The sequence below is a fragment of the Podarcis melisellensis genome, assembly GCF_964234715.1.
Source record: "Podarcis melisellensis genome assembly, chromosome: 9".
Classification (NCBI taxonomy): domain Eukaryota; kingdom Metazoa; phylum Chordata; class Lepidosauria; order Squamata; family Lacertidae; genus Podarcis; species Podarcis melisellensis.
The window spans coordinates 28,787,149-28,931,327 of NC_138541.1; the positions used below are offsets into that span (position 1 = coordinate 28,787,149).

The 144,179-nt window shown below is 40.2% G+C and overlaps 1 protein-coding gene and 1 long non-coding RNA gene across 12 annotated transcripts in view; one reads left to right on the forward strand and one right to left on the reverse strand.

The window, feature by feature from the left end:
* The first annotated feature begins 2,292 nt into the window (after positions 1 to 2,292).
* Positions 2,293 to 107,304, forward strand: BLTP1 (bridge-like lipid transfer protein family member 1). 11 transcript variants are annotated; one of them, XM_081924677.1, is made up of 88 exons: positions 2,293 to 2,454; positions 10,048 to 10,174; positions 11,475 to 11,591; positions 12,952 to 13,030; positions 13,549 to 13,613; positions 15,999 to 16,185; positions 18,269 to 18,350; positions 19,025 to 19,218; positions 21,150 to 21,229; positions 21,717 to 21,867; positions 23,869 to 24,025; positions 24,605 to 24,683; positions 25,392 to 25,483; positions 26,403 to 26,520; positions 27,776 to 27,931; positions 29,809 to 29,906; positions 30,694 to 30,872; positions 31,022 to 31,128; positions 32,660 to 32,865; positions 33,379 to 33,606; positions 34,672 to 34,809; positions 35,676 to 35,852; positions 39,076 to 39,204; positions 39,765 to 39,884; positions 40,120 to 40,400; positions 41,105 to 41,355; positions 41,810 to 42,065; positions 42,720 to 43,563; positions 44,473 to 44,543; positions 46,315 to 46,488; positions 48,284 to 48,404; positions 48,689 to 48,832; positions 49,156 to 49,283; positions 49,755 to 49,957; positions 50,217 to 50,414; positions 50,501 to 50,712; positions 51,064 to 51,215; positions 51,939 to 52,089; positions 53,175 to 53,327; positions 53,696 to 53,936; positions 55,882 to 56,030; positions 59,531 to 59,750; positions 60,799 to 60,957; positions 62,037 to 62,212; positions 63,524 to 63,699; positions 64,509 to 65,215; positions 65,463 to 65,708; positions 66,344 to 66,437; positions 67,979 to 68,029; positions 71,272 to 71,478; positions 71,622 to 71,860; positions 72,756 to 73,000; positions 73,467 to 73,572; positions 74,325 to 74,422; positions 74,722 to 74,907; positions 75,323 to 75,491; positions 75,781 to 75,992; positions 77,102 to 77,161; positions 77,714 to 77,912; positions 79,043 to 79,102; positions 80,007 to 80,233; positions 81,224 to 81,424; positions 81,620 to 81,750; positions 82,109 to 82,232; positions 83,734 to 83,843; positions 84,443 to 84,533; positions 85,001 to 85,063; positions 86,360 to 86,604; positions 87,359 to 87,574; positions 88,570 to 88,750; positions 89,988 to 90,165; positions 91,882 to 92,043; positions 92,153 to 92,292; positions 92,946 to 93,126; positions 94,322 to 94,525; positions 94,953 to 95,132; positions 97,223 to 97,360; positions 98,241 to 98,501; positions 98,963 to 99,113; positions 99,789 to 99,946; positions 100,503 to 100,695; positions 100,893 to 101,110; positions 102,811 to 103,062; positions 103,558 to 103,761; positions 104,001 to 104,195; positions 105,439 to 105,573; positions 106,263 to 106,428; positions 106,679 to 107,304. In XM_081924677.1, exons 1-88 carry the CDS (start codon positions 2,308 to 2,310, stop codon positions 106,893 to 106,895), a joined length of 15,474 nt encoding a protein of 5,157 aa, XP_081780803.1. In that variant the 5' UTR covers positions 2,293 to 2,307; the 3' UTR covers positions 106,896 to 107,304. The 11 variants fall into 11 exon arrangements, with proteins under 11 accessions (XP_081780803.1, XP_081780806.1, XP_081780811.1 ...); XM_081924680.1 differs by having other exon boundaries at positions 98,244 to 98,501; XM_081924685.1 differs by having other exon boundaries at positions 89,988 to 90,084.
* A 35,876-nt stretch (positions 107,305 to 143,180) lies between these two features.
* The window catches only part of LOC309378390, a 6,442-nt gene continuing 5,443 nt past the window's right edge, over positions 143,181 to 144,179 (reverse strand). The window contains exons 5-6 of the long non-coding RNA XR_014172043.1: positions 143,373 to 143,450; positions 143,181 to 143,270 (exon numbers count right to left, since the gene is read on the reverse strand). This is a non-coding gene — a long non-coding RNA (uncharacterized lncRNA). The remainder of the gene's footprint in view (positions 143,271 to 143,372; positions 143,451 to 144,179) is intronic.

Sequence of the window (144,179 nt, forward strand, 5' to 3'; positions counted from 1 at the left end):
CAGCCGTACAATTCCTATATTTGGAGTTCATGGTTCCTTTTGGTGACCACCCCTCCCCTCTCAGCATAAGCGAGAACTACCTATAGGAAACAACATGGGAATCTAGGATTTTCGTGTGATTGGCATGGGTGGTAGGTAAAACCCCACAAATGAGATGCTGAAACAAAGACAGGATTCTTGCTAACTGCAGGTCTATTTTGTTTTAAAAAACAGGCATTCTCCTTAGTTTTAGAACATGTTAATACATGTTCTGCTGAAAATGCAAATGCAGCCTATTGTTATTATTTTCATATTATGGGTTAGGTTGTCTCTGTCTTATGGCAGCCCTGCACTATAGTCCGCTGCTACTAAGCGTATGTACATTCTGCGAGATAATGTACACTGCAGTGTGAGATGCAGGCACCTTTCCGGTGTGCTGTACACATGAGGTCATCCCCATGTTGTCCCTCTCCCATATTATTTGTCCATCTAAAGTGCATTCTACCGGAACAGTTACAATTATTTTGGTGCCCAGAATGCACTTCTCAAGTTCTTGCTGGCCACATGTATATGCAGAGAGTGCTTTCCCAGGTCAACTCCTTTTGTGGCAGGCCTATTGACATTGCAGGGCTATGTTTAAATTGTCTATGAATGAAAAAGGAAGCAGTACAGCAATACAGCAGCCTCTGTATACCAATATATATATATATCCTCTGTATATCTGTAAATCAACACAGCAGTTTCCAGCACCTGTCTCTCAAAAAAATGCAACACACACACACACACTGTGGAAACTGTACTTGAGGGTAGAGGAGTGGATAACACCAGTGTTCACTAATCTGAAAACACACCCATCTGATAGTAGCTGGAACAATAAGGTGTGTACAATTGCAAACTGCTATGTACGAAAGGGCATTGTGGAAGAAATGACCCATGTGTGTTTCAAAGGCAATGTGTGTACACAGCCCAAATTACAGGTTTTCTTGAGGCAAATAGAATACTGAATGAACCTGCAGCATAACCCAGTGTCTTGGGAGCCTGTGGTGGTTGACCCCGGCGGTGGCTTTTGGGGAGGAGGGTGATTAGCACTTTCCCTGGGTTGTGGACCATTATTAAATCCTTATTAACATAACCTGCTTTCACATGTGAGAGTAAAACAGGGAGACTCCCATACCCTCCAACATTTATTCGATGGAAATAGGGGTGTCCAATTCCTTAATAATTTTACTATTTATACCCCATATCTTATTGGGTTGCCCCTGCCACTCTGGGCAGCTTCCAACTTATATAAAAACATAATAAAACATTAACCATTTTTTTAAAAAAACTTCCCTATATAGGATTGTCTTCAGACAGCTCAAGGTTCGGATAACCCTCCAACATTTCTCCAATGAAAACAGGGACAAAAGCGGGACATTCCAGGATCGTATCAGAAACTGGGACGGCTTCTCAAAATCAGGAATGTCCCGGGAAAATAGGGACACTTGGAGGGTCTGGACTCTCCTAGGTGAGAAAGCAGCACGTGGGGGTGCAGCAGTTTTGATGGTGAAAATGGCCACACACTCCCGCCCTACCTCTACAAAATCAGTTTTGAACCTCCCCAGCCTGCACTTCCTTTCCTTTCTTAAAAGAAGAGTTTAGTGAGAGTCTTATTGGTTGTTACATAGCGTGTTGATTAAATTGTTGCATCCACAGCCAGGCAATACCTTTACAGTATTTGGACCGACCAAAATGTCACAAAATAGCGAGTGAGCTTTCGAGTTATCCCGCTCTCTTTGTCAGGCTGGATGCTAAGCAGTGATTAAGACAAAAAAATTCATTCCAGTAGCACCTTAGCAACTAAGTTAGTTGGTCTTTAAGGTGCTACTGGAAGGAATTTTTTTGTTTTGACTATGGCAGACCAACACGGCTACCTATCTGTAACAGTGATTAAGAGTTCTGGATAACTAGAAAAACTGTCCCCCTCGCTTTTCTTATTAATTAGGCTTCTTTGGCAGCCCCAAATAACCTCCTCCCAACCCCCAATCCAATTGCCTTATGCCCTAGTGACGTCCGTGCGGACGGCGCTTTCTGACGGCGGCGTAAAAGCGCAGCGTGAAAATTTCCCAAGCGTACCCCGAAGCCGAGCGACGCGCGCAGGTCTCTCTTTTTTATATACATCTATATACGCGCTTCGCTCCTTCGCTCCGCAACCGGGGCCTCCGCCCCCCACCCCACCCGCGCTTCGAGGCTTCCGCGTTCCTCATTGGCTAGCAGCCTCGCTTTTGCCAACCCCCTTCTTCCGGCTGCGGCTCGCTTCTATTGGACGGCGGGCACCGCCTGCGCCCCATGATTGGCAGGATCGTCCCTGAGGGAAGGGCTTGGGTGGAGCCCGCCGGTGTTTTGCGGCGGAGGTGGAGGCGGCGCCGGTTTCCGGGTTCTTCGGGCAGGAGTCGAGCAGGGGGCTTCGGATGTAGGTGGTACCCGGACCATGGGGTAAGTGCAGAGAAAGGGCTCGAGCCGGGGGCCGGCTCCCCCCGCACAGCAGGTAGCTGTGGGCCCGACGGAGGGGAAGAGGGGCGCTGATGGAGGGGCTCCAGCCAGGCCTTCCCTGGCAGGCGAGGCTCTGCCTGGAGCAACGGGGAGGCTCCGACCTGAGGCGGCGCCTCGGGGTCGCCGGGCGTTTCTGTCAGTAACCGGGCGAAGGGGCCCCGTTAGGCTTTTCGCCGGGCTGTGCAGCCCCCCCTCCGTTGCCTGTTCGCCCGCCTCGAAGCCCCCGCCCCGTCATTTCGGGTTCGCAGGGACGGGGCCCCGCATAACGGCGCGCGTGAACGCTACACGCAAGCTCCCCGCGCGCTCTTCATTCAGAAGTGACGCTTCTCGCAGGTTTGCTTGCACGTGGGGGTTTGAGACTCCCCCGTTGCGCGTGTTCAGAAGGGCGCCACCCAGCAGTGGAGTTCTGTGTCTATTGACTCTGAAGTAAATCACGGCCTGTTCAATGGGGTTGTAGCTTTATAAGAGCACATATAATACGCACATAACCTGAAGCCGTCAAAAAAACCAAAAACAAACTAGTTGATTAAGGTCTAAAATAAACCCCTTTCTTCCAGCCCTCTGATAAGCACCCCGATTGTCAATACTGTAGAGCAAAGCAATTTAAACCACACATTAGGGAGGTACCTAGTATGTAGGCACACTGGCTCTGAAATGAGGTTTGATATCTCTCCTTAAGTATGGAATAGTTGTGGGTTGTTACTCTCGGGGTCAAAGTTGTGCTTACAGTAAAACAAAAGTAAAAGTACATTGCTTATAATCTGAGAATTGTTGACTCTGTGTACAGGTGTGTATACAAGATGCAGCTTAACCTACTATGAACTTAGTTTATATAGTTTAAACGTTCCCGCCTTCAGTTAGTGCCCCTACTTGTCTGCCTGTATTCTAGTTACCTACCCACACTTTACTTAAAGTACTGTATGTTTATTCTCAAGTGTCACAAAATGCATTGATGTTTTAATGTAGCTGTATTGCCCTCAATCAAATAAAAAGTTGTATTGAAGGTAAAAGTGATTTCATGAAAGAAATTCTTTATTAAAATTGGTTACATGTTTCATACTAAATGTGTGACAGCAGCCACACCCTGGGAAACCCAGTATGTTTCTGAGCACAATTCAGAGTGTTGCTACTGACCTTTAAAGCCCTATGTGGCCTTGGCCCAGTATACCTGAAGGAGTGTCTCCATCCCCATCACTCAGCCCGGACACTGAGGTCCTCCAAGGGTCTTGTGCTGGTTCCCTCACTGCGAGAAGTGAAGTTACAGGGAACCAGGCAGAGGGCCTTCTCAGTAGTGGTGACCTCCTTCTAGAACACCCTCCCTTCAGATGTCAAGGAGATAAAGAACAACACAGCTTTTAGAAGACATCTGAAGGCAGTCTTGTGTCGGGAAGTTTTTAATGTTTGGTGTTTTACTATGTTTTTATATAAGCTGTAAGCTGCCCAGAGGCTGGGGAAACACAGCCAAATAGGCGGGATATAAATAATAAAATTATTATTATAATTATTAATGTTACACTGTTTCAGCTGGCTGGCTTAAGTTTAGTCGTTTAGTCGTGTCCGACTCTTCGTGACCCCATGGACCAGAGCACGCCGGGCACTCCTGTCTTCCACTGCCTCCCACAGCTTGGTCAAACTCATGTTGGTAGCTTCGAGAACACTGTCCAACCATCTCGTCCTCTGTCGCTCCTTCTCCTTGTGCCCTCAATTTTTCCCAGCATCAGGGTCTTTTCCAGGGAGTCTTCTCTTCTCATGAGGTGGCCAAAGTATTGGAGCCTAAGCTTCAGGATATGTCCTTCCAGTGAGCACTCAGGGCTGGTTTCCTTACTCAGAAACATATTGGGAGCCAATGTTTCATGACCAGTGGTAATATTGTCCCAGTGGCCTCTCCCAGTCACCAATCTGGTAGTTGCATTATGGATTAGTTGTGGTTTCCGAGTCACCTTCCAAGGTAGCTCCATGTAGAGCACATTGCAGTAGTCCAAGCAGGAGATAAGCACAGCATGTACCACTCTGGTGAGACAGTTGGTGGGCAGGTAGGGTCTCAGTCAACATAACAGATGGAGCTGGTGGACAGCTACCCTGGACACAAAATTGTCCTGTGCCTCCATGGACAGTTGTGAATCCAGGCTGACCAGTGTGAGAATAGGACATTAAACTAGATGGATTTTTGGCATGATCCAGCAGGCTCTTTTTGGGATCTTGTGACTACCATGTATTAACAGAAAAGGACACGCATGGTGCTGTGGTCTAAACCACTGAGCCTCTTGGGCTTGCCAATCGGAAGGTCAGCAGTTCAAATCCACACGACAGGGTGAGCTCCCATTTCTCTGTTCCAGGTTCTGCCAGCCTAGCAATGCAAAAGCAGACCAGTGCAAGTAGATATAATAGGTACCTCTGCAGCAGAAGGTAAACGGCGTTTCCTTGAGCTCTTGCACTCGTCACGATCCTCTTTGTGCCAGTAGTGGTTTAGTCATGCTGGCCACATGACCCAGAAAGCTGTCTGTGGACAAATGCCAGCTCCCTCGGCCTGAAGTGAGACAAGCACCACACCCCATAGTTGCCTTTGACTGGACTTAACTGCCCAGGGGTCCTTTAGCTTATGTTAATAGAAAAGGAGAATCAGTGTTGCATAAGGACTTCCCACTCTGAAAAGAACGTAGTGCTCAATGCAGCAAGAAGGAAGCCATGCATCATGTTTTCTTAGTTTTTTTGATTTTAAGTGAGGTTTATTCTCTAATATGTGTCTGTGGTTGCAGTATTGATGATCACAGCTGAAATCCTGTGTACATTTACTTTGGAGTAAACCCCATTGCATGTAAAGGGATTTAATTCTATGCAATAAGATTGCACTGGTAGGCGCACTTCAGCCCCTCTTGTGACACACTATCATACAGTTTGAAAAGTGAAGCACAATGTCATAATAAAGCTGACAGTCAGTGAAATCTGATGGAGATGATCGGGGCTGGTTTGTTTTTAACTAAAAGAAAGAAAACTAGCTTTTAGTTATTCACAATTCTAAGCTATTGTTGAGGATTAGGATGTACTCATGCAGTGTCTCATGTTGGGAAAACCCTCTGATTACTTAAGGATTCACTTACATAGTTTTAATAGAAAACCTGTTGATTTTAAGTTTAGCTCCATCATTCAGAGCTTCAGATGGCAGTCATTCAACGAACTTGTTGGCACTGAGCAATGAACTATGTTTGGAAGATGTTTATAGTGGTGCTAATGTTGTAACAATTTGTGCACGGGCAGGGAAAGAAGACTAATAATAGTCTTTCTTGCAATATTGTTTAAAAGGGCAGAGTAACATGAGAAGAATGCTGTGTTAAATATATCTTGAGCATATTTTAAAGTCTGGTGGCCAGTTCAGGTAGTAAACATAAAGTTATCTCTAAGTTGTTTCACAGTATAATGGCATAGGCTTTTAAGAATTGAAACTGTTCAGCAAATGTTTTGTTCCCATGGAAGTTACTACAGTGGTACCTCGGTTTGTGAACTTAATCTGTTCCGGAATTCCATTCTTAAACAAAAGCCATTCTTAAACTAAGGCATGCTTTCCCTAATGAGGCCTCCCACCACTGGTGCCCTTCCACCATTTGGCTTCCATTTGTTGACAGAGATAGAGTTCGCTAACTGGAATACTACTTCTGATTTTGCGGAGTTCGTATACCAAATAGTTCATAAACAGGGCTGTTCTTAAACTGAGGTACCACTGTAATGATGAGCTTTGAAGTTAGCACATCAATCCATAAAGATTGGTTATAAACAATGGTCCAAGAAGACTTATATGTTTCAGTAAGGCTGCAATCCTATAAAGACATATCTGGAAGTAATTCCCTTTTGATTTTGGTGGAGTTTACTTTCAAAGAGACATGCATGGGATTGCACTGTACATTTGTTAGCTTTTAACTGTGTGTATGTATGTAAGCAGCGTATTTGGGGCAGATGAAGAAGTTAAGAAACAGAATGTCTTTTGTTTGTGATGGATTTTTGTGTGAGGAACTGTCAGTTAGTTTCATAACTTTTCCAGGATAGAAGGACAGCAGCTAGTGCATCATTGAACCAAACAAATGTTCTCTAGTCTTAGTGAGAGTGGCTGCTTTCGCCTTATGCTCCTGCTAATATGAACAGAGGTTTCCTTTTCCTTTTGCTATTTAGCACAGCACCAATAAGTGTTTTTTGTGAGTTCTTAATTCTTTCAATGTTTTCAACAAAGTATATGTGTAAAGTATATAACAGATGAGATGTGAATGCCTCCCCTGTCTTATCTAGTGTATCTTTTGGTTTAATAAAGTCACCAGCTATCCATCCACTTGTAATCTTTGGCACAACATACGCAAGTTCTCCTGGTTCAATAAGGTTAAGAGGAAACAAACCCACGTCAAGGCTGCAATCTTATTGTTTATACAAAACAAAGTATTATTGAACTAAGTGGAAACTTTGTTATGAGCAAATATGCATAGAATGGTGCTTCTTGAATGCACATCATAAATCTGCTTTCTTGCAATTGCATGCATGCATAATTCTTAGTGTTGACTATCAGTTCTGGGGATCAGTCAAACAACTGTCTTTTGGCTTTTCTGGAATCTTGATGTCAGTGTTCTTGCTTTTGATCTCTTTATCTCCTGTTTGAGAGAAGAAGCATCTGTCTGTTTGTCTTTGGTGTGGTTGGGGAACTCTAATATTGTGTTCTTGTCTTTATGATGGTTACTGTTATGAGTGCCCTCTTTAAAAAACACGTTCCCTTGAGCAAAATATTAAAATGGCAAATTCGTGGATTATGGAAGGGAGTCTTCACTTAATTTATTGTATTAATTTTTACCAAGGCTCTCAAGGCCTTTTGCAATTTTGTGTGTGTAGCGGGGGGAAAGATAGAAAAGATAGGATAATGAAAAAGCTGGTCAGTGGATGTCTGTTCTGGAACTGATGGTATGAGCTTTTTTGTGGACTTGCAGGTACTGCGGTGATGATGAATGTGATTTTTGCCTTACTCATCTTCCAGTACATTATAGTCCCGTTTAACATTACATTACATAGCTGTGGGTACAACACCTAAGAGAATCCATTTACCAACTTCCAGATATCATTTGAAATTACAACAAGTTCTGTTTTTTCAGTTCTAATATTACGACTGCAGCTGGTAAGAAAAGTATTTTAAATTACATTGCTATCTAAGTGGCAGTAAATATTTTTCTGTTCTAAAATGTCCTACAACTTGGCCTTTGAGGCAATACCTTTGCCAAGATAACTAACGCTGCTTCCTCCACTGACCCCTCCACAGCTAAACAAACAGAGTTCTTCTCTCTGTTTATATTTTTCATGATGGAAAAAGGAAGCAAACAAAAACATGTAAATGCCAAGTAGTATGAAGTGTTGTTAGAATACCATTGAGTTTTGTGAGAGAATAACATTAATAAACTTGGGGAAGTGCTCAAAGAACAGACTGCAAACACAGAAAACTTAACTATAGTTGGTATTAATCATAAAAAGACTGAAAATATATTTGAGTACACTTAGAGCTTCATAGCATTTTAAAGAACTGGGTCTGTCTTATCATCTAAACACATAAATCACATAGATGCTAGAATTTTAAAAATATTTCCTTCAGTGGCTGTCTGCAGTCTACATCACTACTGAGTCTATTTTCTCAACCTTTTCTCAGTTAGAGAGCTTTCTCCCTAATAGTCTTATGGCAATGGCCTGTTACAGATAGGTAGCCGTGTTGGTCTGCCATAAGTCAAAACAAAAAAAATTCCTTCCAGTAGCACCTTAAAGACCAACTAAGTTAGTTCTTGGTATGAGCTTTCGTGTGCATGCGGTATCTGAAGAAGTGTGCATGCACACGAAAGCTCATACCAAGAACTAACTTAGTTGGTCTTTAAGGTGCTATTGGAAGGAATTTTTTTTTGTTTTGGCAATGGCCTGTTTATTAAACATTGGTTATTTAATTAATACATTATTATTTGTTTGTGCAGAGGTTAGATGATGGTGGGTCAAAGAAAGTGTTACCACACACTTTCCAGTGCATTTTTCCATCACTTTCCTTATCACAAAAAGTCCAGTCTTTCGAAGATGCTTGTTTGTTGCACAGTATCTCCCCATCATTTATAATTGTGCAACCTGAATTGGCTCTTCTGTGATTGAATCCCACCCAATAAGCCCAACTGCAAAAGACTGAAAACCATAGCAATGAATATAGTGGTTGTGTATGCTTGGAAGCTTACCATTGTTCAAAAAGGTTCCCTTTCCGAAAGTGCCCCACAGAACCCTAAACTTTGCTTTACATTTCCCAAAGTCAGTAATCTGGCACACAAGCTTTTTTGAGCTTTCTTCCTATTATGAAATGCAAATGCAAGGGAGTTGGGTTCTGATGCTGAATGAAACAGTTCTGGGAACAAAGATTTAAAGGTCCCAACACCACTCCCACAGACCACCCTCCTGATCCAGCTTCGAGCAGACTTGAGAGACAAATATGTAGGGCCAACTAAAATCCAGTGAATTTTATGAAGTGGGTTCTAACCCGTAAAAAATTATACCACAACATATCTGTTAGTCTTTAAGGTGCATCAGGTTCTTGCAGCAGACAAATAAGGTTACTCCTCTGGAATTTTGGTAACTTATTTTGAAGTTGTTCCTTGGTCAGAAGAACACTTTTTCCTTGAGACTTGCCTGCATGTATTGTTTGCTATTAAAGGAAAGGATTTGGTAGGCTATTTGTGAGTTTGTGCTCTCAGAAATATGTCAGAACGAGTAGAAAAATGAAAGGTATGCTCGCCCTTTAATTGCAAGAAATGCTGCACTTTGTGATACAAGCAGGAGTCCAAATAGAACAGTAGAAAAAAAAAGCTTAGCTAATGTTTTTGTTTACATTACTGTGAAGTTGAGCTAAAGCAAAAATATGCTAGAACTAACATTGGCTGGGATTCCAGCTCTATGTACAAAATGGGTTTAACTGTACTACTTCCTGCTAATCACACCTAATTATTGTAATGAGGTCAAAAGATTGTATAAAAGGTTTAGAATGCCGTCTCAGTGTAGAATGTGTATAAAGGTGCTTTTGAGAAACATTGGTTGTTAGGACATAGAATATTATCTTCAGGAGAAAAAAAATGTAAACATCACTGAGAAAGGAAGTCTTTTTAGCATGGGAAAGGCAACAAAATTCCAAGCCAATGAACTGTGTCACGCAGAGAACTTGACCAAAGAACTCTTGCAAGTGATAACAGTGCAAGCACTTCAGATCTTGAAAACATTACCTTCCTCTTCTTTCTTGACAATGCCATAGAACTTCCTAATTCTATCATGATTTTAACATGTGCTTACTGCCACAATTCTGTGCGCACTTATATGGGAATAACTGAACACAGTGGGACTTGCTATAGAGTAGGCAATCATAGGATCGGATAGCTTATAAAGTTTAAAACTGTTTGAAACGCATTAGATATATCCAAAGTAAAACATGTGCAGATGCTTTGTAATAAGGAATGAAGCTACTTCATAACTTTGAAAAGTAATTATTTTTTCTCTCTTCAGTCATCTCGACCCTATTGCAACATTCTAGCAATGGATCCAAGAAACGAAAGTAACATTGTTCCCAGTATCACCCAGTTGGAAAATTTCCTTACTGAACATGACTCCAATGTTGTTTGGCTTCTTGTTGGTATGTAACAGTTTTTTTGTTGAATATTTCATGTATTTTGAATGCTGTGAAATATCCCATCTTAAATACATACATCCAAAACAAACATGCTATACTGGTTAATTGGAAAAGTTGGAGCAAAACATTGCTTTTTAAAGTACTGAACAGTGGTCTCTTCCCAGTTTGCTATTTTTGTGGGGGCTGCTGAGGCTAAATCAGTAGAGCTTATTTGCCTAAGAAGTTCTGTCCCTTTGCATACACAACTCATTGGCTGAGAGCCAACATGCATAATTTGCAGCATTGTCAGTGCTTCAGAGGAGCAGTTTGTGATTTGGAATACAATGCTGCAACAATATCTGAGACAAAGCTGGTATCGTTGTAACTGCTACTATTATTATTATTATCATTATTACAATAATTATACATCACTTCTTATTTGCAAAGTGCTTTACTGTTTTATTGTATTCAACCCCACTGCTGTTCCATTTTATATATAGGAAAGAGGGGTTGAACAATAGTGGTTTGACTAAGGCCAAATAATGACTGTTCACATGTAACAGTGCACCATAGTTTGGTGTTATGTGCAGAAGTACGCCTCCCCTCACTTCCGGTGTAATATGAGGAGAGAGAAGGCATTTGCTTCCAGTTTGAACTGTGTTTGTCATTGTGTCTGAATCTGGACAAATTATATTAGTGTTAAATATGGTATATTAAAACAAGCCAAATTTGGACTATTAATTATTGTGGTTTGTTTGAGTAAGACATATTTCGCACTAACCAGTGTTTTTGGCTTGGACATAACAAACTCTGGTAAGTTGCATCCATTTCAGGTTACATCTTTTCAAGTTGCGCCCCACAGCAACCTGGAAGTACCGGAATGTTTATTTCTGGTTTTCGCCGCTAGTGCATGTGATGAAGTGCTATATTGCGCTGCGCACATGCATAGACACGGTGCTTCTGGATGCGAACGCTTCGAGTTGCGGATGTTCTTCCGGGATGGATTACATCTGCAACTCAAGGTTCCATTGTAAATGTTTCCACTCTCCCTCCAACTTTGCTAAGGAGAAGAGAAGTGGGAACAATAAGAAGCCAAGGTTCATACTTGCAGTGCTAAAAAATGGTTTAATATTGTGTGATAAATGAACCCAAAGCAGAGGTGTCCAGGGCTCCCATAAAGCAGTTTAGCCCTCTCTGGTCCATAATGAAGAGTTTCAAATGCTACAGCTGGGTTTGTGTGTGTGTTTTTCAATATGATTGTTCTTTTATCTTTCATAATAATGCATTTGCACTTTTCTAGAACGTATGATCATTTCTTTTGCAGCTACAATTTTGTCCTGTGGTTGGATAATTTATCTAACCTATTACAATTCCCGGAACATTGGCCTTATTTTGACATTGGTTCTTAATAGATTACATAAAAATGGCTACATCCATATTGGTAAGTGTTCTTGGAAATATATAATATACTATTGAATACATACTGAAATATTGTGTTAATAATAGAATCCACCATCTAGCCAATGTTAGATGTCTTTAGGTTTTGTAGCTTTCAATAAGAGAGAGATGTAAGTACATGCTTAGCTGTCCCACTGACATCCGTGTGATAGGCAGAGCAACCCTATACCCAAATTACTTTAGGTGGGAGATCTATCCCTACTACAATGGCAGCATGACCACAGTATCCTATGTGTGTCCAGATAGGAGGAGAAGAGAAAGCACGCAACTAGGAAATATAAAAATTACATATGAAAGCCTGTGAGTGGCAACCAGTTAGAAACTGCATTGGCAATTATGCTTACATGTGGCCGAAATGCAGAAGACATGGAGGAAGCCAGTGAACTAATGACTGCAAGGATATGCACCGATACACTTCCGACATCATAATACACCATGATGCCATAACATCCACTTCTTCTTCTACATTGATGTAGTCAGCAATGACCCTGTTACCATGAGAGGCCAGGCATCCCTACAGGCAAGGATTCAAGTCATTTATGCTCCTCACAAGCACAGTACGCAAAGGGAAGGATAGAGGCCACACAGTACAGCACCTACATAATTCCCACAGCAGGACATCTGCAGAGAGCACAGACAATTTTCCTAGTTTTGAATAGCGACGATGGTGTGCTGTGATAGGGTAAGAGGTTACATCATCCTGTGTTTTTGTTTGTGGTGACATGGTTAGGGCAGTTGACACAGCGTACCTCTTCTCTATATTTTTATTTCCCACCCATTAAAGTAAATGGCAGGGAATTTACTTTAGCTAGGTCTGCGGCTGGCATAAAATTGCACTTTTGATGAGGACAAGGCTGTGAATCAAAGGGTTATTTGATATGTGCTTCTCACCTGCCATTCCTGCTTCAATGCTTTAATTCAGGGGTCAGCAAACATTTTCAGCAGGGGGCCGGTCCACTGTCCCTCAGACCTTGGGGGGGGGGCGGACTATATTTTTTTGGGGGAAATGAACGAATTCCTATGCCCCACAAATAACCCAGAGATGCATTTTAAATAAAAGGACACATTCTACTCATGTAAAAACACGCTGATTCCAGACCTTCTGTGGATTTAGAAGGCGATTGGGCCGGATCCGGCCCCCAGGCCTTAGTTTGCCTACCCCTGCTTTAATTTTTGCCCTTCCACTGACATATCTGAGAAGTTCTACGGTATATCTTGAATTTGGCAAATGTAGCCCCTTGCCAATGGAGTATAATATTGCACTTTTCATCTAGCTAAAGTAACAAAAAAATGTGCTAATAATGTTGATGATTGACTTACCAGAAATCTTACTTTTAATATAGGTTCCTTCTCATTCTCTGTCCTGTCTGGAAAAGTCATGGTTCGTGAAATATATTACATTACAGAAGATATGTCTATTAGGTACTTAACCTTGCTTACCATTTGTTTCAAAACAGTGGTTGTTTTAAAATGTTTCTTCATCCTCATATAATGCTAGGCTCTAATATGCTTTGGATGATGCATTCCATTTTGACATCAGTAGTGGTAGAAAAAGCATGAACACAGGGTAAAGTTAGCCATTTCTGTAAAAATATGAGGACTTCTTAAGTGGTCTCTTCCTTTCTCTTGTTTAAGATAGTGAGCTCCCCATGCTGGTAACATTCACTTTCATCTTTGGTCCAGGGCATAGAGGATTAATGGCAAATAGTGATGAGTGACAGTGAGTCAGGTGGTTTATGGTGCTTTTTAAGCTTCTGAAAGAGGAACCATAAATACATTTATATAAACCAAAATGGCAGTTTGTTAGTTCTTGCATTGTTTGAAATAGTTTTTAAATTCACCGAAGCTGGTCTGGGACCGTAATAAATTTCATTTCATTTCAAATTCGTTATATATAACAAGAGTACTTATTATTTCTAATTGTGTAAAAATATTTTCAGAATCCAAGATGGCTTTATTATATTTCGTTGGTGGAAGATGTACAATCCAAAGCAGAAGCAACATGGTAAGTTTTCACCCCCAAAAGAGACATGTTACTGGATTTTCTGTTGAAGGAGCAATTCTGCATGGATTGAATAAATAGTCTTTGTATGTTACAAAAACAAATTATTCTTATATTCAGTAAAGCAAAAAAAAACTGAATAGCTTTTAAAGGTTAAATGGTGTATATCTTCTTAATTTAGTAGCTTACTCTTATCAGAGGCAGTATTTCCATGTTAGAGCTGGGCTGAATTAATATTTTCTTTTACTGCTTCTCTGGTCTTGCATTTTAATTATTCCCATGTGGCTCATATGTTAATAAAATTCTACCTGCATCTCTATGGTTACATGAGTTTCAGTTCATTTGAGCTATCCTAACTTGCAAGGATTGCAACATGGTTATCTAAGAGGTTTTAAGCAGGCAAATGCACCAGTCATGCCTCAAATTAAAAAGAAAGTAGAATAACGTAAGAGGAGATTTGCTGGTTGGGCCAAAGTTCCATCTGATTTACCTTTCTAAAAGTAGCTAGTTGAATACCTCTGGGAACCTTTCAAATAGGTCATGAAAGCAGCTGCTCCTCCCCCCATTTGTTTCTAGCATCTGGTATTCAGAGGTATAGTGTATTTGGAAGCAGGGGTTTCACAGGTCTTCCAAAATGCAATATAGGCATTGATAGACCTATCCTTAATGAATTTATCTTACTCCTAAAGCTGTCAAAGCTAGTAGCCTAATCACAAACTGTGCCAGATCCCAGCTCCTCCAGAACTGTAGCATAATTACAACAAATTAAAGAAAACTTACTGATAGTAAAAACAACCTGTACTCTGTAGCCCCTTAATGACTTTTTAAAAATACTTAAAGCATTTTATCTTTCAAATGACAGCTGCATGTGAGTCTCTAATCTGAAATCAGAAAAGATACAGACCTTCTTTAATTTATTTCACAAACTTTTAATGACTAATTGGATTTGTTTATTTCCTATACCACAGCTTTGAAGTTGAAAACATACTAAAAAATTAAAATGATAACACTGTCCTTTATTGCTTGTGGCAATAACTTTGCTGCATTGCATTGAAATGTAAAGAAAGCATTCAAAATTAGTAATTTGTATTTTGCTATCTATACGGGCCATTGTGGGCTAGAAGTAGGTTTTCACTTTTGTCTCTGTAGGTAAGTGCAGAAAGAAGTGGTTGGCAAGATAATAATCTACTTTAAGAGACCCAGTTTACTGGATTATCAAAGGAGTTCATGTCTCTTGAGTAAATAAGTAATAGGGCTGTCTTAAAGAAAGAAAGAAAAACTAGTTAATTATAACCACATTGTTTTAACTAGGTCATAGCTTTTGAAAATGTAGATGTGATATATCATTAATGTGCTTCATTATTATATAGAAGAACATATGAAGAACCCTCTTGCATCAGACCAAAAGCTATGTAGTCCAACATGCTCTTTTTATTCTGCCCACCCAGATGTCTGTCTTGACACCAGGACAGTAGCAATCTTCTGCCTGTGAACCCCAGCAAGTGGTGTTCAGATTCATATGATCATTTACAGCTTTGAATGTTATCTTTTGAATTTATGACATGAATTGAGTTATTTGGCAGTTTTAAACAGTTTCTATATCAGCCTTATAATAAGCCAGGGGTTGCCAATCTTTTGGAGCCAGTCGGCACATTTGGAATTTTGAGAAAGTGTTGTGGATGCTAGTTGTACAATGGGTGCTCTGGTGTGTGTGGGGGGGGCATAAAACAAATGGCTACTGTGAGACCATGGCAGTGAGGGTGTGGCATAATGGCAGCTACATCTAAAAAGAAGAGGAAAAGAAGCAGAACCACAAAACGGTGTAGTCATGACCCATCAGTGGAGGGAAAGTTTCTACCTTGTTATAGACTGGCAGAGGAGGGACAAAACTCTTACGCATTTCTTTGTTGAGTGTGAAGCATTAGACTTGCGTCCTCTGGTAGCCTGCTTTGTCAGCTCAGTTGCCTGAATGGAATTTCATGCACTCACTTGCTGTGGCTAGCAGGCTGGGACTTAAACACAAAGCTTGCTTTTTGTCGAATATGGTAACCCAGTGCTATTGGGTGGCAGTATAAGCTATACATATAATGAGTAAACATCACGGTAGAAACAGGCTGAATGAGGATACGAGAACAAAAAGTTATTATGCAGTAAATCTTAAAGATCTCACCAGGTTCTACGTTGCTTCCTTCATTCATACTGGCTAATTCTCCCAAAAGTCCACTTTTAAAGCTTTGGGCATTTGTATACTGTACCTCTGTTACTTCATTAGTCTATAAATTTGTTAGTATACATTTTTTTGTGTGTACTACAGTTTTTACAAAACAAGTGTGTTCGTTTTCTGAGGCTGTCTCATGAAAAGCCCCCCTGTTTTGTTGCACTTTACAGACCCAAAGGCAGAAACAAGATTGTATATCATGGTCAATGATTTTGAATTTCATGTGTATAATCGTTCTGACCTTTATGGGCAACTTCAGGAATTATTTGGTTTGGATCCAACCATAATTCCTCCCAAGAAAGAGGAAGAGAAAGCACGAGAAAATGGGAGAGAACGAACACACACAAATCTGGAAAGGTACAGCTATTTATTCACTTGAGTATCTATTTGAACGTTGTGTCAGATTGAGTTATTTCATTTTGCGTTTTTGTTCAGTTGATTTACTAGCCTCTTCCTTGAAGACCATAAAGTAGCACCTTCTTCTTACTTAAAGAGTATGTTTGAACATAAACTGCTCTATTTTTTAAGGCCACTCAGCCACATAAACTCTTCAGGCTTTTAGGTGATAGTTTGATATTGGAAAATCTAACCCTCTGAAATGTGGAACAGAGCATTGCTTGTTCAACATAGTTGGGACATGCACTTTTACTATATACACCTCTGTCAGAACTGAACGGTGCCACTATTGAAGTAAGAGTAGTAGTACGGTGGTGCCCCGCAAGACGAACACCTCGCAAGACGGAAAACCCGCTAGACGAAAGGGTTTTCCGTTTTGAAGGCGCTTCGCAAAACAAATTTCCCTATGGGGTTGCTTCGCAAGACGAAAAAATCTTGCGTCCCCTGCGGTTTTTTTCCGCTTTTTCCGCCCTTTTCCTAAGCCGCTAAGCCGCTTATCAGCTGTTCCGCTGATAAGCCGCTTAACAGCTGATCGCTAGAAGCCGCTAGACAGCTGTAGCGCTAATCCGCTAAGCTGTCAATGGGCTTGCTTCGCAAGACGAAAAAACCGCTAGACGAAGAGAATCGCGGAACGGATTCTTTTTGTCTAGCGAGGCACCACTGTATTTGTTAACTTTATTACTCCCTTTTTTAATAAAAAAAAAACGTTTTTGTTTTGTTTTGACATGATCTAAATCTCTACCTGTGGAAGGGACACTGTGTTTATGCGTGTGTGTCCACTGCCCCATTTAATGTGGGATTAAGTGACAGCGGTGCCCAGTCTGTGTAATCATTTATTTCATGAAAGCTGGATAGATAGATCTTGGGTACATTTAGTTATCAGATTAAGGTACTCTTGTTTAAACAACTATGTTTCAATTTTTTGTGTTGTTTTTTGTCTCAGGTCTTTGCTACTTTTTTGTCAGTATTGTTTTGCTAGCTTTTTGTGTTTTAAATTGTTTGTGCTTTTATTGTTATTATCAATTGCTAGCTGCCCTGAGGGTCCTGTTGGTATGGAAGGTGTAGGATGACAACAGTTTTATAAGTAAATAAATGGGGACATTAAATAGAAAGTGAATTTTAGAATGCTGGTAATGGCCTTGCACATTGCAGTTGCAGTTACTTTTAAAGGTCGATGGAATTATCTACATCTGTTCTGTTTTGTGTTTCTCTTTAGAGTAATTGTAATTAACTTCAGCAGAGAGCATATCCAGGGGTTTAATGGCCTAAGAGAATTACCCAAATCAGTCACTTTCGTGCAATAGATGACTGCTATAAAGTCATTTTTGCTTAAGTAAGAATTGGAGAAAGGAAATGTTACTGTGTAATGCCTAGATGGAAGCAGCAAAAACCCCTTCCTGGTATCACATCTTGTGAAGCTGTGAGACTCCCCATTATTAATAAATAAATAAGTTGATAGGTTGGTGTGTTGTGTGCACTTGGCTTTTTAAGGTACAGTACTTAGTAAAACAGGGACGCGGGTGGTGCTGTGGGTTAAAGCCTCAGCGCCTAGGGCTTGCCGATCGAAAGGTCGGCGGTTCGAATCCCTGCAACAGGGTGAGCTCCCGCTGCTCGGTCCCAGCGCCTGCCAACCTAGCAGTTCGAAAGCACCCTCGGGTGCAAGTAGATAAATAGGGACCGCTTTCTAGCGGGAAGGTAAACGGCGTTTCCGTGTGCAGCTCTGGCTCGCCAGAGCAGCGATGTCACGCTGGCCACGTGACCCGGAAGTGTCTTCGGACAGCGCTGGCCACTGGCCTCTTGAGTGAGATGGGCGCACAACCCCAGAGTCTGGCAAGACTGGCCCGTACGGGCAGGGGTACCTTTACCTTTACCTTACTTAGTAAAACTCTTGTGTTTTCTGTAGTCAGTTTCAATATGCTTTAGAGTATCAGGAATTTGATTCCATTTCTTTTTTTTGTCTGACTTCCATGTATGTTTGGCGCATCAGTGAAATATTTTTTTGAATGTGTTAATTATATAAATCTAAGTATGTTTCCATCCTCAGTGTTAAAGTAAAAAGTGAATCACATGACCCTTCATCATCATGGAGATCTCTTATTCCTGTGATCAAAGTCAATGTCAGCACAGTAAGTGAAATATTCCGTTGTGTTTACAGATTACCTGGTTTTTTTCTCTGCAGTTCGAAGACCTCCTACTTTAGTAGCAATTTATAATTTTTTACTTTTATATAATAAGAAAATTAATTTAGACAACATAAGAAGTTTGTCGCGTGACTTCCTTAGGGTTCTGAGTAAGTCTTTCAGAAATTGTTTTTTTTATACCATAGTTTCTGGAAGGACATTATAAGAGTTTGGTGAGGGATTGCTATTAGATGGCTTGGAGAAATTATGATTGCCTTGTGGAAATTAGGATCAATATGTTGCAAAGAGAATAGCCCTGTTTGCAGTGGCAGCCTCATAACTGAGATGTATTTTATTCTCAAACAAATATGCAAATTGTAAATGACATTCATTGAATTGACCTGGATTGAAAATCATGCTGGTTGTTTCCCTGAGTCTAATCTTCTTGTTCTAAATGTTGTGTTTTCAGTACAAAAACCTTGCTGTTTTCAAGTGTAATAACCTTTCATTAAGAAATAAAGCCCAATTATTCTGGTTATAAGTTTGTAACACTAATGGGCTGCTCAGGACTGATTATAGTCCTAACTGGAGAGAATACCAATAATAAAGAAATAATTGAGAAGGATGACTTTTATGACGATGAATTAAAAGCTAACATTTAATTGTCTTACTCATTTAAGGGTCGTTTAGCCTTTGGGAATCATTATCAGCCTCAAACCATCTGCATTAACTTTGATGATGCTTTCTTAACATATACCACAAAACCACCTTCAAGTCACCTTGATCAATTTATGCACATTGTGAAAGGAAAACTGGAAAATGTGAGGGTTATGCTTGTTCCGAGTCCAAGATACGTTGGCCTTCAAAATGATGAGTAAGTGTTTACAGTTTATGTAGGAATATTTTGAAAAATATTTTGAAAAATGTACTATGTAGTGTATACAAAATTGGGTCCAAAACTCTTCATACAAAGGACCACTGTGCATCTTCAAGTACCCTGCAAATATTAATGCACAATTTTAATTGGGGATAAACACCCAACACTAAAGGGGAGCAATAGTGAGGGGTGGTTAACTTGTGGACCCCCAGCATGTTTTTGTTGACTGTATTTTTAAAATGACATTAGAATTAGTTATGTTAATCCTTGGTTGCTGATATAAGATAATTTTGACTTGATATTTTAGAAGGAATTGGTATAGTAATTGGTATCGTACGTATTAGTAAAGATCAACATAGAAGCCTCACCTCGGCTTCTCATTTCACTGAATATTGTATAACAAGATAAAATCACCACACAATTATAAAGTTACCTTCTAAGTGACTCAATGTGTGTTTGTCATAAACATGAGAGGTGTTATTCTTTCTGAAGCTCAAATGAAGCTAAACATTTAGTTCTAAGGTTTCAACGCTTCAAAACAAGTGTAACTGCAAGCAGTTAGAAATTGAAAAGAAATATATTTTGAAAAAAATGAAAATGATTAAATAAATTACAAATCAGTAGGGTTGAATCCATACTAAGTTAGTCACATTTTAGCCCCACTGAAATCCATGGAATTTAAGTTAGTGGTGACTAACTTGGCCCATTGATTTCAATGAGATGAAAGTGTATGTCTGGATCCAAGTCATGGTGAACTGTTGCAAACTTTAATATTATTACATGCACATCTTATAAAAAATAGGCTTTCTATGCCGCAGATTAATTGATGGATAATTTATTTGCATCAGTCACCCACCATTGTGAAAGTGAACATGTATAAACATACTAAGCAATCAAAATTGCCAAACTAAATTAATAATTGTATCGTTTAAAACTTGCAGTAAAGCAAATGACCAAGTGAGGCAACACTGGTTTTCTATTGACTACAAATTAAGTGTAATATGAGACAGCACAGTGAGAAGGTGTATTCTGAAATTATCATGTATTGCTTTAGCAAGGTCATGTTCAAGAAGTGAAGCTACTATACATGGCTCAATTAATTGGCTAAAATAATTACATTTTGGGGAAATTATTTCATATGAAAGTCACAAAATAACTGAATTTTTTCTTTATAGTTATAAAATGTGGATGTCATTCTCAGGGTAACATTGTTTTGCTCTTTTTTGTATGGATTTGTTATACCTATTGGTCTAATTACTGAAGATGGTCTTTCCCTGTGGGCCCAGATTCTATTTTAGCTGGAAAACTATTAGCAAATTAAAAGAGTGAATATAGAGCAAGGGTAAAGCAAAAGGAAGGCAAATCAAGTCTTCAGCGTAGAAGGTGAAAACACAAGAGTTTTGCCATTATGGTTGACTAACATTGGATTATCTTGATTTAGATATCAATTTTGATCTAACTGGATATCTTAATAAATTCATTATAGCAATTGGAGTTTTAAACTAGCCTGGTGTGTTTTCAAAATAGTGTTACAGGTTTTCTTTCTACGGAAAGTTGGCAACTACCAGAGGAATTAGTCTTTTAAAGACTTAACTTATTGAGTGGGGACTACTACATCAGATATATGAAGTGTTATCGCTAAGAGTAAAATGGGACCAAGTGGCCATAAAATCAAAAAGTACAATCTGTAACAATTCTGTTCTGCGGTTTGCATATCATACTAAGCCAAACCATATCATGTTAAGTGTGCGGGCTCTGGGAGAGATTACAGCCACTTTGCTCCTCCTTGGTTGTTTTGCTGCTGAATTGAGTTGAGCCACGGTTTGGTGCAATGTGGATCTGAACCTGGGCTCCTGGTTAGCTCACCCAGATAAACCACAAGCTTAGAGTGTACAGTGTTTATATCCCCCCCTTTTCTTCTTTAACAGACCACCAAGATTAATGGGTGAAGGTTTTGTTGTGATGCAATCAAATGATGTTGATATCTACTATTATATGGATGAACCAGGTAAGTTCAGTTTCTGCTCAGAGGCTAAAATTCGTTACAGGCACGTAGTTCTCATAGTTGCTTAGTAAACAGCTGCTAAGTAGGCATTTTTAGATTGGGAAAATAGTATGGGGGAGGGGGGAGTGTTCAAGTCACCCCAAAGCATCCCAGCCCATCTAGCCTCTGGTAGTTACTTTTAACTAGTTTTAACTAGTTTTCATGCAAGCAGCAGGGACAAGGCACCTTGCAGAACTGATGGGCAGGAAAGCTTCCCTGCTGCGCATTAGCTCTGCCCATCCACAGAGCAGACCTGTGTCTTTGGCTGGCATGCATGCAGGACGGACAGGGAAGCATTCCTGTACCCTTTTCTCTAGAAAAAAAGCACTCCATATATTAATTACATAGTAATAAGTAAATGGTTCTATGTTAATTGGTAGTAGTTTACAGGTGATATGTTGCTTGAATATTTGTTATATTTAAAATGCTTCTGCTGTTTTCTAAAATACAGGGCTTGTACCAGAAGAATCAGAGGAAACTAATGAAGGAGAAACAAGTAATGAGGATAGTAAATTGCAAGACCTCCCGCCCTGTTGGGGATTAGATATAGTTTGTGGCAAAGGAACAGATTTCAACTATGGTCCATGGGCTGACAGGCAAAGGTACTCTTGTTTAATTATTTTGTTTTTATATCTGCTGTAAAAAAATGAAGAATATAATCAAAACAGATTTTCCAGCAAAGTTGTCCTAGCTACTATCATGTGCCTAGAGTTTGAGGACATCAACCTTTTTTAAAAAATATATATATATGCTTGCTTGTATTATACCCTGTTATGAATTTTGCTTTCTCTATAGTTCACACCCATGTTCATGCACCTGCATGTTTAGAGTCTAGCTGTTTGTTCAGAGATTAGACATATCCCAGGCTTCTGCACCAGATGTCTTCTAAATGTTTTGGGCTACAGAGGTCTCATATAGCTCTTTTATAAGACAACTTTGATCAAGTGTTCAGTGGTGAATGAACAGTAGTGCTTCCCTGGAAACTCATTTCATCTGTTCCTAGGGATTTTCCTTCCTGAGTCTTGAATAACTTTATGTAAGGCTGCCACTGGGTCCACGGTGCTGTTCGCCTGTTTGAGGAACACAACTTGGCTTTTCAAAAGCAGATTGGTGTTTCAGAATGATTCTTCTTATTTTGTTACTTATTGAATTTGTTAGTCGCTTTATCTTGCCCAGAGCAACCCAAAGCAACTTTCAACCAACCAGATAAAAATCCCCACATAGATATATTAAACAAAGAGAAAAAAGAAATACATTAAAAACATCCATCCCACTTTTAAATGGCTACAGATAGAAGGCCAAAGGCCTGGTTATAGAGGAAAGTTTTTGCCTGGCACCTGAAGTTATATAAAGATGGTGTCAGGTGAGCATTCCAAATTGCAGAAAAGGTCTGTTATTGCATTGCCACCCTTTGGACCTCTTGTGGAGGGGACACATGAATAAGGACCTCAGATTACGATCTCAGGGTCTGGAATGGATAACTTTTTCTTTCTAATGAAGGCTGTATTCCCTTGGCAGCGATGGGCAGGGCCAAAGTCAACAGTGGGCAAGAAGGGTATACAGTGATACCTCTGGATGCGAACGGGATCCGTTCCGGAGCCCCGTTCGCATCCTGAAGCGAATGCAACCTGCGTCTGCACGTGCATGGGTCGTGATTCGCCACTTCCGCGCATGCGTGTGACATCATTTTGAGAGTCTGCGCATGCCCGAGCGGCCTAACCTGGAAGTAATGTGTTCCATTACTTCTGGGTCACCGCGGAGCGCAACCCGAAAACGCTCAACCCGAAGCTACTTCAACCCAAGGTATGACTGTAAAGCCAAAAATAGATGCACCACTTTCTTTCTGTTTCTCTCCATGCAGTGGGTTGCCAGGGGAGAGTTAAACCCCTCTTGCCATAGGTCAACATTGCTTGCTTCCAGAGAATTTTCTCCACCTTCCATTGCTTCATCCATTTTGGCTTTCCCCCATTCTGTTTTTTCCCTCTCTCCATCCTGGCTCCCCCTGCAATAAAACTAGGCCAAGGTCTGTAGCTTTCCACCCCTTCTCTGGACAATTTTGTTGAAGTTCAGCAACTTCATCTTGAGTAAGTTGTGCTGAACAAGGCAGGGATAGGTAGCATGCTTCACTTCTACAGCCTGTTGTCCTTTACTGCTCTAGGGAGCAGGATCGGTTTCTGTACAGAATTGCATTTTATATATGCTCATATGCACTGTTGAGAGGATGCAGTGGTTCTTCTATAGGAGGTTCTTATATTTTGACGTTAGCATTTGTTGGATGCTTACTGTAACTTTCAAATAACATTGATTTATTTAAAATCTCATTAGTTAACTTCACAAGGTCAGCTGTATAAATCTTTTTGTTTTCTTATTTCTATTTTCAGTTTCTAGGGTAATTGAATTTTATAGTGCCTTAAGATAAATCTGGAATATAGCTTCACTAATCAAGCCTTTTGAGAAATATAGTAAAACACGTATTTTTTCACTCTCCAGTTCATGTTCTTGCTTCTTGTGTGCTGTGTAGAGTGTCTTAGAGAAAATATATAAATAGCTCATATTCATTTCTAGATGAATAACTGAATTAATATTCTGCTGTTGTTTTGTAGGGACTGTTTGTGGAAATTCTTTTTCCCACCAGATTACCAAGTCATGAAAGTCTCAGAAATTCCACAGCCTGGGAAGCCAAGACAAATCCTTGCTTTTGAGCTCCGTATGAATATCATTGCAGATGCCACTATTGATCTGCTCTTCACAAAAAATAGGGTAAATAGGAAAGACATATCTACATGTGAGATTTGGGAATATACATGTATATTTTTTAGATTAGTCTTTCAAATATCATTATTTCAGTTTTGAAAGATGTATTCTGAAATAAAATGGAATTTTCTTTGTTTGTCATTCTGTTTTTGAATATATATAAATATTCATATCCAATATATTTTGGCTGATCACATAAATCGTAACCTACCAAAATATATTACTTAAATTACTAACAATATTTCCACCCGTCTGGTTGTGAATAAAATTTCACAAAGTGAAATGCTCACCTTGGCGAGAACTGTTGAATCATAACCACTAAATATAGTATGCTGTTCATGAGCAAACATTAATTTGTCTAGCTGTTATCTGTTGCCGTTCTTATAGCTTCAGATGACTACTCCTCATGCTTTTCTTCAGCTTCATTGAGTTTTTCTTTTACTTTTTAAATGTATATCAAGCTTTTAATCAGCTGTGGCTTACTAGTTCCCTTTCATAAATCCTGGAAGTTTCTAAAGTGATAACTTGAGTCGTGATGTTGTCTGAGTTCAAATAATCAAAATAATGTCTGATTTTTATTGGCAGGAAACTAATGCTGTTCATGTAAACGTTGGAGCAGGCTCTTATTTGGAGGTTAATATTCCCATGACTGTAGCAGAAGATGGTAGGTTGAGACTGAAAGCGTTTTATGTTGAAATAATTCCAGAAGAACAGTTACTTGCAGAACCTGGTTCAATAAGATTACATGTGTTAGGGTTGAGTTTCAGTAATACCAAAGAATTTTCTCAAAATAATTCCTGCGTTGGAATGGGTTGGACTAGATGTCCCTCATGGTCCCTTTCGAATCTACAGTCTGTGGATCTATGTCTGTCCGCAGCTTGCATTCATTGTTTAAAACTTTTTTGTTGTTGGCTTCTATACTTTCTTAAGATTTGTGAATTTTAGTTCCAGTGCTATCTACTTGGGAGCGAGATACAGTTTTACTTTTTAAGTATATGAATGATCTGGAACATTAAAGAACTATCATGCTGATCGTTCTGAATTAATAAGCGATGAACTCAAGATATGACACCTTTGGTTGTATTCTTTGTATACTTCTTTGCAAATTTTCCTATTGCAGGGACATGATAGATTCTTTTCCCCGAACACTGTAGATAAGGAAAATTGTTCTGTGTACTCATAAGATGCTCCGCTCCCTTGCAGCATCAGATTCTTTTTTTTAACCGAGTAGAAGACTCATCTAAAAAATCTTAATTTTTAATTCTATCAGTCCATGCTATGTGGTTAGCACTGATAGACTGGGGGGACATTTTTTTAAAAAATGAAGAAAGACATAGCAGCAGTTCTTGAATTTTTTGGTTCTGTTTACTAGGTTATTCTCCTACTATTAAAGGACAGCTTTTGCATATAGATGCCACCAGCAGTATGCAGTTCCGGACTCTCTTAGAAGCAGAAATGTTGGCAGTAAGTATTCTTTTGCATAAGCATCTGAGTGATTTCTACTGTAATTTGATTTGAAACTTACCTGAATGTAAGGAATTATTGGAAAAAACAGGGAGTTAAGCGATTTAAAATAAATTAAACTGGAACCAGTGATTCCAGATGTTCACTTCTTTGGTATGTAGGTTCTAGGCTGCTACATTCTGCATCTGCTGCAGATTTCAGTTTTTGAGAGCAGCCCCACAGAGACTACGCTGGCTAGGTCTAGCCTGGGTGTATGTTAAGGATTCTTTGCCTTCATTATTACCCTTTCCTGGTCTTCAGAGCACCTGCATTGGACTGCAAAGTAGCAAACCAAACCAAACAGCACAGAGATTCTGATTGTGGAGTTTCTGTATCAGGCTTAGCTTAATCCTGCCTTCTGGAACTTTTCATTCAGTCTGCCTTGCCCACAAAGCCTCTTCTGATCCTTCAGCCAGTGTGAGGATTTGTCACAGACTGTCTTTGTGAACATCCCATCTTGCCAATTTCAGTCTCTGGAACTTGCTGCACATTTCAAGATACCACACCAGTTCTGCTAAATACTTCAATGCTGCTGTCTCAGAATCTGGTCTTCCAGATTTAGCAGGCTTCTTGTACAGGGGTGTGTCCTTTTTTTAATACAAAAAACTTTAGGTTGAAAGCCGCTTGATATTTTTACAGTGAAAGCAGATGGCGAAATTACATAGTTTGAGTTCATTTATTATAGATGTTTTTAGATAAATCATGTGGAAATTGACCTTTTAACTTGACAGACTTAAACATTAGTAAACTGGGTTAACTCTCTGCTCATTTTAGGAAGAAATAATTTTTAAATTACCCATTGATTACACGGTTGTCATTTAATTTTGGCTGTTAATCACCATATTAAGAGTGAATCCTGCTGCTTGTTTATTTTGTTTAGTTTCATATTAATGCCTGCTACCCCCGGATATGGAACATGCCACAGTCATGGCAGTGTGAAGTTGAAGTTTACAAAGCAACCTACCACTTTATATTTGCTCAGAAAAGTTTCTTTTCAGGTAACTGTTCTGTTTTTGTGTACTTTGCTTTTTCAAATGGTATCAACGTTGATATGGGGTGTGTTTTTGCATAGATGTATGCTTATTCAGAATTGTTACAAATGTATACTATTTTCTTGTTCACTCCCTATTGCTTTAGTCATCAAACCCATCTGTGGAACTTTTTTTTATATCACAAGAGCATGAAAAAACATGCCTGCGCAGCAATTTCAGTAAGGAGGTTTTGGTGCACTGGCCATCTAAATGATTCATGTTTCACAGAAATTATACTGTCGTGATGCATATGTTTGTGTTAAATTAGAAATATTAACAAATCTCCCACAATATTCCATAGAAGTTGAGCTGTGTAAAATTGCAGCTGCGTTTTCAAATTATAAGACATTACATTTAATTCTTTTTACAATTGAAGGTTTCTGTAAATGCAGCTCATTTCATAAACACCCTAAGCCAAACATGAAGTTAAAATGAAATAAATGAGAAGCAGAGGTGATTTCCACAGTCATTTTTGCTTCTTTTTGCAAAAAAAGGAAAGAATGTTGGACTACTTTAATTGCATAATGTTCAGCACTTGTAATATTTTAAATTTCAAGAGCTCATTCAAGTGTATTATTTCTTGTCTTCCAAAATATACTTATTTAAAACTGAAGTCAAAATTCTAAAATGGAAACACAACACTAAAACTGACTTTTGCAGTCTATGAGACTACTACAAAACTTAAGATTTTTGAAAATGACCGTTTGGATTACAGTTCTGGGAATGAGGCAAATGTGTATTTCTCTTTCCCACAAATGCCTTTAACTGCATATTTAAAGTAGTAGAGATGGAGTTTTGTTTGCACAACAGGACATCTTCCTCTCTCCAAATCTGATCCAAAGGGCAGATCTTAAAGATGAATGGGAGGGCAGGGAGGCAGTGCTGCAGGGAGGGAGGAAAGGATGGGCAAGTCCCATTGTTTTAACTGGCCACTGCTGGATATTACTATTGCTGTTATTGTAGGCATAGATGCTTCATTTTTTGCAGTGTGGTCCTTTGCATACTTAACTAACAGTACGTCCCATTGAATAAATTGGGATTTATTTCTGAGGAAAAAATTGCATAGATTAAAACTGCAACAGGGCAGGGTTTTTGTTTTTTTAGTGTATTAAGAAACAGAAAAGGTAAGGAAACTGACTTTTTAATGCAACAAAATATAATCAGTTTTACAATTGTCTTTTCCCACAAGTGACTTGCATTAACACGTCTCCTTTATTTTTAGATTTGATTCAGGACTGGTCTAGTGACAGTGCTCCTGATATCTTCTCATTTGTTCCCTATTCATGGAATTTTAAAATCATGTTTCATCAATTTGAAATGATTTGGGCAGCAAATCAGCACAACTGGATTGATTGTTCCACAAAACAACAGGAAAATGGTGAGGATATTTTAAAGCAGGCATGCTACACTCCTTTCCATATGCAGCAGTAATACATGCTTAACCAAAACAAATTCCTTCTTATCTGATGATAATATTCAGTTCCTTTCCCCCTTTAATTGTGAAAAGCCTTTAAATCCCTGATGTAGCAGTGCCATTTGCTAGTTCTACTAATAGAGTCCAGTTCCTACAGTCACTAAATTTCCACTGTTTTTCAGGGTAGCTAATTGTATATTTTAAAGAGTGCTCCACAGAAAGGGGAAATAAATCAGTAGCGATTAACTAGGAAGTATGGGTTTGCCAGAATAGTAGGGTAGCTGTTTTTCATACATTCATTGGGCGTCCTTTCTCAGGCATTCCTTAACACTCAGGGTATTGCTTGTCCTTTATTGTCATTTAGAAAGCAATTGATATTGAAGAGGTATTGACTCATCAAAAGGGGAATGGAAGCAGGTACAAACAAAATTCAAAGATGCCTGTTCTCTTGTTCCAAGTAGGAGTATTCCAAAACTCAGAGGTGACAAGAGTGGCTTATGTGCCGTCTGAATAAGCAGATGGAAATCCACCTGTTTAGACAAAAACCAAAGTCAGGAATGCAAGAAGGGATGATGGGCCCAACCCATGTCCATGCAGAGGATTCTGGGCACCAGTGTGGCCTGATGATATATGCCATTTTCAGGGCAGTGTGAGCACACTGTTTTCAATGCCAGGTGACTTTTCATCAAGGGCAGTGACCATCGTAGGGATGGCTCAGGTTATAGCTTGCCCAAATGTCCTGAATCTATCAGTTACGAGGATACAGCATGACTGTACATGACTCAGTCATTTGTGGGAGCATCTTGGGCCTTCTGGATACTTTCTCATGCTGAGAAACTGTCCTTTTCCAGTAGTTGTACTACTCATACTGTTGTTATTGGGAACAGGTCACACCTCATCACCCTCTATCAAGTCATTTACAGTCTTAATATATTGGTCTTCATTATGAATGATGATGAGTGACTCTCCTCTGCTCCCTGCCCCCCCTTGCTGGTTGTGAGTTTTAAAAAATATTTTCTGGATGAATGCTATCATATGTTAAATGATAAATAAATAAAGAGTGGGAACACTCATATTTAAAACATGTGTGATAGGTTTCGGCTCCGTTGCTCTTTGGTGCCACCAGGGTTGATGGCACCACACCTTTCTTTTCCTCCTCTTGCAGGTGTCTAGTCCCTTTCTTCTGCATTTGATGCAGTCCTGCTTTTTTGTTACAGCAGCATGGCTGTGCCATGTGCGGATCAGAAATATGCAGATGACACATTGTTCTCTTAATGATCCGCACAGATGTGTTGCTGGGTCTTTAAAAGACACAAATTACCTGCAATTTGCATATGCTTATTTATGTATATAGATGCAAATTTAGGCCAGTGGGAAAAGTCACTCTGTAAGTAAAGTTTTTTTTTTAAAAAAAGAATAAGTTAGAAAGAAGGGATGGAAGGGCTGGGGCAGAAGAGATGAGGCTCTGTGCAAAAGACTTGGGGTACCCCCTGGACCACTCTCCATCAATGTGCTTGGTATTGCAGTAAGGAGAAAAATGTGGTTGCATCAAGTGGCTGCTTGAATAAGCTTTCTTTTGAATCTGAATAAAAATGGAAAAGGCTGTTTCATTATCTATATAAATGATATCTATTGAATTAAATTCTTTCAGTTTTCTTGTTCTGTTAACCTTCTGTAGCTGAGTGATATATGTGTGTAATTAGTTTAGGAAGAGGAATGATAAAAAGCTCTTTTCTTTGTCCTCTCTTATATCTGCTGAAGCACTAGTGTGGTCTTTTAAAAGTGAATTTTAACAAATAATTAATATTTGATCCCCCCCCCCCCGTTTTATTTTCTTGCAGTTTATGTTGCAGCCTGTGGGGAAACATTAAACATAGTTTTCTCCTTGCCTTTTACTGACTTTGTTCCAAGCACATGCAGCACTAGGTTCTCTTTAAGGGTAAGTGGCTTTACTATTAAAACAATAAATTCCATATGCCTCCTCGTTCTTTGCAAAGAAACCCTGAGCTTTAAAGAAGAGGAGGAGGTCATCACAACTGTTCTAATTTTTTTTTTATTCTTTAGTTCACATTCCCAGTGCTTTTTATCTTTTACTCCGCTATCTCAAAAGACTGTGGCAGTGCTGGTGTGACTAATGCTAAGTAACTGCATTAGTAATTGAATAACTGTATTTCTACTTGAAGAATAACTCTTCATAACATGCATATCTTTGGCTAGGCATTTTAATCTTCATTCTAAAGGCATGCACACAGTGGCAATTGTAGTCTTGCAGTTAAATAATAATAGAAATACGAAGATTAACAATTTGGAAAGTGTAGTTATTTGCTTTGCGGTGAATTTATTGAGATTGTTTCAGTGATATGCATTTTCTTTAATGTAACTGATTTTATCATACGTTATGTAATTGTGCAAAACAGTAAACTCTTTGTAAAAATGTTATGATGTATTATTTCTTCTATAAAATGTTCTTTAAAAGTGTAAGTTATGTTATTTACTATGAACAAAATAGTAAATTCCCCATTACATTCCTTGAAATTGTTGTTCTCTACACTCAGCTTAGATTGGTGAGAACAGTAGATATGAATTGCGCATGAAAGTAATGATTTTGTTGCACATGTGTTCAAAAAAGTAATGTACAAAAATGGTATAGGGCAAATTTTTCCATAAAGGTTTCGCAGCTGTTGTATGGATATTGTGTAAGTCTTATATTCATGTTATATTTTCAGGGAGAAGGTCTTGATCTTCACTTACTTCTACCTGACTGCCACCCCAGTAAATATTCTCTTTTTATGCTGGTGAAAGATTGTCACCCTAACAAAGCAAATCCTGAGTCTTGCGTTTCGGCTGATAGTCAAAGTGGTCAAAAACCAAGCAAACAAAGGTGGAGGAACTTGACTCAAGAAGAGTGAGTTGTGTTTCTCTTACTAAATACAAAAATGTAACCAGGAGCTAATGTGTTACTATTCGTCTAGGTTCCTGTGTTTTCTCTCAGTGTTATAAAATGGTTAATATAAAGCAGTCAGCTATTACAAAAATCTTTTATTTTATTTGAAGGGCTGGCTGGGTTGAATGCTGGACTGTACCAAGCATTATGCTCACAATTGACTATGTGTGGCATCCAATTTATCCCCAGAAGGCTGATGAACAGTTAAAGCAGTCATGTAAGTGCCAACTTTGTCCCTATTATGTTTCAAACTGTTGAAAATGGCAGCTGTTATCATTTTGAAAGAGAAAATAGAACTTAATCAGGATACTTTGGATGCAAGCAGTAGAGTTCGTATCAAAAGTAGAAGGAAGGTGACCTCAAAGATGCATTGAAAAACTTTAATTTATGATTTTCCACTATACAAACATATGCTACATGCCCTGGATTTCAAGGTATTCATACGTTACATTTTTTTAACAAAAAGAGCAGTAACAAGAACCCATTACCCCTAGAAAGTGTCAGGTAACCAAAGTTAACTAGTTTACTTGTTTGTATTTGTTTTTACATTTTCTATGTTGCATTGTATTTCTTTTTCCATTTCACAAGTAATCTCAGAAGGTCAATCCATAACTGCCCTTGTGTGGCTGGTTGAGACCTTGGATGGTCCTGATTACTTAAGTATTGAATAAAGCAATACCATATATTAATGAATTTATCAGGGTTTTTTATGTCACTTTAGTCTCTGACTAAAGCCGTATACCAAATTATTTGCATCTTGTGCTTCTTCAGGGGCAACAAGTTTAAAACTTTCAAAAGGTAACTTGAAGGGTTTCTGTACGGTCTAGAAAACTTGAAACATGTTGGACCATAAATAATTTTCAGTGCACGACTGAGGCATCTTTCTTTTATACTGGTGAATGCTATTTGTTGTTCCTCTGATGGTCTTAGTCCGATATTAATTGTTCTTAATATGATAGGGAGTGAGCTGATCATCTAGAAGTCACTGATAAAGCAACATGAGCCCTGCATTTTATTTTAATGACTTTTGTGGCTTACATATTTTTTTCTTTTCTACTTACTTGGACAGTGGTTGACTGAAGGACAAAAAGTACACTTTGTTACTCATTTTTTTGCTCATAGTAAAAAGAAAGTGCAGAAACTTTTTGTTCAGAAGTGCATAGTATACATGCTTAATAACAGTTCTAAATTTTCTTGACTCCTTTTTCCTGCCATGGTTTCCTAACCTATGTTACCTATGAGTAAACCCACTGAAATTAATAGATGCCAATTAGTCATGACCATTAATTTCATGGGGCTTACTCTGCATAGCAGTAATTACAGCAACAGCCCATACTTTGTTCAGTGAATATATAGGGTCCAAAAGCATAAAACATTATGTGTTAATTTTTTAAAAAATACAATTTACATACCACTTGATTATCGTAGGGAAAAAACTCAAACTCAACTGCTTTGTTTATCCCAAAAGGTAAAACATTAAAATTATCACTAAAAAAAATTACAGCTGTAATTTAAAACACACAGGTAAAAAATGCAATAAAACAGACTAAAACAAATTAAAACTCCTGCTGACTTTCTAAACATCTGGGTAGACTTGTCTAAATAAGAATGTCTTCAGCAGGTGCTGTAAGGAATACAGTGAAGTTGCCTACCTGATATCAAACGTTAAAGCTTCCTTGAGTTTTTATGACTATAAATCTGTAAATGTTTTAGCTTGTTGTGCAAAATTATTTTCATTTACTCCCAAGTGTCAGAAATGGAAGAATCAATCTTATCTGCATCGAGACCATCACAGAAAATGACAGACAGGGGTATATCCCCTTCCGGTTCTTCCCGTCTCCCTGTTGACCCCTCAGAGCTTCCACCGGACAGACTCCGTGTAGAACTGGAACTCTCTCCAGACTCCCATATAACTTTATATGGGCCTCTTTTGAAAGCCTTCCTTTCTATAAAGGTATGATGGACTCGCTGGTCTTACCTTTATTAAAGCACATGGAACAAGCAATGTTTTGATCTATGAGTCATTTTACCGTGTGAAGGAAAGTCTAGATGGTTCTGGCTTGGAGAACTGAGTGTGATGTTTCTGTGTAGATATGGGTCAGCGTGTGCTGCCTTTTCATGTGGGCGATAGCAAAAATGTGAGCAGAGCAGTCTACCACCAAGTTTTAAGTGTTTGCAGTTTGTTCTGTTTTGCTCTAGTATTGGGTGCTTTATAAATAATGAATATATTTTTGTTATTTTCAAATCAGCCTTCCTCGTTGCTTAAAAAGCTTGGTAATTGGAAGCTTTTCATCTCTGAAGCATGTGATAAGATACGTAACCCCGATCATACTAACTATTCATATATAGTTTAAAAACGAAAGCTTGTTGATTAGTTTAAATGGATTGTGGGAAAGGAGCTTTATTGTGGTGTCAAAGGTTTACGTTATGCTCTTTTATGATGTGTTTTGCTAATTGGTCCTGCCAGGAAAATTATTTCGGTGAAGATGACATGTACACTGATTTTGAGGAAGTGATTTCAAGCCCCGTACTGTCCATGTCAACTTCTTCAAGCTCTGGGTGGACTGCAGTAGGAGTTGATGCTGACAAAAAGGAGACCGACACATCAGCCAGACATGCTCACCCCCTCACTTTGCGACCTTGGGATATTACCGTGCTTGTTAATGTGTACAAAGTGCATGGGCGATTGCCAGTGGTAAGTGCTTTGGGTGCTTTGTTTACCTGCAAGCATCAGATGTGCGCTGGGTTGTTTAAAAAAATAAGTAAGCACGTAGAAAAAGAGAATTCCTGACTTTGGTGTATTGGTCATGTTTGACTTGGGTGTGTCCCTTTAAGTGGTACACACACATCAATAGAAAATATTGTAAAGGCACATGACAAAGCAATGTACAGTTCCTTGGACGAGGATATCTTATTGAGGTAGGGCAGTTTTTACCTCTGCCTCCCCCCTCCCTCCTTTCTTTGGTAATGATGTTGCTGCAGCCACAAGATTATGGAGAAGCTGCAAATAGCTGCAGCCATTTTAGTAGTGAGTCTCTCACAGATACTGTTGATGTTTCTTCCCTCTCCATAGGATGCCACACAGCAGTTTTCTGTATTGTGCCAATAATCACATTTATCAATTAGTTCATTATCAAGAGTTTGGTTCTATCTTTCTATAAAATATTCCAGATGATCACTTTCTTTCCGCCAGCTGCTTGTGGCATATTTTACTAAGCCTTAAACTTGAAAAAAAATGTGCTCTCCCTTCAGGCTTACAAGGAAACTTGTATCTGTTGGGAGAGACTTCTCTAATAGATGAATGGTGGCAAGAAGCTAGCTATTAAGAGTTACATGAGCTTTATTTTCCTTGGGAGCACTCAATGTCAGTTAGTCTCTGAATTGCATTTCAAGACCCATATGTGTCTTGGACAGTGTTAAAGTGACATCCCTGTCTCATGTGCGCCCATACATAGATGTAGGCATGTGCCACAACCAGAAGCCCACTCTTTCAGATCTTGGCCCTAGAGAGATGGGCCATCATAGGGACATTGCTGCTTGTATTGGGAAAGGGAGGGGCACAAACTTTCTGCCATACAGCACTCAAGGATCTGCACAAATAGTTAAGATATGATGCTGATTTATGGGATTGAATTACTTCCCTATGTGGCCTGCTCCATTTGAAGAGTGTTGTGAGGTTTTTTTGTAATCTGACTATTTGAACAGCTTTGATATTCCATTGAACAACATTTGATGGCATTTTTGGTGTTTTGTACTGTAGCACTGCAACAGTGAGGGCCCTGAATGTCCCACAGCTTTCTTGGAAAGGTTATGCTTTGAGATGAAAAAAGGATACAAGGAAACTATGTTACAGCTTGTGTTATCACCATTGAATTTATTCTTGAATGACAACTATCAGGTAACATGGGTAAATCATTTTCTTGTTAGTTAGTTCAAGCCTTCATGTAAGGTTCTCTATGACTACATACTTTCAAAGCTGCTTGAACAGCTGTTTGTTAATTTGACAATTTGTTTAACAAAATTTATATACTGCTTAACTGTAAATAAAACCTCTAAGCATTTTTTCCTTAAGGATCAGTCAGTTCTGCTAGCCTTTCTTAAACATGTGCTGTAGCACTGCCAGCACTCACCACTGTGTTTACATTTTATGCCTTAAGATACATTAGTGGTGGCACTGAACTTACAAGTATTCTGTCATAATCAACATTGTGGCAGCAGATGAGATGGAACTTCCGCTCCTCCTCCTCCTCCTCCTCCTCCTCCTCCTCCTCCTCCTCCTCCTCCTCTTTTTAGCTAACTAACTCTGTTCCCCATCTATCTGGCCAGTTCTTCACCTTCTGAGCAAATTTCAGGGGCACACTGGGTGCTGTAGGGAGGTGGAAAGAAAAGGAAGTCCAGTTCTGCAAATGGAAGTCCATTGTGCATGAGGGATGACACTATTGGATGTCGCTCATTACAACCATGTTTCCCCCCCATAAAGATGTGTTGCTTCAGCAACCTTAACTCATATTATTTTAAACTGTTTATTTCGTTCACCATAGATAAACAAAATAAGTAAGAGTCATAAGCATCTTGATCTAATTTGCGCATTTTGGCAAAATTATAGCTTACATGCATCTGATGAACCTATAAACATTTGCTTTTCTATTTCAAAAGAAGAGCAACACTATTGCATAGCTGCAAAATATGAATCCATAGCCAGGTAATGCAGGCTTATTTTAATGGGCTTTATCTCCCACATGACCAGTCTTTTATTCTTCACAGAGGCCCAGTGTGGATGAAGTTCTTCGTGAGGGTCATATGAGCCTTTCAGGTCTGCAGCTAAGGGCCCATGCTATGTTTTCAGCAGAAGGTCTGCCCCTGGGAGCTGACTCTTTAGAATATGCATGGTTGATTGATGTGCAAGCTGGGAGCCTGACATCCAAAGTTACAGTTCCACAGGTATGCTATTTAGCATTGGATTTGAATGTCTGCACTGTTTTCTTAGCATGAACCAAGCGCCTGATCCAAACAAGCTAAGCCATATGCTGCCCCTATACCTCTTTTCTTCACATGGGCAGAGACGCAAGTCAGGAAGTCCCAGTTAATCATAACTTCCCATTCCATGCAATCTGGGAAACTATGGTTAATGGCTTTCAAACAAGCCAGACTATGAAGCCGTTCTTTAAAGTTGGCTTATGAATCCTGGCTTGCTTGGAAACCATCAAAACTCATGGTTTGCATGTAATGGGAAGTGTTTGTTGAGTGCAGCTTTCTGGCTTGTTTTCCTGCTCTCATTAAAGGTGGCATGTGAGTCCCTGAAACTTTTGTATATCCTGGCTTTATTAAACTAGGTTATGATTCTACGAGTTAAGTCACTAATTTTAGGCTTCCTTTCTGTTTTTCTGAAACACCAGATATTGAAGGGAATATTCACATGATTGTTTCTATCTAAAAGGAATTGAAATTCCAAAATGATAATCAAGGGAGGACTTTTAGATAAAGGGAAAGAAAGGAAGAAAGAGAAGTATATGGACTGTAAATGTTGGTCCAGATTTTTAAACCTCAAAATGTTAGACTTAGCTCTTTGTTTATCCACAATTTAAGAAGATAAGGATCAAGAATTTCAAATAGCTTCCACGTGCACCTTTGTTTGGTTTGCTTTGATTTACTTGGCTTGGATCCACACAATATTTTTTTAAAAAAGCTAATCTGTTTAAATCTGACTGCATTAGTAAAACTTAACGAAGGTGGATAAAGCACTGTCAGCTTTTGTGTTCCTTTTTTCAGGAATCTACTGTAGATAACGTTGAGGTTCTCATTTGTTCATGGCAGTTTAGGTTCTGATTGCATAGGAGAAAACACCTAGTAAAAAGACTTGAAGAAAGAGGCTTGTGGAGAACTTGCATGTTGAATGCATTCTTACTTTTTCTATATGAACGTCATCACCCCTCCCTCTTTTTATGAAGTAGTTAAATGTTGCATGAGAAACCATTATGTTTAGCACTTCAATTTCTGTGGAATATATTTTCAGTGAGAACAGCACAATTGTTCACAATAATACGCTTACTAAAAAGATTTCTCAACAAAGTGCTGCTTCATACTCTCTAGGGATAAGAAGCTTGTTATAACTGAATATATTATGTACAGTGGTAGCTCGGGTTAAGTACTTAATTCATTCTGGAGGTCTGTTCTTAACCTGAAACTGTTCTTAACCTGAAGCACCACTTCAGCTAATGGGGCCTCCTGCTGCCGCTGAAGCACGATTTCTGTTCTCATCCTGAAGCAAAGTTCTTAACCCAAACTAATATTTCTGGCTTAGCAGAGTCTGTAACCTGAAGCATATGTAACCCAAGGTACCACTGTATATAAAATTAGAATGGAAAGTCCATAGGCCTCTTTTCCAGCTGAAATTACTTTTATAAAATTAAAAGTCCAGTTATTTTGTATGTGTATTTTGGCAAATACTTGGACTAACATGTGAATCAATACGTTGGTTGTCATGCAACTTAAGGACCTTTGAACAAGCAGCGTGTTTTTCAATATCAATGTTCCATTTGTTGATCCTTTCCAGTTTTTCCTGTGTGCTGCTTTAGTGTGAATATGAAGAGTAGAAGTTATTGGTTGAAGGATTTAAACAAAGAAACAAACCTGGTGACAAACAAATGCTATTTGTAAAAAGAGGGTGCGATAGGACTTTCACACCTCCTCCTCGCTGCAGCCCCTGTCCCCATCCTACCTGTTGTGGATAGTCCCCCAAATCTCTGGATCAGATATTTGGGGAATGCAGGGGGGCTATGGGGGGGGAGCAGTAGGTGAAGCCACCTTTACACAAGCACAAGTCTGTTGTACAAGTGAGTTAAAACTCTATAGCAAATACTTGGTAATGTTGACTACACCTGGCAGCTTGCATTCAAAAGCTACCTTGCATGTTGCCCTTTCCCTTTTTGCAGACCTAGGATGTATGTCATTACAACGATAATTATAAGGGCAAGGTTTTGAGCTCATTTTGTAGAATCAGTTGCAAGGATCGGAAGCCATGAAAATTCAGGGTCTTGGGCCATTTTTCAAATAGTTGTGAAAACCTTCAATTTTAATTACAGTGGTGCCTCGCAAGACGAAATTAATTCGTTCCGCAAGTCTTTTCGTCTTGCGAGTTTTTCGTCTTGCGAAGCACAGTTTCCCATAGGAATGCATTAAAAATCAATTAATGTGTTCCTATGGAAACCGCCTTCAGACCAGGTCCGGGGACAGTCTGTCCCCCGACCTCTTCTGAAGGCTGGCGGGGGACAAAAGTCTTTGCTCCCCCCTGCCTGCCTTCCCGGGAGAGCGGAAAATGCAGCGCTGCCTTCCCGCTCTCCCGGAAAGGCAGGCGGGGGGACAAAGACTTTTGTCCCCCACCCGCCTTCGGAAGAGGTCCAGGACCTCTTCCGAAGGCGGGCGGGGGGCAAAAGTCTTTGTCCCCCCTGCCTGCCTAACCGGGGGCTTTTAAATCGCCCCGGGACTGTCCGGGGCGATTTAAAAGCGCCCGGACGGCTTTTGAAGGCAGGCGGGGGGGGGAGCAAAGACTTTTGCCCCCGCCAGCCTTCAGAAGAGGTCCAGGACCTCTTCCGAAGGCGGGCGGGGGGCAAAAGTCTTTGTCCCCCCTGCCTGCCTAACTGGGGGCTTTTGAAGGCTGGCGGGGGGGAGCAAAGACTTTTGCCCCCCGCCAGCCTTCAGAAGAGGTCCAGGACCTCTTCCGAAGGTGGGCGGGGGGGGGCAAAAGTCTTTGTCCCCCCTGCCTGCCTAACCGGGGGCTTTTAAATCGCCCCGGACAGTCCCGCCTGCCTTCAAAAGCCGTCCGGGATAGCGGGAAGCACTTCCCTGCTATCCCGGACCGCTTTTAAAATGCTGGCGGTGGGGAGCAAAGCCTTTCGCCCCCGCCGGCCTTCCTGGACCTCTTCTGAAGTCCGGAGGGGGGGGAAAGGCTTTGCTCCCCACCGCCAGCATTTAAAAGAGGTCCCCGGAGATTTCCCTATGGGCTTTCGTCTTGCGAAGCAAGCCCATAGGGAAAATCGTCTAGCGAAGCGTCGCAAAAACCGAAAAACCCTTTCGTCTTGCGGGTTTTTCGTCTTGCGAGGCATTCGTCTTGCGGGGCACCACTGTACTGTTTCACTTCACTCAACGTGTTCTTACCTCTTTGCAGCTTGCATGCCTGCTTGAATGGGGGCAGACATTTGTGTTTCATGTGGCGTGCCGTGAGTTTGAACTGGAAAGGCCAAAATCTGTAATCATATGTCAGCATGGAATTGATCGCCGCTTCTGTGAAGCTAAGGTAAAGCCTAGCTATGATCTGATATTTACTAGCTACAGTTTGGTAAGATAAATTGGTCATGTAAGAAATAGGTGAACATTTGGAGGTTAATGCCCTTCCAGCTTTATTAGTAGTTGTGCCGAAGCCCCTCCCCCACAACCATTGCTGCCACTTGCTCATGGAATGGGTGAAATACTTTGCACACATTGGAATTCATAAACTAGATTGATGCAAGCTTCTGAAATAAATAGATTCTTTAAATCCATGCCTCCGCTTTTTGTGGAAAACAAAAATGCAGTTGCAGCATTCAAAATGGCAATATGGAAGAGAGGGATTTCTTAAAAAGTTAAGATATTATGCAGAAAAGTAAGACATCCCTTCCCCAGGACACCAATTTTACTGTTTAGAAGGTGGAAATCCTCTTCGCATGTTCCACAGTTTGCAGAAGAATAATCACTGTTCTCGTGCCTTTTAAATTATACCAAGGAGAATATGTAATTATGTCCTTTTCTTTTCTTTTTTTTCTTTTTTTCTTTTCTTTTCTTTGCATGATTGTGTTTTCTGTTCCAAATTTTCTTTAGATGAGTTGCATTTCAGGCCCTTGTCCAACATCAGATGCATTAAAGTACACTATGACGCGACTTGCAGTAGATGGGGCAGATATATACATTGTAGAACATGGTTGCGCCACTAATATAAAGGTAGGTGTTCTTTTCGTATCTCATGACCCTTCATTTCTGTAGTATTTCTTAAACATTATTTCACACTTTTCTTTAAATGAATAAGCTGTTGTTATTGCATCATGTGCTTGGGAAGGAGGTGCTTGAGGAGGGAGGGACATGGGTAATGCCATCCAAATTTCATTTATCCTGGGTAGGGGGAGAGGCAGACTCTTTACTGCTACCTACTGATATTTTTTCTCTCTTTAACTTTTAGATGGGTGCTGTACGCCTTGCCAATTGTAACCTCCACAATCAGTCTGTTGGTGAAGGTGTAAGTGCTGCCATTCAAGACGTCCAGCTACGACAATACATTGAGCAAGTGAACAGTTGCCGAGTTGGCCTTCAGCCTGCAGTGCTGCGGAGAGCATATTGGCTAGAAGCAGGGTCAGTCAATTTGGGCCTTATCACTGCTGATGTTGCTTTAGCAGCAGATCACCATTCTAAGCATGAAGCACAGAGACATTTTTTGGAAACTCATGATAACAGAACTAAGAGGTAAGAGAAGCTACAGGTGAAAAAATGTCTTTAAGTAGTCATATGGTTCTAAAAGTGAAAATGTGGTCATGCTTAATGGGCTATTGAATGATGCACAAGTGAAATACTTATATTTAGGATCTTGTATGAATGAATGAATCTTAATAAGTACTTTGCTAATAACTAGAATAAATATACTAAGGCAGAATTTTGTCATTGTGATTTAATGGGTTCCATGTTTAGGAATTGATGTACTAAACCATGAGAGTTAGTGACAAGGATTTTTGGGGAGTGGGGTTAGTTTAATTTTATGCTGCAACCCCCATGCCATAGCCTAAGTCTTTAGAGCAGCAGTTCTCAACCTGTGGGTCCCCAGATGTTGTTGGACTACAACTCCCATCACCCTTAGCTAGCAAGGCCAGAGCTCAGAAATGATGGGAGTTTAGTCCAACGACATATGGGGACCCACAGGTTGAGAACCGCTGCTTTAGAAGCACGCTTCCATTATTTTTAGTGACAGTTGGCTTCCTTAAGCACCTGTCTGCTTCTAAAAAACATCCAACCCAGCCTTCTTAATCTGTGCAGATTAATTTGCTTGTTTGGCTAAATGGGTGAAATAATTAGCCTCAATTTCTGTGGAAGTTTGGGGGCTAGTAACACTTGGAATGATATTATTCCGTTGAATTAAAATATGCCTCTTTTTAAAATGTTACCTTTTTTTGTAGGTTATGGTTTTTATGGCCAGATGATAATACAAAGAATAAAAGAAGTAAGAACAAGTGTGGCTGTCTTGGAGGTTGTAGGTTTTTCGGTGGCACAGTTTCAGGATTAGACTTCTTCAAGCTTGAAGAGCTGACACCATCAAGTAGCTCTGCTTTTTCAAGTACAAGTGCCGAATCAGATATGTTTTATGGACAATCTTTGCTACAGCCTGGAGAATGGATTATTACCAAAGAGCTTCCCAAAATTATGGATGGTAATTAGTGTGTGTGTGTGTCTATCTGTACAAATGCATATATTTGACAAAATATTAATATATTTTGGATATTATTTAACATCATAGTAAATAATTTCCCATTTTAACACTAGCTAGCTAGTGGCATAAATAAAATAGCCATTATTTAGGGGAAAGTGACATAAAGAGCTGTCACTGAAATACTGTTGTTGTTATGATTATTGCTACATATATTATTAAATTGGTATGCCTAGTTTCCAATATTGGAGATGATAATGTGTTGTACTGTAGAAAGATATTCCAAATTGGTAACTGGGTTGATTCATGGATAGCTTGTTACAATTTCTACAAAAATTACAGATAAAACATATATGTACTTACTCCTCAAATCCTTTTTACCAAGAACAAAAGGGAAAGTGCTGATACCTTTATTATTGACTGTTTTGTATATAATATTTTCTTGCTTTGTTCTTAGGCAAGGCAAATGGCACTAAAAGGAAAGATTGGGAATGCCGAACTGTGGGAATAGAAGAGAGAAAATCTCAGCACCTGAATTTACAAGTACCGCTACGATCTCATAGTTCTTCCTCCTCTTCAGAAGAGAATAGTAGTTCTAGTGCTGCACTCCCCTTGCTTGCAGGTGATAGAGAAAGCCCTTCTTCCACTGTTGAAGACCACTTGGGGCAAAAGGAGTTCTTGGCAGGTGCAAAAAGAGAAGATGCCCATGGAAGGTGAATATGCTGCTTCTCAGTGTTCATTTACTACACAACAAAAGCTTTGGCTATAGAACGTAAAAACATCTGTGGCAATGCTGGCGACGGATAGTACCCAACTAACTTGTTCCAGCAGTGCAAAGATTTCTGTGTGGGCAGCATTCATCCCCCCTATGAGTGCTCCCTATATCTATACTGGATTTCCCCCCAACACTCCAGAGCAGATTTGGGGAGGGCACAAGGAGAGGAGGGGGTAAAGTTATTTGGTGCAGGTTGGAATCCTAGTGCTGACAAAATGGCTGATTTTGATGCTACCCATCAAGTCTAGACTTGTTGCTTCCTTGCTATGTAGAGCACTGGAGGAGTGAGGGGCAGGAGAGAGGAAGCATTAGCTTATACAGTGTATGGATTATATATAGTGGCTACTGTCCAGTCCATTATATACTGTATACTGAAGAAAAGAAATTGGGACTTTAGCAGGTGCCACAGTTTGTGGAATTGTGACCTTTGTTTAATCATTTATTGCAATCTTTCATGAATCCCGTGATTATGGATTATATGCAAATTTATTTATTCAAATCATTCATATTCCACTGTTCAACTGGAAAGTTTCTTATTATTATAGGGAACATGTGTATCATTATTGAGAAGAATGTTTTCTCCCCCTTCTAGTTCTGCAGCAGAAGGTTCGGAAAGTAGTCCTGTATCTCCTAACCTCCAAGAGAGACCTGTTGGACAATCTCCTCTTAGATCTCCTTTGAAACGGCAAGCATCAGTATGTTCTACTCGACTTGGAAGTACCAAAAGTCTTACTGCAGCCTTCTATGGAGATAAACAACCTGTTCCAGCTGGTGTGCAGTTCAGCAGTGATGTCTCCCGCAGTGATGAAAATGTCTTAGACTCTCCAAAGCAAAGGAGAAGCTTCGGTTCATTCCCATATACCCCTTCTGCAGACTCAAATTCATTTCATCAGTATCGCTCCATGGACTCCAGCATGTCAATGGCTGATAGCGAAGCCTACTTTTCAGCAGCTGAGGACTTTGAACCCATAAGCAGCGACGAGGGTCCAGGAACATATCCTGGAAGAAAAAAGAAGAGAAAGCAAGCCAAACAAATTGATTATGGGAGAGGTTCAATCTATCACAGTGTAGAAGGACCCTTGACTACTACATTGCATGGAGAAACTAGTCATGATCCAAAGGTCATACCAATAAAAACTCATCCCTCCCAAGCGTCATTTGTTTCTGCTTTGGGAGTAGAAGATGAACTTGTAGAGCATTTATATGTCATAGAAGCTGAGAAGGCTCCAGAGAATGAGCAAATTACTTCCCAGCAGCCTGTAATGAACTGCTACCAAAGTTACCTTACCCAGTACCAAGTGGTTAACTGGTCAGTCAAACATCCAACAAACAAAAGAACCTCTAAATCATCCTTACATCGCCCTTTAGATCTTGACACTCCGACTAGTGAGGAAAGTTCCTCATCTTTTGAACAGCTTTCTGTCCCAACCTTTAAGGTAAAAAAATAGCACAGTGAATTTGAAATCAATTTAAAGGAAAGCAAGCACTTGATTGGGTTGTAAAAAAATGCATGGGGAGTGCATAGTGTTAGTGAATTTTTGTTATGGTGAACTTTGAAATGATGTGCTAAAGTTATATAAAATAATTATCATGGATAAGTGTGTTGGAATTAAAGTTGTAACTTGGGAAATGGGAATGAGTTAGGGTTAGATACATAATCACATAGGAGTCTGTTAAATGGTTAGCATATCTGCTTTACCAAAAAACAATTCACGCCACTTCTTCACAGCCATACATACAATTTGTTTGAATTGTGAATCAGTAAACAAGAGCTGAAATATTCTGTTGTAAATCTCTTCAGAGTGTTCATGAGACTGATTTTCATGAAGAAGTGCTCTGATTGGGTTTCTATTTCAAGGTTCAGTCAGGGTGTTTTGTATCTATTAAATATGTGGTTTTGTGTAACATCTTTACAAAGTACCGATCCAGTGAACACTTAGAACTTAGGCATCTTATTAGAATCATAGAATTGTATAGTTGGAAGTTACCCCAAGCATCATCTAGTTCAGACCCCTGCAATGCAGGAATCCTGCCCACAGCCGTACCTTGGTGGGCTCGAACCAGCCAACCTCCTGGTTAACAGCCAGACACACTGACCCCTTGTGTTGCTTTCAAGCAATGTTTTTAAAAGTATAACGTGGAATTATGTGGTGCTCTTGGTGTGTGTTTTTTAATAAATCTGTATCATCAGTGCAGATTTCAGCTGTAAATTCAACTGTAAAGTCAAATGTAGACATGTAGCAGTTTTCATAGTGATAGGGGAAATACAAATAGGATATTGCATGTTAAACTCTTATAAGGTTAAAACCCCTAGACCAGAAGTAATAAGAAATTTTCTCTTCTAGATTGTTAAGCAGGGTCTCACAGCGAATGCTCTCCTGGACCGAGGTATGCAGTTTACAGGATCAACATCTAAGTGAGTAACAAATTGCAATATGTTTGTTATATTGTAAAAGTCAATTCCCCTTCCTGTGTGCTTGAAAGACGGTGGCAGCTGCTTCTGTTGGGTGCAGTCCTACACTGCAAAAGGGTATATGTAAAAACCATGACCATGTCAACAGGGCTGAATCTTTCCCACCCAGTTGCCACTCTCCATCTGGGTGAGATGCTAATTGTGTCACATTCCCATGCACACCATGGATTTGCACACCACCCAAGCAGCTTCCATGCTGCTTGAAGCATATAAGAAGGGAATCTTAAAAATAGACTGATACAGTGGTACCTCGGGTTACAGACGTTTCAGGTTACAGACTGTGCTAACCCAGAAATAGTACCTTGGGTTAAGAACTTTGCTTCAGGATGAGAACAGAAATCGTGTGGCGGCAGTACAGCGGCAGCGGGAGGCCCCATTAGCTAAAGTGGTGCTTCAGGTTAAGAACAGTTTCAGGATAAGAATGGACCTCCAGAACGAATTAAGTTCTTAACCCGAGGTACCACTGTATGGGAAATAATTCTTTTTCTTTGAGTCCTCCCCAGTTTGAACAATTTCCCCATTTTGCAGTAACGACAAGACTGATCTATAAGACCAGGGCATCATTAAACATGCTTCTGCTTTCCAGAATCTCACAAAGTATGGTGCTGAATCAGAGATAGACGTCTTTCCTGTTCCTTTCCAATGATCCCTGTGTTAAAATTCTGCTTGCTTTGAAACATCCTTGCAATTTGATGCTGTTAGACTAAAGAGCAAAGTGTACCTCCCCATTGGCTATCTGCTCTAAGCACAAATGGCTTTTCAGGGGATTATGGAAATGATTGTGAAACATTCTACCATCTGACGGATAAAAAGCATGCACAGGCTTGATAAGTGGTGCCAGACTGTGTAAATGTGAGAGTCTTATGTGTCATTTTCCTTACGTTTGTTTCCGATTAAAAAATTCTCATTCAGGGTAGCTTGTTTATGATGATGAATCAAGGCATGCTGCTTTCAAAACAAATTTCAGTCATTGGAGCTGTTGATAATCTCATGCATACTAGTCACTTGCAGTTTGCTTTCCATAATGCATGCAGTCATGTACAGCTCATCATGTAGAAGCTGTTTAATGCTGACACTGTTGAGATTGTACTTGGATTTCTTTGAAGCATAAAGCTTGCAAGCTCTCTTTAGATAACCCACATTTCTTCCCTAGCATCTTTTCCCCTTTGAATGTCCGTGTAATGCTTTGTAGTACATTTCATTAGACATATTGGGCTGAGTCTTCTAGGAAATATTGAAGGAGACAAAAGAAGTATATGTGCCCTGTGGGTACTAGTAATCTCTGATTTGCATTGTGACTGAAGGCACTTGCTAATTGGCTAAAGCAATTATGCCTTTAATGTCTTCAACTGACAGCATAAACTACATCCTTATTTACGAATCACTGAATTATGAACCAAAAATACGTTTTTGAGGTTAGGTTAAGCTAGTCATTTGAGAAAACACCCAACAAATAAACGTGCCAATGCTGCAGTCTTACTGGGATTCTTATCTTTGTGATTGAATTGGCCTTCTGTGAACACCTGCCATTCTTCAAATTAGACAGCTTATTAAACTCTCTCATCTTGTGCTGTTAGCACTGCAAGATAGTTGTATCTTGAAAAGAGGGTTAGCCAAATAAATGCTTCTAATAAATTCTGCTGTGTCAAGTAACAATAGAAAGCAGCTGCATATTTTCTTTAAAAACTAATAATTTGTACTTTTGTTTGTTTAGTAACCCATATACTCCCTTGGATAAGAAAATCCTTGATAATACAGATGATGAAACAATAACGGAGGAATGGACGCTCGATCACCCAGTTTCCCAGACACGAACAACCGCTATTGTGGAAATAAAAGGAACTGTGGATGTAGTTCTCACTCCTCTTGTAGCAGAAGCTTTAGACAGGTATTTCACATTTTGGGGAGAAGAACGAACCTAACAGTCTGAACTTATAACAAACAGCTGATGGGATCACATACATGGGCTTGTTGCAGCAGCACAAGTCATGGTGTTGTTTTGGTGCTTCAAATGGTCAAGGATAACCAGCCTCAATGTTGACAATGGTAAAGTATTGCTGCATGTCAGCCCAATCTCTGAGTGCTGTGAGGTTCCAGGTGCTTACCCAGGGTTCATGCTTCCTTTTGGAAATGAGGCACTGTGGCAACTGTGGTGTTTTTAGGATATATAATTTATTTATACATATATACAACCTGAGCCTATAATAGAGCAGTTCACAGCATCAACACCCCAAAAGGGTCTTGTTTCTCCAATAGCCACAGCCTTGGATTCAAATAGTTTGCTGCTTTACTCTACAGCTCCAAACTCTGGGTTCAGCTTCTAACTAACTATGAGCTGGGGGAGTGGTCACCCATTTGCCATCTCACATTTGCCATCTCACACAAAGCCTTTCTCCTTTGTTTCCCTTAATGGCCCATCACCCAGCCTTATCACAGGAAGCTAGCCTGACATATTTTAAGAAATGAGTTGCAGCCAAATAAGGATCACTTCAGTGTCCTTTCTTATCTGTCTCACTGGAACTAGAGATATCTCTCCCTCTTGCATTGTTGAAATACTGTGCTTGCAAAACACCAGTATTAATTAGAAGAAGAGTTTGGATTTGATATCCCACTTTATCACTACCCGCAGGAGTCTCAAAGCGGCTAACCTCCTCCTTTCCCTTCCTCCCGCACAACAAACACTCTGTGAGGTGAGTGCGGCTGAGAGACTTCAAAGAAGTGTGACTAGCGCAAGGTCACCCAGCAGCTGCATGTGGAGGAGCGGGGAATCGAACCTGGTTCACCAGATTATGAGTTTACTGCTCTTAACCACTACACCACACTGGCTGTCACCTCTGCTTGCTCTGCTCACCAACCCTTCCTACCCCATTGCCCTTCCCCCACACATTACCAACCTCCTCCCTTTATACCTTATCCACCCCCTTGCCTATCCCTCTCCAGCTTGACCCAAGCCCCTCCTCTATTGCCCCACACCCTTTTTAAGGAATAGGAAAGCACTTTGCACAATAGTTTGCTAAACCACTGGGTGAAGGGCCTCTCTCTGTTAAACAGCTTGCTTGGGCCCACCTGCCCTTCCTCATGTTGATATGACTGGCTGTTGGCAAGTGAAGTGAACTGCAGCATGTGACAACACATTACGTTTTTAAGAATATAGGAAGATAATTTGTAGCACATGCCAAGGCTCAAGTGTTCATGTTGTGCTACATTCCAGTGATGCAACACACTGACTTGTTCTGGTCCTGACAGAGATCCTACCCCAGTATCCCATGTTCTGCCAGACCATAAAAGGTTGGGAGAAGCATAGGGCTGCCAAAGGTGAAACTTAGTTAAGGAAAGGGACCCACAAAAGCAGGTCACTATTGTCTCTTTGCAGGCATTGATTGGAGGGCTTCCCATGTATTGAGGAAGCACAAGACTCCTGCTTGGTGTTTGTAGGAGAACCTAATATTTGTGGAAATGTGATCAGTTGCCAGAATCAAATGTCTAGGTTCAGAACTGGCAAATGGTTTTAGAGAAAAGCTTTACACTCAACTTGCTTCAGTATCTCCCCTTCCCATCGTCCCCACCCCACACCCATATTTTTCTGTAAAAGGTAAGCTAATAAATGTTTGTAGCCTATGTATGGATTGTATCTTGATTTTATTTCTTGTGAATGAAATTGTTTTGAACTAATTTTCCTGCAGGTATATAGAGGCAATGGTTCACTGCGCTTGCACGTGTCACCCTGCAGCCATTGTGGACGATTTGCATTGTAAGGTCCTCAGAGAAGCTGTACAGAACAGAAAAACAACCTTCTCAGAAAATGTATGTTTATTATGTCATAGTATCTTTACTAAATACATAAGGTTTATTCACAGAAAGTGGGGTTGGAAAGGAAATAGCCATGGTGATGTTTGCTTCTGTCTCTCTTTTGTAAGTAGTAGTGGTCTGCTTAAGAACGGGGAGAGACATCACAGCTTTTGATTAAGTTATTTTGCTTTCGTTCCTGCCCTAAAAGATCTTTCTGAACTCTGAATTATGTGCCATTTTTACTTCTGCGAGCTTAAACAGGCTAAACGGAGCACTAACTGGCATCAATTTCTCCCCAGCTGTCCTCCAAGCAGGATATCAGAGGAACAAAAATAGAAACCCCTGCTGCGGGAACAACACAAGTAAAAACACAGACAAATCTTTCTCTCAAGCAAGATAATGTGACCATTAAAGGTCTTCAAGCCAATGTTTCACTGCCCAAGGTAACAAGCAACATGACCAAGCAAACTTGCAAGATGGGTAATTTTATGCATTAGCTTAATGTTATATCTTATTGTGCCAGCAGCATGGAGTAGGGCACCAAGGCATAAAATGGAGACAAGACACTCCATTTTTCTTGATACCACTTCAGACAAGATAGTTTGGCTGTTCAGTTAACATTGTTATTTTAGCAGCATTTGGGTGAAGTGATATTCAGGTTGTTGTTGGTTTTTCTGGATTCAGTGGGATGAAAAGTAAGCCTTGTTTTATATCCTTAAAGAACACGGCAAAGGTTTTCATTATTCTTTCGGATCGCTTTTTGTAGGTAAATTTGTGTTTACTGCAAGCGTCAGTGGAAGAATCGTCAAGCACAGCTGCAAGCAAAAATGTTACCCATGTTTCTTTAGTGGCTTTGTGTTTTGATAGGATTGCTACACAGGTTCGTATGAACAGGTAAGGGAGTACCCTTTGATAATTCATAGTGTCTGTTTGTAATTACATAGCAGAGCTTAATAAAGTACCTATCAAGCAATTTCTTGATAGCAACTTCTTCCTAAATTAGAAAGTAAGTCTCAAACTGAGATGGAAAAAGAAAGGAATGGGTTCAAATCATTCCAGATTTTCTCAAAACGAGTGCAGTGTAGATTTCTGGGCGAAACGTTATGATATGTTAAAAACAGTTTAACCATCTTGTCCTATGTATGATAAGCATTTCATATTAGATGATATAGGGCAGACTTGTGATGTATATTTTGCAGTAGTGACTGTGAGAACTATGACTTTCACCTGATTGCCCTGATCAGTTATTGCTGTTTGCTATTAGCATTTATTTAGGCAACAAAAACACTTGAATTGTAAATATGTTTGCTGATGGTACAAATGAAGTTTAAGAAATGACTCAAATATTTCCTTTTCATTTAAAAGGGGTATTGTTGAAGAAAATCCAAACAGTACCGAAACGAGGAGAAGCTCTGTAACTTTTGACAAGTATGTCCATACCAATAAAATGCAGCCTCAGTCTTCTGGTTCTCTGCGATCAAATGCTGGAGCAGAGAAAGGAAAAGAAATTGCAGCAAAGCTTAATATTCACCGTATTCATGGGCAACTCAGGGGCCTTGATACAGCAGGTAAACTTGCTTGTAATCCTAGTTTCAAAGATTTTCCACTACAAAACACTTATCAGAACTGCATTAGCTATTTCTTGTCAAAATTTACTCATTGCAGCAAATTTTCACTGTTGGAATAACGTATAGCCATAGCACAATGGCCTAAAATGTGCACTGCTCTAGTCTTATGTCTTGAACTGTATTTGCATTCCCACAAATGAAATAAATAACATTTTACTGGACAGCTATACTGATATCAACAATAATTTCCTCCCTGCAGATATTGGGACCTGTGCCATAACAGCGATTCCTTTTGAAAAATCAAAAGTCCTTTTCACATTGGAAGAGTTGGACGACTTTTCATTTGTAGATGAAACGGATCATCAGGCTGTTCCAGATGTAACACGGATAGGTCCCAGCCAAGAGAAATGGGGCTGGATAATGTTTGAGTGTGGAATCGAAAATTTGACAATAAAAGGTAAAGCAACATATTGGACCATTTCTTTTGTGCCCTAACATAATAAAGTGAGCAAACTAACATTTCCCTCTTTCTTATACTTCTAGGTGGCAGACAGTCTGGTGCTGTTTTATATAGTACATTTGGGAACATGGGTAAATCTTCAGCTGCAGAAAGGGGTGGATTGCTTGCATCCAACAATTCTTCTGATTCTCCAACCGGTAGTGGTTATAATACTGATGTTTCTGATGAAAATCTCCCCTGTGATCAGTTAAGTGCTGCATCAGACACTCATCCAAATTCCATTTCAGATGAGCAGGTGAGACATGTTTTCTTTTTTCTTTATATACATACATATACATATATATACTGATTTTGACAAAGTAATAATAAATAAATAACCTCTTGCAATGGTTTGACCCCTTTCCGTTTTAACAGTACAAGGCATGTTTTCTAATGTTCTTGTTTGGTAGCAACACATTTTCTTATTTGCTAAATGGATCTGATTTTCTTGTCATTGCTCACTTTCGATGCATCCCACTGGGAAAGCATGCAATCCACGAGCACTTTCAGAATATTTTAAAGAAGTGGAAGCATTTCTTCCATTCTGAAAAACAAATTTATCTTGCACCTTTCTTTCTTCTGTCTTCCCTTTATCTTTTTTATATAGGATGAAGGGGTTGAATCAGATGATCTGAAAAAAGACCACCCTCTAAGGCCACCTCCACCTGATTCTTGTAGCATGAAATTGACAATCAAAGAAATTTGGTTCAGTTTTGCTGCTCCTACAAATGTGCGTTCACCTGCCCATATATTTTCAAGGTATGGTGGTTTCCGCTTTAGGGTATTCAGACTGCGTACTGTAGTCTTTTAGGCCAAACCACATGGTATGTTAGCTATGTATCTTTGCCTTGAAGTACAGGGTTCCCCCCCTCCATATACACAAATGGGGGCCCTGATGTGCTCTCAGTCCAGACGAGTCTCCCCTCAGTGTCTATAATTTGTATTGGGTGGGGGAACTTTCCAACTCCCAGTTAAACCTTTCTTCCTATGCAAATTGCAGGCATTCTAGATCAGGATCCTAGCAGGAGGCAAAGAGTTACTTTGTCCGTGGTAGGGTCTTGATCCAGATCAAGCTCCTCGCCTAAGTTTTCTGAGCTGAGGAGCTTTCACTTCAACTGTTGCAGTAGGTAGTTATTGTCATAACAAAGGTCTACTTAACGATTACTTCAGTTCATAATTATCCAGATTTGGCATTGCTCACTAGCATTGTCTCCTTGATCTGCATTTCTGATTCTATAATAAACCATTTGGAACTTAACCTGCTTTAGATGAGCTGGCTTTGGATTGGGTTCCTAATATGTACAGATGAAAGCTGGGTTTTAACACTACCAGGGTTGTTGGTATTTATGGGAAAATAATTAAACCTTTCAAGTTTACAGTTAAAGAATATTTAAATGAAAATTTCATATTCAATCACCAGAGTTGCCCTAAGGAAGGTGAAATTATACTTTTATATCTGATTCTCCCCCCCCCCCCAAACAGGCAGCTGAACCTTCTAAGCACAGCAACTCCTGCTGTTGGTGCTTGGCTTCTTCCTATTGATCAAGTGAAGTCCTCCTTAAACAAATTAGAAACAGAAGGAACACTACGGGTTTGTGCTGTCATGGGCTGTATAATGACCGAAGCCTTAGAGGTGGGTGTGTTGTTGATGAATAGATAAACAATTAAGTGTATCACTACCTCCTTTAAAAGTGGTTTAATTTTCAGAAGTGTGTTGGCAGTCCCCCCTGGGTTCATAGTTGCAAACACTTATTAGCCCAGTATAGTTTTCCTAGCCTGTTCCTTTGGAATATATGGAATAACCTCATGTATACTATCTTGGAGGACAAACAGAATGCAAATGTGAATATTATAATGCCAATCTGGAAATGGATATTGACATTGATATTGGCATCTTTGCCTTTTAAAAATACTTGTACTTCTACGTTCAGATACCTGAACCTTGGAAAGTACTGGAACAGTGCTGAATGCTTTTTACTGGCCAGATATTAACACTTCTACTGTCCTTCTGCATGTGGCTTTGAACTAGTTGTTTGCCTTACAATAGCTCTAATATTTCATTAGTAGGATATCATATGAAACCAGGCCAAAACATTACTTGATATATCATTACATTTCCCATGCATCTCAAATTGTTATTAGGGTAATCCTTGCAGAAACAGAATGAATGCTTTTTGGTGCTCAGGTGACTTGTGTTTTAATTTATTCTGATTGCATAATGATTTTCATTACTAATTGCAGTACTTGAGTACTTAGTATTTTGTCATGTACTGATGTGGCTGTGGTAGAAGATGAATACTAGACATGCAACTGAATTCAGCAGAATAGGAGTAAAACCACATGGAAACATCAGCATGGGTCCTATAGGAAGAGATTGAAAGACTAGGGATTTGTACTCAACGAAGAAATTGTGGGTCCACAAAACATGTTGTTAGGTTTATTTGTTTTCTGTAGTTTTCATATAATGTGAAATGCATAAGAAGTTAAGTTTTGTCAGCCTTCTGTTTTAACATCAATAAAAAATAATGAAATATTACAATGTTGCTAAAATGGTAATGCCTTTAAATAGTAAAATCCTAATATAATTCTGTATCTAGGTTTTGGAATATGCACAATATGTGCAAGCCTGGTGCTAGATTTGTAATGTGTTGTGTATTGATGTATTCTGATGTATTGAATCAGTGAATTTAATAAATGTAACCACTTTTATATGTTCAGAACAAAAGCATACACTTTCCTTTAAGAAGCAAGTACAACAGACTCACTAAATTAGCCCGTTACCTACAAGAAAATCCTTCTTGTTTGCTGTGTAATATACTGCACCACTATCTTCATCAAGCAAACTATTCCATCATTGAAGATGCAACTATGGTAAGCTAATTTGTCATGTGTTTACAAATGTATTTAAGTGGAAGTTGTTTTCTTAAATTTCCTAGCCAAACCTGTATGTTTTCAAGTGTCTGAATTGCTTTGGCCATAAAGTGTTCTATTGAAATAGCACAGAGACGTTAATGTGGTAAGATAAAAGAAAAAAAATAAACCTTGTTTTCTTTTAATAAAATCAAGAACTTGAAGGTCCATCCCAGCTGGGCTGTTGTGGGCTAGCTGGTAGGATCTGTTGTCTGAAAGAAGTATGGATTGGCTCCTTGCATACCCTGGTTGGGTCCCCCTTTTACAGCCTAAAAGGAGTCCCCCTTTTTGAATTTGTTTTTCGAATGTACTATGTGTTTGTCTTCTAGAGCGATGGCCTTCCTGCTCTGGTGACGTTAAAGAAAGGTCTCATTGCGCTTGCTAGACAGTGGATGAAATTCATTGTGGTAACGCCAGCCTTCAAAGGGGTGAGTTTACATAGGCCAGCTCAGCCAATGAAACTCCAGTCAACTGTACACCATGAGCAAGAGGATGGCTTTGGCCTAGACAATGGAGGTGGTCTTCAAAGTGACACGAGTGCTGATGGAGCAGAATTTGAGTTTGATGCAGGTATCTTTGTATTTCAACTACACTTTCTCAGCTTAACTTGCTTCTGTAAATGTACTGTGTTAAACTTTTCTTTTTCTTCTTTCTTCTTTCCCACTCCATACACATCCTCTTATTTAATGACTATCAGTTGCACAAGCACACATTGGGTTTTGTTTTCTTTAAGCTAATCTACTTTGCCTTGGGAATAAATAATAATAATTGCTTCTGTCTTTTCCTTCTGTGTGCTATTGCATATTTCATTACGGAATGGAATGCTTAAGGCTAGTATATATGTTCCTTTCTTATCCATGAGATAAGGTACTCAACTTAGTTGCTTCACAAGCTGAAGTCATAGCCTCTAATGCAGGAATAGTTAACCTTTTGGGCTATGTTCACCTTTGGCCAGCCATCTGTGGGCTGCATGGCAGCAGTAGGTGTGACTGTGCTGCACTCAACGTGCACACACAGGATGTGCAAACAGGACAGAAGGCACTCAGGCAAATACACAGACACACAGACTCTTCCTCTGCTCAATTGAGATGGAGAACTTATGATTCCCTGCCCACTCATTAAATGATTGATTTGAAGACTGAAAATTTGCATCCCCGTCAGGATGCTGACTGGGTGAAAAGATGTAAGCCCCAAAATCGTTTCTACTTAATACTTTTCATTTTAGCTACCAAAATATGTGATCTTGAAGGGCCAGAAAAAATTGCTTGGGGGGCTGAATCAGGCACCCAGGCAATTAAGAATCAAGGAGGTCTTAGTGTGTAATAATTTAAAACATGGTTAGCATGGACAGTAAGTTCAGTTGCATATTTGCTATTGCATTTCTTCTTGCAAATTTATCAGTTTTAACATATTTTGATTTCAACCTACACAGAAGTGTTGTCTGTGCCATGTGGAATTAATTAGTAGTGGTTATGCAGTCTTTGTCTATTCAGGTATTCCTTTCTCTGCACAATTAACATTACAGACAGAGATAAGCATGTTCTTCCCATCCCTTTCATCCCTGCTTCTTTTGCCCTACATGGAGGGTGACTGCAGCTGGAAGCGTATTTGAATTGTGTAGGATCCTCAAGTATTTTAAAATCTTGGTTATCCAGGGTTCTAGAAAGTGAAGGACCTACATGAGAAGAGCCAGTTCCCTGCTGCAAACAGCTGCTCTACAGTTTATACAGGGAGGTGGACGGTTGGGTGAATTTGCTTGTATGTGCTGTCTCCTGTTCACCTTGTTAATGGCATGGAGAAAGGAAAACTTGGAAGAGGGCTCTTGTGTTAGGGAAAACTGGGGCGGGGGGGATTAATCAAAATGTTTAGAAATGGACAACTATGCTAGAGTGTGCAAGTTGGCAGCAAATATTACACTTTGGAAGCAAGTACATACTTATTTAGTATTGGCAGCACCTTCTGAAGCTTTTTAGCCCAACAAGAAATAAAATATTGCAGTTCTGAGCACTAGGCTTGTTACCATTATGTAACTATATTGAATTACAATTTTGCTTCCCACACAACTATTGAAAAACGTGTGTATTAGAAAAGACTCAACAAATCGATATTTGTGGTTCTTAGTAATTTTGCTGTATCTTAAGTACAATATGAAAAATACTCTACTAATGCTGCTACATAAAGCTTTTCACTTAGATTGCCATAAATTGACAAAGAAGATCTTGATGCAAAGGCAATTGTGAAAAGAGCATAGAAATGGAAAACTACTTTATAGTTGTGGCAAAGAGACAAGGAAAAAAATGGATGTGAGCAGCTCAGTCTTCAGAAATGCATTATACTCTTTCAACAGGCCCACGTTTTAGGGTCTCAAATTGGGTTTAAATCAAATGTCTGCAATTCTGTGTACCAGATGTAAATGAGAACTTACAGGGCAGCATAGTAATAAGCATCCTCAATAACCAATAGCCTTGGCTACATTTCTCCTATAATTAATCCGTGCAACTGTTGGATGTTTCAGCCACTGTCAGTGAGCACACAATGCTTCTGGAAGGAACTGGTGCCCGTCCCCCGCCCGCTGGTGTTTCTTCTGGTCCTGTGACAGGGGCTGAGATTATGAGGAAATTATCCAAGACTCATACACATAGTGATTCTGGTCTTAAAATAAAGGTAAAACTGCTTTATTCTTAAAACGAGGAGGAGATTGGATATAAAACAAGCCACTTTGTGAAGTGCCTTCCCCTGGCATCAAATGTAGCTTCATTGAGGTTTCACAGAGAGGAGTTGATTCAGAAAACCATACTCTGAAGCTTTTCTCCATTCTTTAAAGCGGGTGAGGGCTGTGGGGTGAGTGTGAGGAAATATGCAAGCAGGTGGGAGGTGGGTGAGGTGTAAAGGGGTGGGGGTTTGTCATGTATAAAGAGAGGAGGGGTTGGCAAAGGCGTTGTGGCAAGCAGAGTGACTAGGGGCAGCAGCGCCTAAAAGTTACAAATAAATGAAAACCTCAAAAGAAATATATATATATATATATATATATATATATATATATATATATATATATATATATATGCAGGTTTTGGTGTCCTCGGGTGTCTTCCCGTGTAAAAGTTGGGGTGTCTAGGCGACGTTTCGACGAGGTCTCACTCGTCATCTTCAGGCTGGTGCTTTCGGCTACAGCCTACACCCCAAAATACAATTCACTATGGAAATAGAAGCCAACAACCAACTTCCCTTCCTTGACGTCCTAATCTACAAAAAACCTGATGGCTCCCTAGGACACACTATCTACCGGAAAAAAACACACACCAACCGCTACTTACATGCACAATCACACCACCACCCTGCACAAATAAACTCCGTAGCCAAGACTCTCATCTCCAGAACCAAACGCCTGGCTGACAAAGACCACTTGACAACTGAGTTACAGAATCTCTCAAATGTGTTAATTGCCAATGGATACCAGCAAAACAGGGTTACGAAGCTAATCCAAAAAGAAACACCCCCCAAAAACCAAGATACAGAAGAAAACAATGGCATGGCCCTCCTTCCTTATATCAAGGGCACTACAGATAAAATTAGCAAAATCCTCCATAAACACAATATCAAAACAGCCTTTTGCACCAACCAAAAAATAGCCAATATCCTCAGAAACCCCAAGGATAAAATCCAGTTGGAAAACCAAGGGGTCTATGAAATACCCTGCAAAGTCTGCCCAGCCACGTACATTGGACAAACAAACAGACGAATAAATGCACGTATCGCAGAACACAAGAATGCCGTCAAAAAAGAAGAAAAAACTTCCTCTCTTTTCCAACACATGAAAGAAACAGGACACGAAATTAATTTTGCAGATTCCAAATTGCTCTTTAACATGGAACATCACCACAAGAGAATAATCATGGAAGCCATCGAGATAGAGAAACACCCTCACAACATGAACAAGCGTGACGACACATCCCGCTTGCCAGACATCTGGAAATTAGCCCTCCCCACAAAAACTGACACCAGATCCAGAGGCACACAGAACGCCATCACCAATCAACCACACCAGACCCAAACCCAGACCCTCTCCACAGATAAATTACAGACACCATCCAGTAGCCAAACCATGGTGGCACCTCCGGATGCTGCACCCCCCTGCAATCCCTACACAGATCTGGCTGACACAGGCCACAAAACCACAGCTCGCCCCTATACACGAAGCCAAGCCAGAGCACAACTAAGTGCAGTACAGCCATCTTCTCAGAAAAACTCTTCACAAAGTTCAAGAGGTCAAGACACAAAGACTTTAGCAACTAATCCACACCTAATGACCCACCTAAGTGGTACTCAGGATATCACTCAAGAAATCACTCAAGATATCCCTCAAGTAATTAAGGAACAAAAGAAGAAAAGGCACACTAGCCTGGGAACTTCCTCTCTGCCCAGAACATTGGAGGCTATACACCACACCCCCTCAACAGTATTTATAGGAACTCAAACACTGAGATCCTGCTCTGTTCCAGTAACAAGAAGCCGAAAGCACCAGCCTGAAGATGACGAGTGAGACCTCGTCGAAACGTCGCCTAGACACCCCAACTTTTACACGGGAAGACACCCGAGGACACCAAAACCTGCATTCCTGTACCCGTGAAAATCTACGAAAGCAAATATATATATATATATATATATATGCAGGTTTTGGTGTCTTGAACTTTGTGAAGAGTTTTTCTGAGAAGATGGCTGTACTGCACTTAGTTGTGCTCTGGCCTCCTTCCTTATATCAAGGGCACTACAGATAAAATTAGCAAAATCCTCCATAAACACAATATCAAAACAGCCTTTTGCACCAACCAAAAAATAGCCAATATCCTCAGAAACCCCAAGGATAAAATCCAGTTGGAAAACCAAGGGGTCTATGAAATACCCTGCAAAGTCTGCCCAGCCACGTACATTGGACAAACAAACAGACGAATAAATGCACGTATCGCAGAACACAAGAATGCCGTCAAAAAAAGAAGAAAAAACTTCCTCTCTTTTCCAACACATGAAAGAAACAGGACACGAAATTAATTTTGCAGATTCCAAATTGCTCTTTAACATGGAACATCACCACAAGAGAATAATCATGGAAGCCATCGAGATAGAGAAACACCCTCACAACATGAACAAGCGTGACGACACATCCCGCTTGCCAGACATCTGGAAATTAGCCCTCCCCACAAAAACTGACACCAGATCCAGAGGCACACAGAACGCTATCACCAATCAACCACACCAGACCCAAACCCAGACCCTCTCCACAGATAAATTACAGACACCATCCAGTAGCCAAACCATGGTGGCACCTCCGGATGCTGCACCCCCCTGCAATCCCTACACAGATCTGGCTGACACAGGCCACAAAACCACAGCTCGCCCCTATACACGAAGCCAAGCCAGAGCACAACTAAGTGCAGTACAGCCATCTTCTCAGAAAAACTCTTCACAAAGTTCAAGAGGTCAAGACACAAAGACTTTAGCAACTAATCCACACCTAATGACCCACTTAAGTGGTACTCAGGATATCACTCAAGAAATCACTCAAGATATCCCTCAAGTAATTAAGGAACAAAAGAAGAAAAGGCACACTAGCCTGGGAACTTCCTCTCTGCCCAGAACATTGGAGGCTATACACCACACCCCCTCAACAGTATTTATAGGAACTCAAACACTGAGATCCTGCTCTGTTCCAGTAACAAGAAGCCGAAAGCACCAGCCTGAAGATGACGAGTGAGACCTCGTCGAAACGTCGCCTAGACACCCCAACTTTTACACGGGAAGACACCCGAGGACACCAAAACCTGCATTCCTGTACCCGTGAAAATCTACGAAAGCAAATATATATATATATATATAATATATATATATATATATATATATATATATATATATATATATATATATATATATATATATATATATATATATATATATATATATATATATATGATCTTAACTGTGTTTACTGAGAATTCAGACCTACTGATGTCTAGCTAGGTCTTGGGTTGCAATCTAAGCTATGCTTTGGGCTGTAATTTACAGGAATTGACGCTTCCTCTGGTTCTAATTGGTGTGACTTGTACATAAATAAACATGTGCAGAAGCTGACTGTTGGTGGACTTACTGCGATGCCTATGTTTACATTTCAGGGTGTCCATCCATATCACTCCCTGAGCTACACTAGTGGAGATACAGCTACAGACTCTCCGGTACATGCTGGTCGTTCTGGGCTGCTTACCAAAGAAAGTCCAAGAAAAGAGAGCCTACTCAGCTACTTGACAGGAAGCTTTCCTAGCCTACACAATCTCTTGGAAGGGACCCCTCAAAGAAGTGCTGCAGCCCCTAAAAGTAGTTCTTTAACAAGAGCAGGTACAGAATGCTTGTAGTATGGTTCAGTTCTAGCTGTGAAAGCATTGACTGATAGCTTAATTTCACAAAATTGATGTTGCCCTACTTGTTGCCTTCCAATAGCCCAGACACTAAGGTTGATGTTATTTCCTCAAGTGTAAGATGTCCTCAGGTGGGATGTACGCTATGAGTGCTTGAAGGCAGGAACACTGTTGTTTCAAAGGACACGCTCATTATCTCTGAAGCCTCATTCTTGTCTTTTATTGAAAGTGGACAGTGAATTCCACTCTTTCTCTTCCTTCTCTCTTCCTCAGGTGTCTAAATTTTTGTGTCTGCTGTTTGTGCATAGTTGAGATAGTAGTGTTTATTTTTATTATTATTAATTATTATTACCGTATTTTTTGCTCTCTAAGACGCACCGGACCACAAGACGCACCTAGTTTTTGGAGGAGGAAAACAAGAAAAAAAATATTTTGAATCTCAGAAGCCAGAACAGCAAGAGGGATCGCTGCGCAGTGAAAGCAGCAATCCCTCTTGCTGTTCTGGCTTCTGGGATAGCTGTGCAGCCTGCATTCGCTCCATAAGACGCACACACATTTCCCCTTACATTTTAGGAGGGAAAAAGTGAGTCTTATAGAGCAAAAAATACGGCAGTTATAGGGAGCAGGTGGTGCTGTGGTCAAAACCACTGAGCCTCTTGGGCTTGCCGATTGGAAGGTTGGCGGTTTGAATCCACACGACGGGGTGAGCTTCCATTGCTCTGTCCCAGCTTCTGCCAACCTAGCAGTTCAAAAGTATGCCAATGCAAGTAGATAAATAGATACTCCTGTGGTGGGAAGCTAAATGGCTAAATGTTAACTCAGTGAGAGGTATGGGCAAATGACTTCTTCCCTCCTCTTCATTCCCAAATTGTTTTATTTTTATTTAACAAGAGCTTTCAAGTTGACATTCTCTGTGTGCTTTGAAATATTTTTCTGTCTGTCAGAAGTTGAAAAATATATCACAAGTATAACTACAGAACCCACGTTTTATGGTACATGAAGTGGTCAGTTGTTATTTTATATCCTAGTGAACACCATGCCCTCTGAAATGTTATCTGAACATCCTTTATTATCGGAACCATCTTCTGTGAGTTTCTATAACTGGATGTCAAATGCTGTGGGCAACAGAGGAAGTGTGGTACAAGAGTCTCCCGTCACCAAATCTGCACACAATAGTCTGCCAACAGGTACTGATCTGAAATTCAGTGTTTGCTTGAATATTGACTATTGTATGCAGTTCTTATGAAATACTTAAGGAGCTGACTGTTCAGAAATAATCTTCTTTGGTTGCTAACTGAATCTGATAAATTTCAGGCTGCATGGGCTGCTACATTCAGAAAAAGTAGAAACATAAGTTGGAGCGAGCTTGTTTTTTCCTGCTCCATAGGGTGGGACTCAAGCCCAATGGCTTTAAGTTACAATAAATGAGATTCCAGCTAAACATCAGGAAGGTTGTGGACTCTCATTTGAGGTTTTTAAGCAGAGGTTGGATGGTCATCTGTCATAGATGCTTTAGTTGAGATTCCTTCATTTCAGAAGGTTGGACAAGATGACCCTCAGAGTCTCTTCCAACACTACAATTCTATGATTCTAAGAGTCCTGCTGGATTGAATACTGATTTATCCTGTCCAGTATTACATTCCCAGCAGAGCTCACTAGATTCTTCCAGAAACCCACTAGCAGGGCATCCCCCGTTGTTTGCTCCCCAACATCTGGTTTTCAGAGATATGCCATCTGTGAACATGAAGTTGCTATCAAGGCCATGGGTTGTGAAAAACCAGAATGGCAACTTCAGGCATTTGATTTCCTGAAGAAAGGCCAGCCATTAATTACTCTTCTCAAAAATAAAAGGGTGTAGACAAAGCAGTTATTAGAATCTTAGAATTGTAGATTTGGAAAGGGACCCTTAGGGTCACTTGATATTTGTGTCTATATGTGTTGCTGTGCCAAATGATTGGAGACTTAAGGCCATTTATCATGCTGTCCTTCTAAACAAAGGTGGCACAGACTCCAGGCACTAAAGGATACAGTTTTTACATCTGATTTTCACCAGCTGGAATACAGCTTGCGGGTGGTAATTTTCATACTTCAGTTCCTCCTCCTCTGGCAGTAGGTGATATGCCAGCTGAAACTGGTGCTGTATCATTAAAATGTCCCTCTTTCCTGACTTGAATTTAGTTCTCCTCTTGCTCAGTAAACTAAACAGTTTTACATATTTTAGCACTACGTATGCTGCTGGATAATTAACGCAGGAACTATTTTGTAGGGGTAGCTCCAAATCTTCCGACTATACCGTCAGCATCTGACTTCAATACAGTATTATCCAGCGATCAGAACACATTGGATGGTACACATTCACAGCACAGTACGAGTCAGGATGATATTGCTGGAATCGAGGAAGGTAACCAGGGATTTCCTGCAGTTCAACTTGCAGATGCCCAGGTGAGTGTTTTGCCTTTAAAACTGGAGGATAAACTCCTTATCCAAGAAACCAAAGAAGGAGCTAGAATACTTGCCCCAGTGTCCAATTATGGTAACATTTTAGCTGCTCCAGTATTTCATTTTCCCCCAGATTCTTTCTCTGACTCAATTTGCGATGTCTCTTCAGCATCTCGTTATGAAATGACAACTTTTGAAATCAATAATAATTATATCTTGCCATCCCAGAATAATTGAAGGCATATCACACACTGCTGATATTGGGCCATGAGAGCAGTAGGCCACTGAACTGAGGCGAGTCTGGCAGCTCTCCTAAGCAGAGAATGGAAGGCACCTGTGCACATACATAGACAGCATTGATCTAGACCAGTGCTTCCCACTGTGTGAGCTATAGACCACTGGGGTGTAGCGGAGATATCTCACAGGGTTTTCAGATTAAAAGGGCACGGGGAAAGAGAGAGAGAGATTATGGCCCCTAACTATCAGATATTTTCCTCACGAGGAGCTGGACAGAAACTGAACATCAGGGGCCTCATCCAAATATAGGGTGGAGGAGGGAGAGGGTGACTGCTAGCACAAATCCCACTGTTGCCACAGCAATAGCCAGTTCTCATGCCTGGATGCTGGGTCTCCTGCAGTAGTGGCAGATGCGCAGGGCAGGTACTGTTTGTGCTAGGCTCTTTCTGATGTCAGCATGGCAGCGAGGTAGTGAGCTCCCTTTCTTCTTTAACCCCTCCTTAATCCTTCCTTGAAAGGTGGCATTATTCATACCCTCATGACAGACTAACCTGGAGCGAGTGGCTGTGTGGCACAGAGACATCATACAGGGGGTGTGGTTCATGGACACTTACACCAACCTGACTCAAAACATGGACCCTCATGGGCAGGGCAACCACCCATTTTATTGGGGCTGCTTTTTTTATCAAGGTTATTGCCATGTTTTTGAACTTGCCTGTCCTGCACCAACACCTGGTGGAATTCCCCGGTTCAGGGAGGGAGGGGTTTGTCACAGTCTCCTGCTCAGACGAAGGTTTTTTTGCCATATTATACTCAAATGGAATGGAGAGGGAATTCACATCAAAGAAAGAGAGGAACAGAGAGCACTTGTGTCTTGAGCCTGGTTTTTACAAATGTATGTTTTTCTTTCTGATTTGGACTACACACTGATTTGAAAACACTATATTATTCCGATAATACCGTCATTTTGAAATGCTTAAAGTATGAGAGGTGCTTTTAAGATTGCACCTATGTTTTCTGCAGGTGTTGAGCAATTTTTATAGCTCTAAAGAAATAACTTGTTTCTATTTTTAATAGGTTGTTTTCAAACCACTTCTAAGCCACACAGGAATTCAGTCTCAGGATGCAGCGCCACTGTGCTACAGGATGTACTTTGGAGAGCATCTTTCATTCTCAGGGACTCTGGATTGCCTTAGGGCAGATATTGTGGATTCAGATACAGCAAAAGAGAGGAGAAGCAAAAGAGCCCGAAGGTATAGTGTCAAGTTACATGAATCTATTCAGCATTAAAGAGCATGAACGTATTGCTTAATTACTTCATTCTATTCTGTCTGCTTTCTTTTTTCTTCACAAGTCAAAAATAATTTAATCCTAGACTTTCAGGAAATTATGAACTGAAAACTAGTTAAGAGTTGAAGTTACAATTGCAGCTTTTAAATTTTAACCTTAGAATAGATGTGTTTAAAACATTTGGCTGCTTTGGTGGCTAAAATGCCCATCAACAGAAGCTTATAAGCAAAACAGTGCAAAATTTAAAACTTAGCACTTCGAGGCAGTATGTGACACTGAGTTCCTTGAGGGTGCCAGCAATCACATAGATACTTGCATACGTATACAGTCGTACCTCAGAAGTCGAACGGAATCCGTTCTGGAAGTCCGTTTGACTTCCAAAATGTTCAGAAGCCACTTCAGACGTTCAGGTTTCAAAGAACGTTCGCAAACAGGAACACTCACTTCCAGGTTTGCGGTGTTCAGGAGCCAAAACGTTCAAGTCGCAAGGCATTCGTCAGCCCAAGGTACAACTGTACTGAATTAGACTATTGATCTATTTAGCTCAGTATTGTCTAAACTGATGTATAATTGCTCTCCAGAGTTCAGGCTTTCCTTAAGATGCCAGATATTGAAGCTGGGACCTTCTGTATTCAAAACATTTGCTCTTCCACTGAACTATGGCTCTTCCCTAATATCTTAAACAAAATATACGAAGGGATAGTCTTCAAAAAGAGAATGATTTTAACATTTAGCTGTTGCAGAATCTTAATGTTTTGTATTTCTTTCTTAGGCAAGGAGCAGTCAATCTTCCTCCCCTTGAATTCAAACCAGCGTTAATGTTGGAAACTTTTAGCATCAGTGCTGTTATAATGGAGAAGTCAGTGAGCACACCTCAAAACTCCACCAATGCCCTTGCTTTTCATGACTTTAACAAACGTCATTATAGCACCTTCCATTGCAATTTTACAATCTCATGTCAGTCTATAAGCCAGCATGTAGATATGGCACTGGTTCGTCTTATTCATCAGTTCAGTACCATGATAGATGACATCAAAGCTACGCAGACAGACATCAAACTCAGCAGATACACGGCTGGTTCAGCTTCTCCAACGCCCACCTTCAAAACCCGCAAGCACAGAGATTTCCGTTCCTCTGACTTCAGTCGCAGCTCTCGCGGGAGTCTCAATGGTGTCAACAGAGTGAACAATGCAAAAAACAAGCGATCAAACAATGAGAACAATAAAAGAGAATCTCGAAACAAAAATTCACTTGGGAGATCAGAAAGAAGAACTTCTAAAGTATCCAGGAAAGGTTCAAAAGATGTTGTTGATCATGTGACCATTCATATGGACGACTCTGATTCAATTACAGTGTCAGAGCAGAGTGAACCTTCTGCAGAGTGCTGGCAAAATATGTATAAACTGTTGAACTTTTATTCTCTTATATCTGATCCAACAGGGATTTTAGAAAAATCTTCTGAAACGTTTTATCCAGCAGGTAAGAGTTTTTGAAGATACGGAACATGCGTAATTCTTAGTTCACACGTATACAGGCTTAATAGGCAAGTCCTTACTACAGTGTATAATATCTGTATTGAATTTAGCAGAGTATTACTGGAGTAACTGCCCTGATAGCATTTATACATAAGTGTAGCATGTGAATCTTTTGATGAATAAAGTAATTGTAGGTTCTGGTCTTGTCAATTTTGCCTAAATACTTCCTGATCTGATGCATTTTCTCGTAGGTGTTCGGAGCCCTACTGAACCTGCGTGTAGGGTTGCATTTGAAAATGAGCAGGATAACAGCAGCTTAAGTAGAACACAGAGGAAACGCAGTTTGGTCACATCTGAACCTCAGCATGTGACCCTGATAGTCTTTGGAATAGGCATGGTAAATCGCACACATCTTGAAGCAGATATTGGTGGGCTAACGATGGAATCAGAACTGAAGAGAATCCACGGCAGTTTTACACTCAAAGAAAAAATGAAAGGTAGAAGAATTATCTCTAGAAACATACTTGTTTTGTTGGATTTATATATAATATTTGCCAAGTGTGTGTGATACAATCAGATCATTTTTGATAATCTTGTTTTTGCTACTGAAATACACAGTAACAGAGAGAGAGAGAGAATTCCCAGCCAAACTTAAGTAGAAAAATCAAATTAAATTAGTGTACAATATTGATTTAAATTAAAATGTTCACAGCATGCCACTGTGGTAGTAAAATTATTTCCAGGTGGTTTAGCTTTTACCACAGTGATAATGATAAATATCTTCTAGCACAGGAGTTGCCAACTTTTTGGGGCCCATGGGCACATTTGAAGAAACTCTTATGGGCACCACACACACCCTGCAACCAAACACAGCAGCCTGCCCTATTGGTTACAGCAGAATGCATCTTTCAAGCCAAATTTCAGTGGGGTCAGGGACCCCTGTGGGCTACAGGAAAAGCCCTCTGCGAGCACATGCACACCCCTGTTGACAACCCCTGTTCTAGAATTAAAATTTAACAGCATCTTTGTTATGCTTTGCCTGTTGCCTCTCCAACACAAATATGCATGCAGGAAATACATATTTTTGTACTACATCAAACGCATTTGTGTTGTTGTTTTTTTCTGTTTGAAGATGTACTGCATCAAAAGATGACCGAGACATGTGCTACTGCTCATATAGGTGGTGTTAATATTGTCCTTCTGGAAGGGATCACACCAAATATCCAGTGAGTGTACAATTTAAAAAGTGATACATATTCTCTAAACAGCAGTTATGCCTCCATTATAGCCCGTCCTGCTCTTTTAAGGCTTTTATGTGACTGGATTACAAGGAGCTGTCATATGTAAGTAAGCTAAAACTGACAAAGTGACGAGAAAGAAATGCCTTTGTGTACTCTTCTGTCAGGCTTCAAGCATTTAGATACAACTGCATAAAATATAATAATCTGAGATGACTAAAATTAAATATTTATAACATTGCACAGTATTTCTGAGCAGCCAGTTCGTAGTAGGAAATGGACAGAATATTTTCCATAGTCAAGACTGTTTTGTTTCAGCAGATTTTGCATCATCATTGAAGTGTGTCAAACCAGCCACCTTTTATAAACCTAAAAGGATTACTGAGTATCTTACCCTTTGACCTATTTTCTGGCATATATTTGACCAAAAAGCTTTTATCAGTTTCAAACTATCCCCAATCCCATTTCTTTTATACCACTGTTCATTTTATTATTATCATCATTATAACTATTTGAATTCTGTACAGTTTTTTGTGACTGGATGAAAATGACATCGCAGCACTGCTGGAGGTTGGACTAGATTACCCTTGGGGTCCCTTCCAATCCTACAATCCTATGATTCTATTGTATATTTATATGAAATGACTTACGTAAATTTGTGTACTTAGTTTCAATATCCTTTCATATTATTCTATCTTGACAGATCCACTGTGTACAGTAATTTTTAGAACAGCAATTTGTTTTTTTAATGCTTTATAGTTTTTAATTCTTTATAGTTGCATCTTATAAAACAATCTGAACTTCCTTTAAGTGTGGCCCTATAGTTTCACTTTTATATTTGCGCTTGGGTGTTTAAAACAAATCTACCCACCTTTTCTGCATGAGCATCTTGAATGATTTTCCTAATGCATTCACATTTCTAATAGTCACACACTTGTAATTGCATGATATTGTCATACACTTGAGCACTTAAACTAGAATAGCAAGACACTACCAACCATTTCCCTCTGATTTATGTACTATATGAAATAGTACTCTTTATTTGTTGGCAGCATTTTCATCACCAACACACTTTTAGAATCTGTATTAGTCCCAATAATTTGTAGATAAATATGAATTTAATATAGGCAAGCAAAGTTTGTCTTGTCGTGAAGGATAGTTGAAGTTTTTCACAAGAAGCAATTAAAAGTTGGTTCAAAGTGTAGTTGTTGCTTCTGTTGACAGTATAGTATGTGCTCCAATGGAACCAAGAGGCTCTTGCATGAGTTGACTTCCTTATTCCCAACTGGGGCAGGAACAGTTCTGCACATACCCTATTGGTACAGGCAGAAATGTTATCTGCACTGAAATGAATGGGTTTGCTGAGGATTCCTTGGATCCCCCATGCTTGCAAAACGCCATTGCTTAAAAAAATAGTGTTTTCAGACAATTGGTCTTATTGTGGGTTACAAATATGACTAATTCTTCTGCATGACTGTTCTTTATTTTGCTTTGTTTTTGTTTTGCTTTCTTCCAATCTTCACTCGTAGACTGGAGGATTTCCCTACATCACCAACAAGCACAGCCAAACAAGAATTTCTGTATGTCACATTATGTTTAAATGGCTTGCAGTTAACACTGTGTGTAGTGTAGCTGAGATGTGTTTTTGTGTGTTTAATGTAACCAGCTGCACCTTAATTGTAATTAACATGAAATAGAATTGATATATTGTATTGATCAGCCTATATTAGAAAAGCTCTGGGTTAAGTATTTTTACTCAATAACATAAAATAGTTTTGAAACAGGGGTTTCTTCCCTAATCACAAACTATTTATCTAGAGTCACTAATATAGACTGTAATATGTCAGACAGTTCTATGAGGATAACCCAGGTAAATTAGATTGATTTTATATCTTACTGTACAGTTTTCCACTAAGTTATGCAAGCTGCTAACATGTCAGTAATGACTTTATGTATTCAACAATGGGTGGGTGGGCTCACCTCAACTTTTAGAAATAAAAGTGTAAAGGCAACTCAGTATGTGAGTTAGAGACTCCGTGCTTCCAGATTCTACAATTTTCCTTTTTACGTGGATTCCTCCCTCTAGTAAGAATAACAAGATGCAGCCCTTTTCTTAATATTGAAGCTGGATAGGTGGGCTGGGTTTCATCCCCACAGTTGTGCTGTGCTTTGGAGGTACTAGATTTTGCAATGCACACATACACAAACACACCTCAAGTGGCAGAAGTCTAAACTGTGGTTTTGTGGACTTAGATCAGGCTTCCTCAACCTCGGCCCTCCAGATGTTTTGAGACTACAATTCCCATCATCCCTGACCACTGGTCCTTTAGCTAGGGATCATGGGAGTTGTAGGCCAAAAACATCTGGAGGGCCGAGGTTGAGGAAACCTGACTTAGATATTTACCTCTTCTGCTTAGGTCTCTGCTACATGAGTCAAGGAAGTTGACAAACCAAATAACTTGTGATTGTGCAATTAAACTTTATTCTAAAAACCTGTCATGAAAACTCTGGATGTTGCACAGAAATAAAGAAAAAGCATTAGGTTCAGGTTACCTCAGGAACTGATGGATATCACCAAGGTGAAATTGAACTCTTCTTTCGGACAATATAACTCACACAAAGAATGATTCAGAGCAGCTTTGTGTGAGATATTTCGGCTTATGAATTTTGGATATTTGGCTTATGAAAGCAGCGTATGGAAAGGAGGGGCAGAGGAAGGGGTGTGTGGTGGGGGCGGACCGACCTGGGTGTCTTCACTGAGGGGGGTAACATTTGGCAGTCGTGGGCGGGCAGTGCGCCAAATGTCCACCATTGGCGGCTCGCTCCGCCCCTGGCTGCAAGGTGTGCACGCCACTCCATGCACCCAAGCAGCCATCCCGCACCTGGGAGGGCACCCTCCGTGTCCCGCCCCTCCTCGGGAGCATGCCCCGTCCTGGGCAGCGCTGGCATATGCTCCGCCACTGATGGAAAGAGTGGGCAAACTGGGGTGGGCAAACTGGATCCAGCTGGCAAGCTAGAGCCTTACCTTACCCCACCCTTCATAGGCCAAATTTGACAGGTCAGTGGGACCACTTACCTGTTGATCAGCTGAAATCAGTAATGATGATAGTTGATTGGCACTTGTCCAAGTCCAAAGGAGGTCACCGGTCATTGGTGATCAGCTGATAGATAAAGCAACTTCCTTTGAAGATGTGCTTTCAGCTCCACCAGTCAGCTAATTGGCACAGAGGGGGTGGCTTCCAAAAGGCCCTTTGAAACTGGAGCATTTTCCATCTGCAGAGAAAGCAGTTTGTATTCAAAGCAGTTTCCACAATAACTGCTTCTCTGGAGTGAAAGAAAAAATGTTCAAATTTCTCCAGCACTTTGAATACATACTGCTTCCTTTGGAAAGAAAAGAAATTCATTTTCAAAACAGAATGTGGTTTTTTTCTTTCCAGAGAAAGCTTGCAATGCCCTTTGTGCAGTGCTTCCAAATCACTTGACAGCTAATGGTTGGTTGCTTGGAAAGTGATGCAGTGGCCTTTGCAAGCCCTGTGCCTGACCCTTGGGAAGTGCTAAGCACAGGGCTAATTGATCACTGGGCAAGCACTGGGGGAAGAGCTTTGTAAGTGCCTGAAAAACCTCTTTTGTCCAATTTCTTCCTTTACCTGCTCCTCACGTGGCATCATATAAAATGTCAGGTGTACAGCAGCTGGCACAGCTTGGCCTAACAGCCTCACAGGGTCAAATGAGGTGATCCGGTGGATCTAAATAGACCCAGAGGCAAGAGATTCACCACCTTTGATCTAAGCAGTTGGTCTCAACAAGACCATTTAAGATCAAGTATTTCAGTTAAAGCTGCATTTCTAAACCACATATACAAAAGTAAATCTCAATGAAATGTTTCACAATTTTTTCTATATAATGATTGCAGTTCACAAGGCTTGTGAGAGTATTAGGTTTTGGCTGCAGGTTTTGAAAGGCAAGTATAGGGGAAATTTCTCCTTGCCGGAGCCAATAATTAGAATCTTATTTTGATAGATAACAATTTGTATACTTATGTCTTGCTTGAAAGTATGAAATGTTGGCTTCTTGATCCCCAAGAAAATTGGAAAGGATATTTAAAGTACAGATATGGTACGAGTAGTATTGGTCATTCATACATGTCAGTCAACTGTGATGAAATAACTGTGTTTCAAGTTTTCTTTATTTTTCTATTTAAAATATATTGCATTTGCTCTTTTTCTGCTTACTTCAGAAACATAAAATAGCTACAAAGTTTTCATTGAAGCTTGCATTTTAGTGGGAAAAGATATATTTCAGTGTTCTTATTAGGTAATCTATTTGTCTGTTTGAAATTAGCTGTTGGAAAGGTTATCTTCTTAAACAGTAAAAGTAAAATCCTTTACTGGGAGATTTGCATGGTGGTATGTCTGTGTTGTCTTTTTGCCCAGAGTGTGGTGTTGTTTTTTTAAATGATTGGAATTATCTTGCTGCATATGCCCATGCATGTCATTAAAGCAAATGACTGCATCAGTTGACAATCATGCTTAATTTGCTGTCCTTTGCTGGTTTCTAGCCACAATTGTCAGCTTCAGTTTAGGTTCCTGGAATGGGAATCTCCCATGTAATATGAAATTTGACAATTAGTCTCTGCAACTATGCAATCATATACACCTCTGCCCTGAAGTAAGCCCCATTTAGTTCAGTGGAGTTTACTCTTAGGTAAGTGAGGACAGGGTTACAGCGTGAATTGCTGATAAATTTTACTGAGGATGCAAGATGATTCACTAGAGCTGCTTTGTATTTTAAAACATGTAAACAAGTTTCTTCTTCTCCTTAGAACTGTGGTGAAATGTAGCATTGCCAAATCGCAGGCTCTTTATAGTGCCCAAAGGGGGCTGAAAACAAACAATGCTGCAGTCTTCAAAGTAGGAGCTATTAGCATCAACATTCCTCAGCATCCAGCTACACTGCACAGCATGATGGTACGCAGCTCTCATCAGCTCTCGAAACAAATCTCTGACCTCATCAGACAGCCAACTGTAGTGTGAGTATCGCAGTTGATATATGTGTCTATTTGGAGGCTTGATCCGCATGCTAGGCTGAACTAAATTTGCATGCTCAAGCTCATATGTTACAATGTTTTTAATATCTAGTAATTGGTATTCTTTTTTTAAAATAAATAAATAGTGCCCAGCCTGCAAAAGAAGATATTGCAACACCAATGCCTGCAGAAAAAACACCCACAAGTGTAAATCAGACGCCTGTAGAAACCAATGAGTTTCCACAGTTGCCAGAAGGTTTGGAAAAGAAGCCCATAGTTCTTAAATTCAGTGCCATGATTGATGGAATTGCGATTGGAGCAGCGCTGCTGCCATCTCTGAAAGCAGAATACAAGATGGGAAGAATGAGAAGTCATGGAATGACAGGTAACATTGCTTCATATTGGGCGGTGTTCCCAGGTTGGTTGGCACATGTGGGAATGCTCTAGGTATAAAATAAATGCATTGATTTTGTGTGAGGAAATTAGCTAAATCATTAAACAACAGTTGTCTGTTTTGCTTTTGCAAAGAGAATAGTTTTGCATCACAACAAAGCGTCATTAGTTCACGTTTTAGTGGCTGCTTGAATTGCTATTGCCACACTCAGGAAGGATTTTAAAATAGACAGCAATATGTAATATTTTGTGTTCAATATACAGTTAGGTCTTCAGTGATGTTTGAGTGCCATGAAACAAAAAGGTTTGGGGGTTTAACTATCAAATATTTAAATATGAACCTCCACCTGTCTTACAGAGATGATATAGTATCTTAATATTGCATATGCAGTGTACTTTGTTCATTGATTTCTGTTGTTTATTTTTAGCTTGTTAATGGAGTTGAATAGCTGTTAATGGAATAGAATAGGTCCTAAAAAGTACTGTTTGGCCTGAATATAAGCCTCACTTTTTTTCCAAATTCTGACCGTGAAAAGTTAAAAGTGCAGCTTTCATTTGTGACCTTACAAAAATTGTCTTTTGCGATATCACTGCCAAAACAGACGTACAGTAAAACAGAATGGGTGTGAGTGCCTGCAGAATTTTAAGGAAGCGGCTTGTATTCAGACGCAGCTTATATTCAGGCCAATATGGTAATGGTTGTGTTTTGGGACAGCTGGTAGGCATACTTCCCTTGCACTTGCATAATTTTGAGATAAAAACTGTTGAAATCCAGCCTCATCAAGGGGAAGGGATAGCATTGACATGGAAAGTAGGAAGTGGGTGACTGTCTCTATAACTGCAATGCATTCATGTAGACTAGTCAATCGACTGTTTTCTTTTCACAGGTGCACAAACAATGTTTACATTTGAGCTGCCAAATCACAGGTTGCGGTTCACTTCCAAAGTCTCTGCCACTGATATGTCTACCATACCTCCTTCAGCCAGTCTTAATCTTCCTCCTGTAACTATGTCAGGCAAATACATAATGGAAGAACATGATACCTATTCAGATCAAATATGGAGTATAGATGAGCTGCCCACTAAGCAAGGTTACTATCTCCAGGGAAATTATTTGCGCTGTGTAGCTGAGGTATGTAGTATATATATATATATATATTATTTATCATTTTTATTTTAACAGGATTTATATGCAACTTAATCATCAAAGCCTCACAGTGATTTAGATAAAATATGCATTAAAATTACTGATAAAATCAGTTGTTAAAAGCAAATTAGCCTGATTTTTTTCCAATAAAAAAGCATTAGCATTTATACATTATGCCTGTATATTTAAAGTTTACATAACAATATATTTTTATGATTGTGCTTATGTAATTGTACGATGTCTGAAACAGTTCTGCTTCTACCATGTGGCTCCTTACATCCAGGTTCTGCAACATAAATCTTCCTAACTACATTGTATCTTGAGTTGTGTGTATTTTAGTTTTAGAAACTCTTCCATCTCAAAAATAAACGTTACACTTTTTCCTATTGTTTGCTTCAAGCTCTTCATCATGAATCAACATCTGTTAAAAGGCTTCTCCCTTTCCTCCCAGGTTGGGTCCTTTGAGCATAATCTGACAACAGACCTTTTGAACCATTTGGTTTTTGTGCAGAAAGTATTTATGAAAGAGGTCAATGAAGTTATACAGAAAGTCTCAGGTAAGCCTAACTGCTTGAAAACATTACTAAACTGAACGGTCAGCACTCAAAGCTCCACACTAATGTTGCTTCCTACTATTTATGGTATCTGAAGTCACATATTTTATTCAAAAAATGTGGACTGTGATGTTTCCATTATTCTGTATTAGACACAAGCAGGCAATAGTTACACACTGTGGGTGATATCCAACTAGGTCATATATTCGGAATACACCAATTGAAATTGATTTCAGTGAATCTGCTCTGGAAATGATTAATATTAAAATACCACCCTTTGGTAGGAATGCGTTTTTGCAAAATTTCACTTACTATTTCTTTTATTATTATTATGTAATTTTCTTGAACAGTGTTACCACTTACTTTGTTGTCATTAAGACTGTGCTGTTGTTGTTTTAGTCAAATATAATAGTAATCAGTGTGTTGTGGCAACTATCTCTAAGTCAATGTATGCCGTTTATACATGCCAGCATGTTTTGAATGGGTTGGGGTACTATGAAAACAATGTCTGTCCATTTCTAATACTATATACTCATTTATATTGTTGTTCTTACAACTACTCTTTGAGTTCTCAAATCTTGTTTCACCTTTGGGACTGGAGAAGTGACAGCTGGATCATATTGGGCAGTTGCATTTAGAAAGTTGGATAGGTGTGATGTGTGTGGTTTTTTTAACCCATCCTCAGCCTTAATCTTGTGGAATTGACAAAGGCTTAATTGAATTCTGGAACTGTGTTGTTTTAATTATAAATGCAGGAGGGGAGCAACCTATTCCTCTTTGGAATGAACATGATGGAACAACTGATGGAGAAAAGCCAAAGATTCTCCTCTACTCCTTGAGTCTGCAGTTTAAAGTATGTTTGATATTCATGGGTTCTTCCAAGTGTGGCCAGTGGTTATATTGTAATGAAATGTGAAATCAATAGTGAATGAGAATGCAGGGAATCTCGTTCTCTCTTGGGTATTAGGATGTCTCTCAGTGGTTTGTTTTCCTCCTCTAATAATGTTTTCTAAATTAAAGGAACAAACAAAAGAATTATTACCTTTCATGGAAACTATTGTGAAAGGCAGAAGGTTTCTTAAATGATATGTTTATAAAAATGTGTTTGAGAGACTGAGGTGTGTATTTAAAGTCCTTCCTTTACATTATTAGGGTATCCAGGTAACAGCCACCACACCATCTATGAGGGCGGTAAGATTTGAAACAGGACTAATAGAACTGGAGCTCTCAAATAGATTGCAAACCAAAGCAATGCCTGGTAGTGCCAGCTACCTAAAGCTCTTCGGTAAATGCCAAGTGGACTTAAATCTGGCATTGGGACAAATCGTCAAACATCAGGTGAGTAATTATGATTTTACAGCCTGCTGGTTACATTTTCTGGTTCTCAAAATGGAATGAAGAAAGAAATGTTAAACATGGCTTTATAAAACTTTGGATTAGATCCCCATGTGCCCTTCTGTAAACAGGATCCTGAAAAACTTCAGTGAGTGGAAGTTGAGGGGACAAGGAAAGCTGAAAAGGGAGCTGGAAGCACCCTGTTCTAATAAGCTGAATTCCACTCACAAAACGAGGTGCTCTCAGCTTCTTTTTTGGTCTCCCATTCTCCCCCAAATCTGCTCCAACTCTGGTCCCTAGCCCAATAAGTGTACGTTTAAGAATACCTCCGTTTTAAAATTATTATGTTTGTATCCTTCCAAGCTTGGTCTTTTGCTCCGCTGTATTCTCCCTGTTGATATGTTTGGAATGTCTTAAGGTTTATGAAGAAGCTGGATCAGACTTCCATCAAGTTGCTTATTTTAAAACCCGAATTGGATTAAGAAATGCTCTGAGAGAAGAAATCAGCGGTTCATCAGATCGAGAAGCTGTGCTCATTACTTTGAACCGGCCAATTGTTTTTGCTCAGCCTGTGGCCTTTGACAGAGGTACTAGTGGACTTTGTGTTGGTTTTTGTTTTACCAAAAGAGATGTGTGCACTGAAAACTATGGTTAGGCAAGGAAATGTTACTTTATTTAAAAGGCCAATAGCCGGAATCATGTTGACTTGGTTCCATGCCATATTAACATATATTGTAGTCCAGAAGCAGAACAATACAGAGAAACATGTGTTCCTAACTCTTCAATAACTGACAGGGCACAGCAATTTATTATAGCTGAACTTAGAATGATTTTCTATATTCTAAAATAGTGAAAACATTTTTTCCCCTTGATAAGCTGTGCTTTTCTGGCTGAACTACAAGGCTGCTTATGACAACTGGAATGAACAGAGAATGGCCTTGAATAAAGATATTCATATGGCTACAAAGGAAATAGTTGATATGTTACCTGGAATCCAGCAGACATCTGCTCAAGCTTTTGGGACACTCTTCCTCCAGCTAACAGTTAATGACTTGGGAATTTGCCTGCCCATCACCAATACACCACAGGTATTAAAGAAAATAACATAATTTTTAAAAATTAAATGATATTGAAGTTTACTATTGCAGTATCAGTATGCTTCTGGGTAATAGTTATTGTTTGAGAGAAGCTACAAAACTCAAAAATTTCAGTAATCCTTTTCATTGATGGTTAGATATCTCAAAACAGAATATGTTGAAATGTTTGAAGACTTGCAAGTGGTTTATCTTAATTTCAGAAATACGTTTTTCAGATTATAATTAAGATGGTCGTTTTACTAATATTTATAGATTCAATTTATTTTCTTAATATTCTTTTAAGTATTTGATAAGATCTTAAAGTATACCTACATAGTAACCATTAACAATGTACATCTTTTAAAAAACTAAAACTGTGCATATTTCATAAATTAATCAGTTTAGGTTGTATTCAGTGCTAATCCTACTTGGAATAGTTCCGCTGATGTTAGTAAACACAACTAAGTTTGGTTCATTAATTTCAATGTCTACTCTTAGTAGAATAGTTGAGTTCAATTCTTTGAGTCCCTGAAACTTGAATTAGTACTGCAAGTTGTATTTATGCTGTAGAGAGAGCACATATCACAAGCTATGTTTCTTACTCACTTTATTAGAAAATGAATTTTTTTTAAAAAGTCTCCAAATTCTACAGTGAAGTTTTCTTATTACTGTGATGGTACAGCTGAAATAAATGAGAAGCATATGTTTTATGTCCATCTGCTTTTGATTTGCAAATTACAGCACAGTGTAAAAAAAAACTACACTGATGTTGGAACTAGATGATGTGACCTTGTCCCTGAAAGAATTAATGTAATATACACTACTCTTAAAGCCTTATAAGGAAAACACAACATATAATTTAATAAATTGCAATTGATATGGATTAAAATGAATGAAAGAATGTATATTTACTGTTATATCATAATTAATAATTATCTATAGTGATGGATACAATTGGGATTGTATGATATGTACCATAAAATTGAATTTTGTAGTGCAACTAAAGCTAAAAGGTTTGGGTGACTTAGTGTTGAATATAATACATAACTTGTTATACTTTTGCTTTTAAAAGATCTCAATGACCAAAACATATCAATGTAATGCTTTTAATATTGGTACAGATTCAGAGGCAGGGCCACAAGATTAATTTTGGGGGACAGAAAGAAAAACAGAGTTACTGTGTAAGTAATAAGTGTTATCAATAACATCTGATGAGCTGTATTTCCCCATGTGTAATAGAATGTAGAATGTAACTGAGAGCGTTCTATATATTCCTGTGAAGTTCATGTTAGATTTGAAACTGAAAAACTACCTTTTCCAGATATATGTTGTGCTGCAGCCTCTAGATATATGCTAGCTTGTTAAAAATGCTGCTTATCATGGATTTATCCTTGAAAAGGATATTTTGTAAAACTAGATTATGCTAGGTACTGTAAAGTAAATAACTAACATTAGGAAATAACCCTTAAAGTTAAAACTCATAAAGATGGGCTTAATTACAAGTTTGTGCATACTTGTAACGAAAAGCAGGAATTTGCTGTAGGGGGTTGATCTTAAGAGAGCTGCCAGGGATCCAGTTATTGAATACTAATTTATATAGGTTAATTTTGAAGTGTATGTGTGTACCTACTTCATAAAGGGAAACTAGAAATGACTATGAGTGAGGAATTCAGCCTGAATTCTTTCTTATTTCTGAAATAGACTTTTATACAATAGTTCCTTGCTTTTTTCAGTCTAATCATACAGCTGATCTGGACACTGGTTCTGCATTAGTCCTGACCATTGAAAGTACTTTAATTACTGCCTGCTCTTCAGAATCTCTTGTCAGCAAAGGTCATTTTAAAAACTTCTGCATTCGCTTTGCTGATGGCTTTGAAACAAGCTGGGATGACTGGAAGCCAGAAGTGCGAGGAGATCTAGTCATGAATGCCTGTAAGCCTTTATCTTATTGTCTTGGCTATTGCTAATTCTGAACATTTTGAGAAGCTCCACAAAAAAAGCATAAGGTGTTTCTTACATAGTGTTCCACGAACGTTCTCTCAGCACAAGGATTTCTGCTTGCACAATAGAACTCTCTCTTCCTCTCCTTCCCCTACTAAATCTGTTCTCAGGGTTTCCCCAACCCTCTGGAATATATTTGGGGAGGGTGTGGGGCATGCACAAGGGGTGGGGGGAAAAGGGGGGTCTCTGCTCAAGTGGGAATACATGTACTGATGGGATGCATTCATGGAATACAGCCCTAACTTGTGTTTCACCTTCATGTTTAGAGAAATAAGTAAGACGATTCTTATTTCCTGGATCATCCATTGGTGTGTCAGCACTGACGGAAGGCTTATCTAGTGGAACAGGGAGAGAAGTCATTTTTGTCAATTCCCTCTCACTTCTGCTGTCCTTTGTGACTACAGAGGTTCTTCCCAGAGCAGATTTATAGGGGACATGGGTTGGTGTCTGTGTGCTGAAACTGCCTCCTGTCTCTTTCAATTGATAGGACCCTTCCATCACCGGACAGACACTTTCAGAACAAATGGCATCCAAAAATGCTTTGCGGTGGGGGGTGGGGGTGGGAATGCCTACCCTATATAGAAGAATACAGAAATAAGAATTTAGTATTACTGTAAGAAATGTCCAGATGCCAGTTCAAGAACATTAATAGGGTGGATACAGTCTTCCCATGAACAGAGTTCCATGCATGGGCCACTCCTGCCAATTTAATAGAGGGGAGTGATTTTCAGTGATTCCTGCTTCTTCCTGCAACCCTGTATGCCCGCTCCCAAAAGCTCTCCAGAGGTGAGGAACCAACCAGAACCCTGTGGGGAGGTGGCACAGGGCACTGCAGGAGGAAGGGAAGGTTGATCTTTGATTTACAAAAAGTCCATTCTGTGGACAGAAGGAATCCTTCTATTTGCTGAAAGGAGCACACTCTTGATCCACTCGTGTTTATTTAACTACTACAGGAGAACGAAATATGATTAGGTAATGGTTGATTATGTATTAGTGCAAGTTTCACCTAAAAACCCTTATGATGTGATGGTAGGTTCACTGTAGTTTTCTTACATCTTTAGGCGTAGTGCCAGATGGCACCTACGAAGTGTGCTCAAGAACAACAGGGCAAGCAGCTGCAGGTAAGAGCTATTTCAAAGCAGCACTTATTTCAAAGCAGCTTTAGTCTCTTGTGTGTGAGTCTTCCTTTTTATTGTGCATCTGTCATCCCATCTCAGTCTTTAATACAGGAGATTTATATTCAGGATCAAATTGTAGCCTTGGTGGGGGTGGGTCTTAACAGTTGGATTAAAACATTATAGAATGTTACAAAAGCTGGTACAGTGGTACCTCTGGTTACGTACTTAATTCGTTCCGGATGTCCGTTCTTAACCTGAAACTGTTCTTAACCTGAAGCACCACTTTAGCTAATGGGGCCTCTCTCTGCCACTGCCGGCGCACCGCCGGAGCACGATTTCTGTTCTCATCCTGAAGCAAAGTTCTTAACCTCAGGTACTCTTTCTGGGTTAGCCGAGTCTGTAACCTGAAGCGCATGAAACCCGAGGTACCACTGTATAGCTTTTAATCTTGGTGTCATGGGTTTGAGCAAACTATTCCATTGCAGGGGGTTGGACTAGATGGCCCTTGTGGTCTCTTCCAATTCTATGGTTCTAGTTCAGTGTGTGATTATTCTGTTCAGCCTTTGAATAAGAATGTGAAAATATAAGAGATGTTGAGGTAAATGTTAAAGTAATAGCAATAGTAAATAAAGTTTAATTGCCCATTTGAAGAAAGCACTGCACATTTTTTCTTGTTCCTGGGCCAATCCTTCATTATTTTATCCTTTTTTCCCATCTGCCAAAAAGACAAGAGTGTTCAGCATGTGCCTTGCAGAATGTGGTAAACTGCTATGATGTTTCTAACCATGTACAGTACAACTGAGAAAAAATGTTTTAAGCTGCTGCTGAAATACTAGATATTAGTTTTTGCATACCTAAATAAAAAATGTGATGTGCTCTCTCCCACCCCTTTTTTCTATCAAAACAGAAAGTAATAGTGCTGGGACATGGACTCTTAATGTGCTATGGAAGATGTGTGGCATTGATGTGCACATGGATCCTAACATTGGGAAAAGATTAAATGCTCTAGGAAATACTCTTACAACATTGACAGGAGAAGAAGATTTAGATGACATTGCTGACCTTAACTCTGTTAACATGGTTGACCTATCAGATGAGGATGAAGTTGATACCATGTCTCCTGCTGTTAGTGTGGTTAGTAAACTGATTAATAAATCTTAAATATAATTCTGATACATGAAGCAAAATAGCAGCTTGGCATACTGCATATTTGCTTAGACATAAGAATTTCGTAATATGTAGTAACAGAGTGCAGCATAATTCAAGTTATATTTGTGGGCTCAGACTCTTGCAAGGAGCTTTCATTAAGCTCAGTGGTATGTGTTTGTATTGTCTGAACAGCTAATGAACATAGCACAGACTGCTTTTGGAATTCCCCTTAGTTTCAATTGCTGAACTGTTGTTTAGAGGAAAAGTTTATTCGGACCCCCAGAACTAGTTTTACAGTTCTTTGAATATTGGTATTGGATTAAGGCTGCAGGTCTGCATATGTTTACTAGGCAAGTCCAATTGAGCTCACTTCCAAAGAAGCATGCATCGTATTGGTCTCTTCAGTTAAAATTAAAAAGCTAGTTATCCCATTACTGAAATTTATTTACAGTGTAGCAGTAGGTTTTTTTAAAAAAGAAATAATTTGTTGAAGACTCTTAAGTCAGGGGTGGCCAACATAGTGACCCTGGATGTTGTAGTCTAGCAATTCCCATCAGCCCCAGCTAGTATGGCCTGTGCCAGGAATGATGGGAGTTGTAGTTGAACAAGCTCTGGAGGGTGCCACATTGGCTAACACTGCTTTAAACAACAAACCTAAACCTAGTTCAAAGATTATCTGAAAACCAGTGTCAATCTGCAGTCCCTGACAAGTAGAAATTCCAGTTAGTAGATGTCAAGCGAGGGACAGGAATAACAGGACCGGGATCAGAGGAGAGTAGATGAATTTGCTACATCTTTCTAGAGTTAACAATAATACATAGTAGCTTGCATTTGTAGACCATGTGGGAGCCAAGGTTTGTGGGAAAGAATAGAAAGAGAACCTGCAAGGAACCCTAAGAGAAGGGCCAGAAGATAAGGAGAATGGTGGCATCAACGTTTCCTGAGTTATTAATCTTGCTATTTGTTATCATTTAGAAATCAGAAGGTGGTCCACTATGTGGAGATGTACACAAGCTCACTTTTGGGCAGCGGATTGTAAATCACCTGCTGGGCTTGAGCCCCAAAAGCCATCGTCACTCTGTTCCTGTAGAATATCTGTCGGGATCAGCATCAAGTGATACTGCTTATCCTAACAATTCACACTTAAAAGCGGGCAGGTCTTGCTCATGGGGACATGTATGTAGCATATATAGCATCTCTTTAAATGAATGGTGGAATCAGTGGGTCACTGGCAAATCAAGAATCAGCTGGCTTCTTTTAAAAATGATTTTGCATGCTATTTTGATTGGTGGTAGAAAACCTGGTCTTCTGCTTAAATGCTACCGCTTTTAACGGATAATGACATGAAATGCTTTTCGAATTCTTAAATAGGAGAATGCTGACTATAGGAGGCAGGGGATATCTAATAACCAGACTGGAGAGCAGAGAGGAAGAAAGTATGTGAAACGTTTGGTGGACATAAGGGAGCTGAATGAACAAGCCAAAGTAATTGATGATCTAAAGTAAGTGTGTGTGTTTCCTTTCTAAAAAAAATAAATAATCTTTTAATCAGAATAATTAAAACAACTTGAGAGACCTGCCTTTTTGATTAAAACTGTATCTTACATTTTTATGCCACTATGCTTCCAAACATCTCCTTGGCATATAGTTGTCCTCTTTTATCCTCACAACAACTCTGTCTGGCAAGAAGAAAGTGGCTGGTGTCAGGATTTCATAGAATTGTAGAGTTGGAAAGGACTCCAAGTGTCATCTAGTCCAACGCCCTGAACCCGTGCCTCCCCTTTCCAGGTCCACCGCTCTAATCATCACACCAAATTGTCTTTAGTTTTCTACTCAGAGTTTTCACCATTCTGTCCTCAGGAAACTGGGTGCAAGTGAAGGAACCATAAACCAAGAAATTCAACGTTATCAGCAATTGGAGTCGGTCGCTGTCAATGATATTCGCCGAGATGTTCGTAAAAAACTGCGCAGGTCAAGTATGCGGGTGAGCAATTCTTAAGATTCCTTTGTAGCACAGTAACATTGCTACATGAACATTGTTTTCACATTTTAAAAAGATAGTAGAACACTGTTTCTGATATGACAGGACCTTCTCTGTGGTGACCCCCCCCAATTACGGAATGCCCTCTGTGTAGCTGTCCTCTTCGTTATTAGTGTTTAGGTGGAATTTGAAAACATTCCTGTTCAGCCAGGCATTTGGTGACTCCTACTTTGAAATGATTAGCTATAGTTTGTTTTGAAATGTTCTTTTTCAAAACGTTGCATTGTTCTTATTGTTAATTCTTCTTATTGATAATTTTACTGTTTTACCTTTTGTAAACCACTTTGAGGGGTTCTTTTGTTTTACAATCAAGCAGGGTGTAAATTTTAAATAAATAAATATCAAGACACAGGTACATAAGTCACTCTGAGAGCCCCCTTTTTTTCCTAACAGAAGAGGGATGCATTTCTGTGTTAACTATGGAAAAGCCAAAAGGTGCAAGTCAGCAGTTTCGTTTTTAGCAATTTCTGTCAGTTCTGGGTTTTTTGCACCTATTTCCATATGAACCCATCCTCCTTTTCCTCTCTCCATTTCACACTACCTGCTGTCTTATCCCTTTAAATGTGTTCTCTCATCCCATACTCTCTTCTTACCACCACAGATCTGTGCTGGCCTACTATTCTCTCTGGAGCTGTGTTCACAATTACTATTTTTTTCCTTCTTTACATCAAAGGAGTGGGGGAACCTTTTCGGCTCCAAAGGCCAGATCCTATATCAAGATTGGCTTCCCGGGCCAAATCTAATGTACAGCACTGTGAGCCCCCCCCAAGCCCCCCTTCCATTTTTACATCTGATCTGGGAAGTTTAAAAGGAGCGTGAGGAGACTTGCCCAGGCTTTAAGACAGCCCTGTGCTGCCCTTCTATTTCAGCTTGAAACAGGAGCACAGGGCCCTTTTGCTAAAGTCTTGTTTGAAGCAGCTGTCCCCTTCTATGTTAAATGAAGGAGAAACACAATAGAAAACCCCAACACTCCCATTTCAGCTGAAACATGAGTGTGGAGACTGCCTTCCATTGCTTTTCAGTAGCACTGTTTGAAGCATCTTATGCATGTCTCCAGTAAGCAAACAGTGCCAATCATCTACTTGCAGGAGAAGTGCATGAGAGGCTTTAAACTACACTTTTGAGAAGTTCTTGAAACCCTGCTCAACCTTTTGATCCAGCCCAACAATCATTTGAAAGTTCCTTGGAACCTATAGCTCTAAGGAGCGAGCCTAAATCTATTCACAGACCTTACGTTAAGCAGACCTAATAGATTCAGATCTCAATGGAACTTCAGATAATTAACTTTTTCAGTATCATACCTTTGATTTACAATATTGGTAGCCTGTGTGAATGTGTAGGTAAGTAGCATTCCTAAATAGTTGATTTGCCTTAGTGTCAAGCTATGTAAGTGTCCTGTTGATGGAATATTGAAATAATGTTGTTTTTGTTTGATTGTTTTTAGGCAGCATCTCTGAAAGACAAATGGGGCTTAGGCTACAAACCTAGCTATAATCGATCCAAAAGTATTACAGCATCTGGAAGGCCACCTTTGAAAAGAATGGACAGAGCAAGGTAAGGTGATTAAAAAACACAAACAAATGCATATACTTGTTCAGAGGTCAAAGATGTTAATCTGTATGTTTTCTTCACCTGCTCATTATTTTCTAGTAATTTAGGTTTCCTCATGGGTTGAACAGCAACTTAATATACACCACCATGGGTGAATTCAGATTTGGGGTGGAGATTCAGGTTTTGCCTTCCATTTACTTTGTCCCATAGAACTGGGCGGAAATGACTGAAAATTGAGCCAACCCCATCTGAAGAGCCCCACCACTTAAAATTTTTACCACTTTAGTTTTACCACTTTAAATCAAGTATTATGTATGCCTTCTGTATCCAGTGCAGCTGTGTTGCTCCTAACCATGCGAAATAGTTGGTTTCTTGCAAGTCAGTGAATTGCCATTTAATCTGCCTAATCCAAAGACTCAGGACTAGAACACCTAGAAGATGTTCAGGTTGTGGCTCTAAATTGAGAAGGAGCCCCACAATAATGGAACAACTGTCAGAAATGCCTCTGTGTTTACCCTTTATTGTCTAGATTTACTATATGAATAAAATAACTGAGAAGTTCCGCATTAATAATACTAAAAGACTTTTTATATATGTGATAGTACACGTCTTGGAGAAAGTGAGGACCTCCCAGAAATACGTGTAGATGGAGCATCTCCTGGACCCAGAGTCACTTTCAACATACAGGACACGGTAAGACAGCCATCAGCTGTTGTGCTGCATTCATTAAGTCCCATGATGAAATATATACTAAGAATAGGTGATTGTTACATAGAGATGGGAAAGTTTGTCTGGCGATTCAGTACCCTAGCTGCATATTTCAAATATTGCAAGTAAAGAAAGATTAAAATGTATTCAGATTTAATTCTGCATTCTTTAAACTACCTTCACTTCAGTAACTAGTGTGTGAAAGATATACATATTTTAAGTATGTTCATTTATTAGTATATTTATATATTATGTTACATACATGTGCATGTTATCCATATAATGCATTCTGTCATGCTTCGTGTGTTAAATTTTTCAGTAATTTGTCATATGTAGCCATTGCTATGTTCACTAATGAAATTTGGTTTTTATACAACGTTACCACATTAAACATGCCAGTGTCTTCGATATGCTTATTTTAATTTTTGTTTCTTTTTTCACTTTTAATTAAGTTGAATAAAACAGTTTTGGGGATTGCACAACAATCCAGCCTTCCAGGGGAAGGGTATTTTCAGGTATTTGCAAAAATCAATAAGTATACTAATTAATCGCATGGAAAAGCGCTTCATTGATCATCTCTCTTACCTAATCATAATGCATACAGGCAACACACTCGCAAACCTGTCAATATGGCAAAGTGCAGTACTTCTTTTTCTTGGGTGGTGTTAATCATTTCTCTTTTTCTGGAGCTTGTTCTCCATGGAAGTCTGGTAGGTCGTAAGATGTCTTTAACATAGTTGGATTGCTAAAACTTTAAAACTACAAATAGATCTCTCTAAAACAAAGGCAGGCGGTAGAGGACCTTGTAAGTCAGAAATATGAAGCTAAATTTTAGATTATTGTCATAGGCTGACTGTTTCAGCTGATGTGGTCAGTGACAGATTGCTGATGAAAGATCAGTTATTCCTCATCAGAAATGTATCTTTGTCTCGCTAAACAAACCAAGAATGTTGACACTGATAGTTCTAAAAAGGCCAAGACAAGATTCCATTCCTTAAAATAATAGGCGGTGAATGACAATCTAAATGAGTGCCCAAAACATTATATCAGGTTGTTTAAACCCAAGATCTTGAGGCATAAATCATTACTCAAAGTATGGGAATCAAAACACTTTAAACATGTCATTTTCTAATGACATTCGAATTGTATATGCATATTCCCTATTAATTCCAAACCAATGAACTTTGGTTTATTGTCGGTTAACAAACCAGGAAAGCAAGCCAGGATAGAAGCATAAAGTTGGAACATCCTGATCCCTATACATATTGCAGCGTTCCTTGAAACTTAAACGCTCGTCTAAAACCAAACCAGTATTCATGAAGGCCTCTTGAAACCTTTTAGCCTTAAAAATGCCTAGGCTCGTATTAATTATTTTACTTTGATCTTTAAAAGCATATCTGTAAAGATAGTATTATACCTTTTGTACCACCAGAATTTTGCATGCACTTCCATTCACTAACAATTTCTGTTCATTCCTCTTATTTGCAGGTGGTTTTGAGGTTTCTTGCTGTTCTGTAGCTTTGCTTTTAATTTTTTTTAATAAAATCACCATACATATTAGTATGTATTCCCAACCTAAGCTTATTGCTTTGTTTTTTAATTTCTCTTTCTAAGGTGCTTGTCGTAGATCATTCATCTGTTTGTAAACATGTTTCATGGCTTAATTTCCTTGGACTGTCCAAAGTAATAAATATTACTTCGGATAATTTTTTGATGTGCTTTGCCTTTCAGACACCTGATTTCTCCCCACTCCCTCTGATAGAGATAGTAGCTATAACTTGAATGTCTTTTTTTTTTTCCTTTGCAATTAGTTTCCAGAGGAGACAGAATTGGATCTTTTGTCAGTAACCATTGATGGTCCATCCCATTACTCATCCACTAGTGAAGGATCATGCTCAGTATTCAATTCACCCAAAACTCCAGCTGTCTTCTCACCAAGCATTCCCTTCCAGCCTGAAGAAGGAAGACGAGATGACAGCTTGTCTTCAACTAGTGAGGATTCTGAAAAGGAAGATGATCATGAAAGAGAGAGGCCTTATTTTTACAGGAAAGCACAGTGAGCATAATATTAAAAACAATATCTTAATTGGGAAGGTTAAGCTTTTCGTTAACAATAATTTAGATAAAGAAATCCATCACTCTTAACATCTGGAGGGCTACAGGTTGGCTAATAGTCTGCTTCCATATAAAGCATTTGCTGTTTTCCTAAATCCCTTGTAAATGCTTGAATGATCTGAATCACATGTGCACTGCAATATCAACTTAAGATAAGTGTGCTGCATGCATTCGAATTTTTTTTTTTTAACTTCCTCCCCTTTACCGGAAGAGTATACCTGATTACGGATCTCCCATTGTCTTTTATGGAAGCAACAAGAGGGAGGGTGATTTGGATGCCCCCTTGTGGCTTGGGGGGAGTCAGATTTAAGTGATTTAAGTCAGAACAGACTTTAAGTGAGACCTGGAGGAAAGAGGTAAGCCTCCTTCCCCCAGCATCGCAGCGCAATCCAACCAAGTTGGGGGGCGGCCTCTAGAATAAGGTTACCAGATGTCCCTGTTTCCCGGGGACAGTCCCCATACAAATCAGTCCCCATACAAAATCATATAATGGGAATGCATTGGGAAAAAATCTGGTAATCTTACTCTAGAACAGCTGCTTCCAATGAAAGTAAAATGCATCCACTTTGCATATAGTTTGGCCCTTGCATGCAGCATAGTAAAACACTAAAGAAACATTTCAAGTCCTCACCTGAAATAAGTTGGATAAGCTTCTTTTTGTCAAGAGCTCCAAAACAGTTGTTTGCTTTCTACAGGACTCTTTCTCGCAAGAAAGCAACAGGTTTTGCTGCTGTCCACCAGTTGTTTACTGAACGGTGGCCAACATCTCCGGCCAGCAGAAGTGTGACTGGCACAACTACAGAGAGGAATATTGACTTTGAACTTGATGTGAGAGTTGAAATTGATTGTGGAAAGTGTGTGCTTCATCCAACAACGCTTCAGCAAGAGCATGATGACATAAGCTTAAGGAGGTAAGAGCCCTGCTGGAAGCGGAGCAGGTTCACTAAGCCATACTGAGAAGAGCAGCATGCTTCCGACACAAATCTTCTCCAAGTCTCCATAAGATTAACCGGCAATTTACATTATATGCCATATGCTACAGGGTTCATGGTAATTTTTATGTCCCGTATACAAAAAAGTTAAGGAATGAACAATTTTATTTTAAGGCAATGATCTAAATAGGTAGCCATTGTTTTTTCCATTCAGCAACATTAAATGATATCCATTCTTTTTATAGATGTGAAGCCTTGGTTAGTATCAAGAACTCTGATACAGAACTTGATGGATCAGATCTGTTTATCTTCTCTAAATCATGAATATATAGATGGAACATAACCACATTCAGGTGGCTCTTTTCCATTGTGATAGGAAAGATTCTTAGGCCGCAGTTTTGCATAGATGGGACTTGTATCTACTTCAGTTGAATTTAAGCAACCAAAATGTCTGCAGGGTTGCAGCAGCAGTTATCATATTTTATTACTTCCAGTTTGTGTTTGTGTAAATGGAGTCCTGAATAAAATGCTCAAGGAGGCAGTATAATAAATGAAACAGACATAAATATTATACTATATACAGTTAGACCCAGAGGTACTCCTCCACAAATGGAAGGAGTCTTTGCATTCACAGAAGAGGCTTGGATCCAGTAGAGGCTTCCATGAATAGAAGGGGGAAGCATTTTGCACTAATTCCGCATACAGCCTTCCACACCATCTCCTACACTCTTCTAGAGGAGCCCTCAACTCTCTGGAGAATATTTTTTGAGGCAACAGGAGCCTTCAAGAGAAGGAGAAGCTAGGACGCAAAGCACCTCATACCATGTACAGAATTCTGCTTACAGAATTCTGTATCCAACCCATGGTTTATCTTCAATTATTCCTAGCAGTGCTCACTTTCAGCTTTGGAAATAACATAATGTTACACTTCCATTCCTGTTAAGTCATGCTGTGCCTTGCTGTTTACTGTTTAGAAGCTATGATCGCAGTTCCAGAAGTTTAGATCAAGAGTCTCCTTCAAGAAAGAAGAAATTTCAAACTAACTATGCATCAACTACTCACTTACTGGCTGGAAAGAAAGTTCCATCATCTCTGCAGACGAAGTCTGGTGACCTGGAAACAACAGTATTTTACATTCCTGGTGTAGATGTGAAGGTAAAAAAGCATGGAGGAAAGCTGGGAGATGTTGGTCTTTTCCTTGTAACAAAGGTGATCAAGTACAACCACAGTTTTTTTTATCCCTTAACTCCTAATGCCAGTAGTGCAGCTTCTGTGATGCTGACAATTACACATATGCAGTGAAGTACAAATCCTGTTTTAGATAAGTGACAGTTATTTTGGGTTTACAAGGTATGATGCAGATGTGGATTGTCTGTTATTATAGTCTCCATGGTTTACAGGGCAACCTTGTTACCAAGTTGAAGTGTGGAAACCTTCAAGATAAGGTAAATCCTGGAAATGCTAACCTAACCAGACAAGCAACTTTTAGAAACAATATGTTGGGCTAGATGGAACTTGATCTGACCCAGCAGGGTAATTCTTACATTTTTAACCCAGCCTCTGGTATAAAATCAGTATGTGACAAAACCTGGATTTTACCATTAAATAAGGTATCAGTACAAACCCTGAGATGTATCTGCTGAGATGAGCATTCCATTCTAAAGCATATTATGGTGGGTTAATGCTTGGGCATTGTCAGTGTTTTGAGTGGATGGAAACTTCATGTAGTGAAAGTTAGGTTACATAAAGTGCTTACAAGGGTGGTGCTTTTGCTGTCCTTGTTCTTCTGTAGACATGGCATTGCGAATGTGCTGTTTGGGCATTTGTACCATGAGCCTTAAAGGCCATAAAATGCAGAAGATACCACCTGTGATATTTCTAGGCAAAACAAATATGCAGAGTTTCTAACACTATGGAATGCAAACTAGAGCCTGAACAAAGCCTGTTTATTTTCTTCTAAAATACACCATCTTTTTTCTCTCTCTCTCTTTTAAAGAAAATACTCCAGGCAACACCCAGTAACAGTTAAAAATATAATAGATGATAAATCACAATAATAAAATTATCAAACTTGTATAAATGATATAAGGACAGCAGCCCAGAAACCCAACGCAAAGACAATAATTAGCTGTGAGAAAATGACAGCTAGAATATTGCCAGTTTGGCAAGACTTTTCTTCTAGTGCATTAGAGCAGTTTTGAATTGAAGATGTTTATGTTTCAATATAAAGCTTTGCTTCAAATAATAGGTTTCCTTCTTTTCAAAAAGAAGTTTTGAAGAAACTGTTGCTCTGCCTAGATGTGGGAACTGGGGCTGTGAATGCATAAATAGGCAGGGTTTTTTCATTTGTGGCACACACTGGTGATGGATCTACACTTTTCTTTCATTCCAGCTACATTATAACTCAAAGATGTTAAAGACTGAATCGCCAAATGCATCCCGAGGGTCATCTCTGCCAAGAACCCTTTCCAAAGAATCCAAGTTGTATGGTATGAAAGATACTGCCATGCCTCCTACCTACAGCAAAGCTAAATCTTTACTTCCTCCCCAACCCCCACCTCTCCCATCAGGTAGAGATTTCTTTTACATGCTGTACTTTTGCTTTAATTCTCTCCATACTGTGGAGTTCCATGCTTAGATCTAAATCTGCTTCATAGTTTAATAAAGCATCCTACTTGATTGATATGATCATGGTTATTAACTCCTAAAACATACTGATAGACATCCAGTACTATTCAATAATTCTAATTTTTGCTAAAATTTACTGGATAGAAACTTCCCTGTACCTTAAAGACTCTCATTGATTTCTTGTTCTTTTTCTATTAGATTTTCTCTTTGTAGAAACTTTATTTCACCAAATAAAACTAATTTTCCCTACTTACTTTGCCTTTATTTCAGAGGCCTTGGCACTGAAAGTTGTGTGACTGAAGTCAAGCATTATAATATGACCCAGTCTACATACATATTTGCCTGGTTTCCCTGACACAGTGTAACCCAAACTGTGGCTTATCAGGATCATGCGAATGTGCAGATTTCTGGAGAGGAGCTTGCAGAGGCTTTGCTCCTGCCCTGTTCTTATGCTAACCTAAGGTTTAATTTATTGTGTCTTCAGAACCAGAACTCAGGATTAAACTCTCTCCCTACCAGCCACAAACTAAGAACAAGCGAAGAACAAATCACACTTTGTTCTTGCATGTTGTTTCTTATCTCGAAAAAACAGTAAATATGTGCTCCTCCTTTTTATCCGTTCTTCTGAGTGTAGTATGTCCTCAGCTGGGACTTGAGTTCCCCCTAGCGTTTGAAAGCGAGACTGCTGTTGCTGCAAAGAAAGTTTCTGGATTTCTTTCCCTCTGAAGTCTCAGTTTATTCCTGCCTTTACTTGAAGCAGATGTTTAGAGTGTGTTCTTTCCCTTGTCTTCTACTTCTCAGGCCTGTGCGTTATTATTTGCGTTTTTGTGTGAGTGCGTTGTGAGGTAGCAACCCATGTCTCTGGTTGGTTCCTGATCTTTTGAGACTTGAGTGATTTACTTTGTTTTCTCCTCAGTGTGGTTTTATTGCAGCCTTTTCCCTCCTCCTTACCAGAGACTTTCGCCTCACTCTTCATCTCTACTTAGTTGTTGCTGCCTGTGAAAGTCTTACAGGATTTTTTTCTACTCCTCCCCATTTGTTCTTTTTTCCATTGTTCATTGTGTCTCCTCAGCTCCCTTGTCAGTCCCATCTGCTTCAGGCCACTAGCTGCAGCAGCAGTGAGCAAAATACTAACGTCTAGACCACTGTGCTCATGTCCAAAGCATGTGTGCAGTCGGCACCTGCCTCACAATCTCTCTCATCAGTGGCTGCAGTGAGGCTACCTTCTTCCCTGCAGGGATTGGTGGGGGTGGCACTATCAGAAACCTATAAGGCAGGCCAAAAGGAACTTGACTTCTTCCTGTGTGGCAGCAACCACGGGTTGGGAGCAGAATGCAACAGTGCCATGGGGGACCAAGCTGCAAGCATTGGAGGGGAAACAGCAGTGGCAGCTTGTTGGAGGGGAGAGTGCTGAAAGCAGGAGTTAGCAGAGCTGAAGACAAAGCACTGAAATATGTTTTAGTTGAATCAACATGAAGCAACATGGAAAAACCTCACGGGATTTAGTCCATTGGACAGGAGTAAATTGTTGTCTTAATCATCCAGAATGGTTTGAGTGATATTGACTTAAATAAACACACCTTGCATTTTAATTTGTACTCTAATTGAAATGGTTGAATTAGTATTCCACTAAACCGTTTTTTCCTCAAACTTTTCAGCCAAAGGAAAAGGAAGTGGTGGTGTAAAAACTGCAAAACTATACGCTTGGGTTGCACTCCAGTCCTTGCCAGAGGAAATGGTGATTAGCCCCTGCCTGTTAGACTTCCTGGAGAAGGCCCTTGAAACAATTCCTATAACTCCAATAGAAAGGAATTATGCAGGTATCACAGGTTGTTTCTACCACATCTTTTATTTTATGATCCACTTCCATTAAAATGTTCCTTTCTGTTTTAATTATATCCTTGGTTCTTTTTTCTTTTCTTTTTTTAGCTGTCACTTCACAGGATGAGGATATGGGGCAGTTTGACATGCAAGACCCTTTGGAAGAATCTACAGCCTCCTTAGTATCTTCATCAACATCAGCATATTCATCCTTCCCTGTTGATGTTGTAGTGTATGTAAGAGTCCAGGTGAGGACATGAGTTACATACTGAGGGCAGTTCATGTCCCATTAGAGTCAATGGCAAAACTGATAGTTATTTGTATGTGTTACACAGTTTTTGGAAATGTTTAAAGGGGGAGAACTGACACCTTAATATCTTGATTTGTTACATTGTATCCCACCCTTATTCCAATGAATTTACAATATAGCTAAATCCTAAGACTGCGAAAACAGCTAGAGAGGGGACAGTCAATCTGTGCTCTTAGCGTAGTTGTCCAAATTATAATAATCCAGGCATCTACACTAGCACAGATAAGAGCCTAAGACAGACTGATTCATGTGTCATTCTTGTTATGTGAGATAAAGCAACCTAAATTTCTTGATTTGCTCATATGGAAGTTGTCCTCCAAGCATTTCTCCCACAAACAATATCACTTTGGTTAGTAGAGGATACTAACCTCCTTATTCCTTACTGTTTTCTCCCTGCTGTCAGACTTTATATGGTAAGCTCCTTGGAGCTGAATGATGTCATCTCCAGTGGGTGCTATGTCATCGCCAAGTGGCTATCATTATAGTCCACTCGCATAAAGGCATAAAAGAAAAGTTAACAGAAGTTGCTGGTATCTGTTCTGATTATATGGTTTGATATGTGTCCTAAATATGTGTTTCTCTCTTGTTCAGCCTTCACAGATCAAGTTCAGCTGCTTACCTGTGTCACGGGTGGAATGCATGTTGAAACTTCCCTCCCTTGATCTTGTATTTTCTTCGAATCGAGGGGAGCTAGAAACTTTAGGTACAAGCTGTCCTACGGAAAACGCTATGCAAAGTGGATCTAAGATGCCTTCTAAAACTGTCTCACCAGGTAAAAAAAATGAAATTTAAAAATCCTGTTACATTTCTAGTTATTCAGAGGTGTGCAAAACAATTCCGTTATGGAATGGCTCCATTTAGATTCACTTCAGGAATTAACCTGGATGAGCTCCCCCCCCCCCCCCCGCCTGATATTTCATTATTTGGCACAGCTGCGTTTTCCATTTTCAACAAACTGCAGAAACTAGTAGAGCATGAGACTCTTAATCTCAGAGTCATGGGTTCAAACCCCATGTTGCCCAAAAGATTCCTGCTTTGCAGGGGGTTAGACTAGATGACCCTCATGGTCCCTTCCAACTCAACAATTCTATTATTCTATGATTCTAATTTTGTGCAAACTGAGAACTGTAGTTAATGTTAGCTATTGTTCAGGGAAAGAAGAATCAGCCACAGTTTAAATTGGCTTGTTTCCTTAAACCAGTTGTGCCCAAACTTTTTTCAAAGAGGGCCAGATTTGATGAAGTGAACGTTCGTGAGGGCCAACCAAAGTTGTTAACATTTTTTAAGGATTGAAGTTGTTGTTGGGGTTTTACCCCCCAGGAGATGGACAGCCACAGGGGCCGGATTAAACCAACCAGCGGGCCGCATTAGGCCCTTAAATGTCTGGGTTCAGCTAATTAAAAATGGAAGCTTTTAGTCTCCTGTGCAAGAGGAGGCGAGGGACGTGCATGAGCCTTCAGGCTTGTGCATGTAACACTGAACCAAAGTATTCAGTGCATTGTTATTTACTCTTTGGAAACATTTAAATGTTTAAGTGATTTACTTTTTTAAGAAGGAGGAAACATCTCTTCTATCTTTGTTCTGTTTCTCCGGTTAACTCCTCACTGTCAAAATTTAGATTTAATATCCTAAGGGCAACATTCATCAAAATTTTGTTTCTGTTGTCTGTAAAGCACCATGTACACATAAATAATAATTTGTTGCGTGTATCAGAATGGGAATTTGAGTTGTAGATTGTTTTGTCTCGTGTAAAGCTACTTTTTTAATTTGAAGGAAGTGTTGAAAGCAACAGTTTGGTGTATGACACTGGGGAGTCATATCTTTCCATGTCTGTATCATCATATTTGATGGTTCAAATGGAATAATCAAGAGAGAACTCATGGATGATCTTTAGGATTGAACTAAGGAACATGTAATTTATTTAATATGTGCTATTTTTAAAATTGTTCTTTCATTTTGCACTATAGGTTCATCACCTGGACTGGGCAGTCCTTTTGGGAGAACACGGCATAGTAGCAGCCAGTCAGATTTGACAGGTGCTAGCAGCAGTTCTTCAGGTCTGAGCTTCACTGCCTGCATGTCCGATTTCTCTCTCTACGTATTTCATCCGTATGGAGCAGGGAAGCAGAAGTCCAGTGTGGCAGGATTGTCTTCTGGATCAGGATCCCTAGGTAATTGCAGAATATAAAATTTCACAAACGTGTATTGGTTGTTCTTAAGCTTTGGTGGGGCGGATGTTCTTAGAGAAATACAAAAGAGTTTCTGCAAAAAGTATTTTTCTATTGCTATGAAAAGCCAATCATTTCAATACATGTGAACGTACATTAAAGATGCAGTTTTCTGTGTATGCATTTCATAGAGTTCATGGGTGTGTTAGTGTCCTTTCCACTAGTATATGCAAAATCTTTCCGAGGTTATTTTTACATTTTTTTTAAAGAACAAGTGAGATATATAGCTGCTATTATCAACAGTTTGTGTTACACAGCCCAAAGTGCCTATGTCTTTTTGTGCTAAGCTGAAATATGCAGGCACTAGTAAGAACAACTTAGGGTGCTTCAAAACAAGTGAAAACTGTTATACTGTTCCTTATGGTTTCAGGAAATGTAGATGAAGAACCCTCGTCAGTTACTGGTCGTAAAGATTCATTGAGCATCAATCTGGAGTTTGTAAAAGTTAGCCTTTCAAGAATAAGGCGTTCAGGAGGTGCTACCTTTTTTGAGAGCATGTCTGCAAGCAAATCTGCAAGCAAAATGGATACTACATTAATAAACATATCTGGTATTTATCAATCTTGTTTAATGTTGGACCTAGTCCACTATGCACCCTGGTTGTATATGCTCCATTGCATTTATGGGTATAACAGTAATTAGCATTGTTTTCTTGCGATATTATATTCTACCTCTATTTTCATCTCACTTTTATGTGCCGTCTTTCTATATTACTATACACGGTTTACAAGCTGAAGAAGCAACAAAATATACAACAAAGATCATACACCGTATGGCAGTCTGATCCAGTGCAAAAAGAGTCATAATAAAAACATAACTGGAAAATAAACAACTTGTAGCAAAGTAATATTCAGTAATCCATTAGAGTATAACAGTACACAATAAAATTAAACATCAGCATATAATAATTAAATGAAAAATAAATAAATAAAAGAAATGCAGTTTTAACAATTACAATAAAAAATTACTAAACTGTAATCAATAAAAGTAACAACAAGTCAAAATGCATGAAATACAACACACACAAAACCATGTAAAAGGATCAAATTGAGAATCATAGACACACAACTTATAAAATTATTTTTAAAAAATAAATCCCTGAGCTCCTCTTCTCTCTTCCCAGCTACTTCTGCTGTTTTTAAAGTTGTGGAAAGGCTCCTAGGCTGGATTGCGGGGCAAGGCAGGTAGAAAAAGCCATTGCCTGGTGCCTCATAGCTGCACAGCTCACTTTGCATTAAATGAATTGATCACCAAGCTTTTTAAAAATAAGACTGTGCTGCTGTTCTGCTGACACAACAGATTTCCATGCACAGAACAGAACTTCTTCATCCTCTCCTGTCACCTCCATTCCCTGCTCACCCCACACCCTGGGGCAGGGAATGGAGCAGACTTTGGGTGGAGAAAAGGGAATGGAACTCTGCTTGCACAGCATTGGATATGGCCTGTGCTCGTATCATGTCATCAAGTTGATTTTTTGACAACATGGGCTTTGACTGGAGCTGTGACTGAACTAACACGGTTCTGGATGTTGGATGCATACAAATTCTGTGAAATCTACAGTTATCTGCATCACAGACAGGATAAGGCCTGATTGTTTAGAGTTACACTTCCTGTTCATGAGACGTTCTGCTAAGATGCTGAAAATGAAGACAAGACCCGGGTTTGCCTTTGAACATTTTGCTTGAATGAATTTTGATTTTGAGCCCCATTCAATAAGCATGATTTTTAAAGGAAGAAAGCGTGAACAATTTACAACTCATAAGATTAAGGCTAATATTTGCCTGCAATATGTTATAGTTGAAACCAAATATAATTAGACTCTAAAAATGTGGGTCATCTAGATGTAATTGGGTAGAGCCCTAGTCTTTGTGATAGAGATAATACATTGATAAATAATTCATAATTTGAATGAATTATGGGCTCCATCTCAACTATTTCACTTGGCACCAATGTGAAATATGAATTATCACCATGTACTAGAATCCAGAGCCCTTTGAACTACTCTGGGCTACAACCTGTTCAACAGCTAACATCCCCTCCCACCATCTTGCTGCTCCCACTTAGTTGTCTGCATAAAAAAAGATAGTGAAACCAAATGCAACTTGCCAGGCCTATTGGAATTCCCATGGATTCGGATAAATTGAGCTTCTGATCAGAGCAGGGGATTTACCCAGGGTGAAACACCAAAATCCAATGGAAAAACTTGAAAACGCTGTTTGGCAGCCTCCTTGTTTGGGATGGGAAAAGGATCCGAACCTTTACATATTTTCCCTCTGCCACATGTATGGCTAACCTTTCTCCTGGGCGGTTGGGCAGTACTGATGGTTAGGCTTTTGGTGGGTACTAGTGTTCAAGCTGTGTAGAAGGTGTAGCTATTTTGTGCTGTTTGAGATGTCTTTTTCTTCATACCAACATTTTTAGTATTTGATTGAACAAGTTATTTAGTATTTTATTATTTCATTGCATTTCTTATGTATTTTCTTATTGTAAATCATTTGGGGATGCCTCTGGTTGTGTGAAGCGATATGTAAATATACTATGTAAATATAATTAGCTAAACTTACTTAAAAAGGAGGAAAGCAATTCGGAGCATATTGTTGCACATCCAGTTTTATTACTTTTTTTAAATTCTTTTATTAGCTGTGTGTGATATAGGATCTGCTTCCTTTAAATATGACATGAGGAGACTAAGTGAGATTTTAGCATTTCCAAGAGCCTGGTACAGGAGGAGTATTGCAAGACGCCTCTTTCTCGGGGACCAAACAATAAATCTCCCAGGTAAGTGATTAAAAAAATAATAATCCAGATTACAATGTAGAGAATTTTTAGCTGTCGTACTTTGCTCATTTTATTATTCATTCATTCATTCATTCTTTTGCTGTATTTCAACAATATGATTAGTTAATATTGTGAACACTTTTTCTGGTGGGGTCTGGACTGTGATGGAAGTAAGCAGCGAAGGTGTGTTTAATATATGTATGATTTGTCTTGGCCTTGAATCTGAACTTTTTTAAAAAGACAGGGTTCACTCCTAAGCTTATATCCAATATGGTGTCCCGCTTGCACAACATACTTTCATTTGTACTAATGGGGCTTTCTCTCTTCCCTTCTCTACCCCATCACACATACCCAAAATCTGCCCTGGGAGGTTGGGGGACCCTCTAGAGCAGGTTTGCGTGGTGGGGAGTGACTTCTGGGCACACACTCTGGTGCACTATTGGATCGCACCCTTAGTAATTAATTAATTTCTGTATCTTGCAACCGTGACGAATTTGATATAGGATGGGCTGATAAAATACAAGGTCATACTGGAGAAACGCACACTTTGACAAACTGATAACATTTGCTTTTGGCTAATAATAACCTGCCATTCAGTGCAAAGAATGGTAACGTAAGCTTTATAGTGGTACATCAGGTTAAGAACTTAATTCGTTCCGGAGGTCCATTCTTAACCTGAAACTCTTCTTAACCTGAAGCACCACTTTAGCTAATGGGGCCTCCTGCTGCCACTGCACCGCCGGAGCACAATTTCTGTTCTCATCCTGAAGCAAAGTTCTTAACCCGAGGTACTATTTCTGGATTAGCGGAGTCTGCAACCTGAAGCATATGTAACCTGAAGCGTATGTAACCCGAGGCACCACTGTATTTTATTTCTCAGTAGCATCTGGCCCCGGGACACCAGATTCTATTGAAGGAGTAAACCAGCACATGTCTCCTGAATCATCACGAAAAGCATACTGTAGAACCTGGGAGCAGCCAAGCCAGTCCGCCTCATTTACGCACATGGCTCAGTCTCCTAATGTTTTCAATGAGCACAGCACAAACAGCAATATGTCACCTGGAACAGCAGCACATAACTTAAAATCTCCAGCTGTTTCAAGATCCAGGAGTGTGTCAGACTCTTCAGTTCCCCAGAGAGGTACGAACATCATTCTTTGCTTTTACTGCTTTAATTTGCATGCTACTTTGTAATAATATCTTTGGGTCATGCCCTATTCAGATTTATAGTGATTGTAATCTTAGCATGCAAGAATTTAATCAGCTGTGACAACCATCTTGTCACTATTACCAGCCACTGGGAGATGATGTCATGTTAGCAGTTCCTTTGAAGCCAAATTTGGAAATTGATTCAAGTCGTGTGGACGATTTCTGCATGACAACTCTTTGCTTTTAGCCACTGCTGGAGTTGGTGTAGAGATGCTCCACAAGATCATACAAATATATAATGGTAAGAGGTTTCCCCCCATGAAGTCATCACCGCTACTGAAACGTTTTCTAACAAAATTCACACAGTAGTGGAAACAAATGGTATCTAAAACTGGCATGTCATTATTAGTTTTTAATATTAAATTTACAAAGTCTGGTGATGTTTTATTCTAGATACTGTCTCAAAAACATCAACTCCATTTAATAAATCAAACAAAGTTGGAAGTCAGCAAGTGACACCATGGGAAACACTGGTTGTGTTTGTTATGAATTTGAAGCAATTGAATGTCCAAATGAACATGAGCAATGTAATGGGAAATACTACGTAAGTAAACGTCTGATTCCTGTAATCAAAAGAAATCTTTCAAATATGTGTGTATGTGTATTGTAAGAGTAAGAATCTACTGGCAGAACTAGAGCAATTATTGTAAATAAAAGGTGGAAAGGATATAATGTTTGGACATATGAAAATAATTAAGTTAATTTGAGACTGTTCATTATAAAGGAAATAATAGATACAGTAAATGAAAATATTTGGAAGTCTTTTTTAGCTAATTTACAGTAATGTTTTTGTTCTTTTTTGTGAGATTGTAAATATGATATGGCATGTACATATATGAAATGTATAGTATTATTATTTTCCCTCTTTTTCTGTATTCTTATATTCTTTCTTTTTTATTTTCTCGTTTTGTGTCTGTATTAAATGTCGTTGCATTTTGAAGGGAAAAAAGATTTTTCTCTAATTAAACATGTTAACCTTGTCAGTAAAAAAAAAAGAAAGAAAGAAAAGAGAAACATTTCTCTCATCTAGATCCACATATATATTTCCTTTCTAAAATTTAAATTTTGGCACTCAACTTTTCTTGGTTTTTTGTTATACCCATGTATGATTTTTAAAAATGAACATTTTCCATGATACTTAAAGTTTAAAATGCTTTCCCCACCTTTTATTTGACATATGGCATACAACGTATTTTTCTCATTTTTGTCCCTGTTTTAGGTGGACTACTAGTGGTTTGAAAAGCCAGGGCCGTTTATCTGTGGGCAGTAATAGAGATCGGGAAATCAGCATGTCAGTTGGTCTTGGCAGGTCACATTTGGATTCTAGAGGTGGAGTGGTTGGAGGTACCATAGATGTGAATGCCTTGGAGATGGTGGGTAAGTTGGAATGTCAGTGTGTGTCTGTACGTGTGCATGCACACAATGCGTCCATCATTTTTATTGTTACATATACTTTTCCTTGGCAGAGAAAGGCTATAATCCAGCCTCAGTGAAACCATAGAAGTATGGATTTTAATGTGAACATTAGCCTGTTGTTAAAACCTCTCTCGTTCAAGTTACTGGGCCTAAGAAATGCACAACTTTGGCTAGATTGTGTCCAGGTTTTGCCCGGCAGTTCCTAACTTCCACTGTGCTGTTCAAATCATGAGCTGAATTCTGTGGCACATTTCAGTTCTTAATAGCAGGAAACTGTCAGTTGCCCATGCTCACTAGAAGATTTGCTGAAACTAGAGAGCAGGTGTGCTACAGAAAAGCAGCTGTCTCAGGCAACCCAATTCTCATATTGCAAGTGATCCACTCTCCTATTGTCATCTGGAGCTGGGAGAGACCTCCAATCATATGACATGGATTGGGCTGTGTATTGGCAAACCATGGAGGAGAGGTGGGCCAGATACTATCTTGCTCCCATATAATGCAAATGTTGTTTTTTTAGCTCATATTTCAGAACATCCCAATCAGCAGCCAAATCACAAAATTCAGATTACCATGGGTTCTACTGAAGCACGGGTTGATTACATGGGGTCCAGTATCCTAATGGGCATTTTCAGTAATGCAGACCTTAAACTGCAGGATGAATGGAAAGTTAATCTCTACAATACTTTTGAATCCAGTATTACTGATAAAAGGTAAGATTTCTTGCCATATCTAATGGTGTACATTTCTGCTCATATGGTTTCTAATCAAAGCTATTTTTAAAAATTGCCTTCTTAAGCTGTTATCCCATTTCTACTGTAGTTGCTACATTTATATACATTGACTATCCTCCCATTATAACCAAGGAAAACAATATGAATTCACAAGGGATATTATTTCAATGTTTCAGTGAGATATTTGTCCATGGAGATTTGAAGTGGGATATTTTTCAAGTAATGATTTCCCGATCAACCACACCTGACCTCATCAAAATAGGAATGAAGCTCCAAGAATTCTTTACTCAGCAGTTTGATACCAGCAAGAGAGCTTTGTCTACATGGGGGCCTGTTCCTTATCTTCCCCCAAAGAGCGTGGTCCATGTTGCAGAGAAAAGCTCACACCAGCAATGTACGTATTGAAACTGCTTTAGCCCACTTCGTAATTAAAAGTTTTATGTTCCGATTTCATGATGCGCTTGAACAATATTTAATAATTTAACTGGGGTGTTAGTACTGCAGGTTCCAAAGTCTCAAAAATGAGATGTTGTGAGCAACTCCTACTCAGCTGCTAATTATTATTATTATTATTATTATTATTATTATTATTATTTATTATTATTATTTATACCCCACCCATCTGGCTGCGTTTTCCCAGCCACTCTGGGCAGCTCCCAACAGAATATTAAAAATATAATCAAACATTAAAAACTTCCCTAAACAGGGCTGCCTTCAGATGTCTTCTAAAAGTCATATAGTTGTTTATTTCCTTAACATCTGATGAGAGGGCGTTCCACAGGGTGGGCGCCACTCCTGAGAAGGCCCTCTGCCAGATTGGCTTGGAATAATACGAGCCGTTTCCTAAGAATCAGGAAATAGCTCTGCTTGGCAGCCCACCCACTAAGTAAGTCCCCAATTCATAGGCTGACACATTTCTCAAGCATCTCCCACCCCACTTAACCTGGCTGCTACTGATAATGTGGTAGCAAGTGGCTGGGCAATCTCTTTTCCCCTAATTTTAGAAGCCCTTTATAAAAACTATACGGCCCAGAGGCTTCTTGCATAGCAGCTTGCTGGGTGCAAGTAGTCCTGGGATAATATAGTTTAACCAAAGGTTATTAATTCAGGGCTTGTTGGGACAGTGGAGGGAAGTAGAATTATTTGACTTGCATTAAAATATAAAGCAGAGGAGAATTTACAGGTTGTAATGCTCACCTTGTATTAGATGTGAGTATTATGAGCCTACAAACCTTGTATCTCCAAGCCCGGAAATGTGTATCTCAAAAACATCTCTATTTTTAAATGTGTGTGTTTAAAAAAATATATGTATCCTGCTGTGAGAACCCGCAAGAACTTTGGCATAAGTCCTTTGAGGTGAAAACTCATTTTTCTTTTCTACAAACGGAAGGAGTTTTGAAGCACAAAGTACTTCTAAACATCTAATCTACTTACATCAGCATTGCAAGGCACAAGAGATGAGCAAGCACTTTGCATCAAAAGAGCCATACTACTCAATCAAAATAATACTTTATTTTGGGCAGACTACCCATGTCTTAAGAGAGTGAATTGCTATGCAGAGTACCAGTGTATGAGAAAGTGAAGTGGTATGCAGAGTTGTAAAGTGCGTGCTCATTCTTTATGCCTTCGTTTTTGATGCAAGCGTAGATTAGATGTTTAGAAGTACTTTGTACTTCAAGCTACTTCCTTTTGGGTAAAAGAAAATGGAACTTCACCTCAAAAGACTTTAGTCCATGTTCTTGTGGTTTTTCACATCATGCATTTTTTAAACACTCATTTAAAAATGCTATTGAGATGCATATTTTTATTTAGCAGTATAGCTCTTTCTATGTTTATATATGGGGTAATCTAAGTTTTATAAATCTACGTAGGTAGTTTCAAGAATCTGTTCATACCATTGCTGCTGATCTCTCTGCAATAAATGTGCCCTCAACTTTGGAAGAGCCTGACCTATGTGTATATAATTAATGTGTATATTTCTGGATAGGCTCAGAAGTTTTAGATTCCCTAGAGAGAGACACACACACAGAAAGGCAGAGATTCTGTTAAGTAGATATTAATGCCACTGTTTCTTCTGTGTGCTTTCCCCCACAGTACTGGATGCAGCACATCATCGTCACTGGCCAGGAGTTTTAAAGGTGGTGTCAGGGTGCCACATATCCTTATTTCAGATTCCTTTACCGGAAGATGGAATGCAGTTTGGAGGCTCTATGAGCCTGCATGGAAATCACATGACATTGGCATGTTTCCATGGACCTAATTTTCGTTCAAAATCATGGGCTCTGTTTCATCTTGAAGAACCTAACATTGCCTTTTGGACAGAAGCACAAAAAATTTGGCAAGAAGGTATCAAAATTTATTTCTGCTTTCTGTTTATAGATATTTTTTATCCTTTTAAGTTGTAAATTCTACAAGCACATTAAGCGCATAGATCTGGGCTGGACAACTTCATACTCTGGGCTGACCTCTTGGGCCAAAGCTTGGCTGCATGGGGAATCATGAGACCAATGAGCTTATAACCCAATGACTACTCAGGAACGGGAGAGGTTTTTTCCATGACTTCTTGAAGCTAGATGAATTGTGGTTGTGACAATCTAGTATTCTATGAGGCTAGTGATTGCATGTCTATATACTGACAAGAGTCTCCAGACAAAGGAAAATACCAAATTAAATCCAGTATCTGATATAATACATGGTGGAAGTTTTTCTCTACTTCTGATTATTGCATACATGCTCTGTAATTATGCAAACCACACTTTTTTTGTTAAAAATTACATTCAACATGATTAGGCTCTTCAGTAAGCAAATAACTGTGTTTTTAAACCACCCCCACCCCTCCAGGTTCTAGTGAACATTCTACCTATGTTGTGCAAACACTAGACTTCCATTTGGGTCACAATACTATGGTCACAAAGCCATGTGGAGCCCTGGAAAGCCCAATGGCAACCATCACCAAGATCACAAGGAGGCGCCATGAAAACCCACCACATGGAGTGGCAAGTGTGAAAGAGTGGTTCAATTATGTTACAGCCACAAGGAATGAAGGTGAGGCCTTCTATCACATTTCTGCTTGCTGATCTGGTTATTGCTGGTGGAATTGCATGGATTTACAATTCAAAGTGAAAGAAGGTGGGGCAGCAGCATACTAACCACATAGGACTACAGAGTTCAGCAGAACTATGCTGAATTAATTTCAGTTATAGAATCTGAAATGATCTGTGAGTAGCAGTGATAAAAATCCGAAGCCCAGTGAAATCAAAGCTCTACTTCCTTTGTATTTGCAGAGTTGAACCTTCTCCGAAATGTTGATGCAAATAACCCAGAGAACAGCACAACAGTGAAAAGCTCTAGCTTGTTAAGTGGATTCAGAGGAGGCTCCAGTTACAATCATGAGACCGAAACTATCTTTGCATTACCAAGGATGCAGCTGGACTTTAAATCTATTCACGTTCAACAGCCACAGGAACCTTTATTACAAGGTAAAGTGCGATGTGTTATACCTTCTGAACTACAAACCTAATTCATACCTTATGAAAAGTTAATTGAGTATTATTCAAAATCTTAGATAATCTGGCCTTAAAAGCATTAAACATATAAACTGTGTGGTTTTTTTGTGTGATGAAGACCATCTAGCAATCCTGTTCAATAGCTGAAAAATTAGATCAGTTCTAACCGTTTAATCCAAAGGAAAGAAGAAAAGAAAGTACACTGGACCCTCCGGATATGAACTTAATTTGTTCCAGGGGTCCGTACGTACCCCAAAAAGTCCACATCTAGAGGTCCCGCTTCTGCGCACATGCAGCATGATAGAGCACTTTTGCACATGCACGCACAGCGGAACCTGGAAGTAAAGACTTCTGGGGTTGCCACATTCACAACCCGAAAGTTATGTTACCCGAAGGTAACATAACCCGAGGGTCCACTGTAGTAAGTCTGCAGTCTCTCTGATCCCACAAGCAATGGCATATATACCATTTAATGGGCTTCCTTGACACCGGTTACACTGCACTAGTGTCCTATTTAGAATGTCTGTTCTGTGGGCCTAATTAGGCTCACTAGAGCTTCTTATTTGACCTGTAAGGCCATTTCACCCAAACTACAGCTACCTGCACTACACCTGACATCATACATTGCATCTGGAGTGGGGTTAGGTAAAGGAGGTTTGCTGGCATCACCAATAAGCTGATCAGTGGGGCCTGCAAAAGCCCTATACAAAACACTGGGACAAGATAGCGCTTTGAAAGAGGCTTCTGAAAACCCAAATATCAGAACTTTAGCTTAATTTTCAAAAGTCCCTTTCAAAGCACTGCTTAAAATACCACTTTGAAAGTGGATTCTGAAGACCTCTGTGGGCAAAATAATCATGTGATATAATTGTGGTATCAGGTGACTGGCAGATGGGTGTCTCCACCCCACTTGTCAGACTCAACCTCTGAAGGGCAGGAGAGATAACAGTCTGGTCCACCGGCCAGATCCAGTCCCCATTCCTGGTTTAGAACTTCTGTTTGGAGATGTGGTGCAGAGCAGTAGTTGTAATATCATCTTGAAGCCAGTGCGTACCTGCCTTTCCAAGGAGAGATGCCAAATGTATCAGTAGGATTTTTATTTTAAGATCACGCTGCAAATGATTAGCACTTTTAAAATACTACTGCATTTTAACATTTGCCATTAAAAAGTTTGCATGCAAATTACCTCTGCCAAAATTATAACGTTTTGTTACAGATCCCAGTGCTAAGCCAAAAGTGGAGTGCAGTGTAGTTACAGAATTCACTGATCACATATGTGTAACTATGGATGCTGAGTTGATAATGTTTCTGCATGACCTGGTATCAGCTTATCTTAAAGAAAAGGAGAAAGGTATGTAGATCAATTTCTGGATGATTTGGAAATGATACACTTCACAAATAGTTAATGAAGCCTAGCATATTAAAATGAGCATTTTTTGTAATTACAGTGTATTACAGTTAAGATACTATATGTAAACATGCCTTGTAATTATATTGCTTTTACTTTTATATTGTAAACCGCCCTGTGATCTTCGAGTGAAGGGCAATATAGAAATTTAGGTAAAGGTAAAGGTACCCCTGCCCGTATGGGCCAGTCGTGTCCGACTCTGGGGTTGTGCGCCCATCTCACTTAAGAGGCCGGGGGCCAGCGCTGTCCGCAGACACTTCTGTGTCACGTGGCCAGCGTGACAAGCTGCATCTGGCGAGCCAGCGCAGCACACGGAAACGCCGTTTACCTTCCAGCTAGTAAGCGGTCCATATTTATCTACTTGCACCCGGCGGTGCTTTCGAACTGCTAGGTTGGCAGGCTGGGACCGAGCAATGGGAGCGCACCCCGCCGTGGGGATTCGAACCGCCGACCAGACGATCGGCAAGTCCTAGGCACTGAGGTTTTACCCACAGCGCCACCCGCGTCCCTAATATAGAAATTTAATGAATAATAATTATAATTAGGAACATCTTTGGTCATTACATTAACAATTCAATCTGCATTTTAAAGAAATCTAATATCTATGCCTTATTGTTTTTACCCTTTTCTAGCCATCTTTCCACCTCGTATTTTTTCTAGTCGGCCGGGTCAGAAAAGCCCCATCAGTGTACTTGATGAGAGCTCTGCTGAGAAGGGAGCAGAAGAAAGTATTACTTACACTACTGTGGACTGGAGAGAATTTATCTGCAATACATGGCATCTGGAGCCCACGCTCAGGTAAATGAGTCATTCTGTTTGCAGTAAAATTGGGAAAATTGGAATGTTCCTCCCCTTCCAGATTGGTTCTACATAGTGAGAGAGAAGCAAGGGACCCTTACATTGCAGTGTGGCGTGCTTCTGTTTAGCATTGCAGCCACTTCATTCTGTTCCCCACGCCCTAATTTTTTCTCTCTCTCCTTCTCAGTGGTCATGTTTATTTCATTTGCATGTTCAGATATTGACAATACTAATATATTTTAACTTTTAGATTAATCTCCTGGACTGGAAGAAAAATCGACCCAGTAGGTGTCGACTACATTCTTCAGAAGCTAGGCTTCCATCATGCAAGAACTACTATTCCTAAATGGCTTCAGCGTGGGGTCATGGACCCACTGGACAAAGTTCTGTCAGTTCTTATCAAGAAGCTTGGCACTGCACTACAGGATGAGAAAGAAAGAAAAGGAAAAGATAAAGAAGATCACTGAATTAACAGGGCAACTGAAAGAACCCAGCAGTTTTTTGCTACTTTATTTAAAACTTGATTGACGTTGTGAATAACTGTTTACCGTGGTGTACATGATGCCATTTTGTATTCAGTCTAGTACTACATGACCAATGTTTGTGAAGAAAAACTGTAAAGCTGCTGTTTAGCATTCACAATTGTATTATGTGCAATATTTTGCATCTCTAAGCTACAGATTAACTGTGAATTTTCATAACTTTTATTTGCCATAACACTGAAAAAACCCTTTTGGATAATGTGATTCCCTGAATGGCTTTTTCTTGTCAATGTAGATTGTATAAATTCTATATGTATTTAATTTATGGAACCGTGATTGCTATAGTGCTAAATCATTTTAAGTTTGTTATACTTGGAATAAAAATTAATGTCAACATGCTGGTCTTTTTATTATTATTTTTTTAAAAAAATGTTTTCATAGGAGTGCTGAGAGTGAGGCAGGCGAATAATGACAAAACTGTTAACACTAAATTCAGTGTGATCAGCATTTTGTCCAAAGCATTCATGGGATTTGCCTACAGATAGTAGCTTTGAGAAGTTGGCTGTGCTGTGACACCTTCCTAAATAATCGTTCACAATGAAGCAAACAAATCAGAAGAAGCTGAAAGTCTCAGACAGAGACTTGCAATGAGAACTCTGATGCTACACTCATGGCCTCCTGCAGCTCTAGTACTAAATTTGGACTTACTGAAGGAACTGAGAGTACATCTCCCTTGAAGTCCGGAGGAATGAGGAGGAGGGAGAATTTGCCACTTAATCCCACCCTCTCTGGCCAGGAGTGAATTAAAAATTAAGTGGCAAAATGTAGTGAGCCCTAGAGCTCCTATAAGGACCTTGCTTCCCTGTCACTCTGTAGAACACGCTTCCTCAACCTCGGCCCTCCAGATGTTTTTGGCCTACAACTCCCATGATCCCTAGCTAGCAGGACCAGTGGTCAGGGTTGATGGGAACTGTAGTCTCAAAACATCTGGAGGGTCGAGGTTCAGGAAGCCAGGGGTTGAACCAATCTGGAAGGATGAGGACCTGTCTCCCCTTGGAGATACAGAAGATTGGCCCAGACAACTAATCCAAGGGGATAGATAACAAATCAGAATACCCTCTGGGAATCCCATGTCATGAACTGGCAGGTCGACGGGGAGGAGGAAGGGGGTCTTTACAAGGGGTGTAGCTGGGACTGGGGAAGAGATTGGGGTCAGTGCATAGGAACCACAGCTGCTGGACCCATCGCCAAAGGGCCCCCTTTCTGCACGAAACACGACAGGCTCTGAGGTGTAGGGAGCAGTAGGAGGGACGTTCCAGGAAGCTGAGACAGACAAGAACCACAGCCCAGCTCCCATATGTGGTGGACCTGTAGAAGGGTAAAAGAGTATTGGGAAATAATTCAAAATGAATTGAAATTTTTTTTTAAAAGGAGTCTTTTTTTAAAAAGTACTTTTTGTTGGGGATAATTCAGACGGAAGTTCCCAGGTGTCAAAAAATGTTATTTATGTATGCCACTACTATGGCCCTTGTTTCGTTAGCCCCAAAATGGAAAAAGAGCAAGGTCCCAACTAAAGAAGAATGGCAACTTAAACTGATGGAATATGCGCAGCTTGCGGACCTAACATACAGAATAAGAGAACAAGAAGAACATACGTTTAAAGAAGATGTTTATTAAATATATGGGGGGAAATTGTGTACACTTGAAAACGTTGGCAGCATTAAGATAAATTCAACGGTGTAAATAAGTTTTGATGGATGTAATAATGGAATACTGAATGGTTTAGTTTGTGTAAAATAGGCAGGGATTTATGTTTTGCAAAATGAACTATGAAAAGGGAAGTAGGGAAGTCACTGATATTTTAAGGTTGTTTAAATGAATATTCAAAAATGTAAAACAGAAAATTTAATAAAAATTATAGTAAGGAAAAAAAAGATCCACAGCTCAGCTCCCTAGCTGGCCAGCTGGGACTCATTAGCTCTGAGAGGAGGTGTGTGATTCCTCAGCTGAAGTTGGATTGAAACAGGTGAGGGTCACCTGCCTCATCAAGCCCAGGTGCTGCAATCAGCAGGCAGAGAACAAAAGGCAAGCAGAGCTGAGGTGCTGGGTCTGCTGAACTGCCCGTGTTGCTGGACTTTGACTGGGATACTCCTGGACTTTTACGGGACTGTGCTTTGGGTTTGACTCTGGACACTATCCTGGACTTGGAGTGACCCTGGACTGTGTTTCCTGACCTTTGGACTTTGTTTGTGTGGACTGAGCTTTGGATTTGGCATAACGACTCGCTGCCAGGTAGGCCCGGGGTCCAGAGCATCCTGAAGAAATAAAACATTTTAATATTAGGGATTTCTTAAAACCATTTATCTTTTTCAAACCATCCAAGAACCTTGCTGGTCTTGATGGCTTCTGATATTTTCATCACCTCATTTTTTAAATTTAGTTATAAAATTTGGGGGTGAGGGAGGTTGAGGAGGATTTCAACTTGATTTGCCAGGGACTGTAGAAAATAAAGCATATTAACATTGTAATAACATTTTCACACATTTCACTAAAAAGTGCCTTCAAACCCAATGTGAATGTCAACATGGGTCCAAAAGTATTCTGCTCAATGAAAAAAACTTGCCCAAAGCTTCTGAACTCCTTCAGGCAAGCTAAAATGTTATAGCCAGGGAATCAAGAGCCACTGGGAGTTTGTATACTTTGCATACGAAGAACAACATCACAGAAAAGGGACGACCAACTTAGCAGCATCCATCAATTAGAGCAGTGATGGCCAAACTTGGCTCTCCAGCTGTTTGAGGACTATAACTCCCATCATCCCTAGCTAACAGGACCAGTGGTCAGGGATGATGGGAATTGTAGTCCCAAAACAGCTGGAGGACCAAGTTTGGCCATCACTGAACTAGAGGATCATCAGCTGGTAAGGCATTTATGTCCATTGTTTCAACCACTGAACTTACTGTTGGGTGTGTAAGAATATAGATGCCGGAAACTTCTGTAGTCTTCTCTAATGGCTATCCATATATGTATCTTGTTCTTATTCATTTCATTGGATAAGGCAAAGACAATCAGAGAACAGAATTGTTAAAATGACTGTCAGATTCTTGATGGGTGCGTCAGATTGCGTCGGTTTTAGCTGTGCAGTCAGCACTTCCTGTAATTTTAATTGTTTCTGAATATAATCAGTAATGATAAGCAAATTTGGAAAGAAGTGCAGAGGCTTGTGGCATTCTAAGCCAAACAGATTTTGGCTTTGTGTTTTGTCTGAACCTTTTTAGTGACGTCCTTCTTGAACTAATAGTGGTATCAGATTACTTGTTAGAATCAGATTGTGATGTGACTCAGATTTGTGTCCATGTTAATTCTCTGGTTGATATGTTGCAAGATCTCAGGAATGGGGGGGGGGGGAGGGAGGAATTCACTAAAATTGTGGCCGTATGGATGATAAATGTATAAAGACATTGTTAGATTGACAAAATATTAATCAAAATCCTTTGGCCTTGAAACTTGTCAGTCATTTTGTACAAGTGCCTAAGTATTGGCTTAAGCAGTTTATTTAGATCTACATTCTCCTCATTCTCTTACAGTGAGTGACAATCTAATCTTGTTCTTATTTTTCCTTACACTGAGAGTCCGCCTTGCTGGCTCTGCCTGCACTGGTTCAAAAACAACTGTTTTCTTTTAAAAGTATTGTTTCGGTCTGTTGAATTTGAATGTGAAGTGACTCTGCACTGTTTGAAAGCCTTTTTCCTAACTATAATTTGGATTTGGTTAATATATGCTCCATACAAAATTATTGCATAAATTAATCAGTATTTACTTGATTTCTCATACTTTGGCTATGACACTTTAAAATAAGTGAGGCTGAACGGTTTAAAAGTGAAGAATTGTGTTACTGGCAATTATTATTTTGCTGGGTTTGGTACCTGTTTGTAAGGGCAATGCGAATTAGCATGCCATCACCTTGCTTTAAAGGTTGGTTGCTTCTATTCTGGCTTCAAAGCCACAATTTTCCTTATTAATCATTGTGAAACTTTGTGGGCTTTTTTTTTTTCAGTTGTGGGCACTCAACTTTTTAAGCCTGTAGGAAACTACAGCAGCAGAAAACCCCACAAATAAAGTGCCAACCAAATATGTGATCTACTGATGCTACATTATGGAAAACGGGTCTGGTATTTTGCACATAATTGTGTTTGCATATGGAAGCAAGTTGGAAATTGTATCAGGTGTCTTAAATATTTAATGGTATTTCAGAAATGATGTTGATTATTTAAGGATTTAGAAGGAAGGGCTTGAAGACTGCATGGTCTTAATCACGCACAATAGTTTGCCATTTAAATTAATTCAGCCAGCTTCGTAAAATGTTGTGTGTGATACATTCACGTCCAAGAACTAGCAAGCCCACAAATGTTCTACTGCTTTTGTTGTCCAAATGGTTAAAATATGCAAACCAGTGGCTAAAAGTGTATTTAATGCCATTTCTTTGAAGTTTGTGTCCCCCTTAAGGAGTTGATTTATATATGTGAAATATATATTGGAAAAGGCTTTTATTGTGTTTAAGCTGTTTTTGAGGGACGCGGGTGGTGCTGTGGGTAAAACCTCAGCGCCTAGGACTTGCCGATCGTATGGTTGGCAGTTCGAATCCCCGTGGCGGGGTGAGCTCCTGTCGTTCGGTCCCAGCTCCTGCCCACCTAGCAGTTCGAAAGCACCCCTAAGTGCAAGTAGATAAATAGGTACCGCTTTATAGCGGGAAGGTAAATGGCGTTTCCGTGTGCTGCGCTGGTGCTGACTTGCCAGAGCAGCTTCGTCATGCTGGCCACGTGACCCGGAAGTGTCTTCGGACAGTGCTGGCACCCGGCCTCTTAAGCGAGATGGGCGCGCAACCCCAGAGTCGGACACGACTGGCCCATACGGGCAGGGGTACCTTTACCTTTACCTTTAAGCTGTTTTCAAGAGTCTTCATAAGCTAAGTTTTAGAATCAAAGTGAAGGAAGTTTCATGAATAGTGATGGTCATATGGTAACCATCAAGAACATGCATGGATATGGATGGCTCCACATGCAGCTGTGTAATGTGTATATGACTTACTGCATGGAGAGTTTTTATGGTGTCTGCTGGCCCCAGAACTGAAGTGGAGCTGCACAGTTGTAGAAACAATGAGGCAAACAGCTTTTATACCATGTGAAACCACTGTGGTCTAAACCACTGAGCCTTTTGGGCTTGCCAATCAGAAGATTCGCGGTTCAAATCCCCATGATGGGGTGAGCTCCTGTTGCATTGTCCCAGCTCCTGCCAACCTAGCAGTTTGAAAGCACACCAGGGCAAGTAGATAAATAGGTACCGCTGTGGCGGGAAGGGAAATGACATTTCCGTGTCCTCTCATTTCCGTCACGGTGTTCCGTTGCGCCAGAAGTGGTTTAGTCATGCTGGCCACATGACCCAGAAAGCTGTCTGTGGACAAACGCCGGCTCCCTCGGCCTGAAAAGCGAGATGAGTGCTGCAACCCCAGTTGCCTTTGACTGGACTTAACCATCCAGGGGTCCGTTACCTTTTTACCTTTTTGCATCACCTTCATTTTGATATTTTTGTGAATGAAACAGGCTGAGCCTGACTTACACTGTAACATGTTAAAAAATATATATATATCCTAATTTGTTTCACTTACTGTGGTCTTATTCACATTTAGAAAGGTTAAATAGAAATGTCATCTTCCTATTTTTTCCTTACTAATTAACTGGAGTAGCCTGCATGATGCTCTCCTCCTGGGTTACAATTTCCCCCATCCCTGACCACTGGCCATGCTGACTGGGCCTGATGGGAGTTTTCGTCCACCAAGATCTGGAGGGCATCACATTGACTTCTCCTAAATCAGTGTGTGTTGGAACAAATAGCCCAATGAAGCATTGGATGCTTTTGTCAAATGCTGTGAATTGTTGTTTGACTTGTGTGGCTGAAATATAATAATGTGTTCATTTTCACTGGAAAGTTTGATTTCCCCCACCCCTGCTCTCTTTAGTTATTCATAACTAAACATTTTCAGTATGCCATTTTCTCCATAAGCATATGTTCCCACAACTCACCTTAATGCCAAACGTCATGCACTCATGCTGCTGTGTTAACACTTTTTAAATATCAACAGTGTGCTGGGTTCATCACAGGACACAAGTGACAATAGATCTGAGGAAGGTGCGTTCTAGCTCCTTTTAGTCTAGGAAAAAAGCACTGTATATACCAGGGGTAGGCAACCAAAGGCCCGTGGGCCAGATGCGGCCCAATCGCCTTCTCAGTCCGGCCCCCAGGCGGTCTAGGAGTCAGCGTGTTTTTACATGAGTAGAATGTGTCCTTATAGTTAAAATACATCTCTGGGTTATTTGTGGGGCATAGGAATTCGTTCATTTCCCCCCTCCAAAAAGAAAATTAGTCTGGCCCACCACATGGTCTGAGGGACGGTGGACTGGCCCATGGCTGAAAAAGGTTGCTGACCCCGGTATATACCCAACCCTTTGTGGCCATCCCATGTCTAGCAGTATGAGAGAGAAAGAGAGACTTCCCAGTGCTCTCAGAGCTCATGTGCAGAGAGCTTAAAAGCAGAGAGCTTATCACCTGTTGTGATAAGAGCTTTAAGGCTCTCTGTCTTGGTGGATGTGGACCATAGCTGTCAACTTTCAGATTTGAAAATAAGGGATCAGCAGCCTCACCTGTCCCGGGGACAGTCTACGGGATATCTAACAATCCAGGATAGCAGCGGGAAGCAGCGAGAAACAGCGCTGGAATAAGCGAATTTCCCGCAAAAAAGGGAAGGTTGACAGCTATGATGTGGACTAGGCCTGCTCAGTATGCCAGCTCTGGAAGGCTAGAGATGCTTACCTAGGATATTGTGCAAACTTAGGGTGGCCCCCACAAGATCTCATGAGGGCATCACCCCAGAGTCTATATGCTGAGCAGGCCTTGCCCCCACCCCACGAGTAAGGCAGAGAGCTTAGAAGCTCTTTTTGAGCCAAGTAACCCCAAGTAGACTCAGCAGAAAAAGAGGTTTTGAGCTCTCCACCTTGCTTGGATTGAACATGCACAATTTCAACCAGCCTGTCTTCAGCCATGTGTGGTTGAAATTGTGTGAGTTAAATGTGCATAAGATGCAATAGTACTGTATCTGCAACAAGCACAACAATTTATGACTCGACTGCTTTGTCTGTAATGCTTTAGGTTCCCTGAATATTGACTCTGCAGGGGACAAGAAGGGCAACTGTGACTGTCCAGAGGAAACTCATTACATGAGAAAGATAAGTTTCTTTCAGGCAGTCAAAACCTTCCTCTACACAAAGTGGTCACACTGCACATTTAGTACAACCTTCTGTTTTATGTTCTTTAACCAGTTTTATGTTCTTTAACCAGTTCTTTAACTGGGTCCTGCACTCAGGGTTCAAATTTGCTCAGCTCCATGTCAGCAGTCATGAATCATACATGGCAGCCATTGAAAAAAGCCCAGATCATTTAAATAGCAGTGCAGATGGTTGAATCTAGAATATTAGGGTTCTAAAGCATTCCTTGTAGTACTGTGCTGGGACCTCTTTTGCTTCTGATTGTTGGAGATCAATGGTATGTCAGAAGCCTTTCACAAGAAAGCTTGAGAAAACAAATCTCTTTCAAGGCAGTTGATTGATAGTCTACTGTTGTTTGTTCCAGATAATAGCTGGGGTTTTGTTTTTGTTTTTTCATTCTTTAGCTGCCTGTTTATTGCCTGCTTGAGGTGTACAAATATCTTCATTCTCCACCTACAGAGTAGAACACATCAAAGAAAAATCGATAGACAGAAACTATACCAGTGGAGCTTTCTTTAATCTTATGTCTGTTGTAGAGAATGCTGAAATGATGTTTCTCATGTTAAATATGTTTTGTTTCATGGTCTTCCAGTCTGCTTTATGCTTGTGTTATTTGACTAATTTGGGCTCTGCCACACAATTTCAGGAACTAATCAAAATGTTGTGACAGAGAAGCAGACGGAGAAGTTCAGATTTGTCTGTGAGCTACACTTAACCATAATGATGAACTCGGGCATAAACGAATGCTTACTAGGCTCTTCCAAAATGTGGTTCATCTCCCTTATCAAGGCTGACTTAAATGGTGGATCATGAGAGCTGTATGTAGAGTGCAAACCATTTGAGTTACATGAATGCTCTTTCCCACCATCATTGCAGAGCACCACTTCTCACCAAAGAGAAGCAGGAGTTAGCTGGAAGTGACGTGACAAGAGCTGAGAGATTGTGGGAGAGATATTGGGGCTGGCTGTGAGAAAATAAGCGAGTTTTGCCTTTGAACTGGGTTCTTGAGAGACTGGATTGAACTTGCAAAAGACGACTTCTTTGCTATTGTTTGCTTTTGTAGTGAGAAGAATGTCTGTTGATACTTACATATAATGGAAAAATGCTTATTAAGGGAGCAAAGTATTAAATGGAATGTAAAGAGTGAAATAATTCAGAACGCGAATAGCGAGGCAGAAAGGAGCAAGGAAAAGATGGGGGGTTTTTTCTGTGAAGGTACAGGTATGTCACTAAATTCTCTCTAGGGCCCATCAGCATTACATGTGTTTCCCTTCATTCGCTGTCGCGTCACTTTATGATGAACACAGGGCATCTTAATCAAAAGGGGGGGAAATAGTCTTGAACTAATGTTGCCCCTCACCTCTGCCTGGTTGTTGTTTTTTAATGACCTAAAAATAACTTGGTCATGGATAGTGGGATGCTTAAAATGTTTTCATTTTGGGATGTATATTTTAGAATCTCTGCCTTACATTGTGCCTTGGGGAGCTGTTTTGGGACAGCAGACAGCCTGTTCAGCCCAGTCTCTTCAAATGGTCACCAGTTGTGGCACTATAATAATTTGAGATTTGCAAAGTTGCTGATTGGAATCCTCACAGGAAAGCATATTGGGGAAATATAACTTTGCCATATGTTTTGCCTTTTCTGATCTCGTTTTGTTACCTTCTGCTTATCCTTACATTTTGACTTTACAGCTATAGGAACATAGTTTTAAAGGTCTGGTAAAAAAGTAAAAGTTGACTTTGCTTGGGCCACTAGGCATGATTCTCAAAGGTCTGTCCAACTAACCATGCAATCCCATAAGTATCTACTTGGAGGTAAACCTCACCTGACTCGGTGGAACTTAAATAGTTGTGTGTCGGATTGGAGTCTCATTCTGCATGGCAAAACAAGTTTCTGGTCTTCTCTGTCTTCAACAGTAGTCTCTTGTACTACATGGCAAACTGCTTTTTAAGCTTGTGAGAGTGTTTCAGGAGGGAAAACATCCCTCTGATCACAGCCAAGCCTTTGGACATACCACTTCATGATGCAGTCAATGACAAATAGTAGGTGAAGGGGCTTTGCTCTTTCCAGCCACTCCTCTCCTGATTTAAAGTGGGAGATTGGTTGGCCAGGAGGAAGATGGAGCGAGAGCAAGAAGGGATCAGTGAGCATCTGCAGGCAAGTCCCAGGGATGCACTGGGTGGGCAAAGGAAGGGCCTGGACCTGGGCATGTCCCACAGGTGATGGATCTGTTACTCTTGTGTGTGTGGCCTTAACATTGCTTGTCTTGGGCTTAACTGGGAGTAGCGTGAATGCCTATCAGTGTCCCTCTTCTTAGGGGCTGCTCCAGCTTAGATACGTAAAGAACCAAGCTGTATTGTTGACAATAAGGAAGCCAGTGTGGATGGGCCATAATTCAATTATTGCTAAGTTTTTTATTGCTAAAATGTTTGGTTGATATATATTTTATGGAAAACCTTGGAGTAGCTTGGCCCCATGAATCTTTAATTGGAAATGTGATCTGGCGTACCTCACAGTAAGTGTACATAGGACTGCCGCTAGTTGATTTTATTGAACCATGAACTTTCACAGCTGACAGCATCAGATACATTAAACCAGTGGTTTTCAGCTAGTGCATCTGACATCATAATCAAAGGGAAACGGTGTCTCAGAGCCTGTACAGAGTGCCTTTCATTTCCATTTCCTCACTGAGTCGCTGGCAGTTGGGACTGTTTACTAACCTTGTTGTGATTTTATTTTATTGCGTGCCACCTTACGAAAACGTTTAGCAGGGCAAGGAATTGAACTGGGCGTAAGCTAAGGTAATTGTGAGTTGAATTAATAGATACAACTTTATCTCTTTCCCTCTCTTATGTATATGTTTGTACAAATAAAAATATAACTATTAAAATATAGCTATTGGATTTTAAAAAATAAGTCTGGAGTTCACAAATGAAGGACTAGATCTAATATGAAATAATTTTTTTAATTATTAAATTATAGAACAATATTTTAATCAGTTAATCAGGTCACATAAAAGGTAACTAAGAAAAGCAAACACAATAAATTAGACTTTAAATAAAATAAATTAATTGTCACATGATGTGCTGTTAGTTTGAGTAACATTGCTGGAGAAATGTATTTATTTTCTTAAAAGCATCTTCCAGTAAGAGATCTTGGCTTACTTGACTTACTTCATTTCCTTCTTCTTCAATTCCTTTCTGCAATGAAAATATTTATGAAATTTGTCATTAACCAATTCCAAAGACATAATGAAAGAGGTGGGCATTATATCCCAAATAAGGAATCATAAGGAAGCAAAAACATTTAAACTGGCACAGAAACATCAGTTTGCAAATGTATAACAGGCTGTGCATTCAGTCTTTCCCCTTTTTCTGGGCTCAGAGTAGCTTATCTGTACCTTTCTAGGACTTCTTGCTCTTTTTTTCAATTGGTGAGCAGAGAAGCCACTGACCCCAATCCATACATTACCTGCAGAAGGGGAGAGATTTGCAAGGTAAAGAGAGATGTCTCCCCTTGGTGTTGCTATTGTTCCTGGTCCCTGGCCACCAACCAAGATCTCAGGAGATCTCAGAAGCTCAAAACTCACAAGACCCAGGATTTTGAGGGCCTTCCAAGATAGGGAGGTGGCCCAGATCAAGGCATTGGCACCACCTGCCCAGATTTTAGGCTACTGGGAGGTAGGGCTGCCCTTCAGCTGAACCACATGACCATGCTCTGGGCTTCCCATAGTCACAGGTGACCAAGAACACCGGGGGGGGGGGCAATCCCAGCATGGGAAGCCACACCATTCCACCCTCAAGGAACATGACAGTGATAATATCTTCCCCGCCTCACTACTAATTTTACTGATACCATTCTAATCAATTTTCTGTAAAGTTGTTTCCATTTTGCACCAGCACTGTGTCAGTCTTCTTATTTGCCATTTGCAAACAAGGACCACTCAGTTGTAAAACAATAAAATTATTGTGTCATCTCTGCTAATATTCCAGGAGTGGCTTTAGAATAAAGATTTCTTGAAAGCGGTTTAGATGGGATGTCAAATTTCACTTGCTATACTGTATCATGTGACATCCTAGTAAAGTCCCACACTTTAGTTTGGTATACTGTGTTAAAATGCATTGTTTTTATATAAAACAATGTGAGGTGAATCTGGCAGGATACCAAGGCAAAATTAGAATATGATTCCTATGCAGGACCACTTGTCAGCATGCGATGTGTGTGTTGATCTTAAATGCAAAACAAGAAATCAAACCAAAATTAAATCTTAGGTAAACTTACCCAAGCAGCATCAATATTTTCCTGGATATTTCGTATAGTAGTCACAATGTGATCTTTGCCAACATTTTCTTCTACTAGAACATCAAGTTCCTTCTTGAAATGCTCTATGGTTGAACGTGCACATGGCCTCTTAAATAAGAAGAAAAAAAGCAATATTATGCAGGACTGTCTTTTACTAAAATCAATTGTTATTTGAATAACCAGTATTATTACTTTATTTTAAAGCAGGCAACCCCAAACTCGGCCCTCCAGATGTTTTGGGACTACAATTCCCATCATCCCTGACCACTGGTCCTGCTAGCTAGGGATGATGGGAGTTGTAGTCCCCAAAACATCTGGAGGGCCAAGTTTGGGGGTGCCTGTTTTAAAGTCTCGTCGTCGTAACTGTAATCAGAAATAATTCATTATAAAATACTTCCCACCACACTCCCTTTCTTTGAGTACCAGTGTAAAGACAATTTTCAGTACAATAAAGGACTTTGGCTACAATCCTACAAACACTTATTTGGGATTAAACCCTTTTGAGCTTAATGGGACATTCCAAATATACAGCCATAACTATTATATACAGCTGTTTTTATGCAGTGTTTTAACCACTGCATGACTAGCTTGGAAAACATTTAGTTGTACTGGTGTTCATGCAGTGATAGAAGGGATATTCCCTCATAAGTAGCTGCTTTATACCAAGCTGGGTCCTTGTTCCAGTTGGGCCAATAGAGTCAACACTGATTGGTTGTGGCTCCCCGGGGTTTCAGACAGCAGACTCTCCCAGGCATACCTGGAGCGGGCATTGAACTGTTGGCCTCCCTGCCTTCTGCCCTACCAATCCCAGATGGTACTAGCCACCATTGATATTTGTAGTAATGGAAAGTACAAGCTGGGGGAGAAGAACTATATCCAGCTCTTCTGTTTGCCAGCTTAATTCCTAGTTGTAAGGGGTGGGGGAACCTCCTTTCCTAGCATGGGAACTATCTTTGTAAACAATAACAACCTCTTATTCAGAACCAGTCAGTGCATTTTGATGTTTTTTATTTGGTCCTACTGGCACATCTAGAAGCTGTGGGAGAGTTGTTAATAGTGTCAATATTTATTTATTTATTTAACTAACTAACTAACTAACTAACTAACTAACTAACTAACTAATTGGCTGCATTAAAGGGCTAACGAACTCATTGCCACCAAAACATAATGACAGAATAGATTTTCTATTTTTTTAATCAAGTTTTTTTATTTATACAACAAGAAAAAAGAACGAAAAAACCACCACAAATACCAAATTACACACAAATTACAAAAATAACCATAGACACATAATTTTCTTAGCAAACAATAAAACATCTGTTGGTCTTAACACTATAAAGACCCAACCTCCCGTCTATTCCGTATTTCAAATTCGTATTACTTATTGCCAATACACACTTTTATCATAATTAAAGTTATTCTCAATAAATCTAATTTCTTACATCTACCTTGCAACTATTACTGGAGTTCCTCAAATGCTGCAACAGAACTTAAACTACTATATTAATTTTTCAGATATTCTTTGAAAACCTTCCATTTTGAAACAAATTCCTGTTTTGATTTGATTTTGATTCCTGTTTTGAATCCCCCCTATACAAGATTGGATCCAAAAGCTGACAGAATATGCCGAATTAGATGGTTTATCAGAAAAAATAAATCAAGACAGAATAGATTTTCTAAATTAGCAGTGGTGAATCTCCAGCCTGTGGGCCTGATTAGGTCTGGCAGGCTCTCTGTCTGGTCTTGGAGACCGTATTATTTATTTATTTTTTAATAAACCACACCCACCTACCCTACACCTGATGTCCTATTCAACATCAGATGTGAGCCAGGTAAAGAAACAGCAAAGCAAGGATTGCAGACGCTGCTCCTTAGTGCTGCTTGCAAAGCCTCATGCCATTGCAAATGCTAATGATCACACAGTTGGCTGTGCTTGCAAAGCCCTTGCCCTGACAGCACACCTTCAAAGTCTGTTTGCAGGCTCAGTTTGGATTTAAACCATGCCTGCAAAGGGACAACGGGGGGATGGGGGGCGACCTTCCACAGATGAGCTCCTTTAAGTATTTATCGTGCTGTCATGCAAATTCCTGGGGCTACTCACAGCAGCATGCTGTGAAAAGATAACGGGCAGCCTTCATGAACAGCAAAAGTCAGATTTTCAAGCAAAGGTTTGTACACTAAACTCAAACAATAGGCATTGATATTATCTGTCGTTGCTTTTTTCCTTAAGACATGCATAGTTCTGCAAACCACAGGCTTATAACCTGAAGCCTATGTAACCTGAGGTACCACTGTAGTTCCCTTGCCACAAATGAGTAAAGGCAGCATGTATTTTTGTGTTTTAAAGTCACATACAGTGGTACCTCAGGTTACAGATGCTTCAGGTTACATACGCTTCAGGTTACAGACTCCATTAACCCAGAAATAGTACCTCAGGTTAAGAACTTTGCTTCAGCATGAGAACAGAAATCGTGCTCCAGTGGCGCAGTGGCAGAAGGAGGCCCCATTAGCTAAAGTGGTGCTTCAGGTTAAGAACAGTTTCAGTTTAAGAACGGACCTCCAGAACAAATTAAGTACTTAACCCGAGGTACCACTGTATGTGGAAATCCCACATGTATATGGAACGCAATACAGTCAAAGGTTAAGTGTTCCTTTGTCCCATTTGTTTCTCTGGGAAAGCTTTTTAAAAGGGCCCTAATAGTTTGAATCAATCATTGCACAGGAATTCTACTTACCCCGGTGCTGCTTGGCATATATAATGTAGCTCCATTATTCTGAAAAAAGAAATAAAATAGGTATGGAGTCTGGCTTAACAGATAGCAAAATCAGTGCAACAAAGAATAAATTAACCACTTACTGGTAAAATCTGCTGAAGTTTGCTGATGCCCACCATTATTGCATCTAGATATGACAGGCGAGTCCCAGGGGCATCGGTCACAGGTGCACAATTCCCAACCATTGTAGCTAAGCTTAGTGTGATAAAACAGAGGCTTAATTCTGTGTACATGACGGCAATAGTTTGAGTCTGACTAATTAGTTCTTCAACTAGTTGGTGTGGGTATATATACTGATTTTGGAAAGGAAAAAAAATGTGAAAAGTTATTACGCCCTTCTCATCTTCTGAGTAGCAAGTGTCACCATTTTCCCCCTTCCACTGATGACATTTTGGAATTTCTTTTATGAAGGGATGTGGATAAAGTGCATGTTAGTAACAGAAACCTAAACCAACTTTGGGCATCACTTGAGTGTGCTTTTTCCCCTGAAACTTTCCCCTCCACCTTCTCCATTTGGAAAGACTGGGCCAAGCACTCCAACGCTGATGCTGTGGGTATGTGTGGGTGGGGGAGTGGCCGCAACAGAGTGGCAGAGCACATTGCATACTGTACTTTGATTGCAGAAGATGCCAAGCTCCACCCTGGGCATCGGGGGGGGGGGCTGGACATGCAGGAAGGAAATCTTACGTGACAGACAGTGATAAACCACTGTCTGAGGCTTGCTAGTGCCAATCAGAGCAAGCAATGCTAGCCGAATACTGCAGTGAAAGGTTTAATGCGATTGCTTAACAGGTTTAAGTTTAAAGATCAAGAAACAATTGGGATTTTTCTTTTGCTTTTAAAGAGCTCTGTGGGACGCGGGTGGTGCTGTGGGTTAAACCACAGAGCCTAGGACTTGCCGATCAGAACTTAGGCGGTTCGAATCCCCGTGACGGGGTGAGCGCCCGTTGTTCGGTCCCAGCTCCTGCCAACCTAGCAGTTCGAAAGCATGTACAAGTACAAGTAGATAAATAGGTACCCCTCTGGTGGGAACGTAAACAGTGTTTCTGTGTGCTACTCTGGTTCGCCAGAAGTGGCTTAGTCATGCTGGCCACATGACCTGGAAGCTGTACGCCAGCTCCCTTGGCCAATTAAGTCAGCTGAGCGCCGCAACCCTACAGTCGGCCATGACTGGACCTAATGGTCGGGGGTCCCTTTAACTTTTAAACATAATAACATACATAAAACCTATCCTCCTATACATGTTTTTACCTGTCATATCCACATAGAACTAGTTTGAAAAGAATGATGCAGAGATAAGAGTTTTGCATGTCTTTGTGCTTTCTTTCTTCTCTGACATGAAGGCAGTGCTTTTTTGGGGGGGGCCTCAGGGGGTCGCATACCCCTAAACCACTGGCGTTGCAAGGTGGGGGCGGGGGGGCCTGGGTTCCATGTTTGGGAGGGTGACAAGAAGGCACCCCGCGGGGTGCTTGCCCTGCCGCCCTTGCCTGGGCACCGCGGTGCGAGCTGCCATCGCGCTGCCACAGCCACATGTGGAGGATCCCCTATTTGTGGCTGCAGCTGCAAGCAGAGGATCCTGCCACCATCCGTACAGCGTTCGAGTGATGCCGGCAGCAAACTGCTATGTACAACGCATGCACGGTTTCGCACGCATGCGCTGTACGTAGCAATGCTGCACATGCGCTGTACATAGCGGTTTGCCACTGGCGCCACTGGAGTGCTGTACGGACAGCGGTGGGATCCCTCTGCGACCAGAAGGAGCAGCTTACAGCGAGCCGGGGGTCCCTCCCAGCCTCCCTCCCTCCTTGGCTCGCTGTAAGTGGCTCCCGCTTTGGGAGCCCACCCATCCCACTACAATAAATTGGGGGCGCCCCGTTAAAGGGGTCCAGGGGAAGATGATTCTGTCCAGATGGCCAGTTGGGGGCCAATGGGACACAGCACACCCCCACACCCCAAATGGCAGTCCTGGAGGAATCACCCCTATTTGAGGTACGTTATAGGGAGATCCTTAACCCAGGATCAACCCTGCAAAGTAATCAACCAGCAGTCAGGTTGAATGATTCAGTATACATACCCAGTGCCTATGCCAAAGGCTACTTACATCTGTAATCAATAAAGTTGTGGCCTATTTCAACCCAGGATGTTTGTCCTGTGTGTTAATGATATCTTCTCATGCTTTGGGCCCCACTGACCACGGATTCCCTGGACCTGCAAGTACCTTTTGCCAGTTTAGGCTTGTTTGCCAGGCATTCTTGAGTAGGGATAACTTAGCTTCAGTAATCCATGTTATGGTAACTTCCCAGTTGTGCTACTCTCATGCATTATACATGGGGCCTACAATGCACCGCATGTGGAGCTCTTGAAGCTTCCATTGGTTCCACCTATACAGTGGTACCTTGGGTTAAGTACTTAATTCATTCCGGAGGTCCGTTCTTAACCTGAAACTGTTCTTAACCTGAAGCACCACTTTAGCTAATGGGGCCTGCTGCTGCTGCCGCGCCGCCAGAGCACAATTTCTGTTCTCATCTTGAAGCAAAGTTCTTAACCTGAAGCACTATTTCTGGGTTAGCGGAGTCTGTAACCTGAAGCGTATGTAACCTGAGGTACCACTGTATTTAAGGACACTGTCTGTCTGTTTGCTTTCAGGAAGGTGCTGGTGCTTACCATTAAAGCCCTAAATAGCCTGGAACTTAATTACCTGCCCGAGTGCCTCCTCTCATACCAGCCTGCCCACACATTAAGATCTTCAACATAATACACCTATCTTCAAGCATAATACACCTATCTTGGTATATTATGCTTGCACAAAATAAAGGTCTTCTCTGTGTTGGCTCCCTGACTCTAGAACACCCTCCCCAAAGTAGCTCAACTGGTATGAAAATTACAGTCTTTTCAGTAACAGATTAAGACTTCCTTGTTTGTGCAGATTTTAAAAAGAGTATCTTTTATTGAGATAACAAAGGAAAACTAAGTATAAACGCATTGACAAAAGGGAAAATATATAGAATAGATGAGACATCAAACAGCCCACATATGATATGGTTGTGAGCTCCAGATTTCATGCATTGATGCAGTTAAGGACCACTGCAGATTATTAGAACTGGAATATGTAATCAGTGCCTACCAATTAGCATAGGAAGTTTCTGGGTCTTTTGGTTTTTTCCTGGTTGCTAAGTCAGTGATTTATCTTATCAGATACTGCTAAAGTACAAACATTGGTGTACCACAATAAATGTTAAGACCTTGCAATATTTTCCACTTCTGAGCAATGGAACATATAGCAGCAACAAATAATAATAATAATAAATAAATAAATTAATAATAATAATAATAATAATAATAATAATAATAATAATAAATAATTAGTATTATTTGTAAAATTTCTATACTGCCCTTCATTTGAGGATCATAAGGCAGTTTACAATATAAAAACACAAAAAGGCATACCATAATAACAAACAACAACACCCCTAAATTGTGCAATGGGATTTGCCCTCTCTCCTCCTCCTGTGAACCCCTTTAATCTGTTTGGGTGCTTATACCAACCCTCCAGAGCAGAATTGGGTAGGGTTTGGGGGTGCAGAGGGGGAACAAGTGCATTGGCTTCTGCCCCAAAAGTTGCAACAATTCAATTAAAAATAAAAACAATTCAAAAATAGACCATTTCATTTCCCCAGATTTCCTTGTTTATTTGTTGACTATGTTAACGGAGAAATCCGAGGGCTCCCTTGGACAAAAAAGCAAGGACACCAACCAGGAAAATTGGAGCAAAACGGCAGCCAGTAGACTTGAAACTGTCGCGACAGGACTCCAACCCACTGCAAGACGAAGCAAGATAGAAGCCCCAAACAAAAGAGCCCCCAAACTTTTATTAGCTGCTAATCCCCATGTTACATCCCCCCAAACTACATCACTAATACATCATTAAAGGGGAGGTCTGGCCCTGCCCCATGCTTCTCCTTGCCCTCCACCAAACACCCATCAAGTGTAACAAAAGAGATATTTACATTTCCCTGTTTCCCAGCCAAATGAATCACACCCTTTTGTTTTCATCTGGGTTTGTTATTTCTGGAATGGCTACCTATCTGGCACTCAGGTATCAGGATGCCAGGGATTATCACTCAGGCAGAGGGGCTGCTGAGTAGCTGAGCTCACATGTCCATATGGATTTCCGAAGTTTTCCCAGTGAGCCAGTACAAAGATAACATTTATCAGTGAATTGTTACATTTGGTATCGTGCAGCAAAGGCCCTTTGAATAGATAGGAAGAAACTGTGATGAAGTGTCTTGTGGGGACAAATCACAAAAGTCCCAAAAATGATTGTGCTGATTTTGGTACTGGGCTGCATGTGCATGACATCTACTGGAGGGGCACCCCCCAAAAAAACCTATACATAAATTCCTGCAACAACTAACAGTAGTGGTAGTGACCTGTTGATTAGAACTTTTTGTTTAACAAATCCCTCCCTGCATGTAGAAAATTAAGAGAGTAGGGACTAGGTTGGGCTAAGACCTTTCTCCCTACTATGCCTGTTTTCCACTCACAGATTATTTTGGGGAATGGGGGAGCTTTTAAAATTGGTTTGTCTCAGTTTCAACTTGATGTAGTGCTGGCCATTAAAAACCAAGCCCTGCATATAAACCAGCTTTTCTTTGTTAAAACTCGAAGAGGTGTTCTTCTTTAATACTTCAAATTCTTATTTCCAATTAAGAGCAGCCTTTGGAATGTGTGTCCTGAATGAATTAGAGTACGAGTGCTGTGGGAGAAGATGTTCAATGACATTTGTTCCTATATCCCCCGCCCCCTGGGGTTTCCGTTTAGATCATAATAATGGCAGGAAGAGCGACTCAGCACCTTCTTCACCAGTGCCCCAGCACCATTCCAGTTTAGATCTGTAGTTAGAAACATTCTGTCATAAATGGGATCAGAAATGGCCACAGAACAGAAGTCACACAAGAGAATATGAGTGGTATTCGCTATTCTTGTTTGATAGTCCCCAAATGTAAATAATTATATTAGTTGCTGGGTTGTTTTTGAAATCACTGCTTTTTTATATCCCTATGTGCAGCTCATTTTAAATTAAAATACATGTGTTGGTAGGGAGGTCCAATCATGGAATATTTTCTCTGTAGTTTGACCCTCGGTTAGAACCCTCTATGGGTTCTAACCTGTGTCCTCAAGGTTTTCTCCAGAGATGATTAATAGCAGGTAGGGGAAATCATTTGAGTCATATAAGCCTATTTCATCCTATGTTAATGTGTAACAGAATAACCCCATCTGGTTTTGTTTCAGGAAACCAATACCACTTTTACTATGGAAAAGAAGTATAGTCAGATTAATCACGGTTGATGCCTGGTGTCCTTGCTCAGTTACTCATGCTAAACTCACAAAGTAATTTGAAGAGGGAATATAGATACACGATGCATTTTTTTTCATTATTTCACTTCTTTAGCAGTGATGTGAAATAAAGAAACCGTTGGTGGGCATTTTTAAAAGAGTGACTTTAGCACTCTGTGTGTCACTGGTTTAGAATAAGGAGAGAAATATGGTGGATTAATGGGTAACATCAGTATTGAACAGTTCATATTCAGAAAAAAGATGGGCTGTATCTGACAGAGGCTGCATACAGACAGCACTTTATCCAACTTCCCCAACATTTCCTTACATGACAATTTTTGAGTTTTATATGATCTTACACATTATGCAAAAGCCACTTGCGGAAATCTCACAGAATCTAGTGGAAGTTTAATGTTCATTTATAGGTTAATTGCTTCCAGGGGGAAAAAATCCGGGGTGGTATCCTGGCACACAGTTATTTCCCACCATTTTAATGGGTGAATCATGGGGGAATAGAAATATACATGTACAAAAATGGTGGGTTGGTAATGATGTGTTCAGTGACATCTTCTGTTATGTCACATAGTACGCACTGGTTTGAATGAAATTTAGCATGACAAATATTGATCAAAAAGCCACAGTTCCATAATGCAACAGGTAATACACAGTGTAAAAAAGAATGTTAGAAACCAGGATAGAAGTACTAGCAGTATAACCAGGAAAACTAAAACCATAAGCCCTGTGTCGGAATGCAGCCAGAGTCCTACTCCGAGGAGACTAATTGAAATTGATGGACTTACTAAATTAAGCTCATTGATTTCAATGAGCCCATTCTGAGGAACAACCTGTGGTTTCAAAAAGATGATTCTTAAAAGTTATTAAAGTATCATAGTATTTCAATAGCAAATAGAAAGTATTGTTGTATTTTCATTATGGAATTAGCATGCTTGTTGTGAATATTCTTATCTTAGAATCACAGAGTTGGAAGGGACCCAAGGGTCATCTAGTCCAACCCCCTGCAATGCAGGAATCTCAGCTAAAACATCCATGACAGGTGGCCACCCAACGTCTGCTTGAAAACCTCCAAGGAAGGAGAGTTCATCACCTCTCGTGGCAGTTTGTTCCACTGCTGAACAGGTCTTACTGTCAAAAAATTTTTTTCTGAATGTTTAGTCGGAATCTCCTTTGTTGCACCTTGAAGCCATTGGTTCGAGTCCTACCCTCCAGAGCAGGAGAAAGCAAGCATGTTCCCTCCTCCATGTGACAGCCCTTCAGATACAGTATTTGAAGATGGCTATCATATCTCCTCTCAGTCTCCTCTTTTCCAGACTAAACATACCCAGCTCCTTCAAGCGTTCCTCGTAAGGCTTAGTTTCCAGACCCCTGATCATCTTGGCTGCCCTCCTCTTATTCCAAGACAGCTTGTGTGATGATATGTGAGCTCCTTGTTTAGTGCTTTCTTGCTGACCTTGAAGCATGATAACTGATGTCTTTTAGGGAGAAAGGGAGAAGGGGGTTGCCTGTTCCATGTTAAACTTAATGGGATTAATTCTTGTATCTTTGGACACACACACACACACACAGAGAGAGAGAGAGAGAGAGAGAGAGAGAGAGAGAGAGAGAGAGAGAGAGAGAGAGAGAGAGAGAGAATGGTTATCAAGTGAGTAAATGCCAATCCTTAAGATGGCAGGGAAGCAAGGACCCATATTTTGCAAGGATTATAGAGGGCAGCTCATGAACATGATGATTATGGCACGCCATAGCCTGTCCCTGCCAAACAAGTGACAGTGAATCTAATGAGATCTCACAAGAGCTCTGCAAGATTAATAATAATAATAATAATAATAATAATAATAATAATAATAATTAATAATAATAATAATTTATTTGTACTTTGTACCTTGCCCATCTGGCTGAGTTTCCCCAGCCACTCTGGGCTGCTTCCAACAAAAATTAAAAATACATTAAAATGTCACACATTAAAAACTTCCCTGATGTCAGATGTCTTCTAAATGTCAGGTAGTTGTTTATCTCTTTGACATCTGGTGGGAGGGCATTCCACAGGGTGGGCGCCACTACTGAAAAGGTCCTCTGCCTGGTTCCCTGTAGCTTTGCTTCTCGCGGTGAGGGAACCACCAGAAGATCTTGTGGGGCTCTTGAAAAATCTTGATGGGAGCTGCTGTTGCTGCTGCTGCTGCCGCCACCGCCACCGCCACTTATTGCTTCTCCCATTGGCACCATGGACACCCCCTGCCCCCAGCACCAAAGAAGCAAGGAGAAGCAGCTGCAGTGGTTGCTTCCCGTTTCCAGCAAGATCTTGCGGGGTTCTCACAAGATCATGCCAGAAGCCGCTGGCACCACATGACCCTAGTAAGCAAGACTTTATTGGTAGTACAGAAGCAGCAGAGGGAACACACCTTCCTCTTTCACCTTAGGTGGGATTGGCCACCCCTGATTGATACACACACACACACACACACACACCCTTAACTATTATTTTGCAGTTGAATCTCTAGTTGGCCTGTTGGATAGCTGGCCTGTTGGATTTTGTCCGCCTGCTTCCTAAAATCTGAAATGGCAGGTTTTTTTTTGGGGGGGGGACAGGTGCACCAAGACCTTCCAGGTGTTGAGTCTCTGCTGAGAGAGCTGTGCTGGCTGCCAATTAGGTACTGAGCCAAGTTCAGGGTCTTGTTATTGACAGCCCTGAATGACTTGAGATCTGGTCACCTGAAACACTTCCTGCCCCCTATATAGACCTATTCACCTGGACGAGCTAGTAAAAGTTATTTCAGAGATGTAGTAATAACAGTTCAAATGAAAACTGAAACGTATTACTGCCTTTCCTATTCTTAATAATACTTCTATAAATAAACTGATACAATTGCTTGTGGTTGAGCAGGATAGTATCTTTTGCGCCAGGTATGATACATGGGGATTGGAACACAGGGGATTCCCCACAAAACAGTATTTCCCTGATTGTGGCCACTTAGGTGTTTTTCCTGTCTCCTCTCTCCAGCTCGTTGATTATGCTGTCAGCTTCTTCTCTTAAGATGTGGTATCCTCTGTTAGCTTAATTAGGCAGTGGCGTAGTGTGGGGGGCGCAGGGGGGGCCGGCCACACCGGGTGCAACATCTGGGGGTTAGGGTTAGGGGGCGCAAATCCACGGGTTAGGGGACGCAAATGCCTTGCCTTGCCCCGGGTGCTGACAACCCACGCTACGCCACTGTAATTAGGTATATATATATAAAAAGTAGATCTACCTTAAACCAGTGGTGTAGTGTGGGGGGTGCAGGGGGCGCCGGCCGCACCGGGCACAACATCTGGGGGTTAGGGTTAGGGGGCGCAAATCCACGGGTTAGGGGGCACAAATTACTTGCCTTGCCCCAGGTGCTGACAACCCACGCTACGCCACTGCCTTAAACTATTAGAGTAGGGGTCCGCAAACTTTTTCAGCAGGGGGCCGGTCCACTGTCCCTCAGACCTTGTGGGGGGCCGGAATATATTTTGAAAAAAGAAAATAGGAACGAATTCCTATGCCCCACAAATAGCCCAGAGATGCATTTTTAATAAAAGCAAACCTCCTACTCATGTAAAGACACCAGACAGGCCCCACAAATAACCCAGAGATGCATTCTAAATAAAAGGACACATTCTACTCATTTAAAAACACTCTGATTCCCAGACCGTCCATGGGCCGGATTTAGAAGGCAATTTGGCTGGATTTGGCCTTAGTTTGCCTAGCCATGTATTAGAGGCCTTTTAGTAGAAGTGTTTTGGGTGTGTGCATCCAGATCTAGTATATGCTCCACCTTGAAATCTAATGAATGCAACAACACTGAATATCGTGCCTTGTTCAAATACAGTGGTACCTCAGGTTACATACGCTTCAGGTTACAGACTCCACTAACCCAGAAATAGTGCTTCAGGTTAAGAACTTTGCTTCAGGATGAGAACAGAAATCGTGCTCCGGCGGTGCGGCTGCAGCAGGAGGCCCCATTAGCTAAAGTGGTGCTTCAGGTTAAGAACAGTTTCAGGTTAAGAACCGATCTCCGGAACGAATTAAGTACTTAACCCGAGGTACCACTTTAGTTTGAAACCTATATGCCTCATAGTGTTTCCATTTTAAGAATGCTGATGCTTACCTTCCTGGATGAAAGAAAAGTTGGACCAGAAAAGTATAAACTGGAGAGATACCTAGTCAAACATTTTTCTCCATTATACAGGATTAGCAAGTTGAATGTAAGGTATGATTTGTGAGCAATACTTTGTGGCCTATTTACTCTCCATGCATATCACTGCCTTCAGGGAACAATCCTCTGTATACATTTTTACCAAGGCCAACCTTTTAGCTTGACATGATGATTCAGTCAATACATTTCCAGCATTTTTACAGCTACCCTTTCTAGGAGGAACGCTAGATGGGTCTCTAAAAATTACCTATGCTGGTGTATTCATTGAAGAAGAAACTTGCCAAACATTTGTATGTGCTAAAAGACACATCTTGTAGAAAATTAACAGTACCACTCTGGAACTTGCAGTGGTGAATAGGGGTCTCCTAAGAACTCTCAACATTCTTAACAAAAGACAGTTCCCAGAATTATTGGGGAGGAAGCCATGGCTATCTAAAGTGGTATCATAGTGCTTTAAATGTGTGGTGTGAGTATGGCTCTTCCCCAAATGCTAAATTGCTCATCTTTCCAAATTGCTAGAAATTTCCATCAACGTATTTAAATTCATTTTTAATCATTTGATATACATTTCTCAGAACCAAAATGCCTAGTTATGTTATGACTTCCGGGCACCAGTGAAATAATCAGCTAGTACACAAAGTATGTGATTTACAATTGCCCACTGGCATTAATTCAGACTTTAAACCAGTATACGCTGAGACACTACTTGTCTTTATGAATTCTGAGATAGATATTTCTCGTCTGCTAATAAATAATTGTAAATCATCCATGTACAAAACTAATTTAAATTCTACTTGACCATGAACAAAACCAGAAATCTCCCTATTCTGTCAAGTTACTCATTTCAACATTTCCAAGCAAAAATCAATGGAGGATGAAAGCCTTGTCTTGTTCTTCTCTCCAAAACAAACAGACCTGAAAGGATTCCATTCTTAATTGCAGTTTAGAAGAGAATAATAATATCCCAATCCACTTTATAAATTCTTGAGGAAATTCATTCCCCCCCCCCCCAAGGTAACAAGCATATTGTGAATATATGTTTAAAACCATTTTTTCAGGCTGTACAGAAATAAGTGCAGATAGGTCCATTCTATGGCTATTTGGTAACACATTTGGTTGCCTTAATCTTAAATAGTTTGTTCCCTGTCTATGCTTAGCAAAAACCTGCTTGATCTGAATGTACTACTGCTGTTATCATGGACTGAACTCTGCCAAAATCACTGCTCAGAAGGCAAGCTGGTGGATACGACCTCTGCTACATTTATCCAGCTGTTGCAATACCAGTAGTGGGTCTGTGATGTACAGCACTACATCATCAAAGTTACAATTTTTTAAAGTTGTCTACCTTTTGTCTATAAGATACCCATGACAAATGCCACATGACATGATAAGAGATATGAGATTTCCCCCAGGCAGTCACGTTTTCATTGCATCAGGCAATAAGATTGCCAAGGAGATCTTTTTAGATTTACATGTTGTTTAGTCGTTTAGTCGTGTCCGACTATTTGTGACCCCATGGACCAGAGCATGCCAGGCACTCCTATCTTCCACTGCCTCCCGCAGTCTGGTCAGACTCATGTTTGTAGCTTCGAGAACACTGTCCAACCATCTCGTCCTCTGTCGTCCCCTTCTCCTTGTGCCCTCAATCTTTCCCAACATCAGGGGCTTTTCCAGGGAGTCTTCTCTTCTCATGAGGTGACCAAAGTATTGGAGCCTCAGCTTCACGATCTGTCTTTCCAGTGAGCACTCAGGGCTGATTTCCTCCAGAATGGATGCGTTTGATCTTCTTGCAGTCCATGGGACTCTCAAGAGTCTCCTCCAGCACCATAATTCAAAAGCATCAATTCTTCGGTGATCAGTCTTCTTTATGGTCCAGCTCTCACTTCCATACATCACTACTGGGAAAACCATGGCTTTAACTATACGGACCTTTGTTGGCAAGTTGATGTCTCTGCTTTTTAAGATGCTGTCTAGGTTTGCCATCGCCTTTCTCCCAAGGAGCAGGCGTCTTTTAATTTCGTGGCTCCTGTCACCATCTGCAGTGATCATGGAGCCCAAGAAAGTAAAATCTCTCACTGCCTCCATTTCTTCCCCTTCTATTTGCCAGGAGGTGATGGGACCAGTGGCCATGATCTTCGTTTTTTTGATGTTGAGCTTCAGACCGTATTTTGCGCTCTCCTCTTTCACCCTCATTAAAAGGTTCTTTAATTCCTCTTCACTTTCTGCCATCAAGGTTATGTCATCTGCATATCTGAGGTTGTTGATATTTTTTCCGGCGATCTTAATTCCGGCTTGGGATTCATCCAGCCCAGCCTTTCGCATGATGAATTCTGCATATAAGTTAAATAAGCAGGCAGACAATATACAGCCTTGCCGTACTCCTTTCCCAATTTTGAACCAATCAGTTGTTCCATATCCAGTTCTAACTGTAGCTTCTTGTCCCACATAGAGATTTCTCAGGAGACAGATGAGGTGATCAGGCACTCCCATTTCTTTAAGAACTTGCTACCATAGTTTGCTGTGGTCGACACATTCAAAGGCTTTTGCATAGTCAATGAAGCAGAAGTAGATGTCTTTCTGGAACTCTCTAGCTTTCTCCATAATCCAGCGCATGTTTGCAATTTGGTCTCTGGTTCCTCTGCCCCTTCGAATCCAGCTTGCACTTCTGGGAGTTCTCGGTCCGCATATTGCTTAAGCCTGCCTTGTAGAATTTTAAGCATAACTTTGCTAGCGTGTGAAATGAGTGCAATTGTGCGGTAGTTGGAGCATTCTTTGGCACTGCCCTTCTTTGGGATTAGATTTACATAGCTCTGTTATATTTATGGTATGCCTTGTTCCCTGCCTTTCAGGCATCTATTCAGGCACACTAATTGACTTTCAGACTAAAGGTAAAAAGGTAAAGGACCCCTGGATGGTTAAGTCCAGTCAATGGCGACTATGGGGTTGTGGTTTTCATCTTGCTTTAGGCCGAGGCTGTGGGAGCCGGCATTTGTTCACAGACAGCTTTCTGGGTCATGTGGTCAGCATGACGAAACCGCTTCTGGCGCAACACAGCACCATGATGGAAACCAGAGCGCATGGAGACACCATTTACCTTCCCACCACAGTTGTACCTATTTAACTACTTGTGCTTTCAAACTGCTAGGTTGGCAGGAGAGCCTAGGGGTTGCCGATCAAAAGGTTGGTGGTTCAAATCCCCGCGACGGGGTGAGCTCCCGTTGCTCGGTCCCTGTTCCTGCCAACCTAGCAGTTCGAAAGCACATCAAAGTTCAAGTAGATAAATAGGTATAGCTTCAGCGGGAAGGTAAACAGCATTTCCATGCGCTGCTCTGGTTTGCCAGAGTCATGCTGGCCACATGACCCGGAAGCTGTACGCCAGCTCCCTCGGCCAATAAAGTGAGATGAGCACCGCAACCCCAGAGTTGTCCGCGACTGGACCTAATAGTCAGGGGTCCCTTTACACTTTACATTAATATTTAACAGGAGGGAATTCTAAAGAATAGGTTGGAGAGTGGAGGGTGAACTTCTGAGGCAAGGAGGCCCCTGGACTTGTGGTGACTCCCCGCCCCCGTCCCCTGCCTTGTGAGTTCAGGATGCTTCCTGCTTCACGGGTTCACCTCCAATTTGTGGAGACCGACCAAACAACAAAGGAGCGGTGGTGGAGCTTAATGTTCTCAGCCCTGATTTTTCCTCTTGTGTATTTTCTCTTGAAACTCTAGTACAATGCCTGGAGAAGACTTTTGACTCCTTATTAGAAATCCGCTTACTTAAGGACTCTAGCATTTTACTGAAGCTGTTGGTCAGTAATGAAGGGAGGATCTTTGTGCCCTGATTAAGTGAGGAGATTGGCCAATATGATCCTACTGTTACTGCCCATGCCTGGCTTGGAAAGTACAACAAACCTAGATGTGGGAGTCACCTGTTCAGAGAGTACTCCATAAATATGAGAGTTCTGAAAGACTTTCTTCTGACAATCTATCCCTTCCCAGGGCCTCTGTATAATCCGTTTTTAAGGGTGTTTTGCCATTGCCACACACCTGAGAAGTTTTAAGCTATCAGGTATAAATCCACCAGGTGTGCACTTGGAATACAGCAAGTTTTATCCCATTTGCAACACTGCTAAAATACCCGCTCACGGAGGTGCAGACACATTGATGTACATATGCAGGCAAGCACCTAAAAATTGGGAGAACTCAATTTTCTCTGCCTCCCTGCCCCTCTCCACCCTGCCCCATGGCCAGAATCAATCTTTAATAATAGAATGTTGATTTCTATGTGCACCCACAGGCTTTCTATGGTGAATCAGGACAGTTGCTGTAGCTCATCCATGCCAAGATTGTTTCAGGCTCCAAATTTTTTTGTGGCTGCCTGTCCTTCTCTAGCTACTTGGACCAGAGGTGGTCCATCTCACTTGGATGGGTCTGTTCTTCCATTTATTTATTATTATATTTATATCACACCTTTCCTCCAAGCAGCTCAAGGTGCAATACATGATTCTCCCCCTCCCTATTTTATCTTCACAACAACCCTGTAAGGTAGATTAACCTGGCCCAAGGTTCACCCAGGGAGTTTCATTGCTGAGTGTGGCATTTGGCTTTTAAGATAGTGAAATAGTTTAAATCCCCCTTTCCCCCTCTTTAAAACTGACCTGAGGCATAAAGATCCTCAGCTAGTTACAGAGAAAACCAGCAATGCTGAAAGACTGTGAGGTAGTTTTCAAACAAAGAACAGCTAAGAAATGTGAGAACTCAAATTTTCCTGCATGGTCGTCATGCTTCAGTACTGAATGTAACTTAAAACTTAAATGTTCCATAAATTTAACTTAAATTGAAATGTTTCATATATTTAAAACAGCTTTGAACTTTCTAACTTGTTTGTATGGGTTTCTATTAGATTAACTAAACAGTTGGCTTGTCAATATCTTGAGGCTCTTTATCTTTTCAGCCATTTAGGCACCTGGGTTCTAAGGTAACAACAACAACTGGGTTCTATAGCCCTTGCAACAGATGTCTCCTAGCAGGGATGTGGAACAGCCACTGGAGGGCACTATAACACAATTTTGTAGAAGGGTTGTGTTCCCTTTTGTCTGATAAACATTCTGACTTTACCAGCCGAGTACCGCTTGTGAACAGTACCATGCAACACATAGTTCCCTCTTTACGTACCGTTATCATACCTAATCTGATGAACAGATGGATGTGCTGAAACTGCAGGAACTTGTCAGAAAAGCTGTTAAGAAGCAAGGAAACTGAATGTGTTGGTTACTCTACTCTATGGGTTTTGCAAAGCCTTTTGCTTGTCTGTGATTTATTCTTGTTGATAAAATATAGCAGTTTTGGGGGTGCTTCTTGTCAGAATCGTGGTGCATTAAATAGTTTCACACCCCATTCCTGAAGTACTGATTCTGCGTTGTGTCCCCAGAACAAATATATGTATTTTAAAAAATACAGTGGTACCTTGGGTTAAGTACTTACCGTATTTTTTGCACCATAACGCTCACTTTTTTCCTCCTAGAAAGTAAGGGGAAATGTCTGTGCGTGTTACGGAGGGAATGCCTACGGGTGGCATGCCTATGGATTTTCCTCCTCTAAAAACTACGTGCGTGTTATGGTCGGGTGCGTGTTATAGAGCGAAAAATACGGTAATTCGTTCTGGAGGTCCGTTCTTAACCTGAAAGTGTTCTTAACCTGAAGCACCACTTTAGCTAATGGGGCCTCCTGCTGCTGCCGTGCCACCGGAGCAGGATTTCTGTTCTCATCCTGAAGCAAAGTTCTTAACTTGAAGCACTATTTCTGGGTTAGCAGAGTCCGTAACCTGAAATGTATGTAACCAGAGGTACCACTGTACACTTAATAGGTCAAACCAGCCAGCATTGATACATCACACACAATGCAACTTGTTAAATAGTGGGGAAGATGGACGAAGGACACAGCTCTGTTTGATTGACAGCTCTTTATTACAGCAGTTAGAACTGCTCCTGGAGTCAGACTGACTGCAGCCTAGCTGGCTGCTTTATATAATACTAAGTAACTTGTAACAGTAACAACTCCCAACTAGCTACCCAATCAGTGAGCGACAGTTCTCTATCCTTCATTTGCATACTGGTGGCCCTGAGTGAGAACTGCAGCTAATCTTAATACATAACACAACTCACACACCAGTAACATGTAAAAAGGAAAACAAAAAATATGAAACATAGTGCCATTCAGTAAAAAGAACAGCCAAGACAACAGAACATACCTGTACGGTATACCCTACAATAAAGACAAATGCAACCCACAGATGAAAATTAATTGCATTGTTGCACGCCACCCCAGTCTCTGAGTGACGTGAGAGTCGAGGGTTCCAGACGTTTATCCAGGGTTCAATTTCCTCATAATGTGGGACAGTGGAGATTGTGGTGCCTTTATGATATATGGTTTATTTACATATATACAACCTGACTTGAAGATGGAATGACTCGCAGCTTTAATACCCCTGAAGGTCTTGCTTCTCTCATAGCCATAGCCTTGGATTCAAACAAAAACCAGGTGTATCTCTCCCTCCTAGGCTTCTGTCTGACTCTTGTTTCTAGCTGTCACACACAACTCTCACTTTTGTCTTTCTAAATAACAGCCAGTCGAGGAAGGGAAGTCCACCCATGTGCCCACTTCTTGTTATCCTAATGACCCATATTTAGGGAGTGGGTGGCGCTATGATCTAAACCGCTGAGCCTCTTGGGCTTGCTGATCGGAAGGTCGGTGGTTCGAATCCCCGTGACAGAGTGAGCTCCTGTTGCTCTGTCCCAACTCCTGAAGAAGAAGAAGAAGAAGAGGAGTTTGGATTTGATATCCCACCTTTCACACCCCTTCAGGAGTCTCAAAGCGGCTAACATTCTCCTTTCCCTTCCTCCCCCACAACAAACACTCTGTGAGGTGAGTGGGGCTGAGAGACTTCAAAGAAGTGTGACTGGCCCAAGGTCACCCAGCAGCTGCATGTGGAGGAGCGGAGACGCAAACCCGGTTCCCCAGATTACGAGACTACTGCTCTTAACCACTAAACCACACTGGCTCTCTGCCAACCTAGCAGTTCGAAAGCATGCCAGTGCAAGTAGATAAATAGGTACCGCTACAGCAGGAAGGTAAACAGCATTTCCCTGTGCTCTGGTTTCCGTCACTGTTCCGTTGCGCCAGAAGCGGCTTAGTCATGCTGGCCACATGACCTGGAAAGCTGTCTGTGGACAAACGCTGGCTCCCTCAGCCTGAAAAGCAAGATGAGTGCTGCAACTCTAGTTGCCTTTGCCTGGACTTAACCATCCACGGGTCCTTTACCTTTACTTAGGGACCTTTACTAAGAAACTGAAATCCTCAACATTCACAAATTTATTAGTTGAACATATGATAGATAAAGCAAAGAATAGTACGATTTTATAACATGCAGAAAACAAGATATGTAAAAAAATCAGGGAGGGGAGTCCTTGGTGGGGGGGGAGGGTTGAGGGGGGGAATAAAGAGGGGATAATGTAATTGATTGTGAGGGTTGACAAATTGTTATGTTGAAACTGGTTAATAAAAATATTTTTTCTAAAAAAAGGAACTGAAATCCTCCATACAGTCTACCCCCCTTACCAACTCACAACAGTACATATTAACAAAATATACTAGATGCATTACACCTAGAATTAAGACACCAGACCCTTCCCTCCTTCCTGCCCTCAAAAAAAATTGAAGCTCATGTTAATGGAGTGATTTATAAATAGAGAGATGTAAAGTTGAAACAAACCAAATATGGGCTGATCAATCCCTTCACCCCAGTGTCTTTCAGTTTCTTTTTTTCTATATGCCATTGTCCCTGCTTTTGCACTATCAGAAATAACCTGCTTCCCTGTGGCCCTTCGTTTTCATGCCACCTTACCAGTACACAGCCTAAATTCAGTCTGAAAACAGAACTAGCAGGTCTCTGGTTTTTAATTAGGTTGTTGTTACAGAGTGCTCCTGAGGAATAAAACTAACGCTCGCTTTGGACCAAACTGCACAGCAGATTCAGCACAGCTTCTCATTAGTGCTCATTAATGTGTACTCATTAGTACAGTGCTTCTGTTTATAGTAATCTTTGTCTATGACTGTATCTAGACAGGGATACAAATGAGTCACTGAGATGCAATTTTTCTTACTATATCTGTTTTTGTTATAGGATTGGGGGGGGGGAGGTTTGGATTACGCATTTGGGTCCCCCCCCCCCATGCATGCAAGGCTGAATGAACATAACCAAACTGTTTAACATAAGTTTCAGGGTCAGCTACATGCCGCCCCCCCCCCATAGTGGCTGAAGAAGCACATGGCATAGCATCCTATTCTGAATTGTTCACATTGACTCTGTTTTTATCCAGTCAATTTAGCTTAAGCTTTTCAAAAGTATTTACATCCCATGGGGAAAGTCTACTACCAAAGTTTAAAATAGATCTTATGAAAAGGAGAGTACTGTAGCTAACAAGATATCTCCTTCTGAATATTCATCTGAGTATATTTTTTGTGGGTAACTTTCATTAGATATTTGATGCTTTAATTTTTAACACGTTGCCAACACAAATTGTATCATCCCTGAGTGATGAAAAGAGTGAACTTGCACCAGACAGAAACTTCCTTCCAAAATGACGCTGATGATTTATAACACAGTAAGCAATAGTAGATGCAGGTCTCATACACAAGGGGAGATGTGTCCGTTTGGGCAGAAATGGGCCGCTATCTCCCTCATCCTTTGGTGATGAGTTTAAATTCTTACTGTTAAGTTTTGGGTGGACATATCAGATGACACAGCGATTCTTCAGACAGCTCTTGTTTATTCACAGGCCAGAACAGAACTGAACTGAAGGGTTCAGCCAACCTGCTAATATAGAGCTCATTTACAAAACAACAGTAACAACTTTCTGTAACTATCCAATCACTGAATGTCACTCTCAACTCCTTATTTGCATATGCGGACCTGAGTGAAAACTATCTACAGTATCCCCCTGCTGGCCCAAGGTGAGAACTTCAGTACATAACATTTACATAGTGCCTTCTTTCAGTCTCTCCCAGGCTAGGCTATACAGGAGCTCTGGAGATGTCCTGCTGCATCCAAAGTGATGGGAATGTCTCTTTGACCAGCCTGTTAATAGTGGTCATAAACCAAACAACCATGGAAGCGGAGTTTTTATCTCCTGCATAGAGTTTTCAAAAGCAGCATAAGATAGTAGTCCTCCTTTGATCAGAGCAAGAAGCTAGGTTAATAACGCCAAACATCCCATCTTGATTTTAATTAATTTTTATAATGTTTTTATAATGTCGCACTATTTTGGTGTTGTTAGCCGCCCTGAGCCCGGCTTCGGCTGGGGAGGGCGGGATATAAATAAAATTTATTATTATTATTATTATTAGGGCAAATCCATCTATGAGGAGCCACATCAGCAGTAATGGAGTGGATTTATGGGGGGACAGGACACATCTCCGGGACATTTTTCACAGTAGGACTGATGCCTCCCAGAGTGTCTGGCAGCGTATTGACTGACCTTCCTTGCTCTGGGAAGTGAATGAGGGGATAATGAATGTGCTGTCAGACTTGAAGGGGGTGTGGGGGGATTCTAGAAAAGAGTCTGTTCAATTCCATCCTCATTGTGATCTGCCACTCTCCATCTGCCTGGTTGGTCTTGCCAGTCTGTCCACAGCCTTTTACCAGAGTGGTGGCTATGGCCCTGGACCTGCACCTGGTAGCTCAGCCCAACTTGGTTTGTATTTCTGATTACAGTAAAAGTAAAATGTTGCATTTCAGCTGCCTGCTGGTCTCTTCTATTGAAGCTCAGTGTATGTTACAAATTGAACCTATGTTGTCAGAAGTAAGCATCCTTGAGTTGAATGGAAATTATTCCCAGGTAACGCTATTGAATAATGGCTAATGCACGAGATTAAATCCAGTGTAGTCTAAGCAGAAGGGCAAATAAGTAATATAAATTGAGCTGCTATTAGAATAACCATTAAGCTTTGGGTTTTTTCCCCACTTTTGGCATTTGCATAATCACTAGGAAGGTATTATTTTGTTTTATCAGTGGCAAAGGGTAGTTTATATACTGCATTTATATTTTACTTTGCTTTTGAATGAAGCACAAATAACTGACTGGGGACATAATATAGCCTAATTGTTCTAACCAATTTTAGTATTGTTTATTTTTTATTATTATACCTGCTCTGGGACCTTCATGGTAAGGGGGGGGGAAGAATATATATTTTCATAAATAACACCAGATAAAGTTGTAAGGTTAAATAACATGGCAAATCTGAAATGTTGATTGTTTCCTTGCAAGTAATGAGAATCCTTGTAAGTGATAAGAAACAAAACATATCATTTGAACAACATTTTAATATTCTGAAATTTTTAAATAAATTTTATCAATTGGCATATAAATAAAGAACATAGTTGCAGTATTTCACACAGTTCGTGTAATAAATAATTATTAAATAAGGACACAATGTATAATTTTGTGGACACAAGAATGCAGGAAAGTCTCCAAGCCGTGTTAGAATACATATTGAAATGTCTGCTGACAACAATTATGACTGGTACTATAAACAGATTCTTAATTCTCCATAGGAGAAAATTAATTCTCCACCATTCAGCACAGTGTAAATCTTCACTCAGAAAATTTAAGGGAAATGATAACGCTGCAAATTTCCGGCCACTCCCACCTGCCACAATCTGTTCTGTAGTAAGTGAGAACTATTCATACACTAAAGGGAATTGAGCTTGATCAAGTCCATACTGGCTTTCTTCGAAGCAAACAGTTTCTTACGTTTGATTAATTTAATTGTTAGAACATAGCAATAAATAGGAACGCAGGAAGAGCTCTGCTGGAAGAGCTCTGCTGGAACCAACTTAAAGATACATTTAGACTGACATCCTGGTCTCACAGTGACTAACCAGATGCAAAACATGGATACAATGGCACTTCTTTCACCTGAGAACATACCCTGGGCTTTGTTGTTAACTTGTGGCCAATAAGATGGAGGAAGAGTAACATTCATTAAGAATTAAAGTCTCTGCAATAACACTAAAAGGTATTTTCATGTAATGAAAATAGCTTAATGAAGGGCTGCCATATGTCCTGGAACTGGGCTACAAAATGGCGTCTGGGTGGATTTATGCTGTGCAAGTAGAGTGATTGGGGGGAGGCTTTAAAAATGTTCCCCAAAAAACTTTGTCCAGATTTTCTCTTTGGGGCATATTCACATTTGTATATGCCCTGTATGTCTGGACAACATAACAGGTTCATATTGCTTGTGTGGTTCAAATGAAGATGCATTTTAGGAACTAGCAGGCTGTTTTAAATTACTGTGCACTGCAGTGGTAGGTGGGTTTTCTGAATCAATGATTCCCATAAAAAGGTAAAGGTAACCCTGCCCGTACGGGCCAGTCTAGGGTTGTGCGTTCATCTCACTTAAGAGGCCGGGAGCCAGCACTGTCTGAAGACACTTCCGGGTCACATGGCCAGCGTGGCGAAGCTGCTCTGGCGAGCCAGCACCAGGGCAGCACACGGAAACGCCGTTTACCTTCCCACTATAAAGCGGTACCTATTTATCTACTTGCACTTAGGGGTGCTTTCAAACTGCTAGGTGGGCAGGAGCTGGGACCGAAAGACGGGAGCTCACCCCGCCGCGGGGATTTGAACCGCCGACCTTATGATCGGCAAGTCCTAGGCACTGAGGTTTTACCCACAGCGAGTGGTACAAACAGTAAAAGGGCTTCATCTATTAAAATATCCCTCACACCTCCTTACTTTGGGAATACTCTACATATTTTTTAATAGTTTAGTTTCAGTTCAAGACCTTTCCCCAGAACATTATGCAGCCTGGAGATAGCTTATTGGTCACAGTACTCAAACAGTCCCCTTTTAAAATGGTGTATTACATCTTACTTCATAGAATTATAGTCATACCTCGGGTTACAGGCACTTCATGTTGCATTTTTTTGGGTTATGGACCTGCCGAAACCCGGAAGTACCGGAACGGGTTACTTCCGGGTTTCGACGGTTGTGCATGCGCAGAAGCGCTAAATTGTGCTTTGCTCATGCGCAGAAGTGCTGAATTACAACCCACGCATGTGCAGACACACCACTGTGGGTTGCGAACGCTGTGGGTTGTGAATGTGCATCCCGCACGGATCATGTTCACAACCCAAGCTTCCACTGTATGAATTAATTAATTGGGGTTTTTTAGAGTATACTTTTTGTTCACTTTTCTTTTTGCTGGCATTTTGGAAATGTCCAAGTGAACCCACATGCCCACACTGAATAGTTCAGTATACCCCACCCACTCACCCAAAAGAAGAATGTGTCTGGCAGACAATATTTACATTTATATTACTGACATAGCGGGTGTTGAAACAGCAGGTGTCCTATTGATTTCTGTTTTCCATGTGAAGCTGATACATCTGTAAAAATAGACATTACAAAAATGTTAAACACTAGTAGACAAGTTGAAAAAGCAAATGCCAAAAACAAGATAATGATGGTTGTGATTACACTTTTATTACCTGCTGTAGCAGTGCTATAAAGTCATCCAGAAATGTTCTTAGGCTCTGTTTCTTATATCTGGTACATGAAGGGCATGTCTGTCAGATGAAGAAAAAGTCTTAATTATTTTTCATCTGTTTTAAAGCATGTACACAATAAAATTAATTAGCTGTCTCCATTTTTTTTAAAAAGAAACAAAGGTGAGAAAGTAAGAAGGTGCTGTCCCCTATCTTAAGTGTTACCTATTCACTTTTGTAATGTTTGTGCCACCTGATACCCTTGGTCGCAATGCTTAGTCTCTAGAAAACTTGTTGGTGATCATCTTTTATTTCATATATCCCAGGGCTGAACACAAACACTTTCTTTGAGATGTGGTATTTTAGCCTCATCACCTGGAACCATTTTCAAATGGTAAAATGAAGCAGGAAGCTCTGGGTTCAGCCTTCTCCTTAAGAACAGGTGTATGACTTGAGGTCTCACAGGTCCAACACAGCACCTCAAAATTCTAAGTTTCTGTCATTGAAACTCTACGGTATATAATCCTATAGGTCTGAATGCAAAACTGGGTGGCAGAAAAGCCAGCCCAGTCTTCACACTGATTATTCCAGTTTATTCAGACAATCCTACATAAGCAATGAGTTTTTGGCAGAAGGTTGACAAAGTGTGACTTCAAACCCCAGCATACATTTTCCATGAATTTCAGGAAATTGTAACTTGCAGTCTTACCACATCAGAATATCGTTTTGCCATTTAAGAACCAAAAGGAATCCTTACAAGAATTCTCCTAAGTAGGTTAGTATCATCCATTTGCTTAAGATTTGGAGATA

What these genes read in the sequence shown, in the direction of transcription:
- BLTP1 (XM_081924677.1), top strand. Translation starts at nt 2,308, where the DNA reads ATGATTGGCAGGATCGTCCCTGAGGGAAGGGCTTGGGTGGAGCCCGCC. An exon ending in CTCTTCAGTTCCCCAGAGAG is followed by an intron (nt 98,502 to 98,962) that starts GTACGAACATCA and finishes GTTTTATTCTAG; the next exon opens with ATACTGTCTCAAAAACATCA. An exon ending in GAAAAGCTCACACCAGCAAT is followed by an intron (nt 101,111 to 102,810) that starts GTACGTATTGAA and finishes TTTCCCCCACAG; the next exon opens with TACTGGATGCAGCACATCAT.